The sequence below is a fragment of the Bombina bombina genome, chromosome 3 (genome assembly GCF_027579735.1).
Source record: "Bombina bombina isolate aBomBom1 chromosome 3, aBomBom1.pri, whole genome shotgun sequence".
Lineage (NCBI taxonomy): Eukaryota > Metazoa > Chordata > Amphibia > Anura > Bombinatoridae > Bombina > Bombina bombina.
In genome coordinates, this window is record NC_069501.1 from 516,235,230 (window position 1) to 516,379,408 (window position 144,179).

A 144,179-nucleotide genomic window follows, 5' to 3' on the forward strand; every position below is an offset into this window, starting at 1 on the left:
ATCATCAGATTGGCTTACGAGACTGCCGGACGGCAGCCTCCTGAAAGAATCACAGCTCATTCCACTAGGGCTGTGGCTTCCACATGGGCCTTCAAGAACAAGGCTTCTGTTGATCAGATATGTAAGGCAGCGACTTGGTCTTCACTGCACACTTTTACTAAATTTTACAAGTTTGATACTTTTGCTTCTTCTGAGGCTATTTTTGGGAGAAAGGTTTTGCAAGCCGTGGTGCCTTCCATCTAGGTGACCTGATTTGCTCCCTCCCTTCATCCGTGTCCTAAAGCTTTGGTATTGGTTCCCACAAGTAAGGATGACGCCGTGGACCGGACACACCTATGTTGGAGAAAACAGAATTTATGTTTACCTGATAAATTACTTTCTCCAACGGTGTGTCCGGTCCACGGCCCGCCCTGGTTTTTTAATCAGGTCTGATAATTTATTTTCTTTAACTACAGTCACCACGGTATCATATGGTTTCTCCTATGCAAATATTCCTCCTTTACGTCGGTCGAATGACTGGGGAAGGCGGAGCCTAGGAGGGATCATGTGACCAGCTTTGCTGGGCTCTTTGCCATTTCCTGTTGGGGAAGAGAATATCCCACAAGTAAGGATGACGCCGTGGACCGGACACACCGTTGGAGAAAGTAATTTATCAGGTAAACATAAATTCTGTTTTCAATTCAAATAAACCAGAATCTATGAGACCTGTCCTCAACACAACAAAATTATGTCAAGTGATTATAATTATTACAAAGACTAGTACTTAAAGGGACAGTAAACTTAAAAAATAATGTTGTATAGTTGTGTACATATTGAACTGAATGTAGCCCGCTACCATACCAGGGTGGGAGCGCACTACATTCAGGGCAATAGCTTGATCGGGCATGCTGGAATTAGACAGTGCGCCCACAAACCGCTTTTGAAAAAGATGACTTGATCAGAACTTTGAGGGCTAAAATCTATCAATTTTTTTATTTTTAAAGCTATCAAGATAATACAATAATTCTGCACTCTGTGCAGAATTATATAAAATTATTTTTTAAGTTTACTCTCACTTTAACAGCTGTAAGGACATGGAACACCTTGTTTGATTAGTGGGACAGTACTCTTTCAAATTAGTATTTTATAGAGATGCCAAAAATATAAAAATGCTGTGAGATATTAGTCATTGTTAGAATCCCCTGTTTACCTATTGTGGGGGCAACAGCAGGAAATAACTAACTCTCCTGTTTTTTGTAAGCTTAGGTGATTACTGATAGCCAAGCATGTGACCTTTCATTTAAAGGGGGCCACTTTGTTCATTTTTCTGCATGTAAGAGGATGCTAAGGTTCCTTTCACCTAGTAGACATTTATGGCAGTTTCTGGGGTGGTTTCCTGCTATGCAGAGGTTCATGAAACCTTTTATTTGAGTAAAGGTAAACCCCTCTTTTATGAGGGCATTGTGTAGGTGTGTTTTTGTATTGCATGCCATCTTTAGGGGATAGGGGTTCCTTTGGAGCCACTTCCCCTATACAGTAAATACATTAAGTAGGTGACTGACATTTTTATTGAAACCACCTACTAATGATACGTTTCATTAGAAAGAGGTAATTCCACTCTTTCCAAAACAGAGTCTTAGGCTATTCTGTGTCATTACATGGGGGTTCCAATAGGTTAACAAAGCCCTGCTAAAAAACACCCTGGTACCAAGAGGGGCAGGTGATCACCTATGAATTATAGGGGGAGGAATAATCACTCTTTTAAAGGAAAATAAAACCCAACCATTTCTTTTGTGATTCAGACAGAGCATACAATTTAAAAAAAAATGAAAAAGCTTCCACTTCTATTTCCAAATTTGCTTAAAGGGACAGCCTACATCTTGGTCATCTTAAAGTCTTACCTTAGATTAAGCTGCAAATATTCTCCTGTACCTTTTCTATATCATGCAGCAGGAATGGTAAAAAAGTAAAATGGATATTGTTTCTGGCCACTTTGAAATGGCTGCCAAGCTCAGCCCGCTGATGACATCATGATCTGGGCTGCATATGGCATTCAATCACAAAAGGCCCACTAGTTGGATTCAACAGACTGTCAATGCTATTCAGCAGAGTGTCTAGTTGCAGCCCAGGTTGTGATGCCATCAGTGGGCGGAGCTTGGCAGCCATTTCAAACTGGCCAGAAACAATATTCAGTTTAAAATAACTTTTTTTTACTGTTCCTGCTGCATGATATAGAAAAGGTGCAGGAGGCTATTTGCACCTTAATCTAAGGTAAGACTTTAAGATGACTAAGGTGTAGACTATCCCTTTAATTCCCCTGATTTTCTGTGTTGAAGAGATTCCTAGAAAACAAACAAAATTTGATAATATAATTAAATGAAAGTTGTTTAAATTTGCATGTTCTATCTGAATAATGAAAGAATAATGTATTTTGTTTTCCCTTTTTAAAAATTTGGATTTTTCCGCCTTCACATGATGGACAGAGGGGGAAATAATTGTGCATAATAGCAGGTGATCACCATTTTTCACAGTAATAACCTGCATGGTAGAAGGACAAGAGAACTCTCAACATTAGGGGTCAATAGCCCTCTGTCAAACACAGGAAGAGGCACTGGCTGTGTTAGAGCGCCCTCTTTCCCTGATGTTGGATATGCAAACTCTTTTAAATGAGGGGTGGCACATCTCTCTTTGTGGTGTTTGCTGAGATATGGGTTTCAGGAAACAGCTCCTCCTTAGGACTACAAGCAATTATAAAGTGTCTCTGCCTTTGGTGACATCATCAACAGCTCTATGACATCACCTCTCATATATGCAGCAGGGATACTAGAATAAGAAAGGCTGTCTGGACTCCCCTCGGTTTTCCACTATGTAATGAGGATTTTTTTTATTGTGTTTAAAAGGACAACACATCATTCATTCAGAATCTATGAGCATTGTGAAGGACAGCAACGTGTCCATCACAATCAAGAAAGAGAGTTAAGGGGAAGCTGTGTAACCTTTGGTATGTTATATATATATATATATATATATATATATATATATATATATATTTATTGTGAAAAGAGGTACTAGCAGGAATACTGTGCCTGTTAGTGTGCCCACTCAAAGAATAATACAAATAGATACCATATAGATAAATAATCGAAGAGATCAAAATTCATAACAATGTATGCAACGCAATAACAGGAGTTTTTTTACCAGATGAAATGAGAGATTTGGCAAAAGATAGATGACAAAAATAATTGCAATGATATAAATAACTCCTGAGGTGTATAATCTGAGAGTCCTGAATGAATAAAACAGTATAATTCTTAAATACGTTGTAACAAGTCTGTATACTGCTTTGTAGTAGTCACAGAAGTATGTATCCAGAGAGAATGTTTGTATTAACTACTTACAGGACACACCCTCAATCCTATGAGGTAAGTGTAAGGCGCAAAAGGGAGATGATCCCAGGGTAATAACACTGCATCTGATGAATCTGCTTTGTGTAATGGATTCCTCCTCTAGATCATCTGATCGAAATCCACCCCATTTGATGGAAGATTAGAATACCCAAAAAGGAGGCTGGAGTCCACAAAAGAAGGCAAAGACTCTTTCTTGAACGACCTTTTATGCTGTTATTCGCCCAATGATTTACTTAGTATCATAGAAGGAAGAGAAAATAGCAAAACATAGGTGTAATACCGTTTATTAATTCAAATAAACTGTGTTAGCCAAATAAACACTTACAATAAAAGACCTCAATGGCAATGAGGTAATGTTAAAACACATAACAAAGCAATTTCCACAAAAGGATAGGTGTATCTGCTTCTCCTAGTAAAAAATGAACCAGTAGCAAACTGTGTAACCCAAAGGATTGGATGTACCGGCCGGTTACAAATCCAAATCCCAGAAACGTTGGGTAAACAGTAAATCTGAGTGTATGAAGTCCGACAGAAAAAAGGGGGCTTTTAGTATTACCCCAAACTGTAACCTTATGCGTTTCGAAGGTGCATGCTGATTTAAGCTCCTTCTTCAGAGGCTTTCTTCAGTGAAATAATCCATTCCTGTATTGAAATTTATATTGACACTTCGCAAGTGTATCTTATACTAAGAATATAATTTTCAAACTGAACATATCTGAAATAACAGAAACTTTATTTTTGGACGCACTTACCAGTATATAATATATTTCTTTTGATACATTCATAGCTATAGTTGCTCCTCATACAATTATATAAGTGAGTGTGTATTCTTCACTCCAACATTCAGCTACTAATTGATTATACTTACAAATCTAATTTAACTGAGTTTGTTCGCACTCACATTCAGGGAGCTTGTACTTGTACTAGTTGCATTTACATTCTACTTGTTACACCATATATATATATATATATATATATATATATCTCAATCCATACATACTGAAATGTATTGTTTTCTGTATCATTGTGGATGCATTAATATAATTACATATTTCTGTATTTTTATCCACATGGATCAAATTATTTCTTTATAGTGTGATAACTTCTCATTCTTCATTTTCTTTGAAAGACATGGGGATAAATTATATATTGCAGAGATATCATGCTGGTTTTCCAATTTAATTTCGATTTGCATGGCATGTCCACCTAATAATAAAAAAAAACATATGTTGTAAATGCAAATTATAGTATCTAGATCAATGTACAAAGCTTATGAGCTCTCCATATATTTTATGTTGACTTTTTAGTGAAATTACTTTATATAGCAAGATTTATACTTACACTGTGGGGTTCTTCCTCTTCTGTAAATTTTTCTCAAAAATACAGCGATGCACAAATATATACTGTTCCTGCAACCCAACATATAAAGTTATTTTATAGCCAATCTGCAATTTCCGTAATTATTTCTGTAAGCTATAGCAAATGAAGACATGCCTCTAACCCTAAAACCGGAATTACCCCCACCGTATAATAATTTATTAACACTTACCAGTGTTTGTAGCATTAGATATCTGTTTAGTCGCATGGTGTATACAGTTTTGAATATATCTATACAAAGATCTGAGCACAGCTGTTGCAGAGCCACATCCAGTGCAATGAATGTCCCACTACGTCCTACACCAGCACTGAGAATTGTTTGAGAAAAGAAAATAGATCAGTGTGAACATTAAATGATGGGGGGATCAAAAGGTAGTTTTCTGTATATAAATAGTTGAAGCTTTAAAAGTAAAGGAAATACTAGCCAAGTTAAGGCAAGAGTGCAGGGTTTAATCCTTTCTCTCACTTTCCCATATATCAATCATCATTTATGCAAATTTTAGTCAATGAAGCAGAGACATTAAATTAGAACGTAGATTATTGTTTTTTTTTTTTTATTATTTAAAAAGGGGGAACATGAAATTATCTACATAAATTGCTAAGCCTAACCTGCAGTGTACCACTGTGGGTCCTGAATCATTTAATGATTGCACCTGTTCCCTTACGAGTTCTGCAAACGTTATTAGAGATTCTGGGGTTTTAGGAACTCCATGGTCTGGCCAAGCCGTATAGTGCATTTGACACACGGTCCTGACTTTGGAGCCCTCAATCTGTATAGAAACACATAAAACAATGATTTAATTAGTTTCTCAGATTACTCTGATGCTTATACGTTATTTGCCCATTGTTACTTACATGATGTAGGTTAAAGTGACGAATAGTCCAATCGCTGTATGAGAGATTGGAGACACAGATTACTGTAAATGGTCCATAGGAAGCAGAGTCTGATGGCCAGTACTGATCACACAATACCTACAACAAGGAAGTGTGATTAAATCATAGTTACGGCTTACTGCATTTGTTATAATTGAGAATTTCAAGGTACCATGCTTCCGCTCCCCCTATTCTATACCTCCACAATGTATAGACTTTCCATTGATGCACATTTGGATCAGGGTGCACTGGGATTGCCCAATTGGACTATTGGACTTCAACATCTTTAAGGAAGGGAGCGGAGACTTGAACTAACTTATATATCACAAGGTTATAATTGAAATGTATACTTTTTTCTGTATTGCATTGTAGAGTAACCTTTTCTCTTGCAAGATGTATCCAGTCCACGGATTCATCCTTTACTTGTGGGATATTCTCATTCCCATTCTCATTGCCGGCTCTAAGCACTAGGGTCTCTCTACGGGAGGGTAAAGTGAATGTGGTGTTAGAATTGTAGTTTTTATTATCTTCAATCAAAAGTTTATTTTAAATGGTACCGGTTTGTACTATTTACTCTCTAGCAGAAAAGTGATGAAGATTTCTGCTGAGAGGAAAATTATTTTAGCATGTTGTAACTAAAATCCACTGCTGTTCCCACACAGGACTGAGGAGTACCAGAAAACTTCAGTTGGGGGGAACGGTTTGCAGGGTAATCTGCAATGAGGTATGTTCAATCATTTATTTCTAGACAAGACTGAGATAATGCTAGAAGAGACTGACAATATCCCCATGAGGGGAGGGTAAGCTATGTTCACAGACTTAGTATGGAATTGAATGCTTACATAACAGGGCTAATTATGCTGGTTGACACTGATTCAGGGCAATCGATTGTTTATTCAAGAAAAATATCGTTTGTAGACACTTTGAAAGTCTTTTGGGGTTCTTTCTGGGGTTATTACCCACATGGCTGGTTTTTATTCACTTAAGAGTGATTTACTAGGCCTCACAGCTCTGGAGTAGAGTGGGAGGGGCCTAATTTTGTGCCTCAGGTGCGCAGTTAGAATTGCAGAGAAGTTCATGCTGATTCACATGGAGGGTCCTGCTGCTGTTTGAGGGCCTTATAGAAGCTATATCCCCCAAAATCTGATCCCTAAGGGCAGGTAGGGCCACAGCAAGGCTGTGGCAAGGTGCTGTACTATTTTTAACCGGGTGTTGGCTTTAGGCTGCTCCAGTTTGGGCATTAAGGGGTTAATCGTTTTGAACCTTGTGGTGCAATCTTATTAAGGCTTTAGGTACATACTGTGAAAATTTCAGGAGAATTGCTGCATTTTTCACTGTTTTGTAAAATTGTGTGCTCTTTTTATTTCTTAAAGGCACAGTAACGTTTTTTTCAAATTGTGTTTTTATTTGATTAAAGTGATTTCCAAGCCTGCTTGTATATATAACTAGTCTATTAAACATGTCTGACACTAAGGAAAATCCTTGTTCAATGTGTTTAGAAGCCATGGTGGAACCCCCTCTCAGAATGTCTATACACTTTAAAGATCATATTGTTGCACTTAAAAATGTGGCCCAAGGGGGGGCGGAGCTTGGCCACACTTGTAGATGGCCGCACATTAATCCAGCTCTGAAGCCTCAAGACTCTTGTAATAGGTTTAGATAGCTCTCAGCAAGTTGGAACCTGCTTATGCTGTGACACATAGCACCTAAGGTCGAGCTGGACACCTCTGATTGTGATACTGGAGGTTATATTGGGGCAGACGGTCTACAATAAGCAGAGTGCACTGAGGCCTGGGCTGAAAAATAAAGTAGCAGCAACGGAGAGCACATGTGACTTGCAACGGCTCATACCACGCTTAGGCTAACACTGCCGTTTGCCGCTGACCGGACTGGGCTGAATGTGACCTGGGATCACCACTGCTTGACAGTCCTGGGCGGCATGATGCGGTAACACACTGCAACACCGGAGATATTGAGACGCACTGGGCCTCCGGCTTCCCCTTACGTTTTGGAGCAGTCTGGGAGACGGAGGTAGCCGCACAGAGGCGGGACGGAGACATCCGGCTACTACCGCAGAGCATTGGGCTCGGAGCTGGATGGGAATCAGCAGCGGCGATTGCATTAGAAGCCGCATTAGGTGAGGAGTTCCCGCACCGCATTACAGTTAAGTGCCGGTTAGTCTGCGGCAGATCCGACCCGGAGTACTTCTTGGCCTGGACAACTACACTGGGATAACGTTGTAACAGTGAACAGACACACTATAGAGAGGACCGGGGAGGCATGAAGGTTGGACCCTTGTGGGGTAAGTGACACTGTATAAGCGTTACAGGCTTTGCTAACAGCCTGCAAAACGAAGTGGGAGCTTAGGGGAACTGGAATATCAAAAGAATTTAAAACTTCCCCAGCTTACAACACTAAACAGACTCTATTCTGTGGCGGCCTAGTTTCCTTTGCTGAGCTATTTTGATTGTGACAGCTAGCAGGGCCTGGCAGAGGTAAAAGGACATTTCTAACTAGACCCCACAAGAAGCAAAACAGCTGGAGTGTATAAGCCTATCACCCTTGCTTTTATAATACTCATAGGTATTCAGTTGTACACTTGCTATTGTTGCACACTGAGGAACACTTCCCCGCCCTGTTGTATTACCCTGAACCCTGCAGAATGGCTAATAGGCGCATAGTCAAGCCGCCCAAGGGCTCCCAATCTTCTAACATGGAGAACTATTTAATCTCAACTGACACTACCCCTGGTGCTCATAGAGAATCACAAGACAGTAGTAAGCACTCTACAGCTGTGCAGACATTTAATCTGGAACCTCAACAATCCTCCTACCTTACCAAAGATGACATTAAGCACCTGTCATCCAAACATGACATACACGAAGCTATGATGGATGTCAAGCTCATGTTTGGGGAATTGAAAAAAGACATCATAACAATTGATCATAGAGTTTCCCAGGTGGAAGAGGTACAAGAAAAAATGCGCTCAGATCTCCAGCACCAGGCCAGCTGCATACAGTCCCAAGACGCAACGGTCCAGACCTTGACTGACAGGATTGAGGATCTGGAAAACAGGAGCAGGCGCAATAACTTGAGATTGCGTGGAGTGCCTGAAACGGTGAATCCTCCTGAAATAGGCCAATACATACAGGACTTCTTCAAATTTCTTAAAAGTGCACCTGCCGCTGCAGATATACAAGTTGAAAGAGCACACAGGGCCCTTAGGCCCAGACCACCGGCCAGGGCCCCGCCACGGGACATAATTATCAAATTACTCTCCTATAAAGATAAAGAAGATATCCTTCGACTGGCCAGAAACAAGCATCCTCTTACTTATGAGGGTACAGAAATTCAGGTCTTCACGGATCTATGCCCTGCAACTCTCCAGAAACTAAGAGAATTACGCCACATTACTTCCTGCCTTAAAGAACAGCAAGTGCAATACAGGTGGGGATTCCCCACCTGCATTATTGCTTCGAGGAATGGCTCAACAGCGATCTACAGGTCTCCAGAGGATCTCCACATACTAAATCATACCTTTGGATTACAGATCAAAGCACCTAATATGCCGGTAGTCCCTGCCCAACCAGATCCTGAAGTTAACAGAGAGGAGGCGGCCCGGGGCCAGGATTAGGCTATACGCAGCCTGATCTCCGGTCTTAGCGACCTGCATCTGGTACATTGGTTGACCTATACCTTGCATGGACAGTCCTGCCCGGGCAGAACAGCCCCACTTTCTTCAGGAACAGATAAGTTAAAGACTACCTATTCCAATCTGTGAAATATGCTTTAATTATAATTTTTCCCTTTCAGCCTTTTATATTGGTGTCTAGTGTTGAGTATATCAGACACCTCAATTGGACAGTTTAAGCACTGAGAGACACGGACAGAAACTTGGATCTGATGTATTGCATATAAACATGTTCCTCAATAGCGCTGCACCAACTGTTTATTTGTGCTTAGTAGTCATTATTGATTTGATGCAGATGTTCACAATGTCTCACACACCGAAATAATCTCTGCTTATAAATGTGATCAATGGGTCTACCGACTGTTTTTCTCTCCCTCCCCTTAGATTTAGCAAGATGTGTATATATAACAAAATAATATAGGATATAAGCACATGGTTCACACGGGGTTCAGTGGAGGAGGGGGGTAATAGACACGTGGAACTTTTAGCACCAGATATGAAGCATCAGAATTCTTATATAAGCTAAACTGGAGACTTAAGGTTCAACTATATATAATAACTATAATAAAAAAAAAACAAAAAAAAAAAAAAAACACAAGTTGAGGAAATTACTGGTCCAATTGAAGCATCTTATGGGGATAAACCAAAAAAAAAAAAAAAAAAAAAAAAAAGAAGAATTTAGCAAATTATAAGCTGAAGCATGTTGATTGGGGTTTATTGTTTAGATACTGTTTAGATTTTATAATGTATTAAGAGGGAGCTGTGTTGATAGACGGTCCATATACTCGTCCTTAGTTTGTACCTAAGTTCTGACAATGTTATATGATATGTTTTTGAGCTATTTTACCTACAAAGTTCATATATCTGTTAATATATTGTAACAAGAGTGTTGAGGCTAATACCTCCTATTGATTTATTTGTTTGACATAGAGATACTAATTCCTTCTCTTCTAGTCCTATACCCCCAGTTTCTATTGTGCTTCGTGTGAGGATCCGACCCTTTGCTGCCTGGTACCTCGCGAAGTCCTCTTGAACTGCCTTTTCTTCCCTTACTTCTTTACCTAACATTCCTCCCCTCTTTGGGCCTTCCCTATCCTCCTGAATCCGCCCTTACCTCCTTGCTTCCTTCTAACCGCCCTCGTCTTTCCTTCCAGTCCCTCTACTAACTCCCCTCCCTTATCCCCTCTTGCTTTCCACCCCCCTTCCCCCTTTTTTTTTTTTTTTTTTCTCTCCGTCCCCCTCCACCTATCTCAATGGCGCTCCAACAGCCACGGAATAGAGCCCATAATTTGGATCTACTCACAATAAACGCTAAGGGTTTAAACAATCCGGGGAAACGTTCAATTATCACAAGAGATTTACATAGAATGGGTGGTGACATCATTTTTGTTCAGGAAACCCACTACTCTAAATATAGGGAACCCAAGTGGTTTAATAGATACTACCCAACAGTTGATTTCGCATCAGGACCCTCCAAAAAGAATGGGGTCGGCATTTTGTTCCACCGCGGTGTCCCCTTTCAGGCAGAGCAAACGCTGAAAGATCCTAATGGAAGATATATAATTATGACAGGTAAATTGTATGGTAGACCCATGACCCTGGCCAACCTATACTTTCCAAATAAGGCTCAAGATGTGTTCTTTAAGAAAGTAATGCAGCATATTTTAGAAGTGCAAAAGGGTGTCCTCTATCTGGGAGGTGACTTCAATGTCTCACTAAATCCCAGCCTAGACACGTCGGATGGCCTTTCAAGTACCCCTCAAAGGGTAGCAAAACATCTGATTCGGTCTTTAAAAGACTTAGGCACCCATGATATCTGGCGTACCTTCCACCCTCTGGATAAAAATTATACTTTTTATTCACATCCCCATAGGAAGTACACCAGAATCGACTACCTCTTCACCGACTCTGCGGGCCTAGGAGTAACAACGGGCTGCAGTATCAATACAATCACGTGGTCGGACCATGCTCCGGTGAAATGCTCTATTAGTTGGCCAGACACTCCAATTACCCCTTATGTCTGGAGACTCGATGAGTACCTTCTAGACGACAAAATCTTAGCACTGGACCTACATAAAAACATTGAGGAATACTTCCTCCTGAATGCTAATGACGCTATGGACAGCTCGGTTATATGGGAAGCCCATAAAAGTGTGATCAGGGGTTGCCTGATTGGTTATGGCGCAGCTAAACGCAAATCTAAAAGAGAAGCTTATCGCATGCTGTTAGCACGCGTAACCCAAATAGAATTAGCGCATAAAGAAAAGCCCGCCGACCGCACTCTACAAACAGAGCTAGCATCAGCTAGATCGGCGCTGCTACATCATCTGCAGGAAGAGCAGCACAAAAAAGCGCTCATACTGCGTCAAATGTTCTTTGAACATAGCAACAAAGCAGGGAGGTTCCTGGCTCGAGCACTGGCACGAAAAAGACTGCGCTCGTACGTCTATGAGTCTACAGACGAACAGGGGAAAACGCATAAGGAGGGTCAGGCCATAGCAAACATCTTTGGCAACTTCTATAAAACCTTATACAACATACATACTGCAGAGGTCCTACAGGGAGATCCCCAAAATGGATTAACTCTTGAGCGGGAGACCCTTGATTATATTGAAAAGGCAGAGGTACAATCGCTGTCTGCTGAACAGGCGAGTCCTCTAGAAGCGCCTATAGCAGTTGAAGAGATACTGGCAGCCATTAAGTGCCTTCCAGCAGGCAAGAGCCCTGGCCCCGACGGGTTTGGTATGCGTTATTACAAAAAATTTGCTGACATATTGATACCTCACCTTCTTCGGGTGTTTAACCTACTTTTTGAAGCCCCCACTCTACCGAGTACGATGCTCGAGGCATATATTTCGGTTATACCCAAGCCGGGCAAACCAGAAAACCTGCCTGGCAGTTATAGGCCAATATCACTGCTTAACTCTGATGTTAAGATCTTGGCTAAAATATTAGCGAACCGCCTCCAAAAATTTCTACCCCAGCTGGTCTCCACGGACCAGACGGGGTTTGTCCCAGCCAGAGAAGCGCGGGATAATACCCTCAGAGTGATCCAGCTGATCGCGCATGCACAGGCCAATTCCGCTCCGTTGGTACTGATATCAACGGACGCGGAAAAAGCCTTTGACCGGGTTAATTGGACCTTCATGCGGCATACTCTAAGAAAAATGGGCTTCGGACCGCGTTTTGTAAATTGTATATTCTCCTTGTATTCCAATCCAAACGCCAAAGTGCGGGTGAATGGATTGTTCTCGGAGGCGTTTCAGATTTCAAACGGAACGCGTCAGGGATGTCCCCTTTCGCCCCTGTTATTTGCTCTGGTTATGGAGGTCCTAGCCTGCAGGATGCGCAAGAACCCTGAGATTCGTGGATACCGAACAGGGGGTGTGGAACACAAATTGGCTATGTACGCCGACGATGTGCTTCTAACTTTAGCTGACAATGATATGTCTTTGCGGGAGGCTCTCGCCGAGTTTGAAAAATTCGGGAGGGTGTCTGACTTTTCGCTCAATCTCTCCAAATCTGAGATGTTGAACGTTTCAATACCTGGAGACATTTTTGCGTCCCACAATGATCGTTACCCCCTAAAAATTGCAACTAAACACTTAAAATACTTGGGTGTCATCCTGGCCCCCTCAGTCAGAGAAATAGTAAATACAAACTACAAGCGTATAAGAGAGGAGGTAACCCGGGATTTGGCATCTTGGAAGAACAAGACCATCTCCTGGATGGGTAGAATCCAAGTGGCTAAAATGAACATCTTCACCAGGGTCCTATACATTATGCAGGCGATCCCTCTTTCGTCAGCAGAGCACATAATCCAACAAATTCAGTCAGCACTAGAGTCCTATGTGTGGAATGGTCTGAGGCCAAGGATTAATAAGAGAACAATGTACCTCCCTAGAGATCGAGGAGGAGCGGGCGTCCCTCACCTACGCGAATACCTTAAAGCCATTCAATTGCAACACCTGGTGGAATGGTGTCATGGCTCTTCCAACAAGGCTTGGATATGCTTAGACAGAGAGATCCTTCGGCGGGGTAATGTCGGCTCTCTCGCGTGGATCAGCCCAGTGCAGCGCCCTAATTGGCTCTCACAATACCCTCTGATCGACGATGTTTTGCGTAGCTGGGACAAATTAAGTCAAGACCGCATATCTCCACTCCCCTCTCACCGGTAACGCCTGTTCGAGAAAACCCAGATAACGGGTTGGCAAATAAAAACTACTCTCTGGGAGTTTCCTATGCACTGGCGGAGACTGCGATCTCGAGCGCCCTGGCAGGGAGTAAAATCAAGCCACAGGCGGAACTGGCCGATTGGGATTACGACCTATTCTCATCATGGTTCAGAACGGCGCAATTTAACCACTATTTTAACGCCCTGCAGGACAAAGAGCCACTAAATAGACAGAAAACACCTTTCGAGATCCTCTGCACCTCACCAAACTTGCCGAAACATCTTATTTCGACTCTCTACAGGCTGCTATTGGAAAAAGGAGATGATACACTCCCTTCCTATGTGATTGCTTGGCAACAAGAGCTGGAGCTAGAGCCTGACTCCAAGGCGTGGATATCTATATTTCGGAAAGCAAAACGGGCATCAGTCTCGATGAGACTTCAGGAACTACATTTTAAGTTCCTGAGTAGATGGTACCTCACGCCACAGAGACTGAAAAAAATTTACCCGCACACAGATGGTGGATGTTGGAGAGGTTGCGGGGAAGAGGGATCTATGTTGCACATTTGGTGGCATTGCCCTTGCATACAACCCTTCTGGTGTGAGATGTTCTGGGAGTGTAGCAGGCTACTTGAAGTCATTATACCTCCGGACCCTAAATATCTGATTTATCATGAGCTACCTAAAATTGCAATGGACGCAAAACGACACTTGCTCCTCCTGATGTTAAACTGTGCAAAAGGACTTATTCCAAGATATTGGAAGTCACTACGCACACCCAGCCTTGAAGAATGGAAGGCCGGGGTCTGGGACTTACTGAACCTGGAGAGATTCCATTACATGAGGACAGGGAGGTTGGAAGTACATGAATACATGGCTCTGATCTGGGAGGGTAAGATTATATAGTTCATGATACAATAGGGGCATTTGTATGGAACGTGGTGGTGGAACCTGTGACAGAATTAGTTCCCTCAGGACAAAATTGGCCAAAATTTATTCCCTTTTTTTTTTTTTTTTTTTTTTTGTTCTCTCTCCCCCTTATTCAGTAGCCCCCTCCCTCCTCCATTTACTAACATGCGTCCTCCCTTCTCCCCCTCCCCCCCCCCCCTGTCATTCCCCCTTCTCTTTCCTTGCTCCTTTCCATGTCTTTCTTAAAATATTCAAAGTCCATCCAGAGTGGGCGTGGTCGGACCCATCTATTCCTAACATTATAGTAACAGCCTTGCCGGGCTGTGGATATAGTGCTTTTGGGCCCGATGGCGTTAGCTTCAACATACCTATGCATATAACCGTTAAACTACTAAGTTAAATGTATAAGCATTGAACATGCCAAATGTAATAATATAGATATGTAACATTCCTTTATTTCAATTTATCTCCCTTGATATGCTGTTAATATCTTGGCTATATGTAAGTTTATTGTCGCGCTCAATGTAAAGGATGTCATTCTATATGTGTTCATTCAATAAAGCTTTTATTTGGAAATAAAAAAAATGTGGCCCAAGATGATTCTCAGACTGAAGGTAATGAGGGTAGCCCGTCTGCCTCTCCCCAAGTGTCACAACCAGTTACGCCCGCGCAAGCGACGCCTAGTACCTCTAGTGCGTCTAACACTTTTACATTACAAGACTTAGCGGCAGTCATGGATAATTCTCTTACAGCCTTCTTATCTAAACTGCTTGTGTTACCCGCAAAGCACGATAGCTCCGTTTTAAGAACAGATTATGAGCATTCTGACGCTTTGGTAGCCGTATCCGATATACCCTCACAACGCTCTGAAGTGGGAGCGAGGGATTTGATGTCTGAGGGAGAAGTCTCTGATTCAGGAAGGGTTCCTCCTCAGACAGATTCAGATACATTGGCTTTTAAATTTAAACTAGAACACCTCCACGTTTTGCTTAGGGAGGTATTAGCTACTCTGGATGACTGCGACCCTTTGGTGATCCCAGAGAAATTGTGTAAAATGGACAAGTACCTAGAGGTCCCGGTTTACACGGATACGTTTCCGGTCCCTAAGAGGATTGCAGATATCGTTACTAGGGAGTGGGATAGACCAGGTGTTCCCTTTGCTCCCCCTCCTGTTTTTAAGAAAATGTTCCCCATTACCTTACCCTGTGCGGGACTCGTGGCAGACGGTCCCTAAGGTGGAGGGGGCTATTTCTACACTTGCTAAACGCACAACCATACCAATTGAAGACAGTTGTGCTTTTAAAGACCCTATGGATAAGAAGTTAGAGGGTTTACTTAAGAAATTTTTTGTTCAACAAGGTTTTCTTCTCCAACCTATTGCCTGCATTATTCCTGTAACTACTGCAGCTGCTTTCTGGTTTGAGACGCTGGAAGACTCGCTCCAGGCGGAGACCTCATATGAGGAAATTATGGATAGAATTAAGGCTCTAAAGCTGGCTAATTCTTTTATCACTGACGCCGCTTTCCAAATAGCTAAGTTAGCGGCAAAAAATTCAGGGTTCGCCATTTTGGCGCGCAGGGCGCTATGGCTAAAGTCCTGGTCGGCCGATGTGTCATCTAAATCCAAGCTGTTGAACATCCCTTTCAAAGGAAAGACCCTCTTCGGGCCTGATTTGAAAGAGATTATTTCAGATATCAACGGGGGAAAAGGACATGCTCTCCCTCAGGACAAGCCTTTAAGACAAAGAACAAGGCTAATTTTCGTTCCTTTCGCAATTTCAGGAACGGCCCCGCTTCATCCTTTCCCGCTGCAAAGCAAGAGGGTAACGCTTCACAGCCCAAGGCAACCTGGAAACCTTACCAGGGCTGGAATAAGGGTAAACAGGCCAAAAAGCCTGCAGCTGCCACCAAGACAGCATGAAGGGGTAGCCCCCGATTCGGGACCGGATCTAGTAGGGGCAGTCTCTCTCTCTTCGCTCAGGCCTGGGCAAGAGATGTACACGATCCTTGGGCATTAGAGATTGTAGCCTAGGGATACCTTCTAGAATTCAAGGACTCTCCTCCAAGGGGAAGGTTCCACATTTCTCGTCTGTCTACAGATCAGACAAAGAAAGAGGCGTTTTTACGCTGTGTAGAAGATCTACTTACAATGGGAGTGATCCACCCAGTTCCAATTGCAGAACAAGGACTGGGGTTTTACTAAAACCTGTTTGTGGTTCCCAAAAAAGAAGGAACTTTCAGACCAATCCTGGATCTCAAAATTCTAAACAAATTCCTCAGAGTCCCATCATTCAAGATGGAGACCATTCGGACAATCTTACCAATGATCCAGGAGGGTCAATATATGACTACCGTGGATCTAAAGGATGCGTATCTGCATATTCCTATCCACAAAGATCATCACCAGTTTCTCAGGTTAGCCTTTCTGGACAAGCATTATCAGTTTGTTGGCCACTGCTCCCAGAATTTTCACAAAGGTGCAAGGGGCCCTCCTGGCGGTTCTAAGACCGCGGGGCATAGCAGTGGCGCCTTACTTAGACGACATCTTAATTTAGGCGTCGACTTTCCAAAGAACTAAATCTCACACCGAGATCGTATTGGCCTTTCTGAGGTCTCACGGGTGGAAGGTGAACGTAAAAAAGAGTTCTCTCTCCCCCCTCACAAGAGTTCCATTCCTAGGAACTCTGATAGACTTGGTAGAAATGAAAATATTTCTGACGGAAGTCAGAAAGTTAAAACTGTTAACTACTTGCCGAGCTCTTCATTCCATTCCTCAGCCATCTGTAGCTCAGTGCATGGAGACAATCGAACTAATGGTAGCGGCAATGTACATAGTCCCTTTTGCTCGGATACACCTCAGACCACTGCAAGTATGCATGCTCAAACAGTGGAATGGGGATTATGCAGATTTGTCTCCTCAAATTCAGTTGGACCAGGAGACCAGAGATTCTCTTCTCTGGTGGTTGTCTCAGGATCACCTGTCTCAGGGAATATGTTTCCGCAGACCAGAGTGGATCATTGTAACGACCGACGCCAGTCTGTTAGGCTGGGGTGCGGTCTGGGACTCCCTGAAAGCTCAGGGCTTATGGTCTCGGGAAGAAACTCTTCTCCCGATAAACATTCTGGAACTGAGGGCGATATTTAACGCTCTTCAGGCATGGCCTCAACTAGCTGCGGCCAAATACATCAGATTTCAGTCGGACAACATCACGACTGTAGCTTACGTCAATCATCCGGGGGGAACAAAGAGTTCCCTAGCAATGACGGAAGTAACCAAAATAATCAGCTGGGCGGAGGATCACTCCTGCCATCTCTCAGCAATTCACATCCCAGGAGTAGACAACTGGGAGGCGGATTTTCTAAGTCGTCAGACTTTTCACCCGGGGGAGTGGGAACTCCACCCGGAGGTGTTTGCCCAGCTGACTCAGCTTTGGGGCATTCCAGAGTTGGATCTGATGGCGTCCTGTCAGAACACCAAACTTCCTCTCTACGGGTCCAGGTCCCGGGATCCCAAAGCGGTATTGATAGATGCTCTAGCAGCGCCTTGGTCCTTCAATCTGGCTTATGTTTTTTCACCGTTTCCTCTCCTCCCGCGTCTGGTTGCCAGAATCAAGCAGGAGAAGGCTTCGGTGATTCTGATAGTGCCTGCGTGGCCACGCAGGACTTGGTATGCAGACTTAGTGGACATGTCATCTGTCCCACCATGGACATTGCCAATGAGGCAGGATCTTCTGATACAGTGTCCGTTCAAGCATCCAAATTTAGTTTCTCTACGTCTGACTGCTTGGAGATTGAACGCTTAATTCTATCAAAGTGTGGGTTCTCTGAGTCAGTTATAGATTCTCTGATTCAGGCTAGAAAGCCTGTCACCAGGAAAATCTACCATAAGATATGGCGGAAATATCTTTATTGGTGTGAATCTAAGGGTTACTCATGGAGTAAGATTAGGATTCCCAGGATATTGTCTTTTCTCCAAGAAGTATTGGAGAAAGGATTGTCAGCTAGTTCCTTAAAAGGACAAATATCTGTTTTGTCTATCCTGTTACACAAGCGTCAGAGGTACCAGACGTTCAAGCGTTTATTCAGGCTTTAGTCAGAATCAAGCCTGTCTATAAACCTGTGGCTCCGCCATGGAGTTTGAATCTAGTTCTTTCAGTTCTTCAAGGGGTTCCGTTTGAACCTTTACATTCCATAGACATTAAGTTGTTATCTTGGAAAGTTTTGTTTTTGATAGCTATCTCTTCTGCTAGAAGAGTTTCAGAATTATCTGCCTTACAGTGTGATTCACCTTACCTGGTGTTCCACGCAGATAAGGTAGTTTTGCGTACCAAGCCTGGTTTTCTTCCTAAAGTTGTTTCTAACAAGAATATTAACCAGGAAATAGTTGTTCCTTCTCTGTGTCCTAATCCATCTTCGAAGAAGGAACGTCTATTACACAATCTTGATGTAGTTCGTGCTTTAAAGTTCTATTTACAAGCAACTAAGGATTTCAGACAAACATCTTCTTTGTTTGTTATCTATTCTGGTAAGAGGAGAGGTCAGAAAGCGACTGCTACCTCTTTCCTTTTGGCTGAAAAGCATCATCCGTTTGGCCTATGAGACTGCTGGCCAGCAGCCTCCTGAAAGAATTACTGCTCATTCTACCAGAGCAGTGGCTTCCACATGGGCTTTCAAAAATGAGGCTTCTGTTGAACAGATTTGTAAGGCAGCTACTTGGTCTTCACTGCATACTTTTGCCAAATTTTACAAATTCGATACTTTTGCTTCTTCGGAGGCTATTTTTGGGAGAAAGGTTTTTCAAGCAGTGGTGCCTTCCGTTTAAGGTACCTGTCTTGTTCCCTCCCTTCATCCGTGTCCTAAAGCTTTGGTATTGGTATCCCACAAGTAAAGGATGAATCCGTGGACTGGATACACCTTGCAAGAGAAAACAGAATTTATGCTTACCTGATAAATTACTTTCTCTTGCGGTGTATCCAGTCCACGGCCCACCCTGGCATTTGTCAGGTAAAAAAATGTTTTGTTTAAACTAAAGTCACCACTGCACCCTATGGTTTCTCCTTTTTCTCCTAACCTTTGGTCGAATGACTGGGGGGTGGAGCTAGAGGGGGGGGCTATATGGAAAGCTTTGCTGTGTGCTCTCTTTGCTACTTCCTGTAGGGAATGAGAATATCCCACAAGTAAAGGATGAATCCGTGGACTGGATACACCGCAAGAGAAAGTAATTTATCAGGTAAGCATAAATTCTGTTTTTCTTGTTTCTGAATGGTACTTGACTTTTCCATAAAAGATATTTAAAATTAAAAAATAAAATAAAAAAAATCATAGTTATGGATGTATCCAAGATAGCTCATTTATATTATAGAAAGTATATACTGTCAGCTAGCGGTAAAAATACTAACATTAGGTTCACTTCTGATATCTTTAGTATAGCTTGTTTGCTTTGTCAGGAATACAATAAACACAGGACAACACACTATGGGATAGATCACATTCCATTTGTAAAGCTAACAAATGTTGGTAACAAAATTCTCAAAGTTTACAGATCTAAAACGTAACAGACCTTGCCCTTTTCTTTGCACACTGTCAGCATCACTATATTTCTCACTTTGTGCTCCCAGATCATGCGCCAGAAATCAACAAGAGAGGCTTGTGTGGGTGCCTGTGTTGAAATGTACTCGTTGACACCATGAAAGCCCTGCAGGGAAGGATAACAAGAGTCATATAACAAAGTGATGGAGTAAATAGTTAATCAATTAGCCACCATCTTTTACTTTCACATTGGTGTGCATATATTTGGCTTCCATGTAAGTTTGCAGAAACTACTGGGAAAAAAAAGCTTGTTGCCAATCTAGGAACAGCCACCATGGCAGTTGACTGCCTGTAAGTAAACTATATGTATTATGCACATGCGCTAATCAGCAGCTGCATGTGCTCCAAGATCATGATGATTTAAGGCAAGCCAAATTCTTACTATATGTGCGAGTAGAAACATATTCATCAGACCAGACCTTTAAAAATCTTTTAGCTTACAGTTTTTATTATTATCATCATCTTTATTTGTAATGTGGCGGCAGATTCTGAAATGCTATACATCATCTTTATTTGTAATGCGTCGGCAGATTCTGAAATGCTATATAGGGAGCTACAATAAATGAAGATTGGTAAATGTAAGGAGAAAAGAAGCATTTTGGGCACACTTAAAAAGAGTAATCATGGTCAGTAGTAGTGAGTGGCGTGTGGCTGTTTTAAAACTTAACTTTTAATATATATATAAATAAAATATAGTGAATGATGTGTGGACAATGCCACACATAATTAAAACATACTTAAAAAGTACACAGAATGTGATAATAGCATTGCCTCCTTCAATGTGTATATAGGTCAGGGCCTGTCTGGTTGGTATGGTATATTGAGCAAGTTACCTTATTACAATGGAATCGGCGCTGAAACAGTGAATATATATATGTACCATAAATGGGAAAGCCCTTAGGATCAGCCCTTTGTAACTAACTCCTTATAATACATAGGATTTTATAAGGGGGTTTGAGGTTAATTATTATTATCCCACCTTCCCTAGGGTTTACTAGGGATTTTTTTCTTTAATAAATAAAGATTAGACTAAGAGAGACAGCCCGGAACAGTAGAGTTAGTGGGCCCTGCTCCATAGACAGTTTACAATTTAGGTATAGCTTAAAAGAGAACTCAGTATGGTTTTTTTATGATTCCTATAAATGCAATTTTCCAGTTTACGTCTATTATCAACTTTGATTTGTTCTCTTGGTATCCTCTGTTGAATAATATATCTAGGTAGGCCCAGAAGCATTAACGCACTACTGGGAGATAGCTGATGGCTGCTCATATAGGTCTCTTGTCAGTTTATAAGTATTTGTGGCCTTTTGACTAATTTCAACAGGGCTGTGTGGGTGAAGCAGATAGCTTTTTTTTTTATTCTACTATCAAGAGTTTGTTATTTTAAAATAGTGCTGGTATGTACTATTTACTCTGAAACAGAAAAAGATGAAGATTTCTGTTTGTGAGAGGAAGATGATTTTAGCAGACAGTAACTAAAATCGATTGCTGTTTCCACATAGGACTGTTGAGATGAAGTAACTTCAGTTGGGGGAAACAGTTAGCAGACTTTTCTGCTTAAGGTATGACTAGCCATATTTCTAACAAGATTGTGTAATGCTGGAAGGCTGTCATTTCCCCTCATGGGGACCGGTAAGCCATTTTCTTAGTCTCAAACAGAATAAAGGGCTTAATATGGGCTATAAAACTGGTAGACACTTTTATGGGCTAAATCGATTGCTTTATTTGGACATTTTATACATGTTTATGCTGATAATTCACACTTATAAATTTGGGGAACGTTTTTTAACGTCAGGCACTATGTTAGACACCTTTTCCAGTCAGGAAGGGCCTTCCCAGTTGTGGGCTGAGCCTCATTTTCGCGCCATTACTGCGCAGTTGTTTTTGAGAGCAAGACATGCAGATGCATGTGTGAGAACCTGAAAGTAGTTGGAAAAGTTCCTAGAAGGCGTCATTTGGTATCGTATTCCCCTCTGGGCTTGGTAAAGTCACAGCAAAGGCTGTAGCTGGGACTGTATAGGGGTTAAATCTGTAACCGGCTCCGGTTTCGTTATTTTAAGGGTTAAAGCTCTGAAAATTGGTGTGCAATACTTTTAAATGCTTTAAGACACTGTGGTGAAATTTTGGTAAATTTTGAACAATTCCTTCATATTTTTTCACATATTCAGTAATAAAGTGTGCTCTGTTTAAAATTTAAAGAGACAGTAACGGTTTTGTTTTAAAACGGTTTTTGTGCTTTATTGACAAGTTTAAGCCTGTTTAACATGTCTGTGCCTTCAGATAAGCTATGTTCTATATGTATGAAAGCCAATGTGTCTCCCCCTTCAAAATTGTGTGATAATTGTGCCATAGCGTCCAAACAAAGTAAGGACAGTACTGCCACAGATAATGAAATTGCCCAAGATGATTCGTCAGATGAAGGGAGTAGACATGGTTCTACATCATCTCCTTCTGTGTCTACGCCAGTTTTGCCCACGCAGGAGGCCCCTAGTACTTCTAGCGCGCCAATGCTTATTACCATGCAACAATTGACGGCTGTAATGGATAACTCCATAGCAAATATTTTATCCAAAATGCCTGCATATCAGAGAAAGCGCGATTGCTCTGTTTTAAACACTGAAGAGCAGGAGGGCGCTCCTTGTTCTGTCATACCCTCACACCAATCTGAAGGGGCCATGAGGGAGGTTTTGTCAGATGGGGAAATTTCAGATTCAGGAAAAATTTCTCAACAGGCTGAACCTGATGTTGTGACATTTAAATTAGAACATCTCCGCGCACTGCTTAAGGAGGTGTTATCTACTCTGGATGATTGTGACAACTTGGTCATTCCAGAAAAATTATGCAAGATGGACAAGTTCCTAGAGGTTCCGGTGCACCCCGACGCTTTGCCTATACCCAAGCGGGTGGCGGACATAGTGAATAAGGAGTGGGAGAAGCCCGGCATACCTTTTGTTCCCCCTCCTATATTTAAGAAATTATTTCCTATGGTCGACCCCAGAAAGGACTTATGGCAGACAGTCCCTAAGGTCGAGGGGGCAGTTTCTACTCTAAACAAGCGCACTACTATTCCTATTGAAGATAGTTGTGCTTTCAAAGATCCTATGGATAAAAAATTGGAAGGTTTGCTTAAAAAGATTTTTGTACAGCAAGGTTACCTTCTACAACCCATTTCGTGCATTGTTCCTGTCACTACAGCAGCGTGGTTCTGGTTTGAGGAACTAGAAAAGTCGCTCAGTAGAGAGACTCCATATGAGGAGGTTATGGACAGAGTTCACGCACTTAAGTTGGCTAACTCTTTTATTTTAGATGCCGCTTTGCAATTAGCTAGATTAGCGGCGAAAAATTCAGGGTTTGCAATTGTGGCGCGCAGAGCGCTTTGGCTAAAGTCTTGGTCAGCGGATGTATCATCCAAGACAAAATTGCTTAACATCCCCTTCAAGGGTAAAACTCTATTTGGACCAGAATTGAAAGAGATTATCTCAGACATCACTGGGGGAAAAGGTCACGCCCTCCCACAAGATAGGCCTTTCAAGGCCAAGAATAAGTCTAATTTTCGTTCCTTTCGTATTTCAGGAACGGACCGGCCTCTAATTCTGCATCCTCTAAGCAAGAGGGTAATGCCTCACAGTCCAAACCAGCCTGGAAACCGATGCAAGGCTGGAACAAGGGTAAGCAGACCAAGAAGCCTGCTACCGCTAACAAAACAGCATGAAGGAGTAGCCCCCGATCCGGGACCGGATCTAGTGGGGGGCAGACTCTCTCTCTTTGCTCAGGCTTGGGCAAGAGATGTTCAGGATCCCTGGACGCTAGAAATAGTTTCTCAGGGTTATCTTCTGGAATTGAAGGAACTACCCCCAAGGGGAAGGTTCCTCATGTCTCACTTATCCTCAAACCAAATAAAGAGACAGGCGTTCTTACATTGTGTAGAAGACCTGTTAAAGATGGGAGTGATACACCCAGTTCCAATGACGGAACAAGGAATGGGATTTTACTCAAATCTGTTCGTAGTTCCCAAAAAAAGAGGGAACCTTCAGACCAATTCTGGATTTAAAGATCCTAAACAAATTTCTCAGGGTACCATCGTTCAAAATGGAAACCATTCGAACGATTCTACCCACTATCCAGGAAGGTCAATTTATGACTACCGTGGATCTAAAGGATGCGTACCTACATATTCCTATCCACAAAGAACATCATCAGTTCCTAAGGTTCGCCTTTCTGGACAAACATTACCAGTTTGTGGCCCTCCCATTCGGATTAGCCACTGCTCCAAGGATTTTCACAAAGGTACTCGGGTCCCTTCTAGCGGTTCTAAGACCGAGGGGCATTGCAGTAGTACCATACTTGGACGACATTCTAATACAAGCGTCGTCCCTTTCAAAGGCAAAGGCTCATACAGACATCGTTCTGGCCTTTCTCAGATCTCACGGATGGAAGGTGAACATAGAAAAAAGTTCTCTGTCTCCGTCAACAAGAGTTCCCTTCTTGGGAACAATAATAGATTCCTTAGAAATGAGGATCTTTCTGACAGATGTCAGAAAGTCAAAACTTCTAAGCGCTTGTCAAGTTCTTCATTCTGTTCCACGTCCTTCCATAGCTCAGTGCATGGAAGTAGTAGGGTTGATGGTTGCAGCAATGGACATAGTTCCTTTTGCGCGAATTCATCTAAGACCATTACAACTGAGCATGCTGAAACAGTGGAATGGGGACTATACAGACTTGTCTCCAGTGATTCAAGTAGATCAGAAGACCAGAGATTCACTCCGTTGGTGGATATCCCTGGACCACCTATCCCAGGGAATGAGCTTCCGCAGACCAGAGTGGGCCAAGAATAAGTCTAATTTTCGTTCCTTTCGTATTTCAGGAACGGACCGGCCTCTAATTCTGCATCCTCTAAGCAAGAGGGTAATGCCTCACAGTCCAAACCAGCCTGGAAATCGATGCAAGGCTGGAACAAGGGTAAGCAGACCAAGAAGCCTGCTACCGCTAACAAAACAGCATGAAGGAGTAGCCCCCGATCCGGGACCGGATCTACTGGGGGGCAGACTCTCTCTCTTTGCTCAGGCTTGGGCAAGAGATGTTCAGGATCCCTGGACGCTAGAAATAGTTTCTCAGGGTTATCTTCTGGAATTCAAGGAACTACCCCCAAGGGGAAGGTTCCTCATGTCTCACTTATCCTCAAACCAAATAAAGAGACAGGCGTTCTTACATTGTGTAGAAGACCTGTTAAAGATGGGAGTGATACACCCAGTTCCAATGACGGAACAAGGAATGGGATTTTACTCAAATCTGTTCGTAGTTCCCAAAAAAAGAGGGAACCTTCAGACCAATTCTGGATTTAAAGATCCTAAACAAATTTCTCAGGGTACCATCGTTCAAAATGGAAACCATTCGAACGATTCTACCCACTATCCAGGAAGGTCAATTTATGACTACCGTGGATCTAAAGGATGTGTACCTACATATTCCTATCCACAAAGAACATCATCAGTTCCTAAGGTTTGCCTTTCTGGACAAACATTACCAGTTTGTGGCCCTCCCATTCGGATTAGCCACTGCTCCAAGGATTTTCACAAAGGTACTCGGGTCCCTTCTAGCGGTTCTAAGACCGAGGGGCATTGCAGTAGTACCATACTTGGACGACATTCTAATACAAGCGTCGTCCCTTTCAAAGGCAAAGGCTCATACAGACATCGTTCTGGCCTTTCTCAGATCTCACGGATGGAAGGTGAACATAGAAAAAAGTTCTCTGTCTCCGTCAACAAGAGTTCCCTTCTTGGGAACAATAATAGATTCCTTAGAAATGAGGATCTTTCTGACAGATGTCAGAAAGTCAAAACTTCTAAGCGCTTGTCAAGTTCTTCATTCTGTTCCACGTCCTTCCATAGCTCAGTGCATGGAAGTAGTAGGGTTGATGGTTGCAGCAATGGACATAGTTCCTTTTGCGCGAATTCATCTAAGACCATTACAACTGAGCATGCTGAAACAGTGGAATGGGGACTATACAGACTTGTCTCCAGTGATTCAAGTAGATCAGAAGACCAGAGATTCACTCCGTTGGTGGATATCCCTGGACCACCTATCCCAGGGAATGAGCTTCCGCAGACCAGAGTGGGCCAAGAATAAGTCTAATTTTCGTTCCTTTCGTATTTCAGGAACGGACCGGCCTCTAATTCTGCATCCTCTAAGCAAGAGGGTAATGCCTCACAGTCCAAACCAGCCTGGAAATCGATGCAAGGCTGGAACAAGGGTAAGCAGACCAAGAAGCCTGCTACCGCTAACAAAACAGCATGAAGGAGTAGCCCCCGATCCGGGACCGGATCTAGTGGGGGGCAGACTCTCTCTCTTTGCTCAGGCTTGGGCAAGAGATGTTCAGGATCCCTGGACGCTAGAAATAGTTTCTCAGGGTTATCTTCTGGAATTCAAGGAACTATCCCCAAGGGGAAGGTTCCTCATGTCTCACTTATCCTCAAACCAAATAAAGAGACAGGCGTTCTTACATTGTGTAGAAGACCTGTTAAAGATGGGAGTGATACACCCAGTTCCAATGACGGAACAAGGAATGGGATTTTACTCAAATCTGTTCGTAGTTCCCAAAAAAAGAGGGAACCTTCAGACCAATTCTGGATTTAAAGATCCTAAACAAATTTCTCAGGGTACCATCGTTCAAAATGGAAACCATTCGAACGATTCTACCCACTATCCAGGAAGGTCAATTTATGACTACCGTGGATCTAAAGGATGTGTACCTACATATTCCTATCCACAAAGAACATCATCAGTTCCTAAGGTTTGCCTTTCTGGACAAACATTACCAGTTTGTGGCCCTCCCATTCGGATTAGCCACTGCTCCAAGGATTTTCACAAAGGTACTCGGGTCCCTTCTAGCGGTTCTAAGACCGAGGGGCATTGCAGTAGTACCATACTTGGACGACATTCTAATACAAGCGTCGTCCCTTTCAAAGGCAAAGGCTCATACAGACATCGTTCTGGCCTTTCTCAGATCTCACGGATGGAAGGTGAACATAGAAAAAAGTTCTCTGTCTCCGTCAACAAGAGTTCCCTTCTTGGGAACAATAATAGATTCCTTAGAAATGAGGATCTTTCTGACAGATGTCAGAAAGTCAAAACTTCTAAGCGCTTGTCAAGTTCTTCATTCTGTTCCACGTCCTTCCATAGCTCAGTACATGGAAGTAGTAGGGTTGATGGTTGCAGCAATGGACATAGTTCCTTTTGCGCGAATTCATCTAAGACCATTACAACTGTGCATGCTGAAACAGTGGAATGGGGACTATACAGACTTGTCTCCAGTGATTCAAGTAGATCAGAAGACCAGAGATTCACTCCGTTGGTGGATATCCCTGGACCACCTATCCCAGGGAATGAGCTTCCGCAGACCAGAGTGGGTCATTGTCATGACCGACGCCAGTCTAGTGGGCTGGGGTGCGGTCTGGGAATCCCTGAAAGCTCAGGGACTATGGTCTCGGGAAGAATCTCTTCTCCCGATAAACATTCTGGAACTAAGAGCGATATTCAATGCTCTCAGGGCTTGGCCTCAGCTTGCAAAGGCCAGATTCATAAGATTCCAATCAGACAACATGACGACTGTTGCATATATCAATCATCAGGGGGGAACAAGGAGTTCCCTGGCGATGAAAGAAGTAACCAAAATAATACAATGGGCGTAGAATCACTCCTGCCATCTATCTGCGATCCACATCCCAGGTGTGGAAAACTGGGAAGCGGATTATCTGAGTTGTCAGACATTCCATCCGGGGGAGTGGGAACTCCACCCGGAGATTTTTGCCCAGTTGACTCATTTATGGGGCATTCCAGACATGGATCTGATGGCGTCTCGTCAGAACTTCAAGGTTCCTTGCTACGGGTCCAGATCCAGGGATCCCAAGGCGACTCTAGTGGATGCACTAGTAGCGCTTTGGACCTTCAACCTAGCTTATGTGTTCCCACCGTTTCCTCTCATTCCCAGGCTGGTAGCCAGGATCAAACAGGAGAGGGTCTCGGTGATCTTGATAGCTCCTGCGTGGCCACGCAGGACTTGGTATGCAGACCTGGTGAATATGTCATCGGTTCCACCATGGAAGCTACCTTTGAGACAGGACCTTCTTGTTCAGGGTCCATTCGAACATCCAAATCTGGTCTCCCTCCAGCTGACAGCTTGGAGATTGAACGCTTGATTCTATCAAAGCGTGGGTTTTCAGATTCTGTGATTGATACTCTGGTTCAGGCCAGAAAACCGTTAACTAGAAAGATTTACCATAAAATATGGAAAAGATATATCTGCTGGTGTGAATCCAAGGGATTCCCTTGGAATAAGATAAAAATTCCTAAGATTCTTTCCTTTCTGCAAGAAGGTTTGGATAAAGGATTATCTGCGAGTTCTCTAAAGGAAGAAGAGAAACCCAGAAATAAGTTGGCAGCCTGTTGTGTATAGTCAGCAAAAAAGTTATCGTTTAAAGTGCAAAGTGCTAATACAGGCTATGACTACGGATTACATCCGAAACGCGTAAGCCAGACTGTGTTGCGCCTTCTACACCATATCCTTTCATTGCTGTGTTTGCCGTTTTTAATTGAACAAATAAAGGAATTGTTTTTAAGGAAAAAGCCTCCACCTTTCTCTTTCTGAAGTTCTCTAACGGGACAGATTTCTGCTTTATCTGTCTTACTACACAAACGACTGGCAGCTATGCCAGATGTTCAAGCATTTGTTCAGGCTCTGGTTAGGATCAAGCCTGTTTACAGACCTTTGACTCCTCCCTGGAGTTTAAATCTAGTTCTTTCAGTTCTTCAAGGGGTTCCGTTTGAACCTCTACATTCCATAGATATTAAGTTGTTATCTTGGAAAGTTTTGTTTTTGGTTGCTATTTCTTCTGCTAGAAGAGTTTCAGAGTTATCTGCTCTGCAGTGTTCTCCGCCCTATCTGGTGTTCCATGCAGATAAGGTGGTTTTGCGTACTAAGCCTGGTTTTCTTCCAAAGGTTGTTTCTAACAAAAATATTAACCAGGAGATAGTTGTAACTTCTTTGTGTCCGAATCCAGTTTCAAAGAAGGAACGTTTGTTACACAATTTGGACGTAGTCCGTGCTCTAAAATTCTATTTAGAAGCTACAAAAGATTTCAGACAAACATCTTCTCTGTTTGTCGTTTATTCTGGTAAAAGGAGAGGTCAAAAAGCGACTTCTACCTCTCTTTCTTTTTGGCTTAAAAGCATCATCCGATTGGCTTACGAGACTGCCGGACGGCAGCCTCCTGAAAGATACACAGCTCACTCCACTAGGGCTGTGGCTTCCACATGGGCCTTCAAGAACGAGGCTTCTGTTGATCAGATATGTAAGGCAGCGACTTGGTCTTCACTGCACACTTTTGCCAAATTTTACAAATTTGATACTTTTGCTTCTTCGGAGGCTATTTTTGGGAGAAAGGTTTTGCAAGCCGTGGTGCCTTCCGTTTAGGTAACCTGATTTGCTCCCTCCCTTCATCCGTGTCCTAAAGCTTTGGTATTGGTTCCCACAAGTAAGGATGACGCCGTGGACCGGACACACCAATGTTGGAGAAAACAGAATTTATGCTTACCTGATAAATTACTTTCTCTAACGGTGTGTCCGGTCCACGGTCCGCCCTGGTTTTTTTTTTTAATCCGGTCTGATGAATTATGGTTTCTCCTATATTTTTCCTCCTGTCCGTCGGTCGAATTACTGGGGTGGGCGGAGCCTAGGAGGGACTATATGGCCAGCTTTGCTGGGACTCTTTGCCATTTCCTGTTGGGGAAGAGATATTCCCACAAGTAAGGATGACGCCGTGGACCGGACACACCGTTGGAGAAAGTAATTTATCAGGTAAGCATAAATTCTGTTTTTGCCTGAGTCAGGGAATACAATGACCCCCCCTCCCCCGCAGTAGTAACATTACTGATTAGCATATCAACCTAACCTGGCTACTGACCTTACTAACCCTGCCTACCTGCAAGCAACCAATGCTTATGCACAACTGCCCAATATGTGAGAAGAAAGTTAGGGAAGAGATGCACTGGTCCCACCTTTAATGTCGCTCCTGACCTCTTCTGTGTCTTTGTGCATGATGAGTTTATTCTGCTGGGAGCCTGAGACTTCCCCTACGGAGACAGAGGACAGGACTGGGTCTGACAATGACAGTGCTGCCCCTTGTCAAGTGCTACCTAGGTCTGTTTGACCCACTTTGTCCCAAGGTTGCCCTTGCTTGTGTCTTTAGACTACAACATCCAGCATGATGTATGGCCAGAGCAGAGGTGCAGTTGTGTGAAAGGGCAATTGCACAGCACTAATTAGAGCACAAAACGCTCAGCTTACTGTGGGAGGAGGAGGTGTTGGAGCACTGATAAGAGGAGGCAAGCAACTACAAAATTCAATGTGCTGTTGCCTGTTTTGGAGAGTCACAAATCATTCCTTGGACTCTTGGAAGGAATGCACACAAGAACCTCTGCATAGGAGCTATTAATAATAGGTAAAATTTTACTATCTGTGTGTGCAGCATATTTTTTTATAGCAGCCTGTGTACTGCTTGTGTGACCTCTTTCTGTGGCAGCAACTAAGCTGGAGGGTTGTGTTAACCTCATAAATGCTGATAAAACAGCAACCAGGCTGCAAACTTATCCAGCTTAAATGAACACTTCATAGAGCCTGTTATAAAAACGTCTTTGTATTTATCCACAGCTTATTTCTAGGGTTGCCAGCTGTGCTCCATAAAAATACAGGACAACTTCCATAAAAATAAAGGACAACTTCCATAAAAATACAGGACAACTTACATAAAAATACAGGACAACTTCCATAAAAATACAGGACAACTTATAGGTGACTGGAGACAGGTGCTATCTGGAATCACACAATATCCTCACAAAAGCTCAACCTTAGGCCCCACCAATGATCCCACCACATATATTTCTTTCATGTAATTAGCAAGAGTCCATGAGCTAGTGACGTATGGGATATACATTCCTACCAGGAGGGGCAAAGTTTCCCAAACCTCAAAATGCCTATAAATACACCCCTCACCACACCCACAAATCAGTTTTTACAAACTTTGCCTCCTATGGAGGTGGTGAAGTAAGTTTGTGCTAGATTCTACGTTGATATGTGCTCCGCAGCAGGTTGGAGCCCGGTTTTCCTCTCAGCGTGCAGTGAATGTCAAAGGGATGTGAAGAGAGTATTGCCTATTTGAATACAATGGTCTTCCTCTAGGGGATCTATTTCATAGGTTCTCTGTTATCGGTCGTAGAGATTCATCTCTTACCTCCCTTTTCAGATCGACGATATACTCTTATATATACCATTACCTCTACTGATTCTCGTTTCAGTACTGGTTTGGCTTTCTACTACATGTAGATGAGTGTCCTGGGGTAAGTAAGTCTTATTTTTGTGACACTCTAAGCTATGGTTGGGCACTTTTATATAAAGTTCTAAATATATGTGTTCAAACATTTATTTGCCTTGATTCAGGATGTTCAACGTTCCTTGTTTCAGACAGTCAGTTTCATATTTGGGATAATGCATATGAATAAATCAATTTTTTTCTTACCTTAAAATTTGACTTTTTCCCTGTGGGCTGTTAGGCTTGCGGGGCTGAAAATGCTTCATTTTATTGCGTCCTTCTTGGCGCGGACTTTTTTGGCGCAATTTTTTTTTATTTGTTTCCGGCGTCATACGTGTCGCTGGAAGTTGCTTCATTTTTTACGTTTTTTTGCGCCAAAAGTGTTGGCGTTCCGGATGTGGCGTCATTTTTGGCGCCAAAAGCATTTAGGCGCCAAATAATGTGGGCGTCTTTTTTGGCGCTAAAAAATATGGGCGTCACTATTGTCTCCACATTATTTAAGTCTCTTTGTTTATTGCTTCTGGTTGCTAGAAGCTTGTTCACTGGCATTTTTTCCCATTCCTGAAACTGTCATTTAAGGAATTTGATCAATTTTGCTTTATATGTTGTTTTTTCTATTACATATTGCAAGATGTCCCAGATTGACCCTGAGTCAGAAGATACTTCTGGAAAATCGCTGCCTAGTGCTGGATCTACCAAAGTTAAGTGTATTTGCTGTAAACTTGTGGTATCTGTTCCTCCAGCTGTTGTTTGTAATGAATGTCATGACAAACTTGTTAATGCAGATAATATTTCCTTTAGTAATGTTACATTACCTGTTGTTGTTCCATCAACATCTAATACTCAGAGTGTTCCTGTTAACATAAGAGATTTTGTTTCTAAATCCATTAAGAAGGCTATATCTGTTATTCCTCCTTCTAGTAAACGTAAAAGGTCTTTTAAAACTTCTAATTTTTCAGATGAATTTTTAAATGAACATCATCATTCTGATTCTGATAATGATTCATCTGGTTCAGAGGATTCTGTTTCAGAGGTTGATGCTGATAAATCTTCATATTTATTCAAAATGGAATTTATTCGTTCTTTACTTAAAGAAGTCTTAATTGCATTAGAAATAGAGGATTCTGGTCCTCTTGATACTAAATCTAAACGTTTAAATAAGGTTTTTAAATCTCCTGTAGTTATTCCAGAAGTTTTTTCCTGTCCCTGATGCTATTTCTGAAGTAATTTCCAGGGAATGGAATAATTTGGGTAATTCATTTACTCCTTCTAAACGTTTTAAGCAATTATATCCTGTGCCATCTGACAGATTAGAGTTTTGGGACAAAATCCCTAAGGTTGATGGGGCTATCTCTACTCTTGCTAAACGTACTACTATTCCTACGGCAGATAGTACTTCCTTTAAGGATCCTTTAGATAGGAAAATTGAATCCTTTCTAAGAAAAGCTTACTTATGTTCAGGTAATCTTCTTAGACCTGCTATATCTTTAGCGGATGTTGCTGCAGCTTCAACTTTTTGGTTAGAAGCTTTAGCGCAACAAGTAACAGATCATAATTCTCATAGCATTGTTAATCTTCTTCAACATGCTAATAACTTTATTTGTGATGCCATCTTTGATATCATTAGGGTTGATGTCAGGTATATGTCTCTAGCCATTTTAGCTAGAAGAGCTTTATGGCTTAAAACTTGGAATGCTGATATGTCTTCTAAGTCAACTTTGCTTTCCCTTTCTTTCCAGGGTAATAAATTATTTGGTTCACAGTTGGATTCTATTATCTCAACTGTTACTGGAGGGAAAGGAACTTTTTTACCACAGGATAAAAAATCTAAAGGTAAATTTAGGTCTAATAATCGTTTTCGTTCCTTTCGTCACAACAAGGAACAAAAGCCTGATCCTTCACCCGCAGGAGCGGTATCAGTTTGGAAACCATCTCCAGTCTGGAATAAATCCAAGCCTTTTAGAAAACTAAAGCCAGCTCCAAAGTCCACATGAAGGTGCGGCCCTCATTCCAGCCCAGCTGGCAGGGGGCAGATTACGATTTTTCAAAGAAATTTGGATCAATTCAATTCACAATCTTTGGATTCAGAACATTGTTTCAGAAGGGTACAGAATTGGCTTCAAGATAAGGCCTCCTGCAAAAAGATTTTTTCTTTCCTGTGTCCCAGTAAATCCAGCGAAGGCTCAAGCATTTCTGAAATGTGTTTCAGATCTAGAGTTGGCTGGAGTAATTATGCCAGTTCCAGTTCTGGAACAGGGACTGGGGTTTTATTCAAATCTCTTCATTGTACCAAAGAAGGAGAATTCCTTCAGACCAGTTCTGGATTTAAAAATATTGAATCGTTATGTAAGGATACCAACATTCAAAATGGTAACTATAAGGACTATCCTGCCTTTTGTTCAGCAAGGGCATTATATGTCCACAATAGATTTACAGGATGCATATCTGCATATTCCGATTCATCCAGATCACTTTCAGTTTCTGAGATTCTCTTTCCTAGACAAGCATTACCAGTTTGTGGCTCTGCCGTTTGGCCTAGCAACAGCTCCAAGAATTTTTACAAAGGTTCTCGGTGCCCTTCTGTCTGTAATCAGAGAACAGGGTATTGTGGTATTTCCTTATTTGGACGATATCTTGGTACTTGCTCAGTCTTCACATTTAGCAGAATCTCATACGAATCGACTTGTATTGTTTCTTCAAGATCATGGTTGGAGGATCAATTTACCGAAAAGTTAATTGATTCCTCAGACAAGGGTAACCTTTTTAGGTTTCCAGATAGATTCAGTGTCCATGACTCTGTCACTAACGGACAAGATACGTCTAAAATTGATTTCAGCTTGTCAAAACCTTCAGTCTCAATCATTCCCTTTGGTAGCCTTATGCATGGAAATTCTAGGTCTTATGACTGCTGCATCGGACGCGATCCCCTTTGCTCGTTTTCACATGCGACCTCTTCAGCTCTGTATGCTGAACCAGTGGTGCAGGGATTACACAAAGATATCTCAATTGATATCTTTAAAACCGATTGTACGACACTCTCTGACGTGGTGGACAGATCACCATCGTTTAGTTCAGGGGGCTTCTTTTGTTCTTCCGACCTGGACTGTGATTTCAACAGATGCAAGTCTGACAGGTTGGGGAGCTGTTTGGGGGTCTCTGACAGCACAAGGGGTTTGGGAATCTCAGGAGGTGAGATTACCAATCAATATTTTGGAACTCCGTGCAATTTTCAGAGCTCTTCAGTCATGGCCTCTTCTAAAGAGAGAATCGTTCATTTGTTTTCAGACAGACAATGTCACAACTGTGGCATATATCAATCATCAAGGAGGGACTCACAGTCCTCTGGCTATGAAAGAAGTATCTCAAATACTGGTATGGGCGGAATCCAGCTCCTGTCTAATTTCTGCGGTTCATATCCCAGGTATAGACAATTGGGAAGCGGATTATCTCAGTCACCAAACGTTACATCCGGGCGAATGGTCTCTTCACCCAGAAGATTGTTCAAATGTGGGGACTTCCAGAAATAGATCTGATGGCTTCTCATCTAAACAAGAAACTTCCCAGGTATCTGTCCAAATCCAGGGATCCTCAGGCGGAAGCAGTGGATGCATTGTCACTTCCTTGGAAGTATCATCCTGCCTATATCTTTCCGCCTCTAGTTCTTCTTCCAAGAGTAATCTCTAAGATTCTGAAGGAATGCTCGTTTGTTCTGCTGGTGGCTCCAGCATGGCCTCACAGGTTTGGTATGCGGATCTTGTCCGGATGGCCTCTTGCCAACCATGGAATCTTCCGTTAAGACCAGACCTTCTGTCACAAGGTCCTTTTTTCCATCAGGATCTCAAATCCTTAAATTTGAAGGTATGGAGATTGAACGCTTGATTCTTAGTCAAAGAGGTTTCTCTGACTCTGTGATTAATACTATGTTACAGGCTCGTAAATCTGTATCTAGGAAGATATATTATCGAGTCTGGAAGACTTACATTTCTTGGTGTCTTTCTCATCATTTTTCCTGGCATTCTTTTAGAATTCCGAGAATTTTACAGTTTCTTCAGAATGGTTTGGATAAAGGTTTGTCTGCAAGTTCCTTGAAAGGACAAATCTCTGCTCTTTCTGTTCTTTTTCACAGAAAGATTGCTAATCTTCCTGATATTCATTGTTTTGTACAAGCTTTGGTTCATATAAAACCTGTTATTAAGTCAATTTCTCCTCCTTGGAGTTTGAATTTGGTTCTGGGGGCTCTTCAAGCTCCTCCGTTTGAACCTATGAATTCACTGGACATTAAATTACTTTCTTGGAAAGTTTTGTTTCTTTTGGCCATCTCTTCTGCTAGAAGAGTTTCTGAATTATCTGCTCTTTCTTGTGAGTCTCCTTTTCTGATTTTTCATCAGGATAAGGCGGTGTTGCGAACTTCTTTTAAATTTTTACCTAAGGTTGTGAATTCTAACAACATTAGTAGAGAAATTGTGGTTCCTTTATTGTGTCCTAATCCTAAGAATTCTAAGGAGAGATCATTGCATTCTTTGGATGTAGTTAGAGCTTTGAAATATTATGTTGAAGCTACTAAGAATTTCCGAAAGACTTCTAGTCTATTTGTTATCTTTTCCGGTTCTAGGAAAGGTCAGAAGGCCTCTGCCATTTCTTTGGCATCTTGGTTGAAATCTTTAATTCATCATGCTTATGTCGAGTCGGGTAAAACTCCGCCTCAAACGATTACAGCTCATTCTACTAGGTCAGTTTCTACTTCCTGGGCGTTTAGGAATGAAGCTTCTGTTGATCAGATTTGCAAAGCAGCAACTTGGTCTTCTTTGCATACTTTTACTAAATTCTACCATTTTGATGTGTTTTCTTCTTCTGAAGCAGTTTTTGGTAGAAAAGTACTTCAGGCAGCTGTTTCAGTTTGATTCTTCTGCTTATAATTTAAGTTTTTTTCATTATAAGATTTAAACTTTATTTTGGGTTTGCATTATTTTCAGCGGAATTGGCTGTCTTTATTTTATCCCTCCCTCTCTAGTGACTCTTGCGTGGAAGATCCACATCTTGGGTAGTCATTATCCCATACGTCACTAACTCATGGACTCTTGCTAATTACATGAAAGAAAACATAATTTATGTAAGAACTTACCTGATAAATTCATTTCTTTCATATTAGCAAGAGTCCATGAGGCCCACCCTTTTTGTGGTGGTTATGATTTTTTTGTATAAAGCACAATTATTCCAATTCCTTATTTTTTTATGCTTTCGCACTTTTGTCTTATCACCCCACTTCTTGGCTATGCGTTAAACTGATTTGTGGGTGTGGTGAGGGGTGTATTTATAGGCATTTTGAGGTTTGGGAAACTTTGCCCCTCCTGGTAGGAATGTATATCCCATACGTCACTAGCTCATGGACTCTTGCTAATATGAAAGAAATGAATTTATCAGGTAAGTTCTTACATAAATTATGTTTTTCACAACTGAGCAGTTATTTTATCCCCTTGGTTGCCAAGAACACAGATATGCAGTAGTGATTTTACTGCCTTACTGCCTTGATTGCCAGGAGCACACACCTGATTTTCATGGTTGCCTGTAACACATAGAAAACACACAGTTACTTATTTTTTTAATCTTGTTTGTGATGCATAGAGGCCTAGAAGGCCCTTTACATTTGGCTTACAGGGGACTTTAAAAAGTGTCCAGTATAAAATCTACTGAAAGACTAGACTGTCCGGTTGAATATTGGACACTTGGCAACTCTGCTTATTTCACAAAATTGGCATAATCTTTTGTACAGCTTTCAAAATGCGGGCACATTTTGGAATATTGTCCTGGGAGCCAGATTCTCTAGAAACTACACTGACTTTGACTTTGAATAATTTAAGCAATTCTTTCATGCCCTAGACTTTCTTTATTGCACCATCAATCATGCCACAGACATAGTCACGTACCCTTCCAATTCTAGCGTTTCGTAACACAACAGCTAAATCTTTTCACCATATCAGGCATATTTTTATATATTTAGTAATTGAAATGTGAAATAATGCATTTCAGTTTTGAAAAGAAGCATACACTGTGCAGCCACTTTATTAGGTACAGCTACCTGGTACCGTCTTGAGTCTCCTTTAGCATTCAAAACATCCTGAATTTGTCTATGTATGGATTCAACAAGATGCTGAAAAAGTTGTGGAGGTATTGTGTACCATGCAGACATGAGTTTGTCAGGCAACTCCTGGTGATTTGACGGAGGTGTAGGCCTGCAGCGAATAGCCCTCTCCAGCTCATCTCAAAGATATTTAATAGGATTATGATCCGGAGGCTGAGCTGGCCACTGAAGAAAAGCAATTGTAATGTTCCAGGAACCATCCCATAGTGATGCAGGCATTGTGCACCGGCGCATTATCCTGCTGGAAGTAACCATCTGCCTGAGGATAAACTGTCAACATGAACGGATGCACTTGGTCAGCAAAAATGTTTATGTACACTGGCATTCAGACGTGAATCTATGGGTATCAATGGACCTAATGTACAAGGAAAACATTCTCCACACTATAACACTGCCCCACCACCTTACACAGTTTTCAGCAGACATTACAGGTCCATGGATTCATGCTGTTTTCACCAAATTCAGAGTCTGCCATCAACATCAACTAGTCAGACCAAGCAACATTTTTTCAGTCTTCAATGGTCCATTGCTGGTGGTGTTGTGCCCATAGAAGGTGTGCTCTCTTGTTTTTCTCTGATAACAACGGCACTCGACTGTTATAGCCCATCCACGACAAAGTGTGCACCAAGGTTGAATTCTGTTGTGATTCAGAAAATTGTGTCCTGTCTGTTTGCTTGCACAAATCTAGCCATCCTCCTCTGACCTTTCTCATCAACGAGCATTTTTCTTCCTCTGCTGCTGACTGGATGTTTTTTGTTCATTGCACCATTCTCGATACACCCTTGATACTGTGGTACGTGAATAGTTCAGGAGTACTGTCGTTTCAGTTACGCTTCGTCCAGCACGTTCAAAGTCCATTAGATCACTGCTCTTTTCTATTCTCACTGCAGTGTGTACACTTAACTGATAGTAGGAAGGTTGTTCTGCTGTATTTATACCAAAACTGTGGCCTTGTAATGTGCAACGCAGTGAAACAAACCATTTGTGTTTACAGCAGGGCTGTACCTAATAAAGTTGATGCACAGTGTATATCCAATAGATATGTAGTGAAAAAAATACCTTTAGTAAAAGTTATTACTGTTTCTACACCTTTTATTGTGCATGGAGCATATGTGGCCCACACGCCCTCATTCAAACACAGCCATTGGTCAGAGATCCATTAGAGACATGTATTCTCTTTCTCTGACTCAATGTGAGTCATTTCAAACACAATATATGATGTAATATTCAGTAACACACACAGGTAGATAACTGTACCTTTATTTAAGTGAGCAACGTTTCAGGGCTCCTGCCCCTTTCTCAAGCCAATTGATTTTACAAACAAACCAACATTTATAGACAAACCACTTACAAGAGGTGAACAATCAATACTTAGCAGGAGCAGGGCAGGAGCACTGAAACGTTACTTACATAAAGGTACAGTTATCTACCTGAGTGGCACCTCTGTTTTTGTTGCTAAATATTACTACTGGGACCGATGATGGAGGGGGGTCTGACAGGTGTTGCACCAGACTTTTATTATATTCACCTTTCCAACCAAAAGGACATTTGTGTGTTTGTGCTGGTCCCTCTCTGTGGATTCACATAAACACAATATATGATGTTTGAGCATTCATGGTGTTTGAATGCCAGTGAGTGAGGCATATGTACATATGCAGTATGCACAGTAAAAGCTCTTACTGAATGATAACTTTTACCAGAAGCATTTTTGCTAATTCATGTACTGTATATTTGAAAAATACTTCTATGTGAAACTGAATTGCATTCATGCACAATTCGGCTTTGAGTTTTGTCTGTTAAACCACCAGTTGTACTTAATAAATTAGCCACTAATCCGTTGGCGCTCTACATACAAATAACAATAATATTAATGATAATATATTACAAAGATCCATTAAACAGTATCCCCTCCCCAGTGCTAGAATGTGTCTTTAATCCCATAACAGCAGATACCATACAGGGCTGGGTCCTGAGCTGTTACAGAGCATGACTTGCAGACAGCAACGAGACCAAACTTTTTCTGAATGCCTCTCACTAGTGAGGCAGTGCAGAAATAGCATTATGGGAGGCCACCCCAGGCTAGCGATCATAGCGACATTGTATATGTGAAATGGATCCTAGATACTGGCATGCTGTAATGTATGCTGGTATCAGGCACACTTGGCCATTAGTAGGGATGGACCAATGTTTTAACACAGTCATTCATTTGTTTCGAATGTTTGTACGACATTCTAACATTTATTTAATGTAATAATATTTCTAATGCTACCTTTAAATGTAATATTCTATTTGACTTTTTCTAATAATAGAATTGATGTATTTGTAATAGTATTTCTAATACTCTTTAACCCCTTAATGACAGAGGACGTACCAGGTACGTCATTGGAAAAACTCCCCTTAATGACAATTGACGTACCTGGTACGTCCTCTGTTGTTAGAAGTGCTGGAAGCGATCATGATCGCTTCCAGCTGCTTACAAGGGATTGTAGTGATGCCTCAATATTGAGGCTTCACTGCAATCCCCTATTTTACCCACCGATGCAGAAAGTGCCACTCTGTTGCCCTCTCTGCATCGGCGATTGATGTTCACACTTTCGTTGGTGGGTGGGAGCAACTTGTAGGAGGAGGGTATGCTCCAACTTCCTTACCGGTGCAATCACAATGTAACAACGCTTTGTCGGCGGTTGCGCGGTTCCGGTTGCGGCTGGGGGACGGAGGCGGCGGGTGCACGCAAAATGACCGCAAGTAAAAAAAAAATTAAAAATACAGAGGCAGATGCAGGGGAAGCTCTATTGTTTAGTAAGGGATCTGGGAGGGGGAGGGAAGTAGATTATTTAGGGGCGCCAGCAACACTACAGAAAACAAAGGTTTTATATAAAAAAGTTAATAAAAACTATTTTTGGGGGCAAATCTGCCAGTACCCAAAATGGCGGCAAATAGGAAGAGGGGGAGGGTTAGAGAGATGTATGGGGGGGGATCAGGGAGGTAGTGGGGTAAGGGGGGATCCATCACTGCAGACTATATGAAAAAAATAAAAAAATTATTTTTATTTCAGTACTGGCAGACTTTCTGCCAGTACTTAAGATGGCAGTGACAATTGTGAGGTGGGGGAGGGAATAGAGCTGTTTGAGGGGGGTCAGGGGGGGATCAGGGGGTGGGATGTGTCAGGTGGGAGGCTGATCTCTACACTAAAGCTAAAAATGAACCCTACAAGCTTCCTAATTAACCCCTTAACTGCTGGCCATATTACAAGTGTGGTGCGCAGCAGCATTTAACGGCCTTATTATTACCAAAAAGCAACGCCAAAGCCATATATGTCCGCTATTTCTGAACAAAGGGGGTCCCAGAGAAGCATTTACAACCGTGTGTGCCATAATTGCACAAGCTGTTTGTAAATAATTTCAGTGAGAAACCTAAAATTTTTAAAAATTTAACAGTTTTTTTATTTGATTGTATTTGGCGGTGAAATGGTGGCATGAAATATACCAAAATGGGCCTAGATCAATTATTTGGGTTGTCTACTACACTACACTAAAGCTAAAATTAAACCTAAACGCTCCCTACAAGCTCCCTAATTAACCCCTTCACTGCTGGGCATAATACACGTGTGGTGTGCAGCGGTATTTAGCGGCCTTCTAATTACCAAAAAGCAACGCCAAAGCCATATATCTCTGCTATTTCTGAACAAAGGGGATCCCAGAGAAGTATTTACAACCATTTATGCCATAATTGCACAAGCTGTTTGTAAATAATTTCAGTGAGAAACCTAAAGTTTGTGAAACAATTTGTGAAAAAGTCAACAATTTTTTTTTATTTGATCGCATTTGGCAGTGAAATGGTGGCATGACATTTACCAAAATGGGCCTAGATCAATACTTTGGGATGTCTTCTAAAAAAAATATATATATAAACATGTCAAGGGATATTCAGGGATTCCTGAAAGATATCAGTGTTCCAATGTAACTAGCGCTCATTTTGAAAAAAAGTGGTTTGGAAATAGCAAAGTGCTACTTGTACTTATTGCCCTATAACTTGCAAAAAAAGGAAAGAACATGTAAACATTGGGTATTTCTAAACTCGGGACAAAATTTAGAAACTATTTAGAATGGGTGGTATTTGGTGGTTGTAGATGTGTAACAGATTTTGGGGGTCTAAGTTAGAAAAAGTGTGTTTTTTTCAATTTTTTCCTCATATTTTATATTTGTTTTTATAGTAAATTATAAGATATGATGAAAATAATGGTATCTTTAGAAAGTTAGAAATTTAATGGCGAGAAAAACTGTATATAATATACATGGGTACAGTAAATGAGTAAGAGGAAAATTACAGCTAAACGCAAACACTGCAGAAATGTAAAAATAGCCATTGTCATTAAGGGTAAGAAAATTGAAAAATGGTCCGGTCATTAAGGGGTTAAATGTAATATTCTAATTATGCAATCACCATGTACATTTTCCTACCACATGAACTATTGAACTTCTGAATAGTATTTGTTAAATTTTACATTAGAAATTTCAAATGTGGATATTCGATCTATTTATGAACATTCAAAAACCAAAGCAACATTAGAAAACCAGAAATAACATTTGATTAACAAATTTTAACGGATTTTCTTTCTTATCAACATTCGATTGTCAAAAACGAATGTCCACAGGGACTATTGGTTCTACCAAACGAATTGCACTTTCAGCACATTCACCCATCCCTAGCTATTACTGGATGCCTCAGGAGGGAGGCAGTCCAGTGATCTCCAAAAAAGTGCCCCAATGATCATGTGATCAAGTAAAAAATGACAAGCCATTAATTATAAACAATTGCTTTTTTTACAGAAAGGGTGGTGGATTCATGGAATCAACTTCCAAAAGAGGTGGTAAACACAAAGGGGCCGATTTATCAAAGCTTTAACTGGGAATGCGCTGGAAGTCCGTGTCAAATTAGACGCAAAGTTGATCCACCCTAGTTAACACAGCGTCAATGTTGAAATGTTCTACATAATATACGCTCCCGCGAGATCAATCCAATGCAAATCGTTGCTTGCGTTATTCGAGCATAATAGAGATCATCTGCCTTCACATTCGACTCTATTTGAGCGTATTACTGATGATCCGCCTTCACATTCGACTCTGTTTGACCCTCTCACTAATTTATCAAACATTCAGCATGTACGTTCACGTCTATTCCGACGCAGTGTACCTATCCTTTAAACCGCCACCTCTGAGGTCGCAAATGCCATAAAAATCAATGGGAGTCTGAAAAGGTTTTGTTCTATGCTGTTTGTCACCACAGACAGTTAACAATGAACATGCAGAATATTTCTAAATTTGCAATACTTTTACGACACAGAGGATATAAATGAACCATCTGAATCATGAAGTATAATAAAAATGTTTAACCTTTTGTGATAACAAAATATATTAAGATCTGCCCTTTTTACTAAATAAAATCAAGTAGGGAGATGTTACCCTACTTATGGGTTATGTTTTTATCTCTCTGTTGTAGAGTTTATTACAAAGCAAGGGGACAAATTACAGGTAGCCCTCAGTTTACGCCAGGGTTTGGTTCTAGAAGGAATGGTTGTAAATCGAAACCGTTGTAAATCAAAACCGTTGTAAATTGAAACCCAGTTTATAATGTAAGTCAATGGGAAGTGAGGGAGTTAGGTTCCAGGCCCCTCTCAAAATTGTCATAAGTAACACCTAATACATTATTTTTAAAGCTTTGAAATGAAGACTTTAAATGCTAAACAGCAGTATAAACAGTATCAAATAATCACACAACACAGAATATATAATTAAACTAAGTTAAATGAACAAAAACATTTGCTAAACAGCATTATAAACCTAATAAAATAATCACACAACACAGACTTCACTTGCATTTTTCTGCAAACAGTTCTTTCTATGCATTCCAATCTGGACTGATTTATAGACAGGAAGATCTTGTTCCTTTGAAATCTGCTCGATAGCTCAGGTCTGGTTAAACTGATTAATTTCAGCTTGCTTGGCTTTGCTGCAACACAAGCGGACAGCTCCACCTACTGGCTATTTTAATCAATGCACTGCTTCTCAATACTTTTCAATAGCAGTCACATGACTGGAAAAAAGGTTGTTATTCTGAACCGGTGCAAATTGAACCGTTGTAAACCGAGGGCCACCTGTATTTACACAGGAATGAAAGAAAGGAACACAATCCCTGACCTTTGAGACGCAGAAGGAGGAGATTAATAAACCAGCAACAGACTGCACAAGTAGATGTGCTTCAACAAAGATGCATAAGAGTGCCAAGAGTATTTCTCCCAAGAATTGGTCTATATCCTTTGAATGAAAGGGATGAACTCCTTTCACTAGTAGATGCTTTCAAACATATAGGGATAAAAGAGAACAAAAGAGATATTGCATAATATATTTCGATTACCAAAGAGTATAACTTCATTTGTTAATACATTTTTTTGCGTCATGTTTAACGCATGGAACAACTACTCCATAGTTAAAAGAACTCTCACAACATTTCTGCTACTTCTTCCACTCAATACTCCAACTTCTAATAACCACCAAATAAGTAAATTATTATTGACTTATTATCAACCATGTTTTATTGGGAAATGCATAATCACGTGATTAATTAAATAAACAAATCAAAAGTTAACATACATTTTCTATTCTCTATATCGAATTGATTTGGTCAATACAGGTGGAATTGGTGTCGCAGAAGTAGTTACTGTTAGACGACAAAAAAGGGATTAGAACAGTCATAAGATGATGGGACGCACGTACTGCATATCTGGGATAAATATGACGCGGGGACTATGAATAAGGCGACATAGGCGATATAGTGACCTTCGACGAAGCAAAAAACAGTGTTATAAGGATATCAAATCAATTGTCAGTGCCATTTTTTAGATTTGTGAATGAAAATAAATTAAAAGATGAATAGGACATGTAAATATGTTTGCAAAAAATATCAGAAATAAAACATATATACACACAAGTATGTGTAAAAAGAGATAAATACATATTTGAGCATTAAGAATCATATAAAATTGAGTATAAAAAGTAAGATAGAAGCTTTTTGCGAAATATTATATATATCTATGATATTTATTGTTTGTTCAGGTATAAATCTAGCTATTTCAAGGACATTAATAGATGAAAAGTAAAAGATTAGCTTTAGAGAAATGGACAGGAATGAAATGGTATAAATAAAGTTGAAAGAAGAAGACAAAACTATCTTCATTTGATGGACATTCAGGGTAGATCATTTGATAAATGAGGATATCCACAACATCGATGACTCTTATTTATCAACAGTCCGATGCTAATCACGCCGGACTTGACGTGTGTATTTTTTAAGGTCTTGTTGATAAATAAGGCAGTCGAATGTAGATTCGCGCCATCGATTTATGGCGAGCGTATAGCCCATCGTGAATGCGTTGAGATTGATGCCTTGATAAATCGGCCCCAAAGACTAAAGGTATTAAAAAATACCTGGGTCATGCTTTTCAACAAAAGATACCAAGAGAACAAAGAACATTTGATAATAGAAGTAACTTAGAAAGTTGTTTAAAATTGCATGCTCTATCTGAATCATGAAATGAAAAACATGGATTTCATGTCCCTTTAAGTTTCCAGTCCAAGGATAGCAAATTTCAATCCATTTCCATTCTTGTACTATTTTGCCTATATTCGCTTTAAATTACTTGGAAACCTAGACATATGGGATATTCCTAAAACCAGGACACCATAATGAATCTCTTTGGAGGCATTTTTCTTCAGATACACTAGTTTTGTAGAAATTAATTCTCTCCCCCCATTTTTTAGTATTAAATTCCTATTTATTATTTTATGTACCCATATAGGATATTACAAAAAAGCCCTGTGTGTCTGGTAAAAAAAATGTTATATAATATGTATGGGTGCATTTAACAAGAGAGCTGATAATTATGGTGAAATCAATACTGAGCAAAAATGACAAAATTGCCTGTGTCATTTAAGAACAGAAACTGGAAAAACAGGACAGTTAACACCAGAATTTTTGTTGTTTTAAAAGATAGATAATCCCTTTATTATCCATTCCCCAGTTTTGCATAACCAACACAGTTATAATAATACACTTTTTACCTCTGTGAGTAACTTGTATCTAAGCATCTTCTGACCGCCCCTAATCACATGACATTTTATTTATTATCTACTGACTTTCATTTTAGCCAATTAGTGCAGTGTCTGCCACAATTCACGGGCGTGCTTACAATGTTATCTATAGGGTTTACCTGAACTAGCTCTCCCCTGCTGGGAAAAGCAAATACAAAGCATGTGATTAGAGGCGGCCTTCAAGGGCTTAGAAATTATCATATGAGCCTTCCTAGGTCTAGCTTTCAACTAAGAATACCAAAAGAACAAAGAAAAATTGGTGATTAAAGTAAATTGGAATTACATGCCCTATTTGAAACATGAAAGTTTTTTTTGGACTTGACTGTCCCTTTAAAGGATTATTACCTAAAGTGGAATTGTGTAATCAACACATGCATGATAAAAAGACAATACAAAAGCATTTAATCTGATTTACAAATGAGCATTTTTTTCTGACGAATTATATTGGCTTGCTCTCTGTATCACATGACAGCCATTAGTGAATCACAGACTCATATATGAATATGTTGTGAACTCCTGCACATGCTCAGTAGGAACTGGTGCCACAAAAACTGAGTATATTAACTGTACACAATTTGATAACGTAAGTAAATTGGATAAAAAATGTTTTACTGATTTCTCTGACTAAAGTCAGGAACTTTAGTGTCCCTTGAAGGTAAATGTCACATTTATACCAATTTAATCTTATTGTAAACATGAAAAAGATCAAATATTCTCACTCTAATCCTGTTACAAAAAAAATCTACAGTACATGTTTTTATTAATTATTGACAACATTTTGTATGGTAAGCACAGAGCTTGTAATTCTAATGCTGAACTGTGGGGGAGGGGGAACATCTGCTGAAAATTGGTTGCTTCTTGTTGACTCCCTGGAGTCTTAAAACAGAACAATGACAGATTGCAGGTTATAAACAAGCATCTTATTGGTCTCCTTCTAATTGGGAAGTAGTAAAGGAGAGATGGGGGATTTACCTATTCTTTAATGGCCACCTTAATGTGCTTGTAATGTAGTGGAAACAACAGTCTGAAGTTGCTAGCAAAATTTAGAACAATGCCATAAAACTTTAGTAAACCCACAGAATTTTTATTGTTTTAAAAAAATAGATAATCCCTTTATTACCCATTCCCCAGTTTTGCATAACCAACACTGTTATATTAATACACTATGTGGTTATATTGTATCTAAGCCTCTGCAGACTGTCCCTTATCTCAGTCCTTTGACAGCCATGCATTTTATCCAATCAGTGCTGACTGTTATATCATTAAACGGGAGTTAGCACAACGTTATCTATATGAGACATATGAACTTGCTCTGTCTAACTGTGAAAAAACTGTCAAAATGCACTGAGATAGGAGGCGGTTTTTAACAGTTTAGAAATCAATTTGAGTCTACTTAGGTTTAGCTTGCAGCAAAGAATACCAAAAGAACAAAGCACATTTTATGATAAAAGTAAATTAGAAAGTTGTTTAAAATTGCATGCCCTATCTGAATTATGAAAGTTTAATTTTGGCTAGACTGTCCCTTTAAGCTTTCTTATGCTTTTTTTTTTTTTTTTTTTTTTTTTTTTAAGGAAATGATGATTATAGCTATAGTTAAATTTAAACTTTAGAATATAAGTTGACATTAAAATCAAGATTTTAAAGGGATATCCTAGCTAACATTGGAATTCACATGCATGTATTTCAGTTTTGAAAGAAGCATTTTTGTAATATACATGTATAAGCAAAATGCTTCTAATAAAAGCTATAGCTGTTTCAAAAATGTATTTAAATATGCACCGTGCATCAGCATTTCAAACAAAACACTTGCTCAGAGAGCTGCTTGTATAATCTGGTGCTCTGAGCAGCTGCAGTAGTTAAAATGCAAATTCACTGAGAATATTTAGCTATAATTCACACGCACGTGCAGAGAACAAATGTTAACACTAAAACTGTGATAACTATTAGCAGAAACATTTTTGCTAATAAATGTATATTGCAAATATGTTTCTATTCAAATATGTAACTTCATCAATGTGCATTTAAATTTTGACTAGAATAACCCTTTAAGTAAGATGCATAATTAGGACCTTTAGACAGTTTTTAATTAATATTCTACAGCTGCATCTTACCATTGAAGCTTTATACTGTTTCAAGTACTGGATTAAGCTGTAACTTTTTTGCAAAAATAAATAATTTGGTTAAAAAAAAAAGGGTTTAAAGAGAGTTCTTACTGTAATATAATTTGCATTGATATATCCGGAATTCAAGTCTCCATCTTTGATTGTCAGTTTAACCCGAGAGTGATCATCTGAAAGAGTATATATATATACAACTGAGTCACATTTTAATAAGTTCTTAGGCTTGAGAAAACGTCTGCTATATTTATAATAAATACATTAAGTAGCATTTCAGGGTTATTTATGAATATTCTGATAATGGTTAAAGGGACAGTCAACACCAGAATTTTTGTTGTAGATAATCCCTTTATTACCCATTCCCCAGTTTTCCCCAGTTTTGCATAACAAACACAGTTATAATAATACACCTTTTTAATATCTGTGATTATCTTGTATCTAAGCCTCTGCAGACTGCCCCCTTATTTCAGTTCATTTGACAGACTTGCACTTTAGCCAATCAGTGCTCACTCCTTAGTAAATTCATGTGCGTGAGCTCAATGTTATCAATGTGAAACTCATGAACTAATTCCCTCTAGTGGTGAAAATCTGTCAAAATGCTTTCAGATTAGAGGCGGCCTTAAAGGTCTAAAATATTAGCATATGAACCTCCTAGGTTTAGCTTTCAACTAAGAATACCAAGAAACAAAGCAAAATTGGTGATAAATGTAAATTTGAAAGTTGCTTAAAATTACATTCTCTATCTGAATCATGAACATTATTTTTGGACTTAACTGTCCCTTTAAAGCAACATATTTTTAAAATAACTGTAGTGTGTTTATAAGAGAAATCAGCCTATGGAGACCCTTTGTAAGATAAATTATGACCTTTCAATTGTCAGGTGACTATGGAATATTTATTGACCTTGTTTCCTATAGCAAGAAACACTGCACACACATTGCTTACAGTTTTAGAATTCATATTTTTATCATCATTTTATACATTTTGAAAACATAATATAAACTTTTTTTAAAAGTCCTGCATTAGGACAACAGATTTTTAGTGATATTACTTTATTATTTTCTCTTTTTATTTGCTTTTGTGCACACATTTGAATCATGTTTTCATAATAGTACTTAGAAAATACATTTGTGTAACATAATTTTTATAAGGGAAATCAAAATGGCACCAGACCTTAAAAAGTTTTATTCTGCTAATGATCATATTTTCCAGGTGGTTTTTTGATTACAGTGGCACAAATTAATTTTATTTTCTTTGTTGAACATTTTAAAATATCTTTGTTGTATCTAAAAGAAAGCATTTTTAAATATCCCAGTTTCTTTTTGTAAAACAGATATTTCTATAGTTAGAAAAAAAGGTCACTGTCATCCAATAACACAGTAGGAGTTCTGCTTATCGGCCAGTGAGCAATCAGTCCTTAAGGCCCAATTGTACCTAAGCATTCACTTCCTGTTATCTAAAAAGCCTAATAAACAGTTATAGCATAATAAACAGTTATAGCATTAACGTTTGTATAAAAAAAAATATGTTTATATAGTTATTTTTTTATATATATGAATTTTCATTTTATATTTATTATTTTATTGTCCCTTTAAATAGACCTCAAAGTTCTATTTAATTGTTAATGAAATACTTATATGTATTGCAATCTCAAAACCCTATATTTAAAATGAATAAAAACCACTGAAACAAACCAATTTCACATCTCAATGGTTACAGTGAAAAAAACCTAAGTGTGATGGTGTCTTTTTTACCTCTTATATTAATGACTAACCTTACTTTGCTAGTTGTGTACTGCAATATATCATCGTAAATTTTTGAACACATTGCCCAATTTAGTTTTTGTATTGCAAGCTGCCTCATGCTCATTTTTAGGGCCACAAAAGATTTTTTTTCTTTCACGGACAAGTGACAGGAAGTCAGTTTATAGCCAATGCTCAGCAGAGGACACAATGCAGGTTAAAAGTTATCAGCATGTTCGCTTCCTATAGGCAGAGGTTGCACTTAGAATTTTTTATTCTTTCTTTTTATTTATTTTTTTCTTTACTTTGATTTAACATTTCTTTTTTTACTAAAGGAACACTGTTTCATATCCATTTAAATGGACAGTGTATACCAATTTTCATATAATTATGTAATAGTCACTACTATAAAGACTATGCACAGATGATCTAAAAATACAGTTATAATAACTTTAAACTCTTTGAGTGCTAAGCACTTTCCCACCTGTGTGCTAAGCTTTTTCTCTTGTTAAGTGTATCCAGTCCATGGATCATCCATTACTTGTGGGATATTCTCCTTCCCAACAGGAAGTTGCAAGAGGATCACCCACAGCAGAGCTGCTATATAGCTCCTCCCCTCACTGCCATATCCAGTCATTCTCTTGCAACTCTCAACTAAGATGGAGGTCGTAAGAGGACTGTGGTGTTTTATACTTAGTTTATTTCTTCAATCAAAAGTTTGTTATTTTTAAATGGTACCGGAGTGTACTGTTTATCTCAGGCAGTATTTAGAAGAAGAATCTGCCTGCGTTTTTTATGATCTTAGCAGAAGTAACTAAGATCCTTTGCTGTTCTCACATATTCTGAGGAGTGAGGTAACTTCAGAGGGGGAATAGCATGCAGGTTTTCCTGCAATAAGGTATGTGCAGTTAAAATATTTTTCTAGGGATGGAATTTGCTAGAAAATGCTGCTGATACCGAAGTAATGTAAGTAAAGCCTTAAATGCAGTGATAGCGACTGGTATCAGGCTTATTAATAGAGATACATACTCTTATAAAAGTGTATTTTAAAACGTTTGCTGGCATGTTTAATCGTTTGTTACATATGTTTGGTGATAAAACTTATTGGGGCCTAGTTTTTTCCACATGGCTGGCTTGAATTTTGCCTAGAAACAGTTCCCTGAGGCTTCTCACTGTTGTAATATGAGTGGGAGGGGCCTATTTTGGCGTTTTTTTGCACAGCAAAAATTACAGACACAGACATCCAGCTTCTTCCTGCATGATCCAGGACTTCTCTGAAGGGCTCAAAAGGCTTCAAAAGTCATATTGAGGGAGGTAAAAAGCCACAGTAGAGCTGTGGCAGTTGTTGTGACTGTTTAAAAAACGTTTTTGTCATTTGTTATTCGGTTTTTGGTATTAAGGGGTTAATCATCCATTTGCAAGTGGGTACAATGCTCTGCTAACTTATTACATACACTGTAAAAATTTCGTTAGTGTAACTGCATTTTTTCACTGTTATTTCAAAATTTGGGAAAATTTGTGTTTCTTAAAGGCGCAGTAACGTTTTTTATATTGCTTGTAAACTTGTTTTAAAGTGTTTTCCAAGCTTGCTAGTCTCATTGCTAGTCTGTTTAAACATGTCTGACACAGAGGAACCTACTTGTTCATTATGTTTGAAAGCCATGGTGGAGCCCCATAGGAGAATGTGTATTAAATGTATTGATTTCACCTTAAACAGTAAAGATCAGTCTTTATCTATAAAAGAATTATCACCAGAGGGTTCTGTCGAGGGGGAAGTTATGCCGACTAACTCTCCCCACGTGTCAGACCCTTCGCCTCCCGCTCAGGGGATGCACGCTAATATGGCGCCAATTACATCAGGGACGCCCATAGCGATTACCTTGCAGGACATGGCTGCAATCATGAATAATACCCTGTCAGAGGTATTATCTAGATTGCCTGAATTAAGAGGCAAGCGCGATAGCTCTGGGGTTAGGAGAGATACAGAGCGCGCAAATGCTGTTAGAGCCATGTCTGATACTGCGTCACAGTATGCAGAACATGAGGACGGAGAGCTTCAGTCTGTGGGTGACATCTCTGACTCAGGGAAACCTGATTCAGAGATTTCTAATTTTAAATTTAAGCTTGGGAACCTCCGTGTATTGCTTGGGGAGGTATTAGCTGCTCTGAATGACTGTAACACAGTTGCAATTCCAGAGAAGATAGATACTATGCGGTGCCGGTGTGTACTGACGTTTTTCCTATACCTAAAAGTCTTACAGAAATTATTAGCAAGGAGTGGGATAGACCCGGTGTGCCCTTTTCCCCACCTCCTATATTTAGAAAAATGTTTCCAATAGACGCCACTACACGGGACTTATGGCAGACGGTCCCTAAGGTGGAGGGAGCAGTTTCTACTTTAGCAAAGCGTATCACTATCCCGGTTGAGGACAGTTGTGCTTTTTCAGATCTAATGGATAAAAAATTGGAGGGTTACCTTAAGAAAATGTTTATTCAACAAAGTTTTATTTTACAGCCCCTTGCATGCATTGCGCCTGTCACTGCTGGGGCGGCATTCTGGTTTGAGGCCCTGGAAGAGGCCATCCATTCCATTGAATGAAATTATTGACAAGCTTAGAACGAATAAGCTAGCTAAATCATTTGTTTCTGATTCCATTGTTCATTTGAATAAACTAACGGCTAAGAATTCCGGATTCGCCATCCAGGCGCGTAGGGCGCTATGGCTTAAATCCTGGTCAGCTGACGTGACTTCAAAGTCTAAATTACTCAACATTCCTTTCAAGGGGCAGACCTTATTCGGGCCTGGCTTGAAGGAAATTATTGCTGACATTACTGGAGGAAAGGGTCATACCCTTCCTCAGGACAGGTCCAAATCAAAGGCCAAACAGTCTAATTTTCGTGCCTTTCGAAATTTCAAGGCAGGAGCAGCATCAACTTCCTCCGCTTCAAAACAAGAGGGAACTGTTGCTCATTCCAGACAGGCCTGGAAACCTAACCAGTCCTGGAACAAGGGCAAGCAGGCCAGGAAGCCTGCTGCTGCCCCCAAGACAGCATGAAGGAACGGCCCCCTATCCGGAAACGGATCTAGGGGGGGGGCAGACTTTCTCTCTTCACCCAGGCGTGGGCAAGAGATGTTCAGGATCCCTGGGCGTTGGAGATCATATCTCAGGGATATCTTCTGGACTTCAAAGCTTCTCCTCCACAAGGGAGATTTTATCTTTCAAGGTTATCATCAAACCAGATAAAGAAAGAGGCATTCCTAAGCTGTGTGCAAGACCTCCTAGTAATGGGAGTGATCCATCCAGTTCCACGGACGGAACAAGGACAGGGATTTTATTCAAATCGGTTTGTGGTTCCCAAGAAAGAGGGAACCTTCAGACCAATCTTGGATCTAAAGATCTTAAACAAATTCCTCAGAGTTCCATCATTCAAAATGGAAACTATTCGGACCATCCTACCCATGATCCAAGAGGGTCAGTACATGACCACAGTGGACTTAAAGGATGCCTACCTTCACATACCGATTCACAAAGATCATCATCGGTTCCTAAGGTTTGCCTTTCTAGACAGGCATTACCAATTTGTAGCTCTTCCCTTCGGGTTGGCCACTGCCCCGAGAATTTTTACAAAGGTTCTGGGCTCACTTCTGGCGGTTCTAAGACCGCGAGGCATAGCGGTGGCTCCGTATCTAGACGACATCCTGATACAGGCGTCAAGCTTTCAAATTGCCAAGTCTCATACAGAGATAGTTCTGGCATTTCTGAGGTCGCATGGGTGGAAAGTGAACGTGGAAAAGAGTTCTCTATCACCACTCACAAGAGTCTCCTTCCTAGGGACTCTTATAGATTCTGTAGAGATGAAAATTTACCTGACGGAGTCCAGGTTATCAAAACTTCTAAATGCTTGCCGTGTCCTTCATTCCATTCCACGCCCGTCAGTGGCTCAGTGCATGGAAGTAATCGGCTTAATGGTAGCGGCAATGGACATAGTGCCATTTGCGCGCCTGCATCTCAGACTGCTGCAATTATGCATGCTAAGTCAGTGGAATGGGGATTACTCAGATTTGTCCCCTCTACTAAATCTGGATCAAGAGACCAGAGATTCTCTTCTCTGGTGGCTTTCTCGGGTCCATCTGTCCAAGGGTATGACCTTTCGCAGGCCAGATTGGACGATTGTAACAACAGATGCCAGCCTTCTAGGTTGGGGCGCAGTCTGGAACTCCCTGAAGGCTCAGGGATCGTGGACTCAGGAGGAGAAACTCCTCCCAATAAATATTCTGGAGTTAAGAGCAATATTCAATGCTCTTCTAGCTTGGCCTCAGTTAGCAACACTGAGGTTCATCAGATTTCAGTCGGACAACATCACAACTGTGGCTTACATCAACCATCAAGGGGGAACCAGGAGTTCCCTAGCGATGTTAGAAGTCTCAAAGATAATTCGCTGGGCAGAGTCTCACTCTTGCCACCTGTCAGCGATCCACATCCCAGGCGTAGAGAACTGGGAGGCGGATTTTCTAAGTCGTCAGACTTTTCATCCGGGGGAGTGGGAACTCCATCCGGAGGTGTTTGCTCAACTGGTCCATCGTTGGGGCAAACCAGAACTGGATCTCATGGCTTCTCGCCAGAACGCCAAGCTTCCTTGTTACGGATCCAGGTCCAGGGACCCGGGAGCAACGCTGATAGATGCTTTAGCAGCTCCTTGGTTCTTTAACCTGGCCTATGTGTTTCCACCGTTTCCTCTGCTCCCTCGACTGATTGCCAAAATCAAACAGGAGAGAGCATCAGTGATTCTGATAGCACCTCTGTGGCCACGCAGGACCTGGTATGCAGACCTAGTGGACATGTCATCTCTTCCACCATGGACTCTGTATTAGAAGGTCCTGCCTCAGATGCAATGTCCTTTCAATCATCCAAATCTACTTTCTCTGAGACTGACTGCATGGAGATTGAACGCTTGATTCTATCAAGGCGTGGCTTCTCCGAGTCAGTCATTGATACCTTAATACAGGCTCGGAAGCCTGTCACCAGGAAAATCTACCATAAGATATGGCGTAAATATCTTTATTGGTGTGAATCCAAGAGTTACTCATGGAGTAAGGTTAGGATTCCTAGGATATTGTCCTTTCTCCAAGAGGGTTTGGACAAAGGCTTATCAGCTAGTTCTTTAAAAGGACAGATCTCTGCTCTGTCTATTCTTTTGCACAAGCGTCTGGCAGAAGTTCCAGACGTCCAGGCATTTTGTCAGGCTTTGGTTAGGATTAAGCCTGTGTTTAAAACTGTTGCTCCCCCGTGGAGCTTAAACTTAGTTCTTAAAGTTCTTCAGGGAGTTCCGTTTGAACCCCTTCATTCCATTGATATTAAACTTTTATCTTGGAAAGTTCTGTTTTTGATGGCTATTTCCTCGGCTCGAAGAGTCTCTGAGTTATCTGCCTTACATTGTGATTCTCCTTATCTGATTTTTCATTCAGACACGGTAGTTCTGCGTACCAAACCTGGGTTTTTACCTAAGGTGGTTTCTAACAGGAATATCAATCAAGAGATTGTTGTTCCATCATTGTGTCCTAATCCTTCTTCAAAGAAGGAACGTCTTTTCCATAATCTGGACGTAGTCCGTGCCTTGAAGTTTTACTTACAGGCTACTAAAGATTTTCGTCAAACATCTGCCCTGTTTGTCGTTTACTCAGAGGAGAGGTCAAAAAGCTTCGGCAACCTCTCTCTCCTTTTGGCTTCGGAGCATAATACGCTTAGCCTATGAGACTGCTGGACAGCAGCCCCCTGAAAGGATTACAGCTCATTCTACTAGAGCTGTGGCTTCCACCTGGGCCTTTAAAAATGAGGCCTCTGTTGAACAGATTTGCAAGGCTGCGACTTGGTCTTCGCTTCACACCTTTTCAAAATTTTACAAATTTGACACTTTTGCTTCTTCGGAGGCTGTTTTTGGGAGAAAGGTTCTACAGGCAGTGGTTCCTTCCGTTTAAGTTCCTGCCTTGTCCCTCCCATCATCCGTGTACTTTAGCTTTGATATTGGTATCCCACAAGTAATGGATGATCTGTGGACTGGATACACTTAACAAGAGAAAACATAATTTATGCTTACCTGATAAATTTATTTCTCTTGTAGTGTATCCAGTCCACGCCCGCCCTGTCCTTTTAAGGCAGGTCTAAATTTTAATTAAACAACAGTCACCACTGCACCCTATGGTTTCTCCTTTCTCGTCTTGTTTCGGTCGAATGACTGGATATGGCAGTGAGGGGAGGAGCTATATAGCAGCTCTGCTGTGGGTGATCCTCTTGCAACTTCCTGTTGGGAAGGAGAATATCCCACAAGTAATGGATGATCCGTGGACTGGATACACTACAAGAGAAATAAATTTATCAGGTAAGCATAAATTATGTTTTTTTTTAAATCCCCAAGACTTACACTGTTGGAAAGGTTCGGCGATTACCTTTCCAACGGTGGGTCTTGGGGGTCTGTAGCTGCTTAGATGCCTGAGATACATGCTTCTAAGCAGCATGCCCCCTGCTCCTATACTTAACATTGTTAAGTATAAATAAAGTTGCACGGTGACGTCATCACGTCATTGCGCGTGATGTCACCGCGCATAACGTGTAGCCCCAGCGATGCCTGTCACTATGCAGGCACGATCGCCGGGGCAGGAGCGGGTGGGAGCCCCCAGATCTCCCTCAAGTTTGGAGAGTACTAGCGATGGCTCTGAGCCGTCGTTAGCACCAGAGTTGGAAACTCTGCGACGGCTCAGAGTCGTCGTTAGCACTCAAGGGGTTAAAAACTTACTTAGAATCTCCTAGTTTAGCACTGTTGATCGGGTTAGGCTGGGACACCCAGTAAAAGGGGCTGGAAATACAGGAGGAGCAGACACCCCCTCCCCAGCATATTAAAAGACAGATTACACAAACAGGAGCCACATGAATCTTTAGACTTCAGTCTACATCTGATAATTTGGGGCTCGGTTAGGAGTCTGAAAATCAGCAAAATGTTATTAAAATATAAGCAAAACTATACATTGTTACAAAAACACTCCCAGATGGGCTATATAAATGGATTATCCATGAAACATTTATGCAAAGGCCTAGTTCTACACAAGAATACATTTCCTGTTATCATCAAAATAAACAGGAGAAATGGATTCTAAAGTTTTACAATGATGTTTTAAATTATGCTAACAACTTCAGATATTTTCCCCCTACACCACTAGCAAATTAAGGTGCTCATTAAAATAAGAGTTAAAATACCATTATTTCACTGGGACCATTTAGTTGCAAAACTCGTATGCTTCTTTTATTCTGTTCTTTTTATTCTTAACACAAACTTAACATTTTTTAGCATGAAAAAATGTTTTTACAGAGTTTTTGTCATATGCATGATATAAATTTTAGAGATTTTTGTCCCTTTAAATGAACATGGAAGTTGGGTGCTCTATATACATGAAAAAATGTTTTTTACAGGGTTTTTTTCATATGCGTGATATAAATTTTAGAGATTTTTGTCCCTTTAAATGAACATGGAAGTTGTGTGCTTTATATATATATATATATATATATATATATATATATATATATATATATATATAAAATATTATTATTAAAATAATAACTACACACCAGTTTTGCAACTATATAATTATGATGACTATATTTGCCTATGTTTACATTGATTTTGTTAGATTCTGAATGGAATGGGTTGCATAATAAGGCAGAGAATAACTCACATGGCAGGATGTGTGGGTATCGATTCTTTGCTGCATTGGCAGGAAGCTCAGCATCCTTTTTTGATTGACCATTCCCAACATCCTTCAACTCCTGTTGAGATAAAAAAAAATGAAATTACAAATTCCTTTGTTTGTATTCCTATTGGTCTATGACTGGATAACCAACAGGTCCATGGTTGGAAAGCCTACTGGTCTATGGTTGTATAGCCTACTGGTCTATGGTTGTATAGCCTACTGATCCATGGTTGGATAGCCTACTGGTCTATGGTTGGATAGCCTACTGGTCTATGGTTGGATAGCCTACTGGCCTATGGTTGGATAACCTACTGGTCTATGGTTGGATAGCCTACTGGTCTATGGTTGGATAGCCTACTGGTCTATGGTTGCATAGCCTATTGGTCTATGTTTGGATAGTCTACTGATCCATGGTTGGATAGCCTACTGGTCTATGGTTGGATAGCCCACTGGTCTATGGTTGGATAACCTACTGGCCTATAGTTGGATAGCCTACTGGCCTATGGTTGGATAGCCTACTGGTCTATGGTTGTATAGCCTACTGGTCTATGGTTGGATAGCCTACTGTTTTTTGGCTGGTTAGCCTACTGGTATATGGTTGAATAGCCTACTGGTCTATGGTTGGATAGCCTACTGGTCTATCTGTTCTATGGTTGGTTAGCATACTGGTCTATCGCTAGATAGCCTACTGGTTTATGGCTGGATAGATTACTGGTCTATTTTTGGATAGCCTACTGGTCTATCTGTTCTATGGCTGGTTAGCCTTCTGGTCTATGGTTGGATAGCCTACTGGTCTATCTGTTCTATGGTTGGTTAGCATACTGGTCTATGGTTAGATAGCCTACTGGTTTATGGCTGGATAGCTTACTGGTCTATTGTTGGTTAGCCTACTGGTCTATCTGTTCTATGGTTGGTTAGCCTACTGGTATATGGTTGGATAGTCTACTGGTCTGTGACTGGATAGCCTACTGGTCTATGGTTGGAAAGCCTACCTGCCTATGGTTGGTTTAGCCTACTGGTCTATCTGTTCTATGGTTGGTTAGCCTACTGGTCTGTGACTGGATAGCCTACTGGTCTATTGTTGGATAGCCATACTGGTCTTTGATTGGATAGCCTATTGGTCTAAGGCAGCGCTGCGGAATCTGTTGGCGCTCTACAAATACCTGATAATAATAATAATAATAAGGTTGGATAGATAGTCTTATCTTTCTTTTCTGTATTATATCTATAAGTCTATTTTGTTGTGGTTTATTTTCCAAAAATATATATGTGGTCTCTGTATCTTGTTTTATACAAGGAGGTCAGAGTCCAATAGTGAGCGAGAGATATGTGTGTATACACATTCTGTCACCCTACAAGTATAGTAATCATTCTATATTACATGTTTTGTTCTGTCTGTGTGACAACATAACAATAGATGCAGATTTCAAGACATTCCTTTTTCTGTCACTTGGTTTGTAAAATGTAACTTCATACCTATGTCAAATATTGTGTTCTCTCACCTCAAACTCCCTAAGGAATCCGTTGTTTTCATTTCTATTTTTCTCTGTAAATATTTCTGGGAAACTGGCGACTGAGATTGGACGGCTGTTGCTTCTATTAAACAAAACCGTAACATGTTAATTAATAAACTAGTTGCATTTTGAAAAGATTATGAAAGAGAAAATATATGTGGCGCTATAGAAATAATGCTTAAAATAGCGTTGCAAGTATACTCAATTAAACAGAGCCTTGGTTACTGTAATTGGAGATTTATGGAGCATTTGGACAGCCAGTAGATGAAGTACTGGTTGTGTAATAATTTCTATACGTAACAAGATGCAGTAAAGACGATTACTTAAATAATAATAATATTCATCACATACCTTAATGCCATTGCTTATGGTTTTATCTTTTTTACTGAAATAGAAGTAGAAAAAATATAGTGTATGGAACAGTTTTTTTTTGTCAACACAATAAATCGTTAACATTAAGATATATAATTTCTTAAAGTTGTATCCAACAAAACTGTACAGCGGCCTAATTTAAACTACATCTCTTCTCTAACAGAATATGTTTTAAATATTTGTTTAATGTAAGTTATAGTATAGCTCAGAACTTACTTTGTAACCGGTTTTCCGTATATTCTTAGTGTCAGGAACAGAGGAGGCAGCAGTTTCTTATGGATTATCCCTTTCACCTGTGTAGAAGCACCAAGGTGTTTTTTTCTCTTCCGCTGTAAAAATCTCCTGAGGCATTGCTATACCGTCTCATATTAACTCTTTATGCCAAGGTGTGAACTGCAGGCTTTTCTGTGTCTGTTATATATGTATGGCATTCAGTAAGTAAGGCTGGTATTACACAGGTTAAAGGATTAGACAGACTTAATTGTTACTACTGCTGAGTATCTGAACAAACAGGTTCTCCTATTATTCTAATATTTTTTTTACTTCACTTTACTGTGAGTATTCTGGGAGAGAATGAATTACAAACAGTACCATCTGCTGTTTCACTTTTAAAAATGGTTGAAGGCACAAATAAACTTTAACCCCTTAGTGACCAGACCACTTTTCCATTTGTTGACCGTTTGGGACCGAGGCTATTTTTACATTTCTGCGGTGTTTGTGTTTAGCTGTAATTTCCTCTTACTCATTTACTGTACCCACACATATTATATACCTTTTTTCTCGCCATTAAATAGACTTTCTAAAGATACCATTATTTTTATCATATCATATACCGGTAATTTACTATAATTTTTTTTATAAAATATGTTGGAAAAAATGGAAAAAAAATCCACTTTTTCTAACTTTGACCCCCAAATTTTGACCACCAAAAAAACACCCATGCTAAATAGTTTCAAAATTTTGTCCTGAGTTTAGAAATTCCCAATGTTTACATGTTCTTTGCTTTTTTTGCAAGTTATAGGGCAATAAATACAAGTAGCACTTTGCTATTTCCAAACCACTTGTTTCCCAAAATTAGCGCTAGTTACATTGGAACACTGATATCTGTCAGGAATCCCTGAATATCCCTTGACACGTACATATTTTTTTAGTGGACAACCCAAAGTATTGATCTAGGCCCATTTTGGTATATTTCATGTCACTATTTCACAGCCAAATTTTTAACATTTCACAAACTTTAGGTTTCTCACTGAAATTATTTACAATCAGTTAGTGCAATTGTGGCAAAAATGGTTGTAAATGCTTCTCTGGGATCCCCTTTGTTCAGAAATAGCAGAACATTTATGGCTTTGGCATTACTTTCTCTTGTAAGGTGTATCCTGTCCACGGATCATCCATTACTTGTGGGATATTCTCCTTCCCAACAGGAAGTTGCAAGAGGATCACCCACAGCAGAGCTGCTATATAGATCCTCCCCTAACTGCCATATCCAGTCATTCTCTTGCAAACTCTCAACATAGCTGGAGGTAGTAAGAGGAAAGTGGTGTAATATAGTTAGTTTTTTCTTCAATCAAAAGTTTATTGTTTTTAAATGGTACAGGAGTTGTACTATTTTATCTCAGGCAGCATTTAGAAGAAGAATCTGCCTGCATTTTTCTATGATCTTAGCAGAAGTAACTAAGATCCACTGCTGTTCTCACATATGTCTGAGGAGTGAGGTAACTTCAGAGGGAGAATGGCGTGCAGGTTATCCTGCAATAAGGTATGTGCAGTTTAAGTTTTTCTAGGGATGGAATTTGCTAGAAAAAAGCTGCTGATACCGGATTAATGTAAATTAAGCCTAAATATAGGGATTTAATAGCGACTAGTATCAGGCTTGCTATCAGAGGTATATACTCTGATTAATGTGCAATATAAAACGTTTGCTGGCATGTTTAATCGTTTTTATATATGCTTTGGTGATAAAACTTATTGGGGCCTAGTTTTTTCCACATGGCTGGCTTGATTTTTGTCTAGAAACAGTTTCCTGAGGCTTTCCACTGTTGTAATATGAGTGGAAGGGGCCTATTTTAGCGTTTTTTTGCGCAGTTAAAATTACAGACAGAGACATTCAGCTTCCCTCAGCAGTCCCCTGCATGCTTTAGGACATCTCTGAAGGGCTCAAAAGGCTTCAAAAGTCATATATTGAGGAAGGTAAAGCCACAGTGGAGCTGTGGCAGTTGTTGTGACTGTTTAAAAAACGTTTTTTCAATTTGTTAATCCGTTTTTTGTATTAAGGGGTTAATCATCCATTTGCAAGTGGGTGCAATGCTCTGCTAACTTGTTACATACACTGTAAACATTTCGTTAGTTTAACTGCCTTTTTTCACTGTTATTTCAAATTTTAGCAAAATTTGTTTCCCTTAAAGGCACAGTAACGTTTTTTATATTGCTTGTTTAACTTGATGTAAAGTGTTTTCCAAGCTTGCTAGTCTCATTGCTAGTCTCATTGCTAGTCTGTATAAACATGTCTGACATAGAGGAAACTCCTTGTTCATTATGTTTAAAAGCCATGGTGGAACCCCATATGAGAATGTGTACTAAATGTATTGATTTCACTTTAAACAATAAAGATCAGCTTTTATCTTTAAAAAATTTATCACCAGAGGATTCTGGCGAGGGGGAAGTTATGCCGACTAACTCTCCCTACGTGTCAGACCCTTTGACTCACGCTCAAGGGACTCACGCTAAAATGGCGCCAAGTACATCAAAGACGCCCATAGCGATTACTTTGCAGGACATGGCGGCAATCATGGATAATACCCTGTCAGCGGTATTAGCCAGACTGCCTGAATTCAGAGGAAAGCGTGATAGCTCTGGGGTTAGACGTAGTACAGAGCGCGCAGATTCCTTAAGGCCCATGTCTGATACTGCGTCACAATATGCAGAAGCTGAGGAAGGAGAGCTTCAGTCTGTGGGTGACATTTCTGATTCGGGGAAACCTGATTCAGATATTTCTACTTTTAAATTTAAGCTTGAGAACCTCCGTGTATTGCTTGGGGAGGTGTTAGCTGCTCTGAATGACTGTGACACAATTGCAGTACCAGAGAAATTGTGTAGACTGGATAAATACTATGCAGTGCCGGTGTGTACTGATGTTTTTCCAATACCTAAAAGGTTTACAGAAATTATTAATAAGGAGTGGGATAGACCAGGTGTGCCGTTTTCCCCCCCTCCTATTTTTAGAAAAATGTTCCCAATAGACGTCACCACACAGGACTTATGGCAGACGGTCCCTAAGTTGGAGGGAGCAGTTTCTACTTTATCAAAGCGTACCACTATCCCTGTCGAGGACAGTTGTGCTTTTTCAGATCCAATGGATAAAAAATTAGAAGGTTACCTTAAGAAAATGTTTATTCAAAAAGGTTTTATCCTGCAGCCCCTTGCATGCATTGCGCCTGTCACTGCTGCTGCAGCGTTCTGGTTTGAGTCTCTGGAAGAGGCCTTTCAGACAGCTACTCCATTGACTGAAATACTTGACAAGCTTAGAACACTTAAGCTAGCTAATTCTTTTGTTTCTGATGCCATTGTTCATTTGACTAAACTAACGGCTAAGAATTCTGGATTCGCCATCCAGGCGCGTAGGGCGCTATAGCTTAAATCTTGGTCAGCTGACGTGACTTCAAAGTCTAAATTACTTAACATTCCCTTCAAGGGGCAGACCCTATTCGGGCCTGGTTTGAAGGAAATTATTGCTGACATTACTGGAGGTAAGGGTCATACCCTTCCTCAGGACAGGGCCAAATCAAAGGCCAAACAGTCTAATTTTCGTGCCTTTCGAAACTTCAAGGCAGGTGCAGCATCAGCTTCATCTGCTACAAAACAAGAAGGAACTTTTGCTCAATCCAAGCCGGGCTGGAAACCTAACCAGTCCTGGAACAAAGGCAAGCAGGCCAGAAAGCCTGCTGCTGCCTCTAAGACAGCATGAAGGAACGGCCCCCTATCCGGAAACGGATCTAGTAGGGGGCCCAGGCATGAGCAAGAGATGTTCAGGATCCCTGGGCATTGGAGATCATATCTCAGGGATATTTTCTGGACTTCAAAGCTTCCCCTCCTCAAGGGAGATTTCATCTTTCGAGATTATCTGTAAACCAGATAAAGAAAGAGGCATACTTACGCTGTGTTATGGGAGTGATCTGTCCAGTTCCACTGACGGAACAGGGACAGGGTTTTTATTCAAATCTGTTTGTGGTTCCCAAAAAAGAGGGAACCTTCAGACCCATTTTGGATCTAAAGATCTTAAACAAATTCCTCAGAGTTCTATCGTTCAAAATGGAAACTATTTGGACCATCCTACCTATGATCCAGGAGGGTCAGTACATGACCACAGTGGATTTGAAGGATGCTTACCTTCACATACCGATTCACAAAGATCATCATCGGTTCCTAAGGCTTGCCTTCTGGACAGGCATTACCAATTTGTGGCTCTTCCCTTCGGGTTAGCTACAGCTCCAAGAATCTTTACAAAGGTTCTGGGATCGCTTCTGGCGGTCCTAAGACCGCAAGGTATATCAGTGGCCCCTTATCTGGATGACATCCTGATACAAGCGTCAAGCTTTCAGATTGCCAAGTCACATACGGACATAGTTCTGGCATTTCTAAGGTTACATGGGTGGAAGGTGAACGAGGAAAAGAGTTCTCTATCCCCACTCACAAGAGTCTCCTTCATAGGGACTCTGATAGATTCTGTAAAAATGAAGATTTACCTGACAGAATCCAGGTTATCAAAGCTTCTAAAATCTTGCCGTGTTCTTCATTCTATTCCGCGCCCTTCGGTGGCTCAGTGTATGGAAGTAATCGGCTTGATGGTAGCAGCGATGGACATAGTGCCATTTGCGCACCTACATCTCAGACCGCTGCAACTATGCATGCTCAGTCAGTGGAATGGGGATTACACAGATTTGTCCCCTCTGCTAAATCTGGATCAAGAGACCAGAGATTCTCTTCTCTGGTGGCTATCTCGGGCCCATCTGTCCAAAGGTATGACCTTTCGCAGGCCAGATTGGACAATTGTAACAACAGATGCCAGCCTTCTAGGTTGGGGTGCAGTCTGGAATTCCCTGAAGGCTCAGGGATCGTGGACTCAGGAGGAGAAACTCCTCCCAATAAATATTCTGGATTTAAGAGCAATATTCAATGCTCTTCTAGCTTGGCCTCAGTTAGCAACCCTGAGATTCATCAGATTTCAGTCGGACAACATCACGACTGTGGCTTACATCAACCATCAAGGGGGAACCAGGAGTTCCCTAGTGATGTTAGAAGTCTCCAAGATAATTCGCTGGGCAGAGACTCACTCTTGCCACCTATCAGCAATCCATATCCCAGGTGTAGAGAACTGGGAGGCGGATTTTCTAAGTCATCAGACTTTTCATCCGGGGGAGTGGGAACTCCATCCGGAGGTGTTTGCTCAATTGGTTCTAGCAGCGCCTTGGTTCTTCAACCTGGCTTATGTGTTTCCACCGTTTCCTCTGCTCCCTCGACTGATTGCCAAAATCAAACAGGAGAGAGCATCGGTGATCTTGATAGCGCCTGCATGGCCACGCAGGACCTGGTATGCAGACCTAGTGGACATGTCATCCTTTCCACCATGGACCCTGCCTCTGAGACAAGACCTTCTACTACAAGGTCCTTTCAATCATCCAAATCTAATTTCTCTGAGACTGACTGCATGGAGATTGAACGCTTGATTTTATCAAAGCGTGGCTTCTCCGAGTCAGTCATTGATACCCTTATACAGGCACGAAAGCCTGTCACTAGGAAAATCTACCATAAGATATGGCGTAAATACCTTTTTTGGTGTGAATCCAAGAATTACTCATGGAGTAAGGTTAGGATTCCTAGGATATTTTCCTTTCTCCAAGAGGGTTTGGAAAAAGGATTATCAGCTAGTTCTTTAACCCCTTAGTGACCAGACCACTTTTCAATTTGTTGACCATCTGGGACCAAGGCTATTTTTGCATTTCTGCGATGTTTGTATTTAACTGTAATTTTCCTCTTACTCATTTACTGTACCCACACATATTATATACTGTTTTTCTCGCCATTAAATGGACTTTCTAAAGATACCATTTTTTTCATCATATCTTATAATTTACTATAAAAAAAAATATAAAATATGAGGAAAAAATGAAAAAAAATGCACTTTTTCTAACTTTGAGCCCCAAAATCTCTTACACATCTACAACCACCATAAAATACCAATGCTAAACAGTTTCTAAATTTTGTCCTGAGTTTATAAATACCCAATGTTTACATGTTCTTTGCTTTTTTTGCAAGTTATAGGGCAATAAGTACAAGTAGCACTTTGCTATTTCAAAACCATGTTTTTTCAAAATTGGCGATAGTTACATTGTAACACCAATATCTGTCATGAATCCCTGAATAACCCTTCAAATGTATATATTTTTTAAAAGAAGACAACCTAAGGTATTAAACTTGGGGTATTTTGACTTTTTTCATGCAACCATTTTACCACCAATCTATGCCAAAGTTTGGGGGGGAAAAAAAAATAATTAGATTTTTTGACAAAATAGCAATTTAAGAATACATTTACTGATAATATTAAGGGTTACTGCCAAATAACACCCTCATATGTCTTCAGCAGCATCTCCTGGGTACAGTGATACCACCCATGTATAGGTGTGTCGGGTTCTCGGGGGGCTAAAAGCTCTTATTTTTAGGGAGCGCATTCCAGTTTTTCAACTTGGAATTTTCACATCGGTCATCATGCACCCATGTCCTATTTGGGACATTTCTGAAGCTGGTCAATGGAATTTACCCCCATCAAACCATATATTTTTGAAAAGTAGACACCCTAGGGTATTTCAAATGCTTGTATTTTAACACTTTCCATGCACTAATTCAACCACCAGTCTTTGTCAAACTTTTGGGTAGTCATTATTTTGTGTTATTTTTCTCACACATTGTACTTTAGGCATGGATTCTCAGTTCCTGTTATGTGTTACTGCCAAAAAAAACCTCAATATGTGTTCAACAACATCTCCTGAGTACAGTGATACCACCCATGTATAGGTGTGTCGGGTTCTCTGGGGGCTAAAAGGCCTTAATTTTAGGAAGCGCATTCCAGTTTTTCAACTTGGAATTTTCACATCGGTCATCATGCACCCATGTCCTATTTGGGACATTTCTGAAGCTGGCCAATGGAATTTACCCCCATCAAACCATATATTTTTGAAAAGTAGACACCCTAGGGTATTTCAAATGCTGGTATTTTAACACTTTCCATGCACTAATTCAACCACCAGTCTTTGTCAAACTTTTGGGTAGTCATTTTTTTGTGTTATTTTTCACACACATTGTATTTTAGGCATGGATTCTCAGTTCCTGTTATGTGTTACTGCCAAAAAGCACCTCAATATGTGTTCAACAACATCTCCTGAGTACAGTGATACCACCCATGTATAGGTGTGTCGGGTTCTCTGGGGGCTAAAAGGCCTTAATTTTAGGAAGCGCATTCCAGTTTTTCAACTTGGAATTTTCACATCGGTCATCATGCACCCATGTCCTATTTGGGACATTTCTGAAGCTGGTCAATGGAATTTACCCCCATCAAACCATATATTTTTGAAAAGTAGACACCCTAGGGTATTTCAAATGCTTGTATTTTAACACTTTCCATGCACTAATTCAACCACCAGTCTTTGTCAAACTTTTGGGTAGTCATTATTTTGTGTTATTTTTCACACACATTGTATTTTAGGCATGGATTCTCAGTTCCTGTTATGTGTTACTGCCAAAAAAAACCTCAATATGTGTTCAACAACATCTCCTGAGTACAGTGATACCACCCATGTATAGGTGTGTCGGGTTCTCTGGGGGCTAAAAGGCCTTAATTTTAGGAAGCGCATTCCAGTTTTTCAACTTGGAATTTTCACATCGGTCATCATGCACCCATGTCCTATTTGGGACATTTCTGAAGCTGGTCAATGGAATTTACCCCCATCAAACCATATATTTTTGAAAAGTAGACACCCTAGGGTATTTCAAATGCTTGTATTTTAACACTTTCCATGCACTAATTCAACCACCAGTCTTTGTCAAACTTTTGGGTAGTCATTATTTTGTGTTATTTTTCACACACATTGTACTTTAGGCATGGATTCTCAGTTCCTGTTATGTGTTACTGCCAAAAAAAAACCTCAATATGTGTTCAACAACATCTCCTGAGTACAGTGATACCACCCATGTATAGGTGTGTCGGGTTCTCTGGGGGCTAAAAGGCCTTAATTTTAGGAAGCGCATTCCAGTTTTTCAACTTGGAATTTTCACATCGGTCATCATGCACCCATGTCCTATTTGGGACATTTCTGAAGCTGGTCAATGGAATTTACCCCCATCAAACCATATATTTTTGAAAAGTAGACACCCTAGGGTATTTCAAATGCTTGTATTTTAACACTTTCCATGCACTAATTCAACCACCAGTCTTTGTCAAACTTTTGGGTAGTCATTATTTTGTGTTATTTTTCACACACATTGTATTTTAGGCATGGATTCTCAGTTCCTGTTATGTGTTACTGCCAAAAAAAACCTCAATATGTGTTCAACAACATCTCCTGAGTACAGTGATACCACCCATGTATAGGTGTGTCGGGTTCTCTGGGGGCTAAAAGGCCTTAATTTTAGGAAGCGCATTCCAGTTTTTCAACTTGGAATTTTCACATCGGTCATCATGCAACCATGTCCTATTTGGGACATTTCTGAAGCTGGTCAATGGAATTTACCCCCATCAAACCATATATTTTTGAAAAGTAGACACCCTAGGGTATTTCAAATGCTTGTATTTTAACACTTTCCATGCACTAATTCAACCACCAGTCTTTGTCAAACTTTTGGGTAGTCATTATTTTGTGTTATTTTTCACACACATTGTATTTTAGGCATGGATTCTCAGTTCCTGTTATGTGTTACTGCCAAAAAAAACCTCAATATGTGTTCAACAACATCTCCTGAGTACAGTGATACCACCCATGTATAGGTGTGTCGGGTTCTCTGGGGGCTAAAAGGCCTTAATTTTAGGAAGCGCATTCCAGTTTTTCAACTTGGAATTTTAACATCGGTCATCATGCACCCATGTCCTATTTGGGACATTTCTGAAGCTGGTCAATGGAATTTACCCCCATCGAACCATATATTTTTGAAAAGTAGACACCCTAGGGTATTTCAAATGCTTGTATTTTAACACTTTCCATGCACTAATTCAACCACCAGTCTTTGTCAAACTTTTGGGTAGTCATTATTTTGTGTTATTTTTCACACACATTGTATTTTAGGCATGGATTCTCAGTTCCTGTTATGTGTTACTGCCAAAAAAAACCTCAATATGTGTTCAACAACATCTCCTGAGTACAGTGATACCACCCATGTATAGGTGTGTCGGGTTCTCTGGGGGCTAAAAGGCCTTAATTTTAGGAAGCGCATTCCAGTTTTTCAACTTGGAATTTTCACATCGGTCATCATGCACCCATGTCCTATTTGGGACATTTCTGAAGCTGGTCAATGGAATTTACCCCCATCAAACCATATATTTTTGAAAAGTAGACACCCTAGGGTATTTCAAATGCTTGTATTTTAACACTTTCCATGCACTAATTCAACCACCAGTCTTTGTCAAACTTTTGGGTAGTCATTATTTTGTGTTATTTTTCACACACATTGTACTTTAGGCATGGATTCTCAGTTCCTGTTATGTGTTACTGCCAAAAAAAAACCTCAATATGTGTTCAACAACATCTCCTGAGTACAGTGATACCACCCATGTATAGGTGTGTCGGGTTCTCTGGGGGCTAAAAGGCCTTAATTTTAGGAAGCGCATTCCAGTTTTTCAACTTGGAATTTTCACATCGGTCATCATGCACCCATGTCCTATTTGGGACATTTCTGAAGCTGGTCAATGGAATTTACCCCCATCAAACCATATATTTTTGAAAAGTAGACACCCTAGGGTATTTCAAATGCTTGTATTTTAACACTTTCCATGCACTAATTCAACCACCAGTCTTTGTCAAACTTTTGGGTAGTCATTATTTTGTGTTATTTTTCACACACATTGTATTTTAGGCATGGATTCTCAGTTCCTGTTATGTGTTACTGCCAAAAAAAACCTCAATATGTGTTCAACAACATCTCCTGAGTACAGTGATACCACCCATGTATAGGTGTGTCGGGTTCTCTGGGGGCTAAAAGGCCTTAATTTTAGGAAGCGCATTCCAGTTTTTCAACTTGGAATTTTCACATCGGTCATCATGCAACCATGTCCTATTTGGGACATTTCTGAAGCTGGTCAATGGAATTTACCCCCATCAAACCATATATTTTTGAAAAGTAGACACCCTAGGGTATTTCAAATGCTTGTATTTTAACACTTTCCATGCACTAATTCAACCACCAGTCTTTGTCAAACTTTTGGGTAGTCATTATTTTGTGTTATTTTTCACACACATTGTATTTAAGGCATGGATTCTCAGTTCCTGTTATGTGTTACTGCCAAAAAAAACCTCAATATGTGTTCAACAACATCTCCTGAGTACAGTGATACCACCCATGTATAGGTGTGTCGGGTTCTCTGGGGGCTAAAAGGCCTTAATTTTAGGAAGCGCATTCCAGTTTTTCAACTTGGAATTTTCACATCGGTCATCATGCACCCATGTCCTATTTGGGACATTTCTGAAGCTGGTCAATGGAATTTACCCCCATCAAACCATATATTTTTGAAAAGTAGACACCCTAGGGTATTTCAAATGCTTGTATTTTAACACTTTCCATGCACTAATTCAACCACCAGTCTTTGTCAAACTTTTGGGTAGTCATTATTTTGTGTTATTTTTCACACACATTGTACTTTAGGCATGGATTCTCAGTTCCTGTTATGTGTTACTGCCAAAAAAAAACCTCAATATGTGTTCAACAACATCTCCTGAGTACAGTGATACCACCCATGTATAGGTGTGTCGGGTTCTCTGGGGGCTAAAAGGCCATAATTTTAGGAAGCGCATTCCAGTTTTTCAACTTGGAATTTTCACATCGGTCATCATGCACCCATGTCCTATTTGGGACATTTCTGAAGCTGGTCAATGGAATTTACCCCCATCAAACCCATTTTTGAAAAGTAGACACCCTAGGGTATTTCAAATGCTTGTATTTTAACACTTTCCATGCACTAATTCAACCACCAGTCTTTGTCAAAGTTTTGGGTAGTCATTATTTTGTGTTATTTTTCACACACATTGTATTTTAGGCATGGATTCTCAGTTCCTGTTATGTGTTACTGCCAAAAAAAACCTCAATATGTGTTCAACAACATCTCCTGAGTACAGTGATACCACCCATGTATAGGTGTGTCGGGTTCTCTGGGGGCTAAAAGGCCTTAATTTTAGGAAGCGCATTCCAGTTTTTCAACTTGGAATTTTCACATCGGTCATCATGCACCCATGTCCTATTTGGGACATTTCTGAAGCTGGTCAATGGAATTTACCCCCATCAAACCATATATTTTTGAAAAGTAGACACCCTAGGGTATTTCAAATGCTTGTATTTTAACACTTTCCATGCACTAATTCAACCACCAGTCTTTGTCAAACTTTTGGGTAGTCATTATTTTGTGTTATTTTTCACACACATTGTATTTTAGGCATGGATTCTCAGTTCCTGTTATGTGTTACTGCCAAAAAAACCTCAATATGTGTTCAACAACATCTCCTGAGTACAGTGATACCACCCATGTATAGGTGTGTCGGGTTCTCTGGGGGCTAAAAGGCCTTAATTTTAGGAAGCGCATTCCAGTTTTTCAACTTGGAATTTTCACATCGGTCATCATGCACCCATGTCCTATTTGGGACATTTCTGAAGCTGGTCAATGGAATTTACCCCCATCAAACCATATATTTTTGAAAAGTAGACACCCTAGGGTATTTCAAATGCTTGTATTTTAACACTTTCCATGCACTAATTCAACCACCAGTCTTTGTCAAACTTTTGGGTAGTCATTATTTTGTGTTATTTTTCACACACATTGTACTTTAGGCATGGATTCTCAGTTCCTGTTATGTGTTACTGCCAAAAAAAACCTCAATATGTGTTCAACAACATCTCCTGAGTACAGTGATACCACCCATGTATAGGTGTGTCGGGTTCTCTGGGGGCTAAAAGGCCTTAATTTTAGGAAGCGCATTCCAGTTTTTCAACTTGGAATTTTCACATCGGTCATCATGCACCCATGTCCTATTTGGGACATTTCTGAAGCTGGTCAATGGAATTTACCCCCATCAAACCATATATTTTTGAAAAGTAGACACCCTAGGGTATTTCAAATGCTTGTATTTTAACACTTTCCATGCACTAATTCAACCACCAGTCTTTGTCAAACTTTTGGGTAGTCATTATTTTGTGTTATTTTTCACACACATTGTATTTTAGGCATGGATTCTCAGTTCCTGTTATGTGTTACTGCCAAAAAAACCTCAATATGTGTTCAACAACATCTCCTGAGTACAGTGATACCACCCATGTATAGGTGTGTCGGGTTCTCTGGGGGCTAAAAGGCCTTAATTTTAGGAAGCGCATTCCAGTTTTTCAACTTGGAATTTTCACATCGGTCATCATGCACCCATGTCCTATTTGGGACATTTCTGAAGCTGGTCAATGGAATTTACCCCCATCAAACCATATATTTTTGAAAAGTAGACACCCTAGGGTATTTCAAATGCTTGTATTTTAACACTTTCCATGCACTAATTCAACCACCAGTCTTTGTCAAACTTTTGGGTAGTCATTATTTTGTGTTATTTTTCACACACATTGTATTTAAGGCATGGATTCTCAGTTCCTGTTATGTGTTACTGCCAAAAAAAACCTCAATATGTGTTCAACAACATCTCCTGAGTACAGTGATACCACCCATGTATAGGTGTGTCGGGTTCTCTGGGGGCTAAAAGGCCTTAATTTTAGGAAGCGCATTCCAGTTTTTCAACTTGGAATTTTCACATCGGTCATCATGCACCCATGTCCTATTTGGGACATTTCTGAAGCTGGTCAATGGAATTTACCCCCATCAAACCATATATTTTTGAAAAGTAGACACCCTAGGGTATTTCAAATGCTTGTATTTTAACACTTTCCATGCACTAATTCAACCACCAGTCTTTGTCAAACTTTTGGGTAGTCATTATTTTGTGTTATTTTTCACACACATTGTACTTTAGGCATGGATTCTCAGTTCCTGTTATGTGTTACTGCCAAAAAAAACCTCAATATGTGTTCAACAACATCTCCTGAGTACAGTGATACCACCCATGTATAGGTGTGTCGGGTTCTCTGGGGGCTAAAAGGCCTTAATTTTAGGAAGCGCATTCCAGTTTTTCAACTTGGAATTTTCACATCGGTCATCATGCACCCATGTCCTATTTGGGACATTTCTGAAGCTGGTCAATGGAATTTACCCCCATCAAACCATATATTTTTGAAAAGTAGACACCCTAGGGTATTTCAAATGCTTGTATTTTAACACTTTCCATGCACTAATTCAACCACCAGTCTTTGTCAAACTTTTGGGTAGTCATTTTTTTGTGTTATTTTTCACACACATTGTACTTTAGGCATGGATTCTCAGTTCCTGTTATGTGTTACTGCCAAAAAACACCTCAATATGTGTTCAACAACATCTCCTGAGTACAGTGATACCACCCATGTATAGGTGTGTTGGGTTCTCTGGGGGCTAGAAGGCCTTATTTTTAGGAAGCGCATTCCAGTTTTTCAACTTGGAATTTTCACATCGGTCATCATGCACCCATGTCCTATTTGGGACATTTCTGAAGCCGGTCAATGAAATTTACCCCCATAAAACCATATATTTTTGAGAAGTAGACCCCCTAGGGTATTTGAAATGCTGGTATTTTCACACTTTCCATGAACTTATTTAACCACCAGTCTTTGTCAAACTTTTGGGTAGTCATTTTTTTGTGTTATTTTTCACACACATTGTACTTTAGGCATGGATTCTCAGTTCCTGTTATGTGTTTACTGCCAAAAAACACCTCAATATGTGTTCAACAACATCTCCTGAGTACAGTGATACCACCCATGTATAGGTGTGTTGGGTTCTCTGGGGGCTAGAAGGCCTTATTTTTAGGAAGCGCATTCCATTTTTTACACTTCCCATTTTCACATCCCATGCACCCATGTTCTATTTAAGACATTTCTGAAGCCGGCCAATGTAATTTACCCCCATAAAACCATATATTTTTGAAAAGTAGACATCCTAGGGTATTTCAAATGCAGGTGTTTTAACACTTTCCATACACTAATTCAACCACTAGTCTTTGTCAAACTATTGGGCATTCATTTCTTTGTGTTATTTTTCACATACATTGTACTTTAGACATGGATTCACAGCTCCTGTTATGTGTTACTACCAAAGAAGACACCAATATGTGGTCACCAACATCTCCTGAGTTCAGTGATACCACCTATGCATAGGTTTGGTGGCTTGTTTGGGCGGTGCAATGCCAAATGTCTGACATGTGTTTGTGATTTTTTTTCACATTTAACATATTTTCTTTGCCTATCGTCTTTTTTTGGGGGTCTTTTAACATACCCCAATTTATTTGTTTTCCATAAATGTGATTATATTTAAAAAGTTGACCCCCCAAGGTATTATACATGGAGTGGTTTGATGACTTTGATGCAACCGTTTTAGCCCAAAAAATTGGTGAAAGTATATGGTGGTAATTTTTCAATTTTCATTGTTACAGACACATTGCTTTTTTACTATGATTTAGGAGAGACTGTTGTAAGTTATTGCAAAAGAATACTTTAGGTTGTTTTCTGCAAGGCACCCTGAGTACACCTATGCCCCCCATGCATAGGTTTGCCAGGATTTTGGGAAGGTTATGTTACATGATTTTAGTTATTAAAAATGAGAGTATTTCTTCTGATAGGCCTATCTTTAGTTTGGGGCCTATCACATACCCCACTTTTATTTATTGCATTCAAAGTGTATATTTTTTAAATGTTGACACCCCAAGGTATTGTATATGGTGTGCTTTGATGCCTTTGAAGCAACCGTTTTAGCCCAAAAAATTGGAGAAAGTATATGGTGGTAATTTTTCAATTTTCATTTTTACAGACACATTGCTTTTTGACTATGATTTAGGAGAGATTGTTGTAAGTTATTGCAAAAGAATACTTCAGGTTGTTTTCTGCAAGGCACCCTGAGTACACCTATGCCCCCCATGCATAGGTTTGCCAGGATTTTGGGAAGGTTATGTTACAATTTTATGACTTGTGATTTTAGTTATTAAAAATGAGAGTATTTCTTCTGATAGGCCTATCTTTAGTTTGGGGCCTATCACATACCCCACTTTTATTTATTACATTCAAAGTGTATATTTTTTAAATGTTGACACCCCAAGGTATTGTATATGGTGTGCTTTGATGCCTTTGAAGCAACCGTTTTAGCCCAAAAAATTGGAGAAAGTATATGGTGGTAATTTTTCAATTTTCATTGTTACAGACACATTGCTTTTTTACTATGATTTAGGAGAGACTGTTGTAAGTTATTGCAAAAGAATACTTCAGGTTGTTTTCTGCAAGGCACCCTGAGTACACCTATGCCCCCCATGCATAGGTTTGCCAGGATTTTGGGAAGGTTATGTTACATGATTTTAGTTATTAAAAATGAGAGTATTTCTTCTGATAGGCCTATCTTTAGTTTGGGGCCTATCACATACCCCACTTTTATTTATTGCATTCAAAGTGTATATTTTTTAAATGTTGACACCCCAAGGTATTGTATATGGTGTGCTTTGATGCCTTTGAAGCAACCGTTTTAGCCCAAAAAATTGGAGAAAGTATATGATGGTAATTTTTCAATTTTCATTTTTACAGACACATTGCTTTTTGACTATGATTTAGGAGAGATTGTTGTAAGTTATTGCAAAAGAATACTTCAGGTTGTTTTCTGCAAGGCACCCTGAGTACACCTATGCCCCCCATGCATAGGTTTGCCAGGATTTTGGGAAGGTTATGTTACAATTTTATGACTTGTGATTTTAGTTATTAAAAATGAGAGTATTTCTTCTGATAGGCCTATCTTTAGTTTGGGGCCTATCGCATACCCCACTTTTATTTATTGCATTCAAAGTGTATATTTTTTAAATGTTGACACCCCAAGGTATTGTATATGGTGTGCTTTGATGCCTTTGAAGCAACCGTTTTAGCCCAAAAAATTGGAGAAAGTGTATGGTGGTAATTTTTCAATTTTCATTTTTACAGACACATTGCTTTTTGACTATAATTGAGGAGAGACTGTTGTAAGTTATTACAAAAACATACTTCAGGTTGTTTTCTGCAAGGCACCCTGAGAACACCTATGTCCCCCATGCATAGGTTTGACAGGGGTTTTGTTTAAAAAAAAACAGGCCCAATTTTAGAAAAAAATAGAGTAGTGAAATGTAAAAATCTGGCACAGTAAAAGTAAAAAAAACAAAAAAACATCTAACTGTAAACATAACCAAAAAATATATATATATATGTAACAGCAAATGTATTTATTTTTTTAAAAATTGACCATTGTATGGTACCGCTTGAAGCAGTCCCCAATGCAGAGTGCAGGCTGTCCAGGGCAATCAGGACAGTAATATATGGTGTCCCTTCTCTTCCCCCTCTTGGTACAGACTCTGCATTTTTTTTGTGGTTTCTGCTTTGTGGCAGTAGGGGGGATTTTAAAAATAAAATGGGTAGCCCCAACTCTGCTCTCTCCCATCACCGCCCGGGGAGCAGGTGCATCATGGTACAAAATTCCCGTAATAATCTGGAGCTGAAACTGTAAAAAAGTCTTTTTAACTCTGGGGTTTGCTTTTTTGAACAACAAAAAAGCGTTGTGGGTTGCAATCTGCATTAGGTAAATTGCAACCTTTTTGTACCAGGCCCTTGTCTTCCGCATAATTAGGTAGGGCTGCAGCAGCTGATCAGCCAGATCAACCCCACCCATATGCCGGTTATAAGACTTGATGCACACTGGCTTCCTTATGATCTCAGCTCTGCCACGTACAGAAACCGCCACCGTCCTCTCTGTGTGGATGGTGGTAAGAAGGTATACATCCTTCTTGTCTCTGTACTTCAGTGCCAACAGCTCCTCTTGGCGCAGAGCTGAGGTCTCCCCCCTTCGTAGCCGGGTGCGTACAAGCTGTCCTGGGAAACCTGCGCGGTTCTTTTTAATTGTACCGCAAGCTACTGTATCAAAGCAATACAGTAGCTTGAACAAAAGGACACTTGTATAAAAATTGTCTAAGTACAAGTGATACCCTTTGTTCATTAGGGGTAATATCAGGTCCCAGACAATCTTGCCAGTGGTTCCCATATGTTCTGGGCAACCTGGAGGGTCAAGGTGGCTATCCTTTCCCTCATACACCCGGAAGGCCTGAGTATACCCAGTCTCGCTGTCACAGAGCTTATACACCTTTACCCCATATCTGGAGCGTTTGGAAGGAATATACTGCTTGAATCCCAGCCTTCCCTTATACTTCATTAGGGATTCATCAACGCATATATTCCTTCCAGGTGTATAAGCCTCTGCAAACCTGGCAGAAAAGTGGGTTATCAGGGGGCGGATTTTATACAGCCTGTCAAATTGGGGATGCTCCCTAGGGGGGCACAGGCTGTTGTCGCTGAAGTGCATGAAATGCAGAATCATTTCATACCTCTTCCTCGACATAGTCTGGGAGAAAATGGGGGTAGAGCAGATGGGGCTAGTACTCCAGTAGGAGCGAATGGAGGGTTTCTTTATGATGCCCATCAGCATAGTCAATGCCCAGAATTTTTTGAATTCTGGCACATTGATGGGGGCCCATTGCTGCTTTGCCAAATATGTTCCAGGCTTTGCAGCACGGAACTGATGGGCATATAAATTAGTTTGGGCGACAATGTTCCCCAATATATCATCGCCCAGAAACACTTCCAGAAACTGCTGGGGGCTAAAACCTGCCACATCTATATTTATGCCAGCATTTGCTGTGAAGGGTGGGATATCTGGCCTCTGGAGATGAGGCGTTACCCACTCTTCAGCAGCAATGGCAGCAACACGCCTCCTTCTGGCAGGGGGGCTAGCAGGGGGGCTGGCAGGGGGGCTAGCAGCCACAGATACATCACTATCAGTTGAGACTGCATCTAGTGATGTATCTGAGCACATGGCAGGGTCAAAATTGGGGTCTGAGTCAGAAATAGAGGCATCTGACTCTGACGCAAGGATGGCATACGCCTCCTCAGCACTATATCTTTTCTGTGACATTTTTGTATCACAGAAAACAATTACTAAAAAAAATTAAATTAACTAAATTAATTAACTAAATTAAGTAGCAAAAAAGTACAGCTATGCTACTGCCAGTGATTTATAGCGATCACTGGCAAGCTAGAGGTTAATGGCTCTGAAAATTAAATTAAATTAACTAAATGTTTCTGAAAAGAGCCTTTGGGTTTTTAAAAAATTACAACAACAAAATTAACCCCTAAAAAAAATGCACAGACAGCAAAAAAGTACAGCTATGCAACTGCCAGTGATTTATAGCGATCACTGGCAAGCTAGGGGTTAATGGCTCTGAAAATTAAATTAAATTAACTAAATTAATTAACTAAATTAACTAGCAAAAAAGTACAGCTATGCTACTGCCAGTGATTTATAGCGATCACTGGCAAGCTAGGGGTTAATGGCTCTGAAAATTAAATTAAATTAACTAAATGTTTCTGAAAAGAGCCTTTGGGTTTTTAAAAAATTACAACAACAAAATTAACCCCTAAAAAAATGAACAGACAGCAAAATGCAGCAAAAAAAAAAGTGCACCTTTGCTACTGCCAGTGATATATAGCGATCACTGGCAAGCTAGGGGTTAATGGCTCTGAAAATTAAATTAAATTAACTAAATGTTTCTGAAAAGAGCCTTTGGGTTTTTAAAAAATTACAACAACAAAATTAACCCCTAAAAAAATGCACAGACAGCAAAAAAGTACAGCTATGCAACTGCCAGTGATTTATAGCGATCACTGGCAAGCTAGGGGTTAATGGCTCTGAAAATTAAATTAAATTAACTAAATGTTTCTGAAAAGAGCCTTTGGGTTTTTAAAAAATTACAACAACAAAATTAACCCCTAAAAAAATGCACAGACAGCAAAATGCAGCAAAAAAAAAGTGCACCTTTGCTACTGCCAGTGATATATAGCGATCACTGGCAAGCTAGGGGTTAATGGCTCTGAAAATTAAATTAAATTAACTAAATGTTTCTGAAAAGAGCCTTTGGGTTTTTAAAAAATTACAACAACAAAATTAACCCCTAAAAAAACGCACAGACAGCAAAATGCAGCAAAAAAAAAGTGCACCTATGTTACTGCCAGTGATATATAGTGATCACTGGCAAGCTAGGGGTTAATGGCTCTGAAAAGAGCCTTTGGTTCTATATTTTTTAACAAATAAAAGAAATAAATCTCTCTCTCTGCTAAATACAGGTCTCTCTCTCTCTCCAACAAAATGGCAAGTGAGGAGAGGGAGGGAGATCCACACTGATCATAGTCAATATTTACAAATATTGACATGATCAGACAAATGGGGTATTTTATTATTACTTTTTTTTTTAGGGTGGGAGGCTCAGATTGGGTGACCCTAGCTTGCCCCTATGATGATGCAGGCTAGGGACACCCCCAGAGGCCCCATGATGCACTGGGCATCGCCATCTTGGATGCCTAGTGAAGGGGGCTATTTAGTGTTTTTTTTATTTTAATCGTTTTTATTTTTATTTTATTTTTTATTTTAATTTACAACTAACTAAGTGCCTCGACCCACCGAGGCACTTAGCAAACAAGCAGAGCATCGGAAGCGTGTCCGATCGCTTCCGATGCTCTGAAACACTGCCGGGCTCCACGTGGAGCGAAACCGGAAGTGATCACTCGTGGGGGAGTGATCAATCCGGTCCCGGCACTCGGGAACAGTATTGCAGGATGCCTAGACCTCAAGGCAAGCCTGCAATACTGTTCGCTTCCAGTGCTCTGTTAAACCGACGACGTATGCCATACGTCCTCGGTCGTTAAGTGCTTTTTTTTTGAGGACGTATGGCATACGTCGTCGGTCGTTAAGGGGTTAAAGGGACAGATTTCTGCTCTGTCTATTCTTTTGCACAAGCGTCTGGCAGAAGTTCCAGACGTTCAAGCTTTTTGTCAGGCTTTGGTTAGAATTAAGCCTGTGTTTAAACCTGTTGCTCCCCCATGGAGCTTAAACTTGGTTCTTAAAGTTCTTCAAGGGGTTCCGTTTGAACCCCTTCGTTCCATTGATATCAAACTTTTATCTTGGAAAGTTCTGTTTTTGATAGCTATTTCCTCGGCTCGGAGAGTCTCTGAGTTATCTGCCTTACAATGTGATTCTGCGTACAAAACCTGGGTTTTTACCTAAGGTAGTTTCTAACAAGAATATCAATCAAGAGATTGTTGTTCCATCATTGTGTCCTAATCCTTCTTCAAAGAAGGAACACCTTTTACATAATCTGGACGTGGTCGGTGCTTTAAAGTTTTACTTACAAGCTACTAAAGATTTACGCCAAACATCTACACTGTTTGTTGTTTACTCTGGACAGAGGAGAGGTCAAAAAGCTTCGGCAACCTCTCTTTCTTTTTGGCTTCGGAGCGTAATACGCTTAGCCTATGAGACTGCTGAAAGGATTACAGCTCATTCTACTAGAGCTGTAGCTTCCACCTGGGCCTTTAAAAATGAGGCTTCTGTTGAACAGATTTGCAAGGCGGCGACTTGGTCTTCGCTTCATACCTTTTCAAAATTTTACAAATTTGGTACTTTTGCTTCTTCGGAGGCTATTTTTGGGAGAAAGGTTCTACAGGCAGTGGTTCCTTCCATTTAAGCCTGCCTTGTCCCTCCCTTCATCCGTGTAATTTAGCTTTGGTATTGGTATCCCACAAGTAATGGATGATCCGTGGACTGGATACACCTTACAAGAGAAAACATAATTTATGCTTACCTGATAAATTTATTTCTCTTGTGGTGTATCCAGTCCACGGCCCGCCCTGTCTTTTTAAGGCAGGTCTAAATTTTAATTTAAACTACAGTCACCACTGCACCCTATGGTTTCTCCTTTCTCGGCTTGTTTCGGTCGAATGACTGGATATGGCAGTTAGGGGAGGAGCTATATAGCAGCTCTGCTGTGGGTGATCCTCTTGCAACTTCCTGTTGGGAAGGAGAATATCCCACAAGTAATGGATGATCCGTGGACTGGATACACCACAAGAGAAATAAATTTATCAGGCAAGCATAAATTATGTTTTTTGGTAATTAGCACCACATGTGTATTATGCCCAGCAGTGAAGGGGTTAATTAGGTAGGTTGTAGGGAGCTTGTAGGGTTAAATTTAGCTTTAGTGTAGTGTAGCAGACAACCCAAAGTATTGATCTAGGCCCATTTTGGTATATTTCATGCCACCATTTCACCTCCAAATGCGATCAAATAAAAAAAAATCATTCACTTTTTCACAATTTTTACTAATTCTAACTATTTACAAACAGTTAGAGCAATCATGGCACACATGTTTGTAAATGCTTCTCTGGGATCCCCTTTGTTCAGAAATATATGGCTTTGGCGTTGCTTTTTGGTAATTAGAAGGCCGCAAAATGCCCCTGCACACCACAGCTGTATTATGCCCAGCAGTTAAGGAATTAATTAGGTAGCTTGTAGGGTTAATTTTAGCTTTAGTGTAGAGATCAGCCTCCCACCCGACACATCCCACCCCCTGATCCCTCCCTGACCCTCTCAAACATCTCTCTTCCTTCCCCCACCCCACAATTGTCACTGCCATCTTAAGTACTGGCAGAAACTCTGCCACTACTAAAATAAAAGGCATTTTATACAGTTATTCTGCATTGTTGGAACCCCCTTAGCCCCCATCTTCCCTGATCCCCCCAAACAGCTCTCTAACCCTCCCCCCTATATCTAGTTGCCAGTACCCAGTTTGCTGAAAAAAAAATATTTCTCTTACATGGTGTATCCAGTCCACGGATTCATCCTTACTTGTGGGATATTCTCAATCCCTACAGGAAGTGGCAAAGAGAGAACACAGCAGAGCTGTCCATATAGCTCCCCTCAGGCTCCGCCCCCCCAGTCATTCTCTTTGCCGCTCTAACAAGTAGCATCTCCACGGGAAGGTAAAGAGTATGTGGTGTTAGATTTGTAGTTTTTATTTCTTCAATCAAGAGTTTGTTATTTTAAAATAGTGCCGGTTTGTACTATTTACTCTGAGGCAGAAAGTGATGAAGATTTCTGCTGAGAGGAAAAAGATTTTAGCATGTTGTAACTAAAATCCATTGCTGTTCCCACACAGGACTGTTGAGTACCGGAGAACTTCAGTTGGGGGGAACAGTTTGCAGGCTTAACTGCTTAAGGTATGCTCAGTCACTTTTTTTCTAACAAGACTTGGTAATGCTAGAAGACTGACAGAAATCCCCATGTGGGAAGGTAAGCCATATTCTGAGACTCAGTATAGAAGGATGGCTTAGTTAAAAGGGCTTAAATCACTGGTGGACACTGTTATGGGGAAAATCGATTATTTTTTTTACTATAATCTGACATTTGCACAAGTGTTTATTATGTTTGGAACACTTTTTAGGGGTTTTATACGCCTGGCATAATTTTAGACACCTAATTTGGCTTAGGAAGGCCCCACAACTCCGGAGTGAAGAGGGAGAGGGCCTAATTTTCGCGCCTCAGTTGCGCAGTTCTTTTGCAAGACAGCTTCACGCAGCTTCACATGTAGAGTCCAGAGATTGCAGGAGGACTACAGGGAGGCTTATTTTCGTTCCAAAACTAATCCCCAAGGAAGGTAGGGCCACAGCAGAGACTGTGGCATCGTGCTGTAGTGTGTTAAACCGGTGGCCTGCTTCAATTTGCTCCGGTTTGGGCAATAAGGGGTTAATTGGCTTGAAACTTGGTGTGCAATCAAAGTATTAGGATCATATGGTGTAAATTTCATAAAGATTGGATTTTTTTTGAGATTTGGTAAAAAAGTGTGTGCTTTTTATTATTTAAAGGCACAGTACCGTTTTTTCAAAAAGTGTACTTTTCTGTATTTGAGTGCTGTCTAAGTCTGTCTAACATGTCTGAGCCTACAGATAGACCTTGTTCTATGTGTTTAAAAGCCATGGCGGTACCCCCATTGCATTTGTGTTTAAAGTGTGCTAAGGTATCTAAACATTTTAATGACCATGCAGTGACACTTAAAAATGTAGCCCAAGATGATTCTTTGACGGAAGGTAATGAGGATAGTCCTCCTTCCTCTCCCCATGTGTCGACACCAGTTACGCCCGCGCAAGCGTTGCCTAGTACCTCTAGTGCATTGTGCCCTATTACTTTTCAGCAATTAGCAGCAGTCATGGATAATTCCCTTGCAGCATTTCTGCCAGTTTTTCCAAAAAAGCGTGATAGATCAGTTTTAAGAACAGAGGATGAGCAATCAGAAGCTTTGGATGATTTATCTGTGGTACCCTCACAACACTCTGAAGTGGCAGTGAGGGATGGTCTGTCCGAGGGAGACATTTCTGACACAGGAAAAGTTTCTCAGCGGGCAGATTCAGATTCCTTAGCGTTTAAATTTAAGCTGGAACACCTCTGCGTCCTGCTTAAGGAGGTTTTAGCTACACTGGATGATTGTGACCCCATGGTGGTCCCAGAAAAATTGTGTACAATGGACAGGTTTTTAGAGGTCCCTGTATACACTGATGCATTTCCGATCCCGAAGAGGGTGGTGGATATTGTGACTAGGGAGTGGGAGAGACCAGGTGTACCCTTTGTTCCCCCTCCTATCTTTAAGAAAATGTTCCCCATAAATTACCCCAGGCGGGAGACGTGGCAGACGGTCCCTAAGGTAGAGGGAGCAGTTTCAACACTTGCTAAGCGTACGACTATATACCAATAGAAGACAGTTGTGCTTTTAAAGACCCTATGGATAAAAAATTGGAAGGTTTGCTGAAGAAAATGTTTGTTCAGCAAGGTTTCCTTCTTCAGCCAATTACCTGCATTATTCCTGTAACTACTGCAGCGGCTTTTTGGTTTGAGGCGCTGGAGGAGTCGCTCCAGAGGGAGACTTCATATGACGAAGTCATGGATAGAATTCATGCTCTAAAGCTGGCGAATTCTTTTATCACAGATGCCGCTTTACAATTAGCTAAGTTAGCGGCAAAAAATCTGGTTTTGCCATTATGGCGCGGAGAGCGCTTTGGCTCAAATCATGGTCGGCTGACTTGTCGTCCAAAACAAAATTACTAAATATTCCTTTCAAGGGAAAGACCCTTTTTGGTCCCGAGTTGAAAGAAATTATCGCGGATATCACTGAGGGGAAGGGCCATGCCCTCCCGCAGGATAGACCGTTTAAGGCCAAAAACAAGGCTAATTTTCACTCCTTTCGCAACTTCAGGAGCGGACCTGCTTCAACCTCTGCTGCCGCAAAGCAAGAGGGTAACGCTTCACAGCCCAAAGCAACCTGGAAACCCCTGCAGGGCTGCAATAAGGGTAAACAGGCCAAGAAGCCTGCGCCTGCTACCAAGACAGCATGAAGGGGTAGCCCCCGATCCGGGACCGGATCTAGTAGGGGGCAGACTTTCTCTCTTTGCTCAGGCTTGGGCAAGAGATGTTCCAGATCCCTGGGCATTAGAAATTGTGGCTCAGGGGTATCTTCTAGAATTCAAGGACTCTCCCCCAAGGGGAAGGCTCCACATTTCTCGTTTGTCTTCAGACCAGACAAGGAAACAGGCGTTCTTACGCTGTGTAGAAGATCTTCTAAAGATGGGAGTGATACACCCAGTTCCAATTGCAGAACAAGGACTGGGATTTTACTCAAACCTGTTTGTAGTTCCCAAAAAAGAGGGAACTTTCAGGCCAATCCTGGATCTAAAAATTCTAAACAAATTCCTCAGAGTTCCATCTTTCAAAATGGAAACCATTCGGACAATCTTACCGATGATCCAGGAAGGTCAATATATGACTACCGTGGATCTAAAGGATGCGTACCTACATATTCCTATCCACAAAGATCATCATCAGTTCCTAAGGTTCGCCTTTCTGGACACGCATTACCAGTTTGTGGCCCTTCCTTTCGGGTTGGCCACCGCTCCCAGAATTTTCACAAAGGTGCTAGGGTCCCTTCTAGCGGTTCTAAGACCACGGGGCATTGCAGTAGCACCTTACCTAGTCGACATCTTAATTCAGGCGTCGTCTTTCCACAGAGCCAAGGCTCATACAGACATTGTTCTGGCCTTTTTAAGGTCTCACGGGTGGAAGGTGAACGTCGAAAAAAGTTCTCTGTCCCCGCTCACAAGGGTTCCCTTCCTGGGAACACTAATAGACTCGGTAGAAATGAAAATCTTTCTGACAGAGGTCAGAAAGTCAAAACTTTTGAATACTTGCCGAGTTCTTCATTCCATTCCTCGGCCTTCTGTGGCTCAGTGCATGGAGGTAATCGGTTTAATGGTTGCGGCAATGGACATAGTCCCTTTTGCCCGAATTTATCTAAGACCACTGCAACTGTGCATGCTCAAACAGTGGAATGGGGATTATGTAGATTTTATAAAAAGAAATTCCTGAGGAGGAAAAAACTTAAGAGGATGCGCTTGGAACACAGGTTATCAAAGTGGGACCTACCACTTTATGATTGGGTTTGTACCCGTATGCATAAATAAAAAAAAAAAAAAAAAATATTTTTATAAACAGCACAGTGTTTGGTATGTGTAAAAATTTTTATAATAATGACGAAAATAAATTGTGTGTAAAACAAGTGCTCAGGACAATTTGTGTATAATATTAGTGATACATTGAAATAATCAGATATCACAGATAAACAATGATATTTGTGGCGATTAGTAAAATATATAAAAAAAGTACTTATCAATGTCCCAAAAATTGCTGTGATGTAAAAAATAAGTGTCCAATCCTAATATGTGAACGGTGATGTGTTCAGGTGTTTGGCGTGCTCCTCTTGTGTCCCGCGGTGCGATGGGTCAGGGTGTCTAGAATGGAAGATAAACAAGGGGCGCCAACATAGTGTGAATCGTTCGAACAACAAATATAAAAGTGATGTGCAAAAAACTACTCACAAGGAAAGTGGCACCTTAAATGAATAAGGTGCGATAAAGCAGGCTGACATTCAAATTCCAGCAGTCAGTACGCTGGAGGTCTCACCCAGAGGACCTGTGGAATCCAGATAGGCGTCTAGAAAGTAGCACCCACGTTTTTTAGGGCCAATGGCCGGACCAGGTGAGCTGCAAGCTGATAGGTGTTCTCCTGCTGCACTCACGCCACCGAGACTTTTCTCCAAAGACGACAGTGTCAGTGTATGAAAGGTTCCGTGGTAAAAGTCCTGTTTCAAAAACAAGTGGATCGTGGAAAGAAGCAAAAATACCGGGTCGTGGTATAAAACAAACAGTATTTATTTTGCAACGCGTTTCTCAGTCTATTCCAGACCGTTTCATCAGGCATAATCATAGTTAACAATAGAGATCTATTTAAACCCACAGTGACCCGGAATTGAAACAAAAGGTCAACTCTATTAACAATGTTGCAATTGCAAAAACATTTAACTTTTGATACATTGTATAAATTGGTTTGAACAATTGTGACCACACAGATAACACTTAAATAAAAAGTATATAAAAAACCCTATTCGCAATTACCAAATATATCTGGAAAAAAATAAAATATCTCATAGTAAACTGGACATATATTAACATGTGTGTATATGTATATCTCATCTCCTGGTTGGATTCGAACCCAGGACCTAATGTGTGCTAGGCAATGGAAAAATCAAAAGGCTACCTTTATGTCTTGTTTGAATTTCTTGCAAAAAGGATTAGTATTGATACAAAATATATAAATTGATCTACATGTCTCACAATGTCTAGAAGATAATCTTATTTGGTCTTTTTAATAAATGACTCTAATTTTTAAAACCAAACTAAAAGGAATTTTCTTATAAATATAAAACTAAAAAAGAAATGTTCGTGACAAATGCTTACTATAAATAAGTGACATATAAAAATTGTAAAAAATATATATGTATATATATATTTTATTTTATGGCTCCACTGGACTTGAACTTGGGACCTTCTGTATGTTAAGTGAGCATGAAATTGATAAGGCTATCTTGAAGGGCTATTTTTATGTTATATATTGGAGCAGAAATATGTTAGGAATTATGTGATTAATAATATGTATATATATATTTGGGACTCCACTGGACTCGAACTTGGGACCTTTTGTATGTTAGGCGAACAAGAAATTGGTAAAGCTATCTTGAAAATTTATGTTATATATTGGGGCGGAAATATATTTGGGAATTATGTTATTAATTGTTTCCAATCATATACAACAACCAAATAGACTAAAAAGTGTATCCAGAATGTATATAAACAATTGTAGGTGTATGTATTGATGAATAATCAAACATTCAAAAAGATGAAATGTGCAAAATAGTGTATCGTAGAAAATAATATAAATCAGGTATGTAAAATATAATATAATATGAAACTATATAGGTGCTTGGACTATTAGGTTTAGAACCGGATAGACAAGTGCATACATATACACAACTATGTGGACATGCTCATCATGGGCATATACACATAAATATAAGTGTATGGAAACATAACATATTCTATATGTGTCTAAATTGCATTAATGCAATATATTATTGAAGACTGACAAAGAAGAGAAAAAAAGAAATAAGAGAGATATAATGTAGTGGTATCAACATATGGTAGTGTTTGTTAATGTATATCAAAAAATATAAGAAAATATGATGTACTAGACCCTAAAAGCTAAATCTCATATTAGATATAAATGTAACCTGTATAAAAGTGATAATTTATGTGAAGGCTGCCAAATCTACATTGCAACTGAGACAGGTGATCCTGAGACAACCACCAGAGAAGAGAGTCTCTGGTTTTCTGGTCCATTTGTATTTGAGGAGACAAATCTACGTTGCAAAATAAATACTGTTTGTTTTATACCACGACCCGGTATTTTTGCTTCTTTCCACGATCCACTTGTTTTTGAAACAGGACTTTTACCACGGAACCTTTCATACACTGACACTGTCGTCTTTGGAGAAAAGTCTCGGTGGCGTGAGTGCAGCAGGAGAACACCTATCAGCTTGCAGCTCACCTGGTCCGGCCATTGGCCCTAAAAAACGTGGGTGCTACTTTCTAGACGCCTATCTGGATTCCACAGGTCCTCTGGGTGAGACCTCCAGCGTACTGACTGCTGGAATTTGAATGTCAGCCTGCTTTATCGCACCTTATTCATTTAAGGTGCCACTTTCCTTGTGAGTAGTTTTTTGCACATCACTTTTATATTTGTTGTTCGAACGATTCACACTATGTTGGCGCCCCTTGTTTATCTTCCATTATGTAGATTTGTCTCCTCAAATACAAATGGACCAGAAAACCAGAGACTCTCTTCTCTGGTGGTTGTCTCAGGATCACCTGTCTCAGGGAATGAGTTTCCGCAGACCGGAGTGGATCATTGTCACGACCGATGCCAGTCTGTTAGGCTGGGGTGCGGTCTGGGACTCCCTGAAAGCTCAGGGTCTATGGTCTCGGGAAGAATCTCTTCTCCCGATAAACATTTTGGAACTGAGAGCGATATTCAATACGCTCCAGGCATGGCCTCATCTAGCGGAGGCCAAATTCATCAGATTTCAGTCGGACAACATCACGACTGTAGCGTACATCAATCATCAGGGAGGAACAAAGAGTTCCCTAGCGATGAAGGAAGTAACCAAGATCATCAAATGGGAGGAGGATCACTCCTGCCATCTATCTGCAATTCACATCCCAGGAGTAGACAACTGGGAGGCGGATTTTCTGAGTCGTCAGACTTTCCATCCGAGGGAGTGGGAACTCCACCCGGAGGTTTTTGCTCAGCTGACCCAGCTATGGGGCATTCCAGAATTGGATCTGATGGCGTCCCGTCAGAACACCAAACTTCCCCTTTACGGATCCAGATCCAGGGATCCCAAGGCGGCATTGATAGATGCTTTAGTAGCGCCTTGGTCATTCAGTCTAGCTTATGTCTTTCCACCGTTTCCTGTTCTCCCTCGGCTAGTAGCCAGAATCAAACAGGAGAAGGCTTCGGTAATTCTGATAGCGCCTGCGTGGCCACGCAGGACTTGGTATGCAGACCTAGTGGACATGTCATCGGCTCCACCATGGAAACTTCCATCGAGGCAGGATCTTCTAATTCAAGGTCCATTCAAGCATCCAAATCTAGTTTCTCTGCAACTGACTGCTTGGAGATTGAACGCTTAATTCTAGCTAAGCGTGGGTTCTCTGAATCAGTTATAGATACTCTGATCCAGGCCAGAAAGCCTGTCACCAGGAAAATTTACCATAAGATATGGCGGAAATATCTTTGTTGGTGCGAATCCAAGGGTTACTCGTGGAGTAAGGTTAGGATTCCAAGGATATTGTCCTTTCTCCAAGAAGGATTGGAGAAAGGTTTGTCAGCTAGTTCCTTAAAGGGACAGATATCTGCTCTGTCTATCCTGTTACACAAGCGTCTGGCAGCTGTACCAGACGTTCAGGCGTTTGCACAGGCCCTAGTTAGAATCAAGCCTGTCTACAAACCTGTGGCTCCTCCATGGAGTCTAAATTTAGTTCTTTCAGTTCTTCAAGGGGTTCCGTTTGAACCTTTGCATTCCATAGATATTAAGTTGTTATCTTGGAAAGTTTTGTTTTTGGTAGCTATTTCTTCTGCTCGAAGAGTTTCTGAATTGTCTGCTTTGCAGTGTAATTCACCCTATCTGGTGTTCCATGCAGATAAGGTTGTTTTGCGTACCAAACCTGGTTTCCTTCCAAAAGTGGTTTCTAATAAGAATATTAACCAGGAAATCATTGTTCCTTCTCTGTGTCCTAATCCAGTTTCTAAGAAGGAACGACTGCTACACAATCTTGATGTGGTTCGTGCTTTAAAATTCTATTTAAAGGCAACTAAAGATTTCAGACAAACATCATCCTTGTTTGTTGTCTATTCTGGTAAGAATTACAGCTCATTCCACTAGAGCTGTGGCTTCCACATGGGCTTTCAAGAATGAGGCTTCTGTTGAACAGATTTGTAAGGCACCGACTTGGTCTTCACTGCATACATTTGCCAAATTTTACAAATTCGATACTTTTGCTTCTTCGGAGGCTATTTTTGGGAGAAAGGTTTTGCAAGCAGTGGTGCCTTCCGTTTAGGTTATCTGACTTGTTCCCTCCCTTCATCCGTGTCCTAAAGCTTTGGTATTGGTATCCCACAAGTAAGGATGAATCCGTGGACTGGATACACCATGTAAGAGAAAACAGAATTTATGCTTACCTGATAAATTACTTTCTCTTACGGTGTATCCCATCCACGGCCCGCCCTGGCAATTAAGTCAGGTTCAAATTTATTTTTGTAAAACTTCAGTCACCACTGCACCCTATGGTTTCTCCTTTTTCTCCTAACCGTCGGTCGAATGACTGGGAGGGCGGAGCCTGAGGGGAGCTATATGGACAGCTCTGCTGTGTGCTCTCTTTGCCACTTCCTGTAGGGATTGAGAATATCCCACAAGTAAGGATGAATCCGTGGACTGGATACACCGTAAGAGAAAGTAATTTATCAGGTAAGCATAAATTCTATTTTTGTATATTTTTTTTATCTTAAAAATACATTTTTTGAAGTGTAGCTGCCCCCTCCCCCTCCCAGATCCCTTGCCAAATATTGGTTTCCCCACTCCCTCCTCATGTATGCTTCTCATGACTATAAGTACTTAGTAGGAAAATGATGCAGCGAGCACGCACGTGCATGCGCTCGCCCCCCGCGCACAGGATCCAGATGTTAACCACCTTTGTTGAAGAGATACCTAGGTAGGCATCTGGAGCACTACATGGCATGACATAGTGCTGCCATCTAGTGGTCTTGCAAATGGATAACATTCTTGCAAAACTACTGTTATATAGTGCTCCAGAAATGGTCCGGCTCCTAAGCTTACGTCCCTGCTTTTCAACAAAAGATTACAAAGAGAACAAAGAAAAATATATAATAGAAATAAATGAGAAAGTTGTTTAAAATTGTATGCTCCTTCTGAATCATGAAAGAAAATGTTTGGGTGTCATATCCCTTTAAGTATATTGTTAATTTGGCTTTTATATCATGTATCACTATTATACACTTCTGTGTGCTGATTTATATTTGACTGTTAACAGTTCAGGTTTTAACCACTCCATAACATTACATGTACTATTGTCTTCATAGCCAAAGAAAGAGATACATTGAGTGGAGGGGATCTTAAAGGGACACTAAACACAAATTGTAAACTACATGATTATGAACCTTCACATATAAGAATCATTGTGCATTGGAAACTGCTGCTTTATTTTGTCAAATGAGTATTGTTTTATGTTTATTCTTTTCACTGATTTCCCTGTCTCCCGACTCCCTCAAAACAAAAGAATCTTTGCTAACTGATCACAAACTAATATTCAGATATAGCACGAACTCTGTTTGCACATGTGCAGACTGGGGTAGCCTGTACTCTTGCATTCCGTTAAAGGGACACTGAACCCAATTTTTTTATTTTCTGATTCAGATAGAGCATGCAATTTTAAGCAACTTTCTAATTTACTCCTATTATCACATTTTCTTCATTCTCTTGGTATCTTTATTTAAAAAGCAAGAATGTAAGTTTAGATGCCGGCCCACTTTTGGTGAACAACCTGGGTTGTTCTTGCTGATTAGATATATTAACCTACCAATAAACAAGTGCTGTCCAGGGTCTGAACCAAAAATTAGCTGGCTCCTTAGCTTAGTTGCCTTCTTTTTCAAATAAAGATAGCAAGAGAACGAAGAAAATTTGATAATAGGAGTAAATTAGAAAGAGTTCAGTGTCCCTTTAAGGTGGTTTAGCACTGATTCAATTTGGTTACTATTGCAAAGAATGATTTGCCAATCATAATTGCTGGTGCAAAACTGACAATCTACCTTTTAAAAGCATGTGACATCCTAGAAGCTTAGGGAGGGAGGGGAAATTAAACAAAAGCTTGCATACATTGTCTTAAAGTATTAACCCAAGCCTCCCTGGGAGAAAGTGAACCAAACACATTTTTTTAGATGTATTTTACAACAAAAGTCTGCAAAATAAATAATGAATGTATATTGCAATAATGTTTCACTTGCAATAATAAAACATTTTTGGCTAGATTACAAGTGGTGCAGTTTTTTTTTGCGTAAACGAAAACTCCACTAGGATTTTAATGTTTTTATTGCAAGTTCCAAAAAAACTTTTTTTATAGCTTTAACCTGAATAGCGCGAAAAACCTAACTTAAGTTTGCCCGTGCGCGTGCACGTATTCACTCATAGAGATCAATGGAGAAAAAAAACCTAACACCTGAAATCGGGCAAACGCCATCACCTTTTCACATTCCCCATAGAAGTCAATGGAGAGAAAAAAATCATTGAAAAAAACAAACACCAATTGCGCAAACAACATAGCATATGGGCATTGTAAAATGTGAAATATTTTCAGTAAATACATAGTTCAAATCTTTATTAAATATGAATATTGCATAAATATATTAAATATTGCAAAAGGTTCTAATTCACTTATATATATATATATGTGTGTGTACATATATATTAATGTTTTTATATGTGTATATATGACTGTAAAAAAATATATACACATATACATGCATTACTATATATGTACACATATATATATATATATATATATATATATATATAAATCTTTAGCTATGTATGTGTCTTAGTTAAAGCCATTTGCCTGCCTTTTTTTTCTAACACCTGAGATCTCATATCTTTGAGCCCTTATAACTTTTTTGTGCAATATTTAAAAATTATTTTTTTTTAACAGGCAGTAAGTGAGTGTAACTATGCTTTGCAATGCACTTTTAAAGTGTTTTCTGCAACTTTTTTGTTTCGGAAAACAGTCAACCAGAGCTCTGAGATCGCGGTAAGGATTGAACCCTAAAGGGCGATTGCGCTCCACTTGTAATATCAGGGAAATGAAAATGGTTTGCAAAAACGCAATTGCGCTAGCGCAAAACCATTTGCGCCTCATTTGTAACCTAGCCCTTTATGTATTTTTGAAATGTCAAGTTTACTTACTCCACCACCAGTAAGTAGTGCACTGCGCTCTAGTTATTTATGTTTGGTTAGAATCCCATTTGAACCACCACTGACTGTCATTGAAGTGCAGAGTTAATTTCACATACTACTACAGCTGCACCCAATAAACGTTTTTTTAAATAAAGACTTACTAGGTAGTGATATTTATCAACAGATTATTTGAAACACCTCTTCTTCTTCCAATAATTATTATTATATTTGTCTTGGTTAATATGGTACTTTAACTGTATTATACTACTATAAGTAAAAACGATATTTACCCCTGTACTCTGCCCCTCGCCCCTCCCCCCACCGCTGTGCAATATTTGTTTTTCAAATGCACAATATTAAAGGGATATGAAAAAAAAATGTTTCCACTTTACTTCTATTATCAAATTTACGTAGTTCCCATGGTATTCTTTTTTTGAAGAGATACCTAGGTAGGGGTCTAGAGCACTTCATGGCAGGAAATAGTGCTGCCATCTAGTGCTCTTGCAAATGTATAACGTTCTTGCAAAACTGCTGCCATATAGTGCTCCAGAAATGGTCAGGTTTCCGAGCTTATGCACCTGCTTTTCAACAAACGATACCAAGAGAACAAAGATAATTTGTTCATAGAAGTCATTTAGAAAGTTGTTTAAAATTGCTTGCTCTGTGTGGATCATGAAAGGAAGATGTCATGTCCCTTTAATTCGACCAACATGTACATTTCTGAACTAACGATTTGAGCTACTGTAGAGAATGGAAAGGAACTGAATTGCAGTTCCAGTTTTACCAGCCTCTTTTAGTTCACTAGGACAATGCATTAAACACAGTCCTGTGACATGAGTACAATAAAAAGTTTTATTTATTCTTAGAATAATAGTGACACATCCCTTCATATATAAATGAAAGCACTTCCTTGCAATGTTTGTTCACTTTTACATGGTTTTGACATAAGGTTAAATACAATATGATACAGGTATTCCATAGAGGACATCTAACCTGTGATATACTGCATACCATAGAAATGTTCTTCATTATATTGGGCCAGATTACCAGTGGAGCGCAAACGATAAGAGGTTTATCGCTGGTGTTTGCGTTCGTCGGGTTTATAGCTGGTATGACGAGTTGAAAGCAAACGTGATCACTTAAAGGGATACTAAACCCATTTTTTTTATTTCATGATTCAGAGCATGCAATTGTAAGCAACTTTCTAATTTAAATGTAGCCACTAATTAGCAAGCGCTATCTTACATTCCTGTTTTTTCAAATAAAGATAGCAAGAGAACTAAGAAAAATTGATAATAAAAGTAAATTAGAAATTTGCTTAAAATTGCACACTCTATCTGAATGATGAAAGAAAAAATGAATGATTACCGCATACTCAGACCTCTGGTTAACTGTTTTGCAAAACAAAAAATTGTCACAAAACACATTAAAAATACATTACAAAGTACACTTACACTCATAATAACACCATCTAATAAAAATTATTTTAAGAAATATTGCACACAAATGTTATACAAGGCTCAAAGATATGAGATTTCAGGTGTTAGAAAAAAAAGGCAGGCAAAGGACTTTAACATTGGGATACATACATATACATGTCTAATGATGTTTATTTATGTGTGTGTGTGTATATATATATATATATATATAAGTGCATTGCATTGCCGTTAAGTAGATGAAAACATGTTAGAGCATATTTATGAAATCTTCATTTTAAAAAAGTGTTATACCGTGTATTTACTGTAAATATTTCACATTCCAATGTTCTGCACATAGCAAAATATGTTATATGCATTTCTAAATAGATATTCCTGTATATATCTATACCTATATATAATCATGTATGTATGTATGTATATGTGTATATATATATATATATATATGTATGTATAAATATATATTGTACCAAAATACCATTATATATATATATATATATATATATATAAATGTGTATTTTTTAATAAATATAACGTATTCTGCTATGTGGAGAACATTGGAAATATTCATATTTTCATGTTGGGTTAGCGCATAGAGAATATGAGTTTGGGTTTGCGCAAATAGGGTGTATTTTGCTCCATTGACCTCAATGGGGGGAAACGTAAACTTGCACGCAATATTTTAAGTTCAGCATTTTGCACTTGTCGGCTTCGCGAAAGAGGGAAAACAATTCACTTTCAACTCATAATATGGGACATAAAACAAATTGAGATAGAGACAAAATATAATAATATGTACATTAATTAATTTACCTGCAAATTTATACTGCAGTGCCTCGCCATTAACCATTTCTTTTAAGTTTCTGAATTGTACAGCTCTAACTCCCCCCACACAATTCCTTTTATGGCTGTAGCTATATCCATTGTTGTTTTGGTAAAATGCACAAATGAATAGGGATTATCTGCTGGAGCATGCCTAGAAGCTGTGAACTCAGTTGAAATACAATGCCTGTGTCTAAACACTGATAAAAGGGGTGGAGCACAGTGTCCAGACAGCATGCCTATTTTAAGTATTTTTGCTTATTTTTGAAAATCATTTTAAAATAGAGGCAGTCCCCGGGTTACAGACATCCGACTTAAGTACAACTCGTACTTACAAACTGAGAGCAAGAGCTTTATCACCAATCCTTCTTTCCAGGATAACCCAAAATACTCAAAATCCAATTGTCACAAGGACAGAAAGTGATGTGAAATTTTCTGAACAGGGGCACAGATAGCAAAACAAACTTTTCCCTATGCTATCCAAAACAAAACAAAAATGTTTAGCTAGAGTTTCACCTAAAAAAAGTGCCGGTTCCAACTTACATACAAATTCAACTTAAGAACAAACCTACAGAACCTATCTTGTTCGTAACCTGGGGACTGCCTGTACTTCCCAACAATTTTTAAACACATTTTTTATGCAAATTATTTTTACTTAATTAGGCCTAGATTTAGAGTTCGGCGGTAAAAGGGCTGTTAACGCTCCGCGGGTTTTTTTCTGGCCGCACCATAAATTTAACTCTGGTATCGAGAGTTCAAACAAATGCTGCGTTAGGCTCCAAAAAAGGAGCGTAGAGCATTTTTACCGCAAATGCAACTCTCGATACCAGAGTTGCTTACGGACGCGGCCGGCATCAAAAACGTGCTCGTGCACGATTCTCCCATAGGAAACAATGGGGCTGTTTGAGCTGAAAAAAAACCTAACACCTGCAAAAAAGCAGCGTTCAGCTCCTAACGCAGCCCCATTGTTTCCTATGGGGAAACACCTCCTAAGTCTGCACCTAACACCCTAACATGTACCCCGAGTCTAAACACCCCTAACCTTACACTTATTAACCCCTAATCTGCCGCCCCCGCTATCGCTGACCCCTGCATTACACTTTTAACCCCTAATCTGCCGCTCCGTAAACCGCCGCCACCTACGTTATCCCTATGTACCCCTAATCTGCTGCCCTAACATCGCCGACCCCTATGTTATATTTATTAACCCCTAATCTGCCCCCCACAACGTCGCCGACACCTACCTACACTTATTAACCCCTAATCTGCCGAGCGGACCTGAGCGCTACTATAATAAAGTTATTAACCCCTAATCCGCCTCACTAACCCTATCATAAATAGTATTAACCCCTAATCTGCCCTCCCTAACATCGCCGACACCTACCTTCAATTATTAACCCCTAATCTTCCGACCGGAGCTCACCGCTATTCTAATAAATGTATTAACCCCTAAAGCTAAGTCTAACCCTAACACTAACACCCCCCTAAGTTAAATATAATTTTTATCTAACGAAATAAATTAACTCTTATTAAATAAATAATTCCTATTTAAAGCTAAATACTTACCTGTAAAATAAATCCTAATATAGCTACAATATAAATTATAATTATATTATACCTATTTTAGGATTAATATTTATTTTACAGGCAACTTTGTAATTATTTTAACCAGGTACAATAGCTATTAAATAGTTAAGAACTATTTAATAGTTACCTAGTTAAAATAATTACAAATTTACCTGTAAAATAAATCCTAACCTAAGATATAATTAAACCTAACACTACCCTATCAATAAAATAATTAAATAAACTACCTACAATTACCTACAATTAACCTAACAATACACTATCAATAAATTAATTAAACACAATTGCTACAAATAAATAAAATTAAATAAACTATCTAAAGTACAAAAAATAAAAAAGAACTAAGTTACAGAAAATAATAAAATATTTACAAACATAAGAAAAATATTACAACAATTTTAAACTAATTACACCTACTCTAAGCCCCCTAATAAAATAACAAAGCCCCCCAAAATAAAAAATTCCCTACCCTATTCTAAAATACAAATATTACAAGCTCTTTTACCTTACCAGCCCTGAACAGGGCCCTTTGCGGGGCATGCCCCAAGAATTTCAGCTCTTTTGCCTGTAAAAAAAAACATACTATACCCCCCCCCCAACATTACAACCCACCACCCACATACCCCTAATCTAACCCAAACCCCCCTTAAATAAACCTAACACTACCCCCCTGATGATCTTCCTACCTTGTCTTCACCATGCCAGGTTCACCGATCCGTCCTGGCTCCAAGATCTTCATCCAACCCAAGCGGGGGCTAGACATCCACTGAAGAAGTCCAGAAGAGGGTCCAAAGTCTTCCTCCTATCCGGCAAGAAGAGGACATCCGGACCGGCAAACATCTTCTCCAAGCGGCATCTTCTATCTTCTTCCATCCGATGACGACCGGCTCCATCTTGAAGACCTCCAGCGCGGATCCATCCTCTTCTTCCGACGACTAGACGACGAATGACGGTTCCTTTAAGGGACGTCATCCAAGATGGCGTCCCTCGAATTCCGATTGGCTGATAGGATTCTATCAGCCAATCGGAATTAAGGTAGGAATTTTCTGATTGGCTGATGGAATCAGCCAATCAGAATATAGTTCAATCCGATTGGCTGATCCAATCAGCCAATCAGATTGAGCTCGCATTCTATTGGCTGTTCCGATCAGCCAATAGAATGCGAGCTCAATCTGATTGGCTGATTGGATCAGCCAATCGGATTGAACTTGATTCTGATTGGCTGATTCCATCAGCCAATCAGAAAATTCCTACCTTAATTCCGATTGGCTGATAGAATCCTATCAGCCAATCGGAATTCGAGGGACGCCATCTTGGATGACGTCCCTTAAAGGAACCGTCATTCGTCGTCTAGTCGTCGGAAGAAGAGGATGGATCCGCGCTGGAGGTCTTCAAGATGGAGCCGGTCGTCATCGGATGGAAGAAGATAGAAGATGCCGCTTGGAGAAGATGTTTGCCGGTCCGGATGTCCTCTTCTTGCCGGATAGGAGGAAGACTTTGGACCCTCTTCTGGACTTCTTCAGTGGATGTCTAGCCCCCGCTTGGGTTGGATGAAGATCTTGGAGCCAGGACGGATCGGTGAACCTGGCATGGTGAAGACAAGGTAGGAAGATCATCAGGGGGGTAGTGTTAGGTTTATTTAAGGGGGGTTTGGGTTAGATTAGGGGTATGTGGGTGGTGGGTTGTAATGTTGGGGGGGGGTATAGTATGTTTTTTTTTACAGGCAAAAGAGCTGAAATTCTTGGGGCATGCCCCGCAAAGGGCCCTGTTCAGGGCTGGTAAGGTAAAAGAGCTTGTAATATTTGTATTTTAGAATAGGGTAGGGAATTTTTTATTTTGGGGGGCTTTGTTATTTTATTAGGGGGCTTAGAGTAGGTGTAATTAGTTTAAAATTGTTGTAATATTTTTCTTATGTTTGTAAATATTTTATTATTTTCTGTAACTTAGTTCTTTTTTATTTTTTGTACTTTAGATAGTTTATTTAATTTTATTTATTTGTAGCAATTGTGTTTAATTAATTTATTGATAGTGTAGTGTTAGGTTAATTGTAGGTAATTGTAGGTAGTTTATTTAATTATTTTATTGATAGGGTAGTGTTAGGTTTAATTATATCTTAGGTTAGGATTTATTTTACAGGTAAATTTGTAATTATTTTAACTAGGTAACTATTAAATAGTTCTTAACTATTTAATAGCTATTGTACCTGGTTAAAATAATTACAAAGTTGCCTGTAAAATAAATATTAATCCTAAAATAGCTATAATATAATTATAATTTATATTGTAGCTATATTAGGATGTATTTTACAGGTAAGTATTTAGCTTTAAATAGGAATTATTTATTTAATAAGAGTTAATTTATTTCGTTAGATAAAAATTATATTTAACTTAGGGGGGTGTTAGTGTTAGGGTTAGACTTAGCTTTAGGGGTTAATACATTTATTAGAATAGCGGTGAGCTCCGGTCGGCAGATTAGGGGTTAATAATTGAAGGTAGGTGTCGGCGATGTTAGGGAGGGCAGATTAGGGGTTAATACTATTTATGATAGGGTTAGTGAGGCGGATTAGGGGTTAATAACTTTATTATAGTAGCGCTCAGGTCCGCTCGGCAGATTAGGGGTTAATAAGTGTAGGTAGGTGTCGGCGACGTTGTGGGGGGCAGATTAGGGGTTAATAAATATAACATAGGGGTCGGCGATGTTAGGGGTAGCAGATTAGGGGTACATAGGGATAACGTAGGTGGCGGCGATTTGCGGTCGGAAGATTAGGGGTTAATTATTTTAAGTAGCTTGCGGCGACGTTGTGGGGGGCAAGTTAGGGGTTAATAGATATAATACAGGGGTCGGCGGTGTTAGGGGCAGCAGATTAGGGGTACATAAGTATAACGTAGGTGGCGGTCGGCAGATTAGGGGTTAAAAATTTTAATCGAGTGGCGGCGATGTGGGGGGACCTCGGTTTAGGGGTACATAGGTAGTTTATGGGTGTTAGTGTACTTTAGGGTACAGTAGTTAAGAGCTTTATAAACCGGCGTTAGCCAGAAAGCTCTTAACTCCTGCTATTTTCAGGCGGCTGGAATCTTGTCGTTAGAGCTCTAACGCTCACTGCAGAAACGACTCTAAATACCAGCGTTAGAAAGATCCCATTGAAAAGATAGGCTACGCAAATGGCGTAGGGGGATCTGCGGTATGGAAAAGTCGCGGCTGAAAAGTGAGCGTTAGACCCTTTAATCACTGACTCCAAATACCAGCGGGCGCCCAAAACCAGCGTTAGGAGCCTCTAACGCTGGTTTTGACGGCTACCGCCGAACTCTAAATCTAGGCCTTAGCCTTTTAGGATATTCATAGCTCTCAACACGTTGTATGGCACTTTAAGCATGCAAAAACCTTACTTCTAGTGCAGTTAACCCTCGAGCGGGAGCGTTAATTAGTTCCCCACTTGTAATCTGGTCCATGGTGTTTTATTGACTAGTATATTTAAACAGTGACAATTAGATTTTATCAATATGATTTTCTTTAGTAGATGGTTGCTTCTGATACTGCCCTGATGTGTCTAAGGTTGTATATTCGGTTATTGCTATTTTTTCCTAATACTGCTCTAGTAGTTTAATCCTGTCTCTGCCTTAAAGGGACATTTTACACTAGATTTTTCTTTGCATAAATGTTTTGTAGGTGATCCATTTATATAGCCCATACGGTTTTTTTGTAATTAAAAAATGTATAGTTTTGCTTATTTTTAAATAACATTGCACTGATTTTTAGACTCCTAACCAAGCCCCAAAGTTTTAGGAGAATACTGATGTATACCTACTCCAGCTTGTTTCTGTTTGTGTAAAGAGTCTTTTCATATGCAGAGGAAGGGAGAGGGGGGAGTGTCTCCAATTTTCCACTTGCAGTGGGTGTTCCAGCTACCTTTTTACAGAACTAAACTGGTAGCTTCTAAGTAAGTTTTTAAATGGTTTTATACTGGATTTTTAGATCAGTATCTGTGCATATTATTCATTATAATAGTGTATATTACATGCAGTTAAATGAAAATTGGTGTATACTCTCCCTTTAAGTTCTTGGTGCGACATATTACACTTTTTACTGCAAAGTTATTTTACAGCACTCTCCTGTAGGCTTGCTTGGCAGGTTGGAGGCAAAGCTACACAAAATATTGTCACGAGGAGGGGGCATTTTTTCCCTACACACAAACACTGGCCATGTTGTAATGGCTTTGTAACTAGCAACTGTTACACAATAGCATATAGACTGTGAAAGGACGGTATACTAACCCCAGAGTGACTTTAAAGACTTCTACTGCTCTACTATGTTTGTTGTCTTTAATTTATTTTAATATGCTATGTTTTAATAAATTATTGGAATATCTTGCAAACTGCATCCATTTTACTGAGCGCACAAATTAGAGCTATAGTAACTCTAGTACATGCGAGTACTATTACATCCAGATTGCACATTTTTATATTATCCACAGTTACACACTATAGAAGTTTTTTTCTGTTTCTTTTGAGGTTATTGAACAAGGGTATTTAAAATATTCTTGTGAAATGAAATGCATGTTTGTCTAGTATGTGGATGTCTTTAGAAGTGGAACATCCCCAGACCCCAGTAGCAAAACATTTTGCCAAACATAGACCAGGGGGACTGTGGAATAATAAAACAATTAAGGGCGAGAACTAAATATCGCCTTCAAAAAAACGATATTTGCGCTCCACTATGTAATACCAGCACATGCTAATGTGCGCTGGTTTTACAAGTTAACAGGAATGCAAACAGAAGCTTACGTTAGCATTGCTAGGAAGCATTTGGCTCATGAGATCGCCCTTCTATAGGCTCCAATGGGAGCCTCGTTCTGAGGCCATTCTAAAGCGCTGCAAAGGGGGTAAGTCACCAAGCGATTGCGACATTTATACATACAGTATCTCACAAAAGTGAGTACACCCCTCACATTTTTGTAAATATTTTATTATATCTTTTCATGTGACAACACTGAAGAAATGACACTTTGCTACAATGTAAAGTAGTGAGTGTACAGCCTGTATAACAGTGTAAATTTGCTGTCCCCTCAAAATAACTCAACACACAGTCAATAATGTCTAAACCGTTGGCAACAAAAGTGAACGCACCCAAAAGTTTCAATATTTTGTGTGGCCACCTTTTTCCAGCACTGCCTTAACCCTCTTGGGCATGGAGTTCACCAGAGCTTCACAGGTTGCCATTGGAGTCATCTTCCACTCCTCCATGACGACACCATGGAGCTGGTGGATGTTAGAGCCCTTGCGCTCCCCCACCTTCCGTTTAAAGATGCCCCACAGATACTCAATAGGGTTTAGGTCTGGAGACATGCTTGGTCAGTCCATCACCTTTACCCTCAGCTTTTTTAGCAAGGCAGTGGTCGTCTTGGAGGTGTGTGTTGGGTTCGTTATCATGTTAGAATACTGCCCTGTGGCCCAGTCTCCGAAGGGAGGGGATCATGCTCTGCTTCAGTATGTCACAGTACATGTTGGCATTCATGGTTCCCTCAATCAACTGTAGCTCCCCAGTGCTGGCAGCACTCATGCAGGCCAAGACCATGACACTCCAACCACCATGCTTGACTGTAGGCACTTGTACAAAGACACTTGTCTTTGTACTCCTCACCTGGTTGCTGCGACACACGCTTGACACCATCTGAACCAAAAAAGATCCAGTAATCCATGTCCTTAGTCTGCTTGTCTTCAGCAAACTGTTTGCGGACTTTCTTGTGCATCATCTTTAGAAGAGGCCTCCTTTTGGGATGACAGCCATGCAGACAAATTTGATGCAGTGAGCGGCGTATGGTCTGACCACTGACAGGCTGACCCCCCCACCCCTTCAACCTCTGCAGCAATGCTGGCAGCACTCATACGTCTATTTCCCAAAGAAGACTTTTGGATATGATGCTGAGCACGTGCAGTCAACTTCTTTGGTCGACCATGGCGAGGCCTGTTCTGAGTGGAACCTGTCCTGTGAAACCGCTGTATGGTCTTGCCCACCGTGCTGCAGCTCAGTTTCAGGGTCTTGGGAATCTTCTTATAGCCTAGGCCATCTGTATGTAGAGCAACAATTTTTTTTTCAGTTCCTCAGAATGTTCTTTGCCATGAGGTGTTATGTTGTACTTCCGGTGACCAGTATGAGAGAGTGTGAGAGCGATAACACCAAATTTAACACACCTGCTCCCCATTCACACCTGAGACCTTGTAACACTAACGAGTCACACGACACTGGGGAGGGAAAATGGCTAATTGGGCCCAATTTGGACATTTCCACTTAGGGGTGCACTCACTTTTGTTGCCAACAGTTTAGACATTAATGGCTGTGTGTTGAGTTATTTTGAGGGGACAGCAAATTTACACTGTTATACAGGCTGTACACTCACTTTATTGAGATACTGTATATTTGTATATGCTGATATACATACAGGTGAAACTCGAAAAATTAGAATATCGTGCAAAAGTTAATTTATTTCACTAATGCAACTTAAAAGGTTAAACTAATATATGAGATAGACTTATTACATGCAAAGCAAGATAGTTCAAGCCGTAATTTGTCATAATTGTGATGATTATGGCTTACAGCTCATGAAAACCCCAAATCCATAATCTCAGAAAATTAGAATATTGTGAAAAGGTGCAATATTCTAGGCTCAAAGTGTCCCACTCTAATCAGCTAATTAAGCCATAACACCTGCAAAGGGTTCCTGAGCCTTTAAATGGTCTCTCAGTCTGGTTCAGTAGGAATCACAATCATGGGAAAGACTGCTGACCTGACAGTTGTGCAGAAAACCATCATTGACACCCTCCATAAGGAGGGAAAGCCTCAAAAGGTAATTGCAAAAGAAGTTGGATGTTCCCAAAGTGCTGTATCAAAGCACATTAATAGAAAGTTATGTGGAAGTTAAAAGTGTGGAAGAAAAAGGTGCACAAGCAGCAGGGATGACCACAGCCTGGAGAGGATTGTCAGGAAAAGGCCATTCAAAAGTGTTGGTTTTTTTCACAAGAGCCACCACACACAGACGGATCCTGGACATGGGCTTCAAATGTCGTATTCCTCTTGTCAAGCCACTCCTGAACAACAAACAACGTCAGAAGCATCTTACCTGGGCAAAAGAAAAACAGACCTGGTCTGTTGCTCAGTGGTCCAAAGTCCTCTTTTCTGATGAGAGCAAATTTTGCATCTCATTTGGAAACCAAGGACCCAGAGTATGGAGGAAGAATGGAGAGGCACACACTGCAAGATGCTTGAAGTCCAGTGTGAAGTTTCCACAGTCTGTGTTGATTTGGGGAGCCATGTCATCTGCTGGTGTTGGTCCACTGTGCTTCATTAAGTCCAGGGCCAACGCAGCCGTCTACCAGGAGATTTTGGAGCACTTCATGCTTCCTTCCGCAGACGAGCTCTATGGGGATGCTGACTTAATTTTCCAGCAGGACTTGGCACCTGCCCACACTGCCAAAAGCACCAAAACCTGGTTCAATAACCGTGGGATTACTGTACTTGATTGGCCAGCAAACTGGCCTGACCTGAACCCCATAGAGAATCTATGGGGCATTGCCAAGTGAAAGATGAGAGACATGAGACCGAACAATGCAGAAGAGCTGAAGGCCGCTATTGAAGTATCCTGGTCTTCCATAACACCTCAGCAGTGCCACAGGTTGATAGCTTCCATGCCACGCCGCATTGAGGCAGTAATTGCTGCAAAAGGGGCCCAAACCAAGTACTGAGTACATACAGTATGCATGCTTATACTTTTCAGAGGTCCGATATTGTTCTACAGGTATTTACAATCATTGTTTTATTGATTGCATGTAATATTCTAATTTTCTGAGATTGTGGATTTGGGGTTTTCATGAGCTGTACGCCATAATCATCACAAGTATGACAAATCACGGCTTGAACTATCTTGCTTTGCATGTAATGAGTCTATCTCATATATTAGTTTCACCTTTTAAGTTGCATTAGTGAAATAAATGAACTTTTGCACGATATTCTAATTTTTTGAGTTTCACCTGTATATATTTATGTTTTAATATCTGTATATACACTGATTAACATATACATATATATGTATATTGTCATATATACTGTATATATTTCTCCAACATAGGTGTGTCCGGTCCACGGCGTCATCCTTACTTGTGGGATATTCTCTTCCCCAACAGGAAATGGCAAAGAGCCCAGCAAAGCTGGTCACATGATCCCTCCTAGGCTCCGCCTTCCCCAGTCATTCTCTTTGCCGTTGCACAGGCAACATCTCCACGGAGATGGTTAAGAGTTTTTTGGTGTTTATATGTAGTTTTATTCTTCAATCAAGAGTTTGTTATTTTAAAATAGTGCTGGTATGTACTATTTACTCTGAAACAGAAAATAGATGAAGATTTCTGTTTGTAAGAGGAAGATGATTTTAGCAACCGTTACTAAAATCGATGGCTGTTTCCACACAGGACTGTTGAGATGAAGTAACTTCAGTTGGGGGAAACAGTGTGCAGACTTTGCTGCTTGAAGTATGACACATTTCTAACAAGACTTGGTAATGCTGGAAGCTGTCATTTTCCCTATGGGATCCGGTAAGCCATTTTCTTAATAAGAATAAAGGGCTTCATAAGGGCTTTAAAGACTGGTAGACATTTTTCTGGGCTAAAACGATTACTTTATAAGCATTTTTAATAGATTATAGCTTTGAGGAGTTATTTTAATCTTGGGAATTATGTTAAAAAAACGGCAGGCACTGTATTGGACACCTTTTTCACTGGGGGCCTTTTCTAATCATAGGCAGAGCCTCATTTTTGCGCCACTAATGCGCAGTTGTTTTTGGGAAGCAAGGCATGCAGATGCATGTGTGAGGAGCTCAGATACACAGAAAAAGCTTACTGAAGGCGTCATTTGGTATCGTATTCCCCTCTGGGCTTGGTTGGGTCTCAGCAAAGCAGATACCAGGGACTGTTAGGGGTTAAATGTAAAAACGGCTCCGGTTCCGTTATTTTAAGAGTTAAAGCTTTCAAATTTGGTGTGCAATACTTTTAAGGCTTTAAGACACTGTGGTGAAATTTTGGTGAATTTTGAACAATTCCTTCATACTTTTTCACATTTTCAGTAATAAAGTGTGTTCAGTTTAAAATTTAAAGTGACAGTAACGGTTTTATTTTAAAACGTTTTTTTGTGCTTTGTTATCAAGTTTATGCCTGTTTAACATGTCTGAACTATCAGATAGACGATGTTCTGTATGTGAGGAAGCCAAGGTTCCTTCTCATTTAAATAGATGTGATGTATGTGACAAACAATTTAGGGATAATGATGTTGCCCAAGATGATTCCTCAAGTGAGGGGAGTAAGCATGGTACTGCATCATCCCCTCCTGTGTCTACGCCAGTCTTGCCCACACAAGAGGCCCCTAGTACATCTAGTGCGCCAATACTTCTTACTATGCAACAATTAACGGCTGTAATGGATAATTCTATTAAAAACATTTTAGCCAAAATGCCCACTTATCAGCGAAAGCGCGACTGCTCTGTTTTAGATACTGAAGAGCATGAGGACGCTGATGATAATGGTTCTGACATGCCCTTACACCAGTCTGAAGGGGCCAGGGAGGTTTTGTCTGAGGGAGAAATTTCAGATTCAGGAAAAATTTCTCAACAAGCTGAACCTGACGTTATTACATTCAAATTTAAATTGGAACATCTCCACGCTCTGCTTAAGGAGGTGTTATCTACTCTGGATGATTGTGACAATTTGGTCATTCCAGAGAAATTATGTAAGATGGACAAGTTCCTAGAGGTCCCGGTGCCCCCCGAAGCTTTTCCTATACCCAAGCGGGTGGCGGACATTGTAAATAAAGAATGGGAAAGGCCCGGCATACCTTTTGTCCCTCCCCCTATATTTAAGAAATTATTTCCTATGATCGACCCCAGAAAGGACTTATGGCAGACAGTCCCCAAGGTCGAGGGGGCGGTTTCTACTCTAAACAAACGCACTACTATCCCTATAGAAGATAGTTGTGCTTTCAAAGATCCTATGGATAAAAAATTAGAGGGTTTGCTTAAAAAGATGTTTGTTCAGCAAGGTTACCTTCTACAACCAATTTCATGCATTGTTCCTGTCACTACAGCAGCGTGTTTCTGGTTCGATGAACTAGAAAAGTCGCTCAATAAAGAATCTTCTTATGAGGAGGTTATGGACAGAGTTCAAGCTCTTAAATTGGCTAACTCTTTTACTTTAGACGCCACTTTGCAATTAGCTAGATTAGCGGCGAAAAATTCAGGTTTTGCTATTGTGGCGCGCAGAGCGATTTGGCTAAAGTCTTGGTCAGCGGATGCGTCCTCCAAGAACAAATTGCTTAACATCCCTTTCAAGGGGAAAACGCTGTTTGGCCCTGACTTGAAAGAGATTATTTCAGATATCACTGGGGGAAAGGGCCACGCCCTTCCTCAGGATAGGTCTTTCAAGGCTAAAAATAAACCAAATTTTCGTCCCTTTCGCAGAAACGGACCAGCCTCAAATTCTACATCCTCTAAGCAAGAGGGTAATACTTCTCAAACCAAACCAGCCTGGAGACCGATGCAAGGCTGGAACAAAGGTAAGCAGGCCAAGAAACCTGCCACTGCTACCAAGACAGCATGAGATGTTGGCCCCCGATCCGGGACCGGATCTGGTGGGGGGCAGACTTTCTCTCTTCGCTCAGGCTTGGGCAAGAGATGTTCTGGATCCTTGGGCGCTAGAAATAGTCTCCCAAGGTTATCTTCTGGAATTCAAGGAACTACCCCCAAGGGGAAGGTTCCACAGGTCTCAATTGTCTTCAGACCACATAAAAAGACAGGCATTCTTACATTGTGTAGAAGACCTGTTAAAAATGGGAGTGATTCATCCTGTTCCATTAGGAGAACAAGGGATGGGATTTTACTCCAATCTGTTCATAGTTCCCAAAAAAGAGGGAACATTCAGACCAATCTTAGATCTCAAGATCCTAAACAAATTTCTCAGGGTTCCATCGTTCAAGATGGAAACCATTCGGACAATTCTTCCTACCATCCAGGAAGGTCAATTCATGACCACGGTGGATTTAAAGGATGCGTATCTACATATTCCTATCCACAAGGAACATCATCGGTTCCTAAGGTTCGCCTTTCTGGACAAGCATTACCAGTTCGTGGCACTTCCATTCGGATTAGCCACTGCTCCAAGAATTTTCACAAAGGTACTAGGGTCCCTCCTAGCGGTGCTAAGACCAAGAGGCATTGCAGTAGTACCTTACTTGCACGACATACTGATTCAAGCGTCGTCTCTGCCACAAGCAAAGGCTCATACGGACATTGTCCTAGCCTTTGTCAGATCTCACGGGTGGAAAGTGAACGTAGAAAAAAGTTCTCTATCTCCGTCAACAAGAGTTCCCTTCTTGGGAACAATAATAGACTCCTTAGAAATGAAGATTTTTCTGACAGAGGCCAGAAAGTCAAAACTTCTAAGCTCTTGTCAAGTACTTCATTCTGTTCTTCTTCCTTCCATAGCGCAGTGCATGGAAGTAATAGGTTTGATGGTTGCGGCAATGGACATAGTTCCTTTTGCGCGAATTCATCTAAGACCATTACAACTGTGCATGCTCGGTCAGTGGAATGGGGATTATACAGACTTGTCTCCGACGATACAAGTAGATCAGAGGACCAGAGATTCACTCCGTTGGTGGCTGACCCTGGACAACCTGTCACAAGGGATGAGCTTCCGCAGACCAGAGTGGGTCATTGTCACGACCGACGCCAGTCTGGTGGGCTGGGGCGCGGTCTGAGAACCCCTGAAAGCTCAGGGTCTATGGTCTCGGGAAGAATCTCTTCTCCCGATAAACATTCTGGAACTGAGAGCGATATTCAATGCTCTCAAGGCTTGGCCTCAACTAGCAAAGGCCAAATTCATAAGGTTTCAATCAGACAACATGACAACTGTTGCATATATCAACCATCAGGGGGGAACAAGGAGTTCCCTGGCGATGGAAGAAGTGACCAAAATAATTCAATGGGCGGAGAATCACTCCTGCCACTTGTCTGCAATCCACATCCCAGGAGTGGAAAATTGGGAAGCGGATTTTCTGAGTCGTCAGACATTTCATCCGGGGGAGTGGGAACTCCATCCGGAAATCTTTGCCCAAATAATTCAATTATGGGGCATTCCAGACATGGATCTGATGGCGTCTCGTCAGAACTTCAAGGTTCCTTGCTATGGGTCCAGATCCAGGGATCCCAAGGCGACTCTAGTGGATGCACTAGTAGCGCCTTGGACCTTCAACCTAGCTTATGTGTTCCCACCGTTTCCTCTCATTCCCAGGCTGGTAGCCAGGATCAAACAGGAGAGGGTATCGGTGATCTTGATAGCTCCTGCGTGGCCACGCAGGACTTGGTATGCAGACCTGGTGAATATGTCATCGGCTCCACCATGGAGGCTACCTTTGAGACAGGACCTTCTTGTTCAAGGTCCGTTCGAACATCCGAATCTGGCCTCACTCCAACTGACTGCTTGGAGATTGAACGCTTGATTTTATCAAAGCGTGGGTTCTCAGATTCTGTCATTGATACTCTTATTCAGGCTAGAAAGCCTGTAACTAGAAAAATCTACCATAAAATATGGAAAAAATATATCTGTTGGTGCGAATCTAAAGGATTCCCATGGAACAAGATAAAAATTCCTAAGATTCTATCCTTTTTACAAGAGGGTTTGGAGAAAGGATTATCTGCAAGTTCTTTGAAGGGACAGATTTCTGCTTTATCTGTTTTACTTCACAAAAAACTTGCGGCTGTGCCAGATGTTCAAGCTTTTGTTCAGGCTCTGGTTAGAATCAAGCCTGTTTACAAACCTTTGACTCCTCCTTGGAGTCTCAATTTAGTTCTTTCAGTTCTTCAAGGGGTTCCGTTTGAACCCTTACATTCCGTAGATATCAAGTTATTATCTTGGAAAGTTTTGTTTTTGGTTGCAATTTCTTCTGCAAGAAGAGTTTCAGAGTTATCTGCTCTGCAGTGTTCTCCTCCTTATCTGGTGTTCCATGCAGATAAGGTGGTTTTGCGTACTAAACCTGGTTTTCTTCCGAAAGTTGTTTCTAACAAAAATATTAACCAGGAGATAGTTGTGCCTTCTTTGTGTCCGAATCCAGTTTCAAAGAAGGAACGTTTGTTGCACAATTTGGATGTAGTTCGTGCTCTAAAATTCTATTTAGAGGCTACAAAGGATTTCAGACAAACATCTTCCTTGTTTGTTGTTTATTCTGGTAAAAGGAGAGGTCAAAAAGCAACTTCTACCTCTCTCTCTTTTTGGCTTAAAAGCATCATCCGATTGGCTTATGAGACTGCCGGACGGCAGCCTCCTGAAAGAATCACAGCTCACTCCACTAGGGCTGTGGCTTCCACATGGGCCTTCAAGAACGAGGCTTCTGTTGATCAGATATGTAAGGCAGCGACTTGGTCTTCACTGCACACTTTTACCAAATTTTACAAATTTGATACTTTTGCTTCTTCGGAGGCTATTTTTGGGAGAAAGGTTTTGCAAGCCATGGTGCCTTCCATCTAGGTGACCTGATTTGCTCCCTCCCATCATCCGTGTCCTAAAGCTTTGGTATTGGTTCCCACAAGTAAGGATGACGCCGTGGACCGGACACACCTATGTTGGAGAAAACAGAATTTATGCTTACCTGATAAATTACTTTCTCCAACGGTGTGTCCGGTCCACGGCCCGCCCTGGTTTTTTAATCAGGTCTGATGAATTATTTTCTCTAACTACAGTCACCACGGTATCATATGATTTCTCCTATGCATATTCCTCCTTTACGTCTGTCGAATGACTGGGGAAGGCGGAGCCTAGGAGGGATCATGTGACCAGCTTTGCTGGGCTCTTTGCCATTTCCTGTTGGGGAAGAGAATATCCCACAAGTAAGGATGACGCCGTGGACCGGACACACCGTTGGAGAAAGTAATTTATCAGGTAAGCATAAATTCTGTTATTTATACAGTGGGGCAAAAAAGTATTTAGTCAGCCTCCAATTCCTCAAGTTCTCCCACTTAAGAAGATGAGAGAGGCTTGTAATTTTCATCATAGGTATACCTCAACTATGAGAGACAAAATGTGGAAACAAATCCAGACAATCACATTGTCTGATTTGGAAAGAATTTATTTGCAAATTATTGTGGAAAATAAGTATTTGGTCAATATCAAAAGTTCATCTCAATACTTTGTTATATATCCTTTGTTGGCAATGACAGAGGTCAAATGTTTTCTGTAAGTCTTCACAAGGTTGTCATACACTGTTGCTGGTATGTTGGCCCATTCCTGCATGCAGATCTCCTCTAGAGCAGTGATGTTTTGGGGCTGTCGCTGGGCAACATGGACTTTCAACTCCCTCCAAAGGTTTTCTATGGGGTTGAGATCTGGAGACTGGTTAGACCACTCCAGGACCTTGAAATGCTTCTTACGAAGCCACTCCTTCGTTGCCCGGGCGGTGTGTTTGGGATCATTGTCATGCTGAAAGACCCAGCGACGTTTCATCTTCAATGCCCTTGCTGATGGAAGGAGGTTTGCACTCAAAATCTCACGATACATTGCCCCATTCATTCTTTCATGTACACGGATCAGTCTTCCTGTTCCCTTTGCAGAGAAACAGCCCCAAAGCATGATGTTGCCACCCCCATGCTTCACAGTAGGTATGGTGTTCTTTGGTTGCAACTCAGCATTCTCTCTCCTCCAAACATGACGAGTTGTGTTTCTACCAAACAGTTATACTTTGGTTTCATCTGACCATATGGCATTCTCCCAATCTGCTTCTGGATCATCCATATGCTCTCTAGCATACTTCAGACGTGGCCGGACATGTACTGGCTTAAGCAGGGGGACACGTCTGGCACTGCAGGATCTGAGTCCCTGGCGGCGTAGTGTGTTACTGATGGTAGCCTTTGTTACGTTGGTCCCAGCTCTTTGCGAGTCATTCACTAGGTCCCCCCGTGTGGTTCTGGGATGTTTGCTCAACGTTCTTATGATCATTTTGACCCCACGTGGTGAGATCTTGCGTGGAGCCCCAGATTGAGGGAGATTATCAGTGGTCTTGTATGTCTTCCATTTTCTAATTATTGCTCCCACAGTTGATTTCTTCACACCAAGCTGCTTGCCTATTGCAGATTCAGTCTTCCCAGCCTGGTGCAGGTCTACAATTTTGTTTCTGGTGTCCTTCAACAGCTCTTTGGTCTTCACCATAGTGGAGTTTGGAGTGTGACTGTTTGAGGTTGTGGACAGGTGTCTTTTATATTGATAACAAGTTCAAACAGGTGCCATTAATACAGGTAATGAGTGGAGGACAGAGGAGCCTCTTAAAGAAGAAGATACAGGTCTGTGAGAGCCAGAAATCTTGCTTGTTTGTAGGTGACCAAATACTTATTTTCCACCATAATATGCAAATAAATTCTTTCCAAATCAGACAATGTGATTGTCTGGATTTGTTTCCACATTTTGTCTCTCATAGTTGAGGTATATCTATGATGAAAATTACAGGCCTCTCTCATCTTCTTAAGTGGGAGAACTTGCACAATTGGTGGCTGACTAAATACTTTTTTGCCCCACTGTATGTATATGTATATATATATATATATATATATATATATATATATATATATATATATATATATATATATATATATATATATTATTGTAAAGGCACTTTTCTCTTTTTAATATATTTCTTTTTCAATTTTTCAATCCATGCACACAAGCCAAAACAAAAAAAAGAAAATAAACAGGAAAATAAACATACACAGACAGACAGTGCAATATATCCACCTTAGCCGCATTACATTTACAACATTTACCTTTTTGATTATTCTGAGTCCACTTATTTATTCTATCTATTCCTAACAGGATTTCTTCCAGCCATAAATCCATTCTGGTCCTCATCTATCAGTGTGCCAATTACTTTTTTTTAAATCTATCTGCCATGATTGATTTGAGTATCTTATAGTCTACATTTAACAAGGATATGGGTCTATATGACCCCATATCCTCTGGATCCTTGCCTTTTTTATGGATAAGAGATATTATTGAATCTGTAAAATAACGTGACTGCATTGTATTTTTCACAAAATATATATTATATAATCTTTCTAATGTTTCTGCAATATCAGTTTTACATATCTTATAGAATTCTGCTGTTAATCCATCAGGCCCTGGTGCTTTTACCGATTTAATTTTATCTATGTCTTTCACAATTTCTTCTAGTGAAATTACTTGATTGACTTGTTTTAAAGCCTCTTGCGTTATCCTAGGTAAGTTTATATTTTCCCAAAATTTATTTTTATCCAATTCATTTACTGGTACTTTATCATATAACTTTTGATAGTATTTTTAAAAAGCTTCTCGGATTTCCGCAGCTTTAGTATAATTATTATTTCCCTCTTTTATTCTAAAGAGCATTTTTTTTCTTTTTTCTAAACTTCTTAAGTTTTGCTAAATGTTTGGCCGCAATTCCTTGAAATCCCTGAAATTGGAATCTAACCCTCATGGGCGCAATCAAATATACGGCGCAGGTTTCGGCGCAAGCGTGGGAACCTGCGCCGCCCGTAATTTCACCTTGCACATCGGGGTATTACATATACTGCGCCGTTAGATGCTTATCTGGCGTAAGTAGGACAAACTGGCTATCTTCCGAAATGTGCGCAAATACACATTTTAGTCGTCGCAAGTAACTTACGCCAGTATTTTGTCCACGGAAAGTCTCAATAAAGAGTAGTTTTATGCAAATTAGGCTAACACTCGTAAAAATGAACCGCGACTTCATATAAAAATAATTAATTACGCTATTCAAAATTCATATATAAACCCATTTGCAGCCCCAATTTTCTTCAGTGTGTTTGGATGGTTCGTTGAGCTACAGCACACTACAGTGGAGTGGAGGATTAGTCAGAGTAGAGAGAGAGGCGCAAACAGAGGAGTTAGTTAGGTCGCATTGTTGTTTGATTAAGCTTGTACACTTACACATATTTTTACATATTGCACACATTTTGCATACATACATATACAAATACATCACACTTTTTTTTCTAACACCTCACACATTTTATTTCAATTTTACAGTGTGATAGGCTGAGTGTTTGATTGTGATTGTGTGTGATTGAACTGGGAGTGAGTGTGAGTGTGTGTAGTGTGAGGATGGCAGGGAGAGGTAGGGCGGAGGGGAGAGGAGTGGCAGGGAGAGGAGTATTGTAGAGGACAGGAGGAGCAGTAGGGTCCTGTTACGGTTACCCTTAGTCTCGCTGAGAGATGGACCGCTTAGTAGCCTGGATTCCTATTGCTGAAGAGGGGAGAAACTGCTTTCCATAGTATTCTATATGAGTCTCGCAAATGTAGAATAATCCCCCTTAGCTGCAGTACAGCTAGGATACCCTTCTGCCCACAAAAACGAGTCAACGCTGCGATTGAGGGACAAACAAGAACTGAGGACTGGGATGCCCAGCCTGCTTTTTATTTAGGTTACATGCACACAGGGCACTCCCAGGGGGGGAAGCATAAAATCCCCCATCACACATTTAGACAAAGCCCTTGGACAGGCCACCGCAGATAACAAGTACACACAAGAAAACAATTGAGTCCTTCTTATCACCTAGCAGTGAATGCTTATCACAAACTTAATTACAGTACACAATATGCTAGGAAACCTGCCTCAGAAAATAGTTTTCTCAAAACTGAACAGAGTTAACCCTTTATGAAATGATACTTGTTACAGTTTTCTTGGAGCCCTTCTTAGGCGCTGGCTTGGCTGGTTCAGGCATTGCTGCTGGGAAATAAGTTTCTTCACAACAAAATAACTAATGCTTCTGTAACAGTGCTCCCTTTCTGTGGAACACTCTGGCAGACACGGTCTGACCCCTTTTCGGGGCAGACTAAGGCTGTCCAGACCGCTGGTTATGCGGGGCTGAGGTCGGTTTGTCTGGACAACCCGTCGGCGTTGCCATTCTGTTTCCCAGGTCTGTAAGTAATGGTGAAATTGAAGGGTTGCAACGATAAACTCCAACGTAATAGCCTGCCGTTATCTCCAGAGACCCGGTTCAGCCACACCAACGGGTTATGGTCGGTGACCAGAGTGAACTCCTGCCCATATAAATAGGGAGTCAATTTCTTTAATGCCCACACCAAAGCCAAACACTCCTTTTCGACCGCTGCATAGCTGACTTCGCGGGGCAGGAGCTTCCGGCTGATGTAGGCAACTGGATGCTCCCCTCCATCTTCGCCTACTTGGCTGAGGACGGCTCCCAGCCCGAACATGGAAGCATCTGTATGGACGATAAAACGTTTGTTAAGGGCTGGAGCCGCCAAGACAGGAGCGTTAATTAGAGCATTTTTGAGAGCCTGGAAAGCCGTTTCACAGTGGGGAGACCACAGGACCTGTCGAGGTAAGTTCTTCTTGGTCAAGTCAGTCAGGGGTTTGGCAAGTGTGCTGTAGTCTGGTACGAACCGTCTATAGTACCCTGCCGTGCCCAGGAAGGCTAGGACCTGAGTCTTAGTGATGGGGGTGGGCCAATTGGCGACAGCTTCTATCTTGGCCGGCTCTGGTCGCTGCTTTCCACACCCCACCCGGTGACCCAGGTACTGTACCTCGGCCATCCCAAAGTGGCATTTTTCTGGCTTCAGAGTCAGGCCAGCAGCCCGGATCTGATCCAGAACCATTCCTATGTGAGCTAAGTGGTCCTCCCATGACTCACTGTGGATCGCTATGTCGTCCAGGTAGGCGCAAGCAAAACTCTGGAAGCCATCCAGGAGCCTATCCACCAAGCGCTGGAATGTAGCTGGGGCATTCTTCATCCCAAACGGCATTACCCTAAACTGATATAAGCCGAATGGGGTGACGAATGCCGACTTGGGGATAGCCTCCGGGGCCAGGGGAATCTGCCAGTAACCTTTGCAGAGGTCAATAGTGGTCAGGTAATTTCCCCTGGCTATACGATCGAGTAGCTTGTCTACCCTGGGCATAGGGTAAGCGTCCGTCACGGTCTTTTCATTGAGCCTCCGATAGTCTACGCAGAACCGGGTGGTCCCATCTTTCTTGGGCACCAAGACAACTGGGGAGGCCCAGGGACTATCGGAGGGCTCAATTACCCTGAGTTGGAGCATCTCATCGATCTCCTTCTTCATTCCTATCCTAACTGCTTCGGGGATTCGGTACGGAGCCTGGCGCAAGGGAGCTTGTCCCGGAGTATCTACCTGGTGGGTGGTTAAAGTAGTGTACCCTGGCTTCGGGGAGAAGGTGAGGTGTTTGGACTGTAGGAGTTGGTTGAGCTGCTCCCTTTCAGTGAGGCTAAGTCGGTCTCCTATCTGAACCTGAGCCACTATACCTGTGGGGAGACTCTTTTCTAATAGGTCTGGAATGGGTAGACTGTCGGGGCCTTCCTGAGGGGAACAACATACGGCCGTCACGTTCTCTGGTCGCTCAAAATATTCCTTGAGCATGTTTACATGGAATGTCTTTCTAAGATTGTTGTCGTGGCAGCTAGCTATCACATAAGTGGTGTCTCCCCTTTTCTCTACGATCTGGTAGGGGCCCTGCCAGGACGCCTGCAATTTGTCTGTCTTCACCGGCTTAAGTACTAACACCTTTTGTCCTATGGTAAAGATTCTCTTTCGGGCCCCCCGATCGTACCATACTTTCTGTCTTCTCTGGGCCGACTGGAGATTAGCCCGCACGGATTTGGCTAATTGCTCCATTCGGTCCCTGAGTTCCAGCACGTATGGCACAATGGGGACACCGTCAGTCTCCATCTCTCCCTCCCAGTGCTCCCGGATCAGGTTTAGGGGTCCCCGTACCTTTCTTCCGTAGAGCAACTCGAAGGGAGAGAACCCTGTCGTTTCCTGGGGCACCTCCCGATAAGCAAAAAGGAGGTGCGGCAGGAAGCGTTCCCAGTCTCGGTATTCCTGAGTGAACGTTTTGAGCATTTGCTTGAGGGTCCCATTGAACCTCTCACACAGCCCGTTCGTCTGGGGGTGGTATGGGGAGCTCAGGAGGGACTTAATTTTGCAAACCTGCCAGAGTTGTTGGGTCAATTCAGCCGTAAATTGGGTGCCTCGGTCGGATAGGATTTCTTTTGGAAATCCTACCCGGGAGAACACCTGTACTAGTGCATTCGCTACCGTATCCGCTTGTATGTTGGATAGGGCGACAGCCTCTGGGTACCTGGTAGCGTAGTCCACTACGGTAAGAATGTAGCGCTTACCGGAGGGACTAGGGGTAGCCAGTGGTCCCACTAGGTCAATAGCAACCCGGCTGAAGGGTTCCTCTACAATGGGCATATTTACTAGATGGGCTTTAGGGTGATCGCCTCGCCTTCCTACTCGTTGACACACATCGCAGGTGTTACAGTAAGTTCTAACGTCAGCGTGTACCCCTGGCCAAAAGAACGTGTGAGTAATGCGGTGTAGGGTACGGGTTACAGCTAGGTGGCCTGCTAAGGGGATGTCGTGGCCTATCTTGAGGATTTCTTGACGGTATTTGTGGGGCACTACCAGCTGTCGCCTACGCTGTCCCCTTTTCTCTGTCCAGCGGTATAGTTTCCCTTTTTCCCATAAGAATGTTTCATTATCTGCCCCGCCCCCTCCGGTCTCTGCTCGTTCCCGGTACTTTTGTAAGGTCGGGTCAGTCTTAGACTCTGTCTCGAAAGCATCTGGGGTGTCCCAGGGTATGGGGCCTAACATGTCAGGCAAGGTCGGGGTAGGTCTTACCTGTGTCTCCCGCACTGGTGAGAGTTCTCGCTCCGTCCGGGCTTGGGCCCGTGTAGTCACTGGGTCCGCCTCGTTGTTGCATACTGGAGCATAGGCAGAAGTCATGGGGCCCAAATCATTGCCCAGTAGTACTTCGGCAGGTAAATTATCCATTATGCCCACGTTCACAGCCCCCTTTCCCGCTCCCCAATCAAGATGCACTTTAGCTGTTGGAATTTTGTACACATCCCCCCCCGCCACTCTAACGGCCACAGTCTGTCCAGATCGCTTGTGCTCCGGCACCAAATGACTCTGTACCAGCGTGATAGTAGCCCCTGTGTCTCTCAATCCCTCGGTAGATCGCCCCTCGAGCCATACCTTCTGCCGATGGTGCTGGCGGTTATCTGAGGCAGCATATACAGGGTCCGCCTCGTGAAGCGGCCCCAAATATTCCTCCATAGGGGCCTCTTGGTTAACACAGAGGGTCCGGGCCGGACGATATGCCCCAGAGGGGTAATTGTAATTCCTGGGTGTCTGGTGCGTATTAAGGGGGCAGCTAGCCATGAAATGCCCTGGTTGCTTGCATCGGTGGCAAGTCGGTCTGGGACGCTCAGAGCTGTTATTGGGTGGTCCTGAGTGTCGGGCGGGCCCTGCGGGCACCGGGGCTCGGAATTCAGCACGAGGGGGTGCACGGTAAACCTCTCTGGGTTCGTGAAGACGGGAGTCATAATGTTCATCGGCCAATTTGGCTGCTTCTTCTAAGGTAGAAGGTCGCCTGTCTCGCAGCCATTCCTTCCCTTGCTGTTCCATGCCATTATAAAAATGTTCTAAGAGAAACAATTGTAAAATTTCCTCACCAGTCACCGCTTTACTTCCGCTCATCCAGTGATTTGCCGCTCTCCGGATTCGGTGCGCCCATTCCATATGGGTATCGTTAGGCTTCTTTTTCGTGCCCCGAAACTGTCGGCGATACGTGTCCGGAGTTACAGCGTACCGTCGCAACAGTGTCTCCTTAACTAGCTCATACTGTGTCACTTCCTCAGCACCCAGAGTACGAAAGGCTTCCAGGGCTCGCCCGGATAGTTTCCCAGACAATATCGTGGGCCACTCCCTGTTGGGAATCTGGTGCAGGGCACATTGCCTTTCGAAGTCCGCCAAATATTCATCAATCCCTGTCTCGCTCTCTAGGAAGGGTCGAAATGCCGCATACGGTATCTTGGGCCTCCCAGCATTTTCGACAGGGATGATTACCTGCGGGGCTTCAGCATTGCGGTGTGCGTTCGCTAGGTTGAGTTCGTGGGCTCGAGTCTCTCGTATATCCTTGTCCGCTTCCGCCATCAACTGCTGTACCAATTCCATGGAGGGGTTCGGCCCGTACAGTGAGAGCCTCTCCCGAACAATCCTGGTTTTTTCGTCACTAATCGTGGTCGGTGTTTCCGCCATTGTGAAGCTCTGATCCAGTTCGGTCAATTCTGTGATCAGCTCTCTCCTCGGCCGGTTGCTGGCGTACCCCCCTCTGCTTTCAAGTAAATCCTTTAGGGTTGTACGCTTCAATTTTTCGTAAGCGCTCTCCATCCGTTCTGTACCTCTCCTAGGAAATCCAGGAAAAATCCCACCGCTGCCGCCAAATGTTACGGTTACCCTTAGTCTCGCTGAGAGATGGACCGCTTAGTAGCCTGGATTCCTATTGCTGAAGAGGGGAGAAACTGCTTTCCATAGTATTCTATATGAGTCTCGCAAATGTAGAATAATCCCCCTTAGCTGCAGTACAGCTAGGATACCCTTCTGCCCACAAAAACGAGTCAACGCTGCGATTGAGGGACAAACAAGAACTGAGGACTGGGATGCCCAGCCTGCTTTTTATTTAGGTTACATGCACACAGGGCACTCCCAGGGGGGGAAGCATAAAATCCCCCATCACACATTTAGACAAAGCCCTTGGACAGGCCACCGCAGATAACAAGTACACACAAGAAAACAATTGAGTCCTTCTTATCACCTAGCAGTGAATGCTTATCACAAACTTAATTACAGTACACAATATGCTAGGAAACCTGCCTCAGAAAATAGTTTTCTCAAAACTGAACAGAGTTAACCCTTTATGAAATGATACTTGTTACAGTTTTCTTGGAGCCCTTCTTAGGCGCTGGCTTGGCTGGTTCAGGCATTGCTGCTGGGAAATAAGTTTCTTCACAACAAAATAACTAATGCTTCTGTAACAGGTCCCCGTCAGGGAGTAAGTGGAGTGGGGAGAGGGAGAGCTAGAAGGGATGATGGGAGGGGAGATGCCCGAGAGCCCCAGAGACCAGGTGAAAAACAGCATGGCTGGTGGTAGAGGATGCCATCAACAGTGTGGCCATGCAGAGGAGGACTGTTGAGGGCCTTAAAAAGCGGTGGAATGACTGCAAGAGGCGGGTGAAAGAAAAGATGGGGCAGGAAGCTATGCACCAGAGGGGAACAGGCGGTGGTCCATCCCTGGACATAGAATATAACACCTGGCAGGAGATGATACGCAGGTCCCTGAGTATCACAGCAGTCCGTGGACTTCCAGGGGCTCGTGACTCAGGGGCTGCAACCACAGCACATCATGCTGGTGAGTAACATCCCACACACCAGTATTATAAGTATTTGAGATATAACATCCTTTAATATCACACATTCATGTACACAATGAGGAGCATGGTATTTGGCCTACTAACAAAAACATCTACAATTATATTTGACATTAATGCTACTTAACACAATGCAATTCATGATATGAGGTGGAATAGTGCAATACTAACATGTCTCAGAGTAACACAGGCCACAAGCCACATGTAGAGTTTTCAGTAGACACTATAGCCATCACAATACTTTTAGCTCAAGAAAGCAGGTTCTGTGCCTACATCAGGCTAAAGTAAATTGTGTGACCATAGTGTCACTTAAAGAACACATTTTTTTCCATCATTGATATGTACACATAACTATTGTATGAAACACATACCTGTATACTGCGCATATTAAAATCCCTCATATCACAAATCACAATGTGCACATGCATGTTATAGAGTTTGACATGAGAATCAGTATAGGCCCTAGCATGTATCAATGTACATTGTATGCCCACATGGACATATATATGACTGTACTAATCCCTCTCATCATTTGACTCCTCCACAGAACCTCCTGTCACGAGGATACAAACAGGCATGCCACCACCACCACCACCAGTCACAGGCATGCAGCCACCACCACCACCACCAGTCTTCAGGCAACCACATGAACAGTATGCTCCCAGGCATGAGCAGGGTTGGATGGCTTCAGTTGAGGACCCGGGAGTGATGCCACCACCATTGCCATATGACCCCTGGCAAGATTCCTGGCCAGAGGAATATTCTTCTTTTGGCTTTGAGGGGGAGCCAAGACAGCCACAAAGGGTCCATGTATTTACCCCCCCAACACAATCTCAGGGCAGTCATGGCTTTTACCCACAGGCTATGTCACAAGAAGTGCCAACTGGACAGGCTGAGTGGTCACACACTGGTCATCAGTGGGACTATCAATCCACCCTGAGAGCTCCACCATCCTCATCACTTGGGAGAGCTCCACCATCCTCATCACTTGGGAGAGCTCCACCATCTGCAGATGAAAATATAGCTGAAAGTACTCGAGCACCAGCAGATGCAGCTGAACCTGTCCCACCAGAACCAGCAGATGCAGCTGAACCTGTCCCACCAGAACCAGCAGATGCAGCTGAACCTGTCCCACTAGAACCAGCAGATGCAGCTGAACCTGCACCTCAAGCAACTAGAAGCCCTGCTGCTCAAGAGCCTGTGGATTCATTGTATTCTCCCCTGGGTGAGGAATACGTTGCACTCCAGAGGAGGCTCATAACAAGCTCCGAGAGCAGACAAAGAGGCCAAGAGAGGTTCTACAGGAGCCAAGAGAGGTTCTTCAGGAGCCAAGAGAGGATCTTCAGGAGCCAAGAGAGGTTACACAAACGTAGCATAGAGCTGCAGAGGGACATGGCAGCATCATTAAGTGGAAGTGTTCAAAACCAGTCACAGATGATGCGAATTCTGTCTGATATGTAGATGCAGATGGACAATAGATGGCGAGAACAAAATCAACTCTTGGGTGTGTTGGTTGAGCACTTTACACACCAGCAGGACACTGCCTCCAGCCTATCATCTGTGGCCAGCACACCAGCAGAAACATCAGAATCTTCTCAAACCAGAAGAAAAAGGAAATCCACTACAGTCACCTCAGCTCCCTCATCCAAGAAGCCTGAAAAGAAATAAATATTCTTATAGTTCACCATATATCTTGTCCTCTGTTATTTACCATATAATTGTCATCCACATCCATGTGAGGTGTGTTTTAGTACAGTAATATTGTTAAAACATATAATAAGACCTGTGTGGAAATGGCCCAAAAAAGGTAATATTATCATGTTTATGACATATTCATGTTCTATAAACCACATCACATCGTTGTGTATTAAGGGTACATATAGTAATATTCACTTATAAGATGTAAATCAAGGTACTCACATCCAATATAAATTGACACATGGGTATATATATATATATATATATATATATATATATATATATATATATATATATATATATATATATATATATATATATATATAAAAAATAATAATGTATTTACAGAAGTTGTGAACATAAGGTATAAACATCCATTTGTATTCTTCTTAATGATAGTCAATAAATCATAGTGACCTAAACATTAATTAAACAAATTAGATATTTTCAGTAATTAGGGTGGTTAAGGGAATCAGGTGGGATGTAGTAGTTTCACTTACATGCAGTGGAAATATGCAGTATGTAATTCTATGACCAGCTGCAGCAACAACAGCAGCAGGGGCAGCACCAGAAACAGGGACAGCAGCGTGAGGAGCAGGGACAGCAGCAGCAGTAGCAGGGACGGCTTCAGCACCATGACCAGGGACCTCAGCACCAACTAGAGCATCAGCGGGTATATCATCAACAACAGGGGCTTGTAGGGCTTCCAGCACCCCTTGTGCCCCATGATGCTGTCTCTCTATGTAAAGCAGGGGAAACATGGTGGCTAATGAGGGTGTGCATTGGCAGGTGTTGTAAGGCTTCCGGTTGAGAGGTTGTGCTGTTTGTGATTAGTTTGACACACTTGCAGGGGCAGGAATAATAAATGCTTAGAATAGGTTTAACTGTTTGAGATTTGCGGCTGATATGTATGTGATTACGCATGCGTTTGTTAGGCCTTCAGGGAGTTACGTTGCTTTTCTAGTCAGTGCAAGGGTTGCTGCGTCTGCAATATGTGGCGAGATGAGAATGGAGTAGATTTTCTGAATTCTGCGCGCGTAAGTCCTTACGCTGTATTATGGATACCAAATTGCGCGCCTGTTCTATGTTAGTCTATGGGTAAAAAAAAATACGTCCGAAGGGTGAAATATACGCGCGTAACTTGTATGCTACGCTGTATATGTAATACTAAAATCGCGTAAAATCTGGCGGCGGAGGATTTTGCGGGCGACGCTGCATATGTAATGGAGGCCCATGTCTTTATCTGCCCATTTTCTTTTAAGAAAAAGTTCCCTTTCATTTTTGATTTTGATATATTCATTCCACGTAAATGTATTTGGTTTAAGCAAGTACTTCCTATACATATTTTTAAGTTGATTTGCTAATTGTGTATCTCTATATTTCGCTTTCTTTTTAATTTTAATCATGTATGCTTTAATTTCTCCTCTTAATACAGCCTTCCCGGCCTCCCAAAAGATCTCTGGTTTTTGTTTATATTCGCTATTAAAATTGGAGTATACTCGCCATCTATCTACTAACCAGTTGCAAAACTTTGTATTATTATTCATATAGCTTGGAAAATGAAAAGAATTTAATTTTTTTGCCTATATCCGTGTTATGTTTAATTGTTAAGCTAATTATAGCATGATCTGACAGAAGGATATCTGCTATATGTGTTTAGATATCGAGCGCCAATAATTTGTCTGTTATTAAAAACATGTCAATCCTCGAGAATTTTTTGTATGCTTTAGACTCACATGTGTAACTACGTGAATCTGGGTGATGTAGGCGCCAAGCATCTTTTAACCGTAGCACCTTACATAAATCTCTTAATAGTTTAGCCTCTTTTAAATATCTAGAGGATAGTTTCTGTAGAAATCTATCCATTTCGGGATACATTGTGAGATTGAAATCTCCCGCCACTATTAAATTCTGTTCAGCATATTGAGCTAATTTGTTCCTAAGGTGCTGCCAGAATTCTATATCTAACTTAGGCCTCGCTTCCATTGAGTTGTAATTCAGTTTGCGTGCACTCGCAAACCGTTAAATATGCTGTCGAAAGCAATATCGTTTAACGACTGTTTCCAATGGCGCGTTATACCTCAATATCGGCAGCCGGACTTCGGCTGCCGAAAAGATCTTCGCGTCCCATAGAAAGTAATAGAAGCCGTTAATCGATAAATTATACCAGGTTTCCAATGAAAGCGCTAACCGTTAATACACTGTCGGAGGCTGTCGATACATTGAGACATATTACCCCCAGCTCAACTAGCTGTAAAGGAGGAAAACAGAATTTATGCTTACCTGATAAATTACTTTCTCCAACGGTGTGTCCGGTCCACGGCGTCATCCTTACTTGTGGGACACTCTCTTCCCCAACAGGAAATGGCAAAGAGTCCCAGCAAAGCTGGTCACATGATCCCTCCTAGGCTCCGCCCACCCCAGTCATTCGACCGACGGACAGGAGGAAATGTATATAGGAGAAATCATATGATACCGTGGTGACTGTAGTTAGAGAAAATAATTCATCAGACCTGATTAAAAAAACCAGGGCGGGCCGTGGACCGGACACACCGTTGGAGAAAGTAATTTATCAGGTAAGCATAAATTCTGTTTTCTCCAACATTGGTGTGTCCGGTCCACGGCGTCATCCTTACTTGTGGGAACCAATACCAAAGCTTTAGGACACGGATGAAGGGAGGGAGCAAATCAGGTCACCTAAACGGAAGGCACCACAGCTTGCAAAACCTTTCTCCCAAAAATAGCCTCCGAAGAAGCAAAAGTATCAAATTTGTAAAATTTGCCAAAAGTGTGCAGTGAAGACCAAGTCGCTGCCTTACATATCTGATCAACAGAAGCCTCGTTCTTGAAGGCCCATGTGGAAGCCACAGCCCTAGTGGAGTGAGCTGTGATTCGTTCAGGAGGCTGCCGTCCGGCAGTCTCATAAGCCAAACGGATAATGTTTTTAAGCCAAAAGGAAAGAGAGGTGGAAGTCGCTTTTTGACCTCTCCTTTTACCAGAATAAACAACAAACAAGGATGATGTTTGTCTGAAATCTTTAGTAGCCTCTAAATAGAATTTTAGAGCACGGACAACGTCCAAATTGTGTAACAAACGCTCCTTCTTTGAAACTGGATTCGGACACAAAGAAGGTACAACTATCTCCTGGTTAATATTTTTGTTAGAAACAACTTTAGGAAGAAAACCAGGCTTAGTACGCAAAACCACCTTATCTGCATGGAACACCAGATAAGGAGGAGAACACTGCAGAGCAGATAACTCTGAAACTCTTCTAGCAGAAGAGATTGCAACCAAAAACAAAACTTTCCAAGATAGTAACTTAATATCTACGGAATGTAAGGGTTCAAACGGAACCCCTTGAAGAACTGAAAGAACTAGATTTAAACTCCAGGGAGGAGTCAAAGGTCTGTAAACAGGCTTGATCCTAACCAGAGCCTGAACAAATGCTTGAACATCTGGCATAGCTGCCAGTCGTTTGTGTAGTAAGACAGATAAAGCAGAAATCTGTCCCTTTAGAGAACTTGCAGATAATCCTTTCTCCAAACCTTCTTGTAGAAAGGATAGAATCTTAGGAACCTTTATCTTGTTCCATGGCAATCCTTTGGATTCACACCAACAGATATATTTTTTCCATATTTTATGGTAAATTTTTCTAGTTACAGGCTTTCTAGCCTGAATCAGAGTATCTATTACAGAATCTGAAAACCCACGCTTTGATAAAATCAAGCGTTCAATCTCCAAGCCGTCAGCTGGAGAGAAACCAGATTCGGATGTTCGAATGGACCTTTAACAAGAAGGTCCTGTCTCAAAGGTAGCTTCCATGGTGGAGCCGATGACATATTCACCAGGTCTGCATACCAAGTCCTGCGTGGCCACGCAGGAGCTATCAAGATCACCGAAGCCCTCTCCTGATTGATCCTGGCTACCAGCCTGGGAATGAGAGGAAACGGTGGGAATACATAAGCTAGGTTGAAGGTCCAAGGTGCTACTAGTGCATCTACTAGAGTCGCCTTGGGATCCCTGGATCTGGACCCGTAGCAAGGAACCTTGAAGTTCTGACGAGACGCCATCAGATCCATGTCTGGAATGCCCCATAATTGAGTTATTTGGGCAAAGATTTCCGGATGGAGTTCCCACTCCCCCGGATGGAGTTCCCACTCCCCCGGATGGAATGTCTGACAACTCAGAAAATCCGCTTCCCAATTTTCCACTCCTGGGATGTGGATCGCAGACAAGTGGCAGGAGTGATCCTCCGCCCATTGAATTATTTTGGTCACTTCTTCCATCGCCAGGGAACTCCTTGTTCCGCCCTGATGATTGATATATGCAACAGTCGTCATGTTGTCTGATTGAAACCTTATGAATTTGGCCTTTGCTAGTTGAGGCCAAGCTTTGAGAGCATTGAATATCGCTCTCAGTTCCAGAATGTTTATCGGGAGAAGAGATTCTTCCCGAGACCATAGACCCTGAGCTTTCAGGGGTTCCCAGACCGCGCCCCAGCCCACCAGGCTGGCGTCGGTCGTGACAATGACCCACTCTGGTCTGCGGAAGCTCATTCCCTGTGACAGATTGTCCAGGGTCAGCCACCAACGGAGTGAATCTCTGGTCTTTTGATCTACTTGAATCGTCGGAGACAAGTCTGTATAATCCCCATTCCACTGTCTGAGCATGCACAGTTGTAATGGTCTTAGATGAATTCGTGCAAAAGGAACTATGTCCATTGTTGCAACCATCAATCCTATTACTTCCATGCACTGCACTATGGAAGGACGAAGAACAGAATGAAGTACTTGACAAGAGCTTAGAATTTTTGATTTTCTGACCTCTGTCAGAAAAAACATAATTTATGTAAGAACTTACCTGATAAATTCATTTCTTTCATATTAGCAAGAGTCCATGAGCTAGTGACGTATGGGATATACATTCCTACCAGGAGGGGCAAAGTTTCCCAAACCTTAAAATGCCTATAAATACACCCCTCACCACACCCACAATTCAGTTTAACGAATAGCCAAGAAGTGGGGTGATAAGAAAAAAGTGCGAAAGCATATAAAATAAGGAATTGGAATAATTGTGCTTTATACAAAAAAATCATAACCACCACAAAAAAAGGGCGGGCCTCATGGACTCTTGCTAATATGAAAGAAATGAATTTATCAGGTAAGTTCTTACATAAATTATGTTTTCTTTCATGTAATTAGCAAGAGTCCATGAGCTAGTGACGTATGGGATAATGACTACCCAAGATGTGGATCTTTCCACACAAGAGTCACTAGAGAGGGAGGGATAGCCTCTTGAGATCCAAAATTGGTCTGAATGTTCCCTCTTTTTTGGGAACTATGAACAGGTTGGAATAAAAACCCATCCCTTGTTCTCTTATTGGAACTGGATGAATCACTCCCATCTTTAACAGGTCTTCTACACAATGTAAGAATGCCTGTCTTTTTATTTGGTTTGAAGATAATTGAGACCTGTGGAACCTTCCCCTTGGGGGTAGTTCCTTGAATTCCAGGAGATAACCTTGAGAAACTATTTCTAGCGCCCAAGGATCCTGAACATCTCTTGCCCAAGCCTGAGCAAAGAGAGAAAGTCTGCCCCCCACCAGATCCGGTCCCGGATCGGGGGCTATCCCTTCATGCTGTTTTGGTAGCAGTGGTAGGCTTCTTGGCCTGCTTACCCTTGTTCCAGCCTTGCATTGGTTTCCAGGCTGGTTTGGGTTGTGAAGTATTACCCTCTTGCTTAGAGGATGTAGAATTAGAGGCTGGTCCGTTTCTGCGAAAGGGACGAAAATTAGGCTTATTTTTAGCCTTAAAAGACCTATCCTGTGGGAGGGCGTGGCCCTTTCCCCCAGTGATGTCTGAAATAATCTCTTTCAAATCAGGTCCAAATAATGTTCCTTGAAAGGAATGTTAAGCAATTTTGTCTTGGAAGACACATCCGCTGACCAAGACTTTAGCCAAAGCGCTCTGCGCGCCACGATAGCAAACCCTGAATTTTTCGCCGCTAATCTAGCTAATTGCAAAGCGGCATCTAAAATAAAAGAGTTAGCCAATTTAAGTGCTTGAACTCTGTCCATAACCTCCTCATACGAAGATTCTTTATTGAGCGACTTTTCTAGTTCCTCGAACCAGAAACACGCTGCCGTAGTGACAGGAACAATGCATGAAATTGGTTGTAGAAGGTAACCTTGCTGAACAAAAATCTTTTTAAGCAAACCCTCGTAATTTTTTATCCATAGGATCTTTGAAAGCACAACTATCTTTGATAGGAATAGTAGTGCGTTTGTTTAGAGTAGAAACCGCCCCCTCGACCTTGGGGACTGTCTGCCATAAGTCCTTTCTGGGGTCGACTATAGGAAATAATTTCTTAAATATAGGGGGGGGGGACAAAAGGTATGCCGGGCCTTTCCCACTCTTTATTTATTATGTCCGCCACCCGCTTGGGTATAGGAAAAGCGTCGGGGGGCACCGGAACCTCTAGGAACTTGTCCATCTTACATAACTTCTCTGGAATTACCAAATTGTCACAATCATCCAGAGTAGATAATACCTCCTTAAGCAGTGCGCGGAGATGTTCTAATTTAAATTTAAATGTCACAACATCAGGTTCAGCTTGATGAGAAATCTTTCCTGAATCTGAAATTTCTCCCTCAGACAAAACCTCCCTCATGGCCCCTTCAGATTGGTGTGAGGGTATGACAGAACAATTATCATCAGCGTCCTCTTGCTCTTCAGTGTTTAAAACAGAGCAATCGCGCTTTCTCTGATAAGTAGGCATTTTGGATAAAAGATTTGCTATAGAGTTATCCATTACAGCCGTTAATTGTTGCATGGTAATAAGTATTGGCGCACTAGATGTACTAGGGGCCTCCTGTGTGGGCATAACTGGTGTAGACACAGTAGGGGATGATGTAGTATCATGTTTACTCCCCTCATTTGAGGAATCATCTTGGGCAATATCATTATCTGTGGCATTACTGTCCTTACTTTGTTTGGACACTATGGCACAATTATCACATAAATTTAAATGGGGAGACACATTGGCTTTCATACATATAGAACATAGCTTATTTGATGGTACAGACATGTTAAACAGGCTTAAACTTGTCAACAAAGCACAAAAAACGTTTTAAAATAAAACCGTTACTGTCACTTTAAATTTCAAACTGAAAACACTTTATTACTGAATATGTGAAAAAGTATGAAGGAATTGTTCAAAATTCACCTAAATTTCACCACAGTGTCTTAAAGCATTAAAAGTATTGCACACCAAATTTCAGAGCTTTAACCCTTAAAATAACGGAACCGGAGCCATTTTTACATTTAACCCCTATAGCTATATGCTTTGCTGAGACCCAACCAAGCCCAGAGGGGAATACGATACCAAATGATGCCTTCTATAAGCTTTTTCAGTGATTCTTAGCTCCTCACACATGCATCTGCATGCCTTGCTCTCCAAAAACAACTGCGCATTAGTGGCGCGAAAATGAGGCTCTGTCTATAACTAGAAAAGGCCCCCATCTGAAAAAGGTGTCCAACACAGTGCCTGCCGTTTTTCTAAACAATCCCCAAGATTATAATAACCATTATTAGTTAGAATCTGCATAATATGCCTAGTAAAGCAATCGTTTTAGCCCAGAAAAATGTCTACCAGTTTTTGAAGCCCTTTTTGAAGCCCTTTATTCTTTTATGTTTAACTAAGAAAATGGCTTACCGGTCCCCATGAGGGGAAATGACAGCCTTCCAGCATTACATGGTCTTGTTAGAAATATGGCTAGTCATACCTTGAGCAGAAAGGTCTGCTAACTGTTTCCCCCAACTGAAGTTACTTCATCTCAACAGTCCTGTGTGGAAACAGCAATCGATTTTAGTAACTGTCTGCTAAAATCATCTTCCTCTTACAAACAGAAATCTTCATCCTTTTTCTGTTTCAGAGTAAATAGTACATACCAGCACTATTTTAAAATAACAAACACTTGATAGAAGAATAAAAACTACATTTAAACACCAAAAAAACTCTTAACCATCTCCGTGGAGATGTTGCCTGTGCAACGGCAAAGAGAATGACTGGGGTGGGCGGAGCCTAGGAGGGATCATGTGACCAGCTTTGCTGGGACTCTTTGCCATTTCCTGTTGGGGAAGAGAGTGTCCCACAAGTAAGGATGACGCCGTGGACCGGACACACCAATGTTGGAGAAAAATAGCTTTTTTGAGGCCTGTTTCTCATTGAAATTGCAAATCACAAAAAAATTATGAGTGTTTCAATGTACAAATAACATTATATATGCTACATTTATTGGTCCTATGTATAGGAATATTTGCACCCATGTTGTCATAGAAATATCAATATGTATGTATATATAAAAATATATGCAAGCACCACAATTATGGAGCGACCTCCCGCACACTTTCAAACCTTCCCCATGCCTAATATCCTTTAAGAGATCCCTCTCTACATATCTCAAAACAGAATGTGCCTGTCATGGTTGATTATATATTTCCTACCTGTTCTATGTTAAATATTTGGGCATATGTATTATTATTGTTTTTTATTTTATTGTACCCATTGTATCAATGCAATGTTTTGTGGACCCAGGACATACTTGAAAACTATAGAAATCTCAATGTATCTTTCCTGGTAAAATATTATAAAAATAAATAAAATATCTACCTATTCAAAATGAAACCTTTGCCCAGGGATGCTATATATAATCTCAATACATATAGAAAAATAATTCAAAGGAAATAAGTTGTTTATCATGAAGATGAGTTTTATTATTACAGATTTACCCTCATTCAAATGTAATTTTCAATGTGAAAATCATATTTATTCAATACAAAACGATGACACATTAAAGTTATGTGTCATAGTACTAATATTTATAAAATATATGTAATGTCATGTCTGCTAAAGCAGATAATACATTTGCAATATTTAGACTATTAACCAAAATACATAAGTGCTTAATATAACATACTTCAAGAGATATGAAGTATTGTCTTTAACATGGAGTTATTGAAACATTTTAAAAGTGCATTGTGCATTGGTCCCAGGGAGAGTCTGTGTCTGTTCATATGATGTCAATTAAAATGTATTAATCACCTCTATATCATGGCAATCACATATATGTTGTGTATACATCAGTGCTTAAATATCATAAAGATACATTTATCTAATTATTCTAAATATTGAATAATAATCTTGACAAAAAGGAGTGCATTAGTCATGATAGGTATTAGTCATGATAGGTATATATTTCAGATATTACATTCCACATAGGACTATAAGAATGAATGCAAGGTATTTGGCCATATCAACAGGAAGGAGTATTTACTTTTCAACTCTTCTATAACTGTATAACCCTTATTAGCTTCATCTGAAGGAGCAAACAACATATGCTTGTGGAATATAAATCATAACATTTACACATGTCACGTTGACTAATGTTAGAGAGCATATACTGTATAAATTTCAGACACGTATCCCCAAGTATTCTTAAACGGCATAATATCCTCAATAAAAGGACACATAAATTTATCAACAATGTACACCTGCATATTAATTGACATCATGTGAAATAAAAATGAATAAAGCTGTTCATTTTTAGCAGATAAACAGCTATTAGAATAATATTAAGATATGTGTTCAAATTTGGATTAGAAAAATGGATGCATATTTATGAGATGAAAATCGCACTTAAAAAAGTGCTTTAGTGCAAAAATTAGATATGATATATCTTGGGTGGAAAAAAAAGAATATTAATTAATTCTTGCGGCGGGATTTTGACTTTGGAGGAGATGTACTTAGGGGGGCAGTGTGGCGTCTTGTGCAACGCCCACCAGCTGAATGTGAGGCTAATAACCGGGATTCAGGGTCCTGCAGGGAGATGACAGAGGATGCAAGGGAGGATGGAGTTTGGGGCCTATCCGCGAGCCTCTCCACTGCCTCTGCCAGGCGGACGAGTGAGGCATTATGGATGTCCATTTGGCTCTGTATCCTTCTCAAATCCTGCTGCTGCTGGAGCCTGGACAGCCTAAGCTCTCTATGTATGAGCCTCAGTAGATCATCCTGCTGGGACTGTGCCGGACCCTGTTGTACAGTTGGTGTCTCAGGAACTAATAATTGGCTGGTTCCAGGGCTGTCTCTCCGTATTGGTGACTGTGAGGTTGTCTGTGATGGCACTGTTGGCAATACATTGGTGGGTGCAGTGGGTGGTGGTGTGGATTCCTGTTGTGCCATAGGAGTGGGAGGCATATAGTACAGATGATGCAGATCTGTATGCTGCTGTGGTGGGTGCATCATCTGCTGCTGAGGATAATGATGTCGTGGTGGGTGCATCATCTGCTGCTGAGAAGGATGTTGTGGGGGGTGCATCATCTGCTGCTGAGGATGTTGTGGGGGGTGCATCATCTGCTGCGGTGGGTGCAGCTGTCGGGGCTGTGCCATTTGTTGCTGCGAAGTATGCATGAACTGCCATTGTTGAGGAGGATGAGTCTGCTGGGGTTCAGAACCCAAAACATGAAATGTTGTCTCCGAGGTAGATGGAGAAGGGCATGATACATCCTCCACCTCATATGCCCTAGGCTGCTGCATATCATCTTCTAAGAGGCGGATATAGGAGGTAGTGTCACCATAGATATCCTCATCCTCCTCAGTGAATGTAGGAACATCCTGCTGTGGTGTTGGTGCAGCTTCATACTCCTCCTGTTCGTAACCTACAAATAAATATACGGTATGTTTACATTATCTATCTAATAGAATATATTACTTTGTAGCATAACAATACAGACTATTATATTCCATATTTATGTGTATATATGTACACACACACATACACACACATACACACATACACACACACACACACACACACCCATACACATACACACACACACACACACACACATAGTGTGTTTGGGATAAAATCCAAGCATATATGACCATAACTGATGAATCTTTATAGACTGTGTCTTAAAGGAACATTGTTAAAGGGACACTGTACCCAAATATTTTCTTTTGTGCTTCAGATAGAGCATGCAATTTTTATCAACTTTCGGATTTACTCCTATTTTCAAATGTTCTTTATTCTTTTGGTATCTTTATTTGAAATGCAAGAATGTAAGTTTAGATGGCGGCCCATTTTTGGTGAACAACCTAGGTTGTCCTTGCTGATTGGTGGATAAATGCATCCACCAATCAAAAACTGCTGTCCAGAGTTCTGAACTTAGAAAAAAGCTTAGATGCCTTCTTTTTCATATAAAGATAGCAAGAGAACGAAGATAAATTGATAATAGTAGTAAATTAGAAAGTTGCTTAAAATTGCATGCTGTATCTGATTCACAAAATAATAAATTTGGGTACAGTGTCCCTTTAAGGACAATGACACATGATTTATATGAAATGCTTAATATTCTTGGATATTATATAATCAATATTCTTGCTTGTCGGAGCAGATATACAATACAGAGTGCTTGCTGAACATATTAAATACAACTATGTAAATTTAGATTCATAGCTAAACACAGATGGGTATTTATGATATACAACATATATACATCACATATATGGTTATATTTAATATTGAATATTCACCTTCATACACCTCTTCAGGTGGCACAGAGGTGTCCATTGTCCCCTTACATCCGTGAACAGATTCATCTGAGATGACATTGGACAGCATCTCCTCCCATGACCTTAGGTGTATTCTCTTGCTAGGACCACCACCTGTCCCACGTGCATATTTGGCCTGCTGTGCCAGCTAAGCTTTGGTTTCCCTCCTGCAGTCATGATAGCGGTGTTTAATGCTGGCAGTAGAACGATTACGTCCTAAGCAGCTGACTGCCACTCAAATCTCCTCCCACAGCTTATTCCGGACACCCGGCCTCAGGTTAGGGTTCTCCAGCTGAGCTGCCCTCTCCAAGTAGGCCTCAACAAGAGCCTCCTTCTCCTCCTCAGAGTACCTCTCCTCTCTTAGCCTGCCCTTCACACCTGAAGGGCCAGCAGACACAGACTCTCCCTCCTGTGACTGGGGACCAGCCCTCTCTCCCTCCTCTGTCCCTGCAGGCTGTGACAGGCTACCACCAGCCCCACTCCCACTTGCCACAGTCTGCCCCACTTTCCCTTTTCTTTTTGTGCCTAGCTGAGGCTGACTCCTCCTCACTCCTCCCACCTCCACTCCTCTTCCACCCTCTCTCCTTCCCTCCTCTGCCAGGGTTTGAGGAAGGACAAATCCTCCACCCAAACCTCGGCCCCTAATCCTGCCCATACTACTCCCTACTTCCCCCCTCCCCCTCCCTCTATCCACCCTCTCCACTGCCCTCCCCCTAGCCACCCCCTTCCCAACTCCACTAGGCCTATCCATCCCTTTCTCCTTCCTCCCTAACTCTAACCTAACACTAAAGTCCCTAGCTTACCTAACTACACTAATTCACCTAACTAAACCTTAAATTAAATATCCCCAAAACTAACTACCTAACCTATCTAGACCCTAACTATCTCTATTCTATATACCTCAAAATAAAAATAAAATGTGGGGGTGAAAATAAACAAAGGGATGTAAATGAAAAAGGAAAAACTAAAGAGGATTATAACAAAATTATAGAAAAATAATAAGGGATGCAAATGAAGAAAGGGGTGGGCTATATAGTCAAATAAAACAAAAAATATGGGATGTAAAAACAAAAAAATAGGATGGGCAAAATGTATATAAAAAAAAAAAGTTATATAGTGAAGAAGGGAAGGGTAGTCAAAGGGGGGATGGGAAGTGGAATAAGGGGATTAATGAAAGGAGTAATAAAGGAAGATGGGGATATGGGGGTTAATGAAATAAAAAAAAATGTGAATGTGTTTGTATCAAATAAAAGTGTGTGTGTGTGTGTGTGTGTGTTTGTATGTATAAACTAATGTGTGTTAATTAACTGTATGAATGTGTGTGTGTGTTCCTAATATTATATGAGGCCTACAATAAGAATATATGAAAATAAAATATCAAACTCTCCACTAACTCTCAAACAACTCTCAAAAACCCAAAACTCCTACCAACGCAACTAGCTCCCGTGTCTTTCTCTCTAGAGGCGATCACAGGTAAAGAGCGCAGGCGCAAACCGTTATTCTTATAGACAGAGGTCGGGTTACCATGGCAATGCACTTGTTATGGCGCGCTTTTCGACAAATCCGACATCGGTTGGCAACGCAAACTTACGTACGGCCGAAAAGAGCGACTGCGCGCAACACGCTAATCTTTTCAATGGAAACCTGGTACTAAAATGGAGCCGTAAATTACTTTTAGCTGTCGTCCGCTTCGGTAGCTTACGGCTCCATTTTTAACAACTCAATGGAAGCGAGGCCTTATTTGGGCCGTATATATTACAAAATATCCATATTTTTTTTCAATTTCCACTTGTACAATTACATAACGTCCTGACTGATCTAAGTCCTGTGAAACTATACTGTACGCAAACTTTTTATTAAAAAGAATAGCTACTCCTCGCTTCCTTTTTACCCCTGGTGCAGCCACTATTTCCTCTATCCAATTTACTCTTAATTTCAGGATTTCGGATGTTTTTAAATGTAGTTCTTGTAAGAAAATTATATTGGGGTTATGTTTCCTTAAAGGAACACTAAACACCTGATAAAAATCATTAAAAAGTATGTTTTATTATGAATTAAAATCAAGTAATCACTACTGTCTAGTTAATTTGTTCACCTTACCCCTAAGTGTTGAAAAAAATCGATTTGAAGATGAATGCTAATAAGGTGCATTATTCTCCCATGTAAGGTGCCATCTTAGAACGCACGTTACACTGGGTCACAGCAGTCATGTGACTTGTGCAGATGAAAAACACAGCAGCAGCAGCACTCAATGTTATGCAAACAGAGCTTGTCCTGTAGTTTATGTTATAAATCTGTTACAGGAAAAAAAGATTTTATTATTATGTTTTTGTATGCAAACAAAGCTTACTTTTTCAAACGTTACCACTGAATTCCTAATGTGTGTGACTGTACATAGCACTCGGCAGGGTTATAAATGTAAATCATTTTCTTCTCTGAGTCTGACAAGCTCCGGTCTGGAGAGGGAGGGGCCGAGGGGGGAGAGAGAGCAGAGAGACTCCGTGAAGAAAATAGACTAAATAACTCATGCTGGAAATACTTTTTACTGGAGATTTGTTCTATGCAATATTTTATTTTCATACATCTACATCACATATATACAGTAATATATGTAATGTAGATGTATGAAAATAAAATATTGCATAGAACAAATCTCCAGTAAAAAGTATTTGCAGCATGAGTTATTTAGTCTATTTTCTTCACGGAGTCTCTCTACTCTCTCTCCCCCCTCGGCCCCTCCCTCTCCAGACCGGAGCTTGTCAGACTCAGAGAAGAGAATGATTTACATTTATAACCCTGCCGAGTGCTGTGTACAGTCACACACATTAGGAATTCAGTGGTAACGTTTGAAAAAGTAAGCTTTGTTTGCATACAAAAACATAATAATAAAATCTTTTATTCCTGTAACAGATTTATAACATAAACTGCAGGACAAGCTCTGTCTGCATAACATTGAGTGCTGCTGTGTTTTTTTATATGCACACATTATAGGTACTCTAGGGAGATATGAAGTGTGTGTCATGTGACTACTGTGCTGTTAAAATATGGCGGCATACATAGCTGCATCAAGCCCTAGATATGTATAGTAATAGAAACAATGTTCTTGAAATGTTTTGTGTAAGCTGAAGTTACAGCATAAAGAGCTGTACTCAGTTTTTTATTATTACACAGTAGAAGTTAGTTTTAATTATTTTTAGCAGTCAAGTGTTTAATGTCCCTTTAAGTTTTTAAGTATATGTTTCCGTTTACTTGGGGAAGTAATTCCCCCTACATTCCATGAAACTATTTTCATAGTCTTATTAAATCTCTTAACACAATATACCTATATATATATATATATATATATATATGTAAATATATATATACCTACCCACATATTTATCCACTGTTACATAAGGTAAACAACAGAGTCACATGGGGGGAGGGAAGGCAAGGGAGGATGGGGGAGAAAAAAAACCCCCCAAAAAAACCCCAACATGAAATCATAACAATAAATCTAAAATCTCTACCAACAACCCTAATAACCATTCTCAGTACTCAAGGATTCGTTTTCATAACTGTATACATTTTTATACCTTATTATCGATTTTTGCACAAAATGCTTTTGCTTCTACTACTGTATTCAATATAGTGCAACCCTCACTCTCTTCAATTATTATTTTTGCTGGGTACCTCAAATTGGCCTTAACTCCTGTCTGTATCAACTTTGTGCAATATGGGGACATTTCTTTTCTTTTGGCACAAGTTTCTGCAGAAAAGTCCTGAAATAGTAGTATCCGCCTCTCCTCTATCATTAATGAATTTATCTTCCGGTAGTGTTGCATAATGTTAACCTTGTCTAAGAAGTTAAGGTATTTTATCATAATCATCCTGGGGCGCCTACTTCCATCTAGTGATTCTCTGCTATTACCCACTCTGTGTGCCCTCTCAACTAGTATTTTACCCTCAGTTGTCTGTATTCCTAATAAGTTGGGGAGCGTTGAGGATGCAAATTCAATTAAATCCTTGTGTTGAGTATTCTCAGGCAAGCCCACCACCCTAACATTATTGCGGCGGGACCTGTCCTCTATTTCTTCAATCTTTGCTTGCAGTAACTTAATAGTATCAGTATATTTTTTATTCTGTGCTTCTTGATTATTACTCAGGTCTTCTAAGTCAGAGACACTGGCTTCTACTTCCGTTAACCTATTTGAGAATTGTCTTATCTCTGCGGTAAGACCTGCCAGTTCCCTTTGTACCAACTCAAATTTCTGTAAAATTAGTTCTGCAAGTTAATTAAACATTGTTTGTGATTCTAATGTCTTACTTGGAGTGCCAGGTATCTCTACTCAGTTCTCAGAACATATTTCTGAATTCATTTTATTAACATTTTTTCTGTCCTTTTTTACTGACATAGCTGGGGATCTCGGTTTTATATTTGTAATGTATTTTTCCATTAATCTTGTGAAGTTTATGTGTTTTCTTTTTAAGAAATAAAAAGTATCATAAAAGAATATCTGGTGTGATAAGTGAGCTTATACTAAAAATCAATGGGTGTTTTTTTTGTTTGTTTTTTTGTTTTCTTTTGTTTAAGAGGAAATGATTTGTTCCTACAGGATACCCCAACCTATATAAGCCTAATTTATTTGGGTTTTACCCTTGGATTGAGACATCTTTTAAGACAATTTAAATATTATTAGCACCTTGAATTTTACTAGTCTCTATGTTGACAGAAAAAAAAGAAAAGAAAAAGGGGTCCACACTCTTAGATAATAGCTATGTCCGTCTATCTCAAAGGCAGGTTTTATGTAATTTATATGAAAGCAGAAGACAAAACAAAAAAATCATATATAACAACGTTTTCATTTGATTGCGTTTGAAATATATAGCACTTATTACCAATTGACTACACTTCTAATACACTTTTATGCTTTGTCCCTTTATCTGGCCACTATTGTGTTGGCCCACTACTTCACTTACTATACACCGACTTCAGAATTATGAGGGGAAAAAAAAATTCACCACCGTTATATCACTGATTTAAGATATCTTTTTACGATATTTAAATATCACTGGTTTCTTATATTATACTAAGATCTGCCTTAACAAAATAAATACTCCCCTTAAAGGGTCCGTTTTAGCAATCTGCCTCCAAATCGACTTCCATGCCGTTTATTTAAAAAAAGGGGGACAAAACCAGAGAAGCCAAATATAACAACAGTATCTACTATTATACTATAAAATAACTCTTATTTGCCAATTGGCTACACTTTCTGGCAATTTTTTATATTACGTTCACGTATTCATAGGTTCCTCTAGTTTGTTACAATATATGCCTTTTCTTTTTTTTTCTTTCTTTTTTTCCTTTAACCAATCATGTAATACCCTTTGTTTCTGCCTGACCGGCAGTCTCTCAGGCAGCTTGTTATTGATAATGACCTTTCAGTTCCTGAACTTATGAAAAGAGTGCTACAAAGTTGTTACTTGTATACAAATTCAACCACAAGCATTTCAGAAAAAGAGAACTGAATCTTTTAATTGCGTCCCTTTTTTGGACCCAAAAAGAGCTATCGAGGCAGTCCCGTTCCCTCTTCCAGTTCTTGTATTATGAATATTTTTAGTCCAGCACAAGGTGTTCCTTAGGAAGAAAAGAGTAAAAGAAAAACCAAGCGCTGGATCAGATCAAAAGCTACACATAAAAACAGGCAATCCCATGGCCTGTAGGTTAAAATAATACAGTACAAAAAATAGAGGGTATATGTGAGCGCCAAAATAATGTTATAAAACACCAACAGGCAAATTGATCTTTCTCTTGTTAAGTGTATCCAGTCCACGGATCATCCATTACTTATGGGATATTCTCCTTCCCAACAGGAAGTTGCAAGAGGATCACCCACAGCAGAGCTGCTATATAGCTCCTCCCCTAACTGTCATATCCAGTCATTCTCTTGCAAGCCTCAACCAAGATGGAGGTCGTAAGAGGAGTGTGGTGTTTTATACTTAGTTTATTCTTCAATCAAAAGCCTGTTTATCTCAGGCAGTATTTAGAAGAAGAATCTGCCTGCGTTTTCTATGATCTTAGCAGAAGTAACTAAGATCCATGGCTGTTCTCACATATTCTGAGGAGTGAGGTAACTTCAGAGAGGGAATGGCGTGCAGGTTTTCCTGCAATAAGGTATGTGCAGTTAATATTTTTCTAGGGATGGAATTTGCTAGAAAATGCTGCTGATACCAAACTAATGTAAGTAAAGCCTTAAATGCAGTGAGAGCTACTGGTATCAGGCTTATTAATAGAGATGCATACTCATAAAAATGTAATATAAAACGTTTGCTGGCATGTTTAATCGTTTTTATATGTATTTGGTGATAAAACTTATTGGGGCCTAGTTTTTTTCCACATGGCTGGCTTGAATTTTGCCTAGTAACAGTTTCCTTAGGCTTTCCACTGTTGTAATATGAGTGGGAGGGGCCTTTTTTAGTGCTTTTCTGTGCAGCTAAAAATACTGACAGAGACATTCAGCTTCCCTCTGCATGATCCAGGACATCTCTGGAGGGCTCAAAAGGCTTCAAAGTCGTTTTTGAGGGAGGTAAAAAGCCACAGTAGAGCTGTGGCAGTTGTGACTGTTTAAAAAAAAAAAAAAAAGTTTTTGTCTTCTATTATTCCGTTTTGGGTATTAAGGAGTTAATCATCCATTTGCAAGTGGGTGCAATGCTCTGCTATCTTGTTACATACACTGTAAAAATTTCGTTAGTGTAACTGCCTTTTTTCACTGTTATTTAAAATTTTGACAAAATTTGTGTTTCTTAAAGGTGCAGTAACGTTTTTTATATTGCTTGTAAACTTGTTTAAAGTGTTTTCCAAGCTTGCTAGTCTCATTGCTAGTCTGTTTAAACATGTCTGACACAGAGGAAACTACTTGTTCATTATGTTTGAAAGCCATGGTGGAGCCCCATAGGAGAATGTGTACTAAATGCATTGATTTCACCTTAAACAGTAAAGATCAGTCTTTAACTATAAAAGAAGAGACTCCTGCATTTTCAGTGGGGAAAAATAAAGAATGAGAGGGTTTTCCGGTGGGAGGAGCTGCTCTGGAGCGCACGCTGAGACTAGCGTGGTGCATGGAGAGTGAGCAGCGGCGTACATCGTTCTCCTGTGGCCATCTCTCCCGTTGCTGGTGTATGATAGCACCCTAGGGAACTGGACAAATAGACCTTGGTCCTGGCAGGAAACCCTTATAAAGACTTCACTAACGGCTTCTAGTCCGAGCCGCAACTTCACACACTGATAGAAAAACTGGAAGAAGGGAAAAAGCCCAAATAACGCCGGTAAAACTGTTACTTTGAGTCTGTCTCCTTCCCAATCGAATAGGAGCTAAGAATCCAGCTGGCAGTGGCGGTACTCACCAGAGTGGGGAATCGCAGCAGTAGTGCAGAGGCTTTACAAAGAGCCTGGAGTTGAACGGTGACAAGGGCCGTGCCAAAATTAAGGAAGGAAAGCTGAGCCCGTTGTGGGGTGGTTACACCTCCTAGGGCTCGGCTAGTACAAAGGATTTTTCCGGGTCACCTCTGGTCCCCTCACTCGAGAGCGGTTAAAATGGTGAAAACAGCAGAAGAAGAGAGTGAACCAATCCAGGAGTACCCCTCTGATCGAGCCTCCCCAACCTACCAATAAGAACTGGAGGTGTGTGAAGAACCCAACGTCACACTCCAAGTCTGCACGGAGTATACAGTGAGCAACGGAGCAGATTCAGGTAGAGGAGCAGTCTTGCAGATCGGAGCTGATACAGGTAGAGGAGAACTGTGCGAACTATGTAAGTTAATCCTCCCTGTGTTTGTTTGTGCTAAATGGGACTGAGCAGCTTGTTATAGTCATTGGCTAGAGAAGAGACGGCCGTGCCTTCCTATATCACTCAAGCAGATTTAGTGATTTTTTCTCTATCAGCTGATAAAGAATAAGAAGAAAGGAGATATTTCTGGAGCTAATCTGTCCGGTCACACTAGTGTGGGTGTCACTTTTGAACGTTTTTTTATTATCAGATATATGCTCATCTGAAAGACTCTTTAGCTAAGAGCATATTGCAGAACTTTATTTTTCGTTTTGGCTGCACAGAAGCAGAGGACAAAACATTAATTTAGGAATTTTGACAGATACTATAATTGGATAAAGAAAAAAGATAATATATTAATATGTACATGCTGTGTAAAACTGAAATGTGAGTTTGTTTAATTTTGTTTTGATCAAGTTAAAATAGATTTCTGTTAAATTTTATTATTTGAAGAGAGACACTAAAATTGGTATAGTGGATCTGAAGGCTTGCATATAAATAGCAAGGTGTTGCAAGGGTAATTATAGGTGCCTGTATATTTTTTAAGTGCCAACATGTTGTTCTTTTCACTCTCCTAGATAGAGAATTAACAAAAAGTTTTAGGCAATTAAAACGGGGCGTGCAAGTTTGTATTGAAGTGATGTATAGGCTCTTATGAAGCTGAGTTTAAACTGTGATACATAGAAGTTGAGTGCCCTGTTAGGCTATCTAGAGGGAGATAAGTCTTTAGAAATATAAGATCAGCTAAACTAACTGGTTAAGATTATAGAGATTTACAGGCTCATATGCACTATTAGGCACTATTAATAATATTGTAAGTAACACTATTATAGTTGGTTCACACTAAATTTGTGGAATTATAATATAAGGAGTAAAGGGTGGGTGGGGGGTACTGTGATATTTCTTTATAGTTCAATTTTTTATTATTTTTTGTTTGTATTTGCTAAGTTTGTGGGTCTTCACGTCAAGGTGCACTTGATTTGTTTCTTTTTTTTCTTCTATCCTTAATGGATAGATTTATAACTCAGGGTGAAATTGAGTTCACCCAAAATGCCTGTAAAAGTAAAAGATAAAAGAAGTAAAGTGATAGACACCAGTTTGGATAGCTCAATAGAAACTAATAAAATGGCTTTTGATTCTCAAACACTAATCTCACAGCTAACAGAGGTGTTCTCTCCACAATTCGAAGTAATTAAAAAGGAATTAGGGTCTATCTCTGCTGAGTTAGGTACATTATCTTCTGAAGTCAGGCAATTTTCGAACAGGTTAACTGAGGCCGAGACTAGGATTTCTGAGGTAGAGGATATATCTCATATTCATGAAGACTTAATTCAGAAACAGGATGCTAAAATTAAAAATATGCAGTTACGCCTGGAGGATCTCGAGGATCGTTCCAGGCGTAACAATATTAGGATAGTGGGTCTCCCAGAAACACCAGAGTATGAGGATCTATTAAAATTTACCTCAACCACATTACCACAAACATTAGGGATGCCCTTAGAGTTGTTACCCCTGGCGATAGAACGCGTACATAGGTTGGGCCCAAAGAAATCTCTTGCAGATGGAGTCATGAGGAACAGAATCTGTATTTTTAAATTGTTAAAATTCCAAGATAAAATTGAAATTCTGAAACTATTTAAAAAAAATGATCCTCCTATTTTTGGAAAGAATCGGATTCTGTTGTTCCAGGACTTTTCGTATGAGACTTCCTCTAAAAGGAAACTAATGGCCCCATACTGCTCTCAACTGATAAATAAAGGGGTAAAGGCTCGCCTGGTATATCCAGCCCGTATTATTGTTGAGGACAAAGATACTAAATACTCTTTTGATGAGCCGGCAGATGTAAAAAAATTTATAGAGACAGGGTAGAAGTGGCAGTCTTCATATAAGGGAAAGATGTCCTATATGGAGTTTTTTTCTTTTTTTTCTAAATAATAAGGATTATATGTTGATGGAAACAGTGAAGTTGTTATATTGTATTTTTATGCTTGTTTTTTTTTTTTTTTTTTTTCCTTCTCTCTCTCTCCTTCCCTCTCCGCTTTCCCGCCTGGTGCACCTCAGTGCTCATGTGCTATGGCCTCCCTTCCGGCCCCCCTATGGGATGTGTTGTATTGATTTTTATGGTAGATGAGGGCAGGAATTAAAATTCTATCTTGGAACGTAGGAGGGATAACTTCCCCTGCTAAACGTAAATTAGTAATCAAAACTTTAGCAAGGTATAAACCTGATGTGGTTCTCTTGCAAGAGACCCATCTTAATGAGCAAGAAGCAGCCAAGTTAAAGATAAAGTGGGTAGGGGAGGTCCTCTCTACCTCAGGGACAGCCAGAAAATGCGGGGTTGCTATACTTTTGCACAAAGAATTAGATTATAAGATAATCAATATTGAAGTTGACCAGGCAGCTAGGTTTATTCTTTTACAAATACAAGTGAAAAACTGGAAAATAGTTATATGTAATGTATACGCTCCAAATGAGTTCTCGGTCGACTTTTGGGAAAAGGTGAAATTGAAGTTATTCCCGTTTGTTGCCGAGAATATGATTTTAGGAGGGGATTTTAATGTAACTCTTACCCCAGAGTTAGATAGACTTTAAAAAAAAAATAGAATGACTTATGCTAGATACGCTAAATATTTAAGACAATTTTGTTCAAAACTGAAATTGGTGGATGTCTGGAGGTTTAAAAATCCAGATGTAGAGGCATTCTCATGCGAATCGAAAGCACACCGCACTTTTTCTAGAATAGACTTGTTTTTAATCTCCGAAATTTTGTTAATGCAGGAGATAGAAAGTACAATGGGAGAGATCTGTGTATCAGATCATGCTATAGTCTCTTTATCCCTCTTTTTAAGCAACAAAGAAAGGGGTGAAATTCCTAGATTTGTTTTTCCGCGTCATCTATATACTAACCCTAAATTTGTTAATTTTCTAAAAATAGTATGGCAGCGCTATTATAATGAGAATCTATCTTTTTTTTTCATAAACCAGAGGTTTTTTGGGAAGCATTCAAAGCTGTTATCCGGGGAGAGATTCAAGCGTATGTGAGTATAGGGAAAAAAAAGAATAAAACACGTGAAAATCAAATTACAAATCAAGTCAAGAACTCCTATAGAAAATACTGTGCACATCCCACAGCAGCTAATTGGGAAAAATATAGAGAGAATAGAAAAGAAAGAGATCTATTATTACAACAAAAATCAGTAGAAGAAGAGACAAAAATCAATTTGCATTTTAGAGGAGTACATGGTTGCTCTGCGAAATATTTGGCTAGATTGTCCAAAGTAAGGAAAAAGAGAAATCTTATTCTATCTATTTATGCAGATAAAAGGAGAGTTACCGAGACTAAAGGAATTGTAGAATTTTTTCATAATTACTATCAACAGTTATATAACCGAATTGAAATAGATTACGTGAACCAAGATCTCTTCTGGAATATGATAGAGGTACCTAAGATCGCGGCTGTTGATTTAATTGTAATTAATGCCCCAATTACTTCAGTAGAAATCAGTAAAGCAATTGATAACTTAAAGTTAAATAAAGCAG

At 40.6% G+C, this 144,179-nt stretch overlaps 1 protein-coding gene across 1 annotated transcript; it reads right to left on the reverse strand.

Moving 5' to 3' along the window:
- Nucleotides 1–4,523: 4,523 nt before the first annotated feature.
- PTPRO (protein tyrosine phosphatase receptor type O) lies at nt 4,524–59,420 on the reverse strand. Its single transcript, XM_053704747.1, has 11 exons — nt 59,351–59,420; nt 59,114–59,147; nt 58,751–58,844; nt 57,234–57,324; nt 47,862–47,938; nt 19,971–20,105; nt 5,619–5,735; nt 5,373–5,533; nt 4,936–5,071; nt 4,728–4,795; nt 4,524–4,592 (listed from the first exon to the last, which is right to left on the reverse strand). The coding sequence occupies exons 2-11, from the start codon at nt 59,122–59,124 to the stop codon at nt 4,565–4,567; spliced, it is 918 nt and encodes a 305-aa protein (XP_053560722.1). The 5' UTR covers nt 59,125–59,147; nt 59,351–59,420; the 3' UTR covers nt 4,524–4,564.
- Nucleotides 59,421–144,179: the final 84,759 nt, after the last annotated feature.

Excerpts from the sequence above, each read along its gene's own strand:
- PTPRO (XM_053704747.1), bottom strand. Across the intron at positions 5,736-19,970 it reads TGTGCAAAGAAAAGGGCAAG|GTATTGTGTGATCAGTACTG; the intron begins GTCTGTTACGTT and ends TCCTTGTTGTAG. Across the intron at positions 4,796-4,935 it reads ATCTAATGCTACAAACACTG|GAACAGTATATATTTGTGCA; the intron begins GTAAGTGTTAAT and ends GTTGGGTTGCAG.